Source organism: Prionailurus bengalensis, unplaced genomic scaffold (genome assembly GCF_016509475.1).
Source record: "Prionailurus bengalensis isolate Pbe53 unplaced genomic scaffold, Fcat_Pben_1.1_paternal_pri Un_scaffold_49, whole genome shotgun sequence".
In the NCBI taxonomy this organism is placed as follows: Eukaryota; Metazoa; Chordata; class Mammalia; order Carnivora; family Felidae; genus Prionailurus; species Prionailurus bengalensis.
The window spans coordinates 8,872-153,050 of record NW_025091154.1 but is presented as its reverse complement, the minus strand read 5'-3'; the positions used below and the strand labels follow the sequence as shown (position 1 = coordinate 153,050).

The window sequence follows — 144,179 nt, the reverse complement described above, 5'->3', positions numbered from 1 at the left end:
AGACATAACCGATATATAAAATTGTAAGATATTTAAAGTGTAAATTGTGATGATTTGATAAACACATACATTGTGAAATGATTCACTATGATTTCCCCAGTAGTATTATTCCTCAGTAGTGTAGACATTTTATAGTATAGACATTTTAACAATATTTTTTCTTCCATCCATGAGTATGGAATGTTCTTCCATATCTTTGTGTCTTCTTCAATTTATTTCATAAGCTTTCTCTTTTTTTTTTGAGTTTAGTTATTTGAGACAGAGACAGTGCGAGTGGGGCACTGCGAGAGAGGGAGAGGAAAAGACAGAGAGGAAAAGACAGAGGGAGAGGGAGACAGTGCGAGAGAGGGAGAGGAAAAGACAGAGAATCCCAAGCAAGCTCCGCATTGCCAGCACAGACATGGAGCTCGAACTCACAAAACCATGAGATCATGACCTGAGCTGGAATGAAGAGTTGAATACTTAACCATCTAAGCCACCCAGACTCCCCTCTTCCATAAACTTTCTATAGTTTTCAGCATACAGATCTTTTACTGCTTTGGTTAGGTGTATTCCTAGGTATTTTATGGTTTTGGGTGCAATTGTAAATGGGATAGATTCCTTGATTTCTCTTTCTGCTGCTTCATTATTGGTGTATAGAAATGCAACTGATTTCTTTTTTTTTTTAATTTTTTTAAATGTTTATTTTTGAGACAGAGAGCAACAGAGCATGAATGGGGGAGGGTCAGAGAGAGAGGGAGAAACAGAATCCAAAGCAGGTTCCAGGCTCTGAGCTGTCAGCACAGAGCCAGACACGGGGCTCAAACCCATGAACTGTGAGATCATGACCTGAGATGAAGTCAGATGCTTAACTGACTGAGCTACCCAGGCACCCCGAAATGCAACTGATTTCTGTACAATGATGTTATACCCAGCAACTTAGCTAAATTCATGTACCAGTTCTAGCAGTTTTTTGGTGGAGTCTTTTAAGTTTTGCACATTGAGTATCACGTCATCTGTGAAAAGTGAATGTTTGACTTCTTCCTTGCCAAATTGATGTTTTTATTTCATTTGTTGTTTGATTGCTGATGCTATGACTTCCAACACCATGTTGAACAACAGTGGTGGGAGTTGAAATCCCTGTCATGTTCCCGACCTTAAGGGGAAAGTCTAAGTTTTTTCCCATTGAGGATGATATTAGCTGTGGGTCTTTCATATATGGCCTTTATGATCTTGAGATATGTTCCTTCTATCCCTATTTTCTGGAGGGTTTTTATTTTCAAGAAAGGATGCTGTATTTTGTCAAATTATTTTTCTGCATCTATTGAGAGGATCATGTGGTAATTATCCTTTCTTTTATTAATGTGATATATCATGTTGATTGTTTTGCAAATATTGAACCAACCCTGCAGCCCAAGAATAACTCCCACTTGATTGTGGAAAATGATTCTTTTAATATTGTTGGATTGGCTTGCTAGTATCTTGTTAAATATTTGTGCATGCATGTTCAAGTGGGAAATTAGTCTGTAATTCTCCTTTTTAGTGGGTCTTTGATTTTGGAATCATGCTGGCCTCATAGAATGAGCATGGAAATTTCCTGTCCATTTTTGTTTTGTGGAACAGCTTCAAAAGAATGGGTGTTAACTATTCTTTAAATGTTTGGTAGAATTCCCCCAGAAATCATCCAGCCCTGGACTCTTGTTTTTTGGAAGGCTTTTGATTACTGATTCAATTTATTTACTGGTTATGTGCCTGTTCAAATTTTCTATTTATTTCTGTATCAGTTTGGTAGTTTATATGTTTCTAGGGATTTGTCCACTATTCCAGATTGCCCAGTTTGTTGGCATATAATTGCTCATAATATTCTTTTATTATTGTTTATATTTCTGTGGTGTTGGTTGTGATAGCTCCTCTTTCATTCATTATTTTATTTATTTGAGTCCTTTTCTTTTGGATAAATCTGGCTAGGGGTTTATAAATTTTGTTAATTCTGTCAAAGAACCAGCTCCTGGTTTCATTGACCTATTCTAGAATATATATATATATATATATATATATATATATGTGTGTGTGTGTGTGTGTATACATATAATTTTTAATTTTCTCTTTAATTTCTTGGTTAGCCCATTCATTCTTTAGTAGGATGTTCTTTAGTCTCCTAGTATTTGTGGTCTTTACAAATTTTTCTTGTGGTTGATTTCAAGTTTCATAGCGTTGTGGTCTGATAATATGCATGGTATGATCTTGATCCTTCATACTTGCTTATGGCTGATTTGTGACCCAGTATGTGATCTATTCTGGAGAATGCTCCATGTACACTCAAGAAAAATGTGTATTCTGCTGCTTTCGGATGAAACGTTCTCAATATATCTGTTAAGTCCATCCAAGTATGTTGTATTTCTTACCACAGAGCTAATTCTCACTACAGTCCCATGAACTATTTCCTACAGCCCCTAAAATTATTTCTCACCTTTTACAGGTGAGTAAATCCAGGCGACATGGGGAGGAACAGGACTAGGATTCCAACTCAGCCCAAGACCTTCTGCTTTACCACTACACACCCCACAATCAGGGGAGTCCTGGCAGAGACTGGGAGCCAGAAGGCAATGCCTGCAGCTTCACAGCGGGAAGGGAGAGGAAGAAACAGGCCAAATAGGAACTCTGGAGGGGCCAGAATAGCCCCCATTGAAGGGGCAGGGAAAGCCCAGATCCACACCTGAAACCAAGTGGAAAAGAGCCAGTCCAAGAAGGAATCTGGGCAGTAACACAAGGAGGGTTGTGATGGAGACTGGAAGACAGTGGCAGCCTCAGGCAGAACACAGGAGGGCAGAAGGAGGACATGCAGGGGGAGGACAATGTGGGTATAGACAGAGCAGAAGGGCAAGAGGAGATGAGCCCAGAGTGCTCCTGGGATGCTGTGATAGCAGAAGTATTGGGGAGAAAGGTAATGTCCAGGGAAAAGCTGGAAATCAGGAGGGAGGGAGAGATCTGATGGAAGAGATATGGAACTATGGCAAATAAAGGAACCCAGAGTTAGATGCAGAGCACATAGAGGTGGAGCCTGAGTCAGCAACAAAGAGGGTGAGAAGGGAGGAGGGGCGGAGAAGGCAGGATTAGAGAAGGAGTGAAGGAGGAGGCATGCACACAGACACACACAATCTTTCCATGGCAAAAGGAGCAATTGTCCAGTGATTGGCTCTGAGGTCCAAGTGAGTGTACCCAGTCCCGTAGCCCCAAACCCTGGCAGGGCCTTGGAGGTGATGGAAGGCAGGGCCACAGAGCTCAGAGGAGGGGTGGAAGAGGGAGGTCATGAGGCAATATCTGTGTGTCCTGTGGCTGGTAGGCCTTGGGTGCCTGAGAGTGTACATGCAGGTCAGCATATCTGTCTGAGGAGCAGTTTGGGCCTGCAGAACTCTGTGTCTGTCTTTTCGCCCTCTGGCTCTTCATGAGGATTTCTCCCCTGCAGGGAGAGTCTGCACATGATTTACAATGTTTTTTTTCCTCTCTCTGGGCATAGTAGTTTGCCATTTTACTGTTTGTCTCCTTATCAGGTCCTCAGTGAGGGAAGATGGAGCCAGTGGAGGCAGAGAGACAGGAGGTGCTTGGGCACCAGGGCTCCTTGTCAGCCCCACTTTTTTCTATTGACATGAGCACTCACACACACATACACAACACACACCCTTCCACATAGGCTTCCCTCTACCACATGCAGCCAAATAAAATACACAAAATCAACCGGGATGCCATTCACACATGACCACATGGAGACACAAATGAAAAAAAGCTATCAGACATACCAACATGACAATCACCCACACGGATGGAAAGAGAGGAGCCTGGGGCATGAAGCTACTTGGCACGAAGCCACCTGGATGTAACATTCTGCCCTCACAGCACACTAATACACATAGGTACACAATTCTCCAGATAGTTGTGCATATAGGTATCACTGCCTAACACATATCAGGGCAAACTCCAGTGGGTCTCAACCTCTGCTACCAAATTCAGAATACCCAGCCTGGCTATCAAGATCCTACACCTATTACCTTTCATGCTTGTTCCCCATCCAAGTATTTATTCCAGGCCAGCAAAGCTGTCTCCTGCCTACCTTATAGTTTGCTCATTCTGCTTCAGAAGTAACAGAGAGAGATGTCCTCTTCCTCTTCATCCATCCCTTGTTGGGTTTCTCTACTTATACTCCACTCATGAGTCCCCTCCTCCAGCCAGCCTTCCTTGATGAACTAACTGACTCTGGTTCTGAATTTGCCCTTGTTCTTTGCATGTGTTGGTCTGTGCTGGGTGAGTGTCACCAGGTTACTTTGCATATCAGTTGGCAGATAAGGGATTGTAAGCTCCCCAAGGGCAGGACCAGTTGACCAAAGATTTCAGGCAAATGCCAGGACTTACACCTTCCATTACCAGGCTGGGAATGCTCCTGGGAGCACTACTACCAGGTTATGATAAACAGGAAAGTTAAATTGGGTTCCAGCAGCCACCAGGAATGTCTCTTCTGTCACCTGCTGCAAGCAGCTCCTTCACAATGACCTTTCAGAGCAATTTTGGATGAGGGCACATCCTCCAGTATGTCTTCCCACATTCACCTTGTATTTAACTGGAAATCCTGCTTCCTATTTGGGTCCTCACTTCATTCTCCAGCCTCTGAGAAAACTTGGCAATTCTCAAAAATTAGATCCACCCCAAGGACACACATGTTCCTCTGGTGAGGAATGTCAGAGCTGTGCTGCAGGCTGTGAAGCCGATCCCCACAGAGGATGCCAGGTGACCAGACACCTGCAGCAGCAGTTGTAAGTGCTCTTGTGAAGAAGATGGTTGTGTGCAATAGGTTCATTGTACTTTAAAACAGGAAAGAGATAAGGTCACCCTAAAAAGCACTCACTGACCACCTCCTCACTTCCTCACAGGGTTGTTTCATCCCAGCCTAGCCTTTCTGGGGAGACAGTGCCCTGCTTGTTTTCTCCCCTCTCCCCTCATCTGCTTCTCAACAGCCTGTCTCTCTCCCTGACCCTCCCTCTCTCCTGCAATGAGAGGTGCCCTTCCTCTCCCTGTCTGTCTGCACACCCGCCTCCATCATATTCCTTCTCCTCCTCTGTCTCCCTCTATCTTCTGTCCATTTCTTTACTCACATCTTGTTTCTGTTCTACCCCTCCACCTCCACTGCTTAGAGCAGTCCTGCAAAGGGAAGGGTGTGGGATCTCCTTCAGCACCAGAGGACTCTGCTATTTTGTATGGAGCTCTGGATTGCTGTGTTACACACACACACACACACACGCGCGCGCGCGCACACACACAAGTCTTTCCTCCCACTAGAGTCCAGGTCCTGAGAGACCAGCAGAGCCCTTGACTCAGAGTCTGCATCCCACCCCCTGTAACCATGTCATCTCTACTATCTGTGGCCTCTGGGTGTCTCACTGTGTCTGTCTTGGGTCTTATGCTCTGCTCTCTGGATGCTGCTCTCTTTCCTCTCTCCTGTCTCTGGGTCGGTCTCCCTATTTCTCTGTTCCACTGGGGATTCACTCTCTCTGTTGACTGTGTGTCTTTGTCTCTTGGACTATCCAGGGTGTTCAGACTAGCACTGCCTTCTTGGTTCCACTCTTTAGGCTAGGCTTGAATTTACTGAGCCTTCTTATTCCTGTCTATGTGTCTGGCTGCCCTCTTCCCTGCCTCCCTGTGTTTCTCTGCAGTTTGTGAGAGGAGCTGATGAGGAGGTCATGGAGAGGACATGACTGATGGTCCTATGTATGGAAAATGGATGGATTGGCTATTAAGATGTAGAGCAGGCTCAGACTTCAACACTCTGCTTATCACTGAACATTTTCTAGGACTCCAGATTCAGATTGCCTCCCTGCCTGCTGTGCTGTCAGTGAGACCCTGAGGCTTGACACTCCCACTCCCCAGTTAGTCCACTAGGAACCACTGGAAATTATGGGAGGGAATTCTAGGTCTCCCTAAGCCAGGTATCTATGTTTCTGGAGCATTATGTGAGAAGAGGAGTGAGGAGAGGCAGGAGGCCACTGGAGGTGCTTTGCAGGAGGGAGGCAGGAGTGTAAAACAGAATTGGAGTTTTGCTTCTACCTCCTGGGCAAGAAGGCCCAGATACTCTTTATACTTCTCAGACAGTGCACATGGGGCAATGAGTTCAGGGAGGAGATGCAGCATGTCTTTAAATAAGGGAAGGGAAACAGAAAGTATATGGAAGGAGCAAGAGCACAGGAGTCAAGGACCTGAGTTTGAATCCTGATTTGCCTATTAATAACCTAATTTATCTTGGGCCTTTTACATAGCCTCTCTGAGTCTCAGTTTCATCACCTATAAGATGGGATAAATAAAATTTATCTAATAACTGTGTGAAGATACAGACAGGTAAAGCTTCCATCAGCCATGTGTCCATGTGGAAATCTGTCCCATTCAAAACCCCCAGTGCCTGGTGAGCATCTCTCCAAAAACCTTCCACCCTGCTGTCCCTGAAACAGAAACAGAAACAGAAACATCACCCTGATGGGTAATCCATGCAGGTGCCCTGGGTTAAGGGGAAGCAGGAATGACACTCCTACACTACTGCTCAGGTGGCCTCCTCAGCTCCCATTCAGAGTCAGGCCTCGGCCTGAGTGGGAAGTGACTCTGGAGGTCTTACCCTCACCTTCCTGGGACCCTCCAGTGACCCACAAACATCCTTGCTTTCCCTCCCACAGACTTTACTCCCCAAATTCCTCCCAGGTTCTGACTGCTTCTGAAGTGCTATCTGTCTGTCTTCCCCTTCTCTCAGTGGGACCCTCCTCCATCCCTCCTTCCAGACAACCCACCAATCTGACCATCTCTGACTTTCCATCTGGCATTGCCCCATCCTGGTTCCTCCACCTCCTGCCAGCCCACTCCCATCCCTCTGGCCCCCTGCACTGCCCACCTCCCACTCTGTCCCCTCCCACCTTCACCACTTTCCACCCCACCAGCCTTCCTCCCTCCCCTCCTGGCTCACTTCCCCAGACAACCCCACCTCCCAGTGGGCTCCACTTTCCCATTACCTCCATCTGTCCACCCAGCTATCCTACCATTTTGCCCCATTTTAAGTCACTTCTACATCTGTTTTCACACCTCTCACATCCTCTAGAATCTAGGGAGTAGAGCAGGACTTAGAGCCCAATGAAAGGAAGGATGTTTTCCCCCTTCTTTCTCTTCCTGCCCTGTGTCTGCCATCCTTCCTCTCTTCCTGCGGGCAGATTTAGACAGGTGTTGAAGAGCTATCTCTCCATTAGCAAGCTGATGGGCAGGGGTACACAGAGAAACAGGGTGACCAGGGGAAACCTGCAGAGTACTTGAGTCCCTCCTGGGGGAAATCTGCCTACCATGGTGAGCCTGTCCCCTCCTGAGTGGCCTGAGGGTGGGGACAGCCCACAGCTCAGTCCCGCCCCAGGTTAGATGGGAACTTTGGCAGCCCTGGGATCTCAGGATGGCCTGATTACCTGGTCACCCCAAATCCACTCCTTCTCAGGAGACGACAGAGGCAAATGGTGACTGTTCATATCTGCTGGTCCCACCACCTGCGCCTCCACTCATGCTGGAGCTAGACTCTCTTAGCTCCTAGCAGAGGTTTGTGGGAAAGAAAGGAAACCGCTCATCCTCTGCCTCTTTTCTGCTCCAGGATTACTGATGTCTGAGAGCCCAGCAGACACCCATAATTTCCCCGTTAGCCATGTGTGTGCCTCCACATGGAAGCCAAGGATTCCCCCAGAGTCTCACCTGTTTCCTGTCTGTTTGCTCCATGTGGTCTCTCCTCCCCCTACCACACCTTGCTGAACCCCAACACTCCTGGGGACAGGATCTTTCTCTATGGGCCCTTATTCATCCTGCTTCCTCCCTATGTCAGGCCTAGGATTTCTGCTCTAGAAAACCAGTCGCACTGTCTGCTCCTGGGAGATTCTTCTTCTCCTCTCACTTGAATCTTTCTTGTTAATATAAATCATCATCCTATCCCCAGGAAGTTGTGGGGCTCTCTCCCAACCTTCCCTTCCCCCACTTCTTCAGGGTCTCCATGGCATGTCCCAAATATCTAGGTTCCAGATCCCAGGTTTCTGAAGAGGCTTCTAGGCTCTGAGATCAACCCAGGGTCTGAGTAGTCTGAGGATCTGTGTGGGCTGCAAGGGGGAGGCAGTGGTTCCTGGGGTAAGAATGGCCAAAGAATACTTTGGGGCTCTATGCACACAGTGGGTGTGTAATAAGTGTGAAATGGCCCACTGAGAAGCTGGGCTTTGGAGGTGAGGGAGGATAGAGGAGAAGGAATGAGGCTGGACTGGTCTGAAGTGTCTGTTCCCCATTCTCTTCCCTTCCCCTCTGGGCCACCTGGAGAGAATATGTTCTAAGACAGGCCCTGAGCCTGGAGTCCTCCCTTAGCTGAGGGCAGAGGGGTGTCCTCCCCTGCACCCACCTCCATCCAGCCCAGCTCAGGACACCAGGACACCCATCCTCAAGAGCCCAGCCTCTGCACTCCAACCCCACCAGCAACACACATCCTCTCTTCAGCCAGGGCTCCCAGATCTCTGACCCCTCATCTTGTATACCAGGCTGAATGCCCTCATTCTGGCAGAATCTTAGGTGACCTCTAGCAGCAGCCTGGGCCCTTCTGGTCAACCTAGGAGTCTTTAAGCATTAGCTAGCACCTTGAGCCCACATGATGATTAACTAATCTTTCTTGTGTACCTATAGATCATGCATTCTTTTCTAGAAAGGAACGGAGCCCTCTACACATCATGAAACAGAAACCAGAGACTCTTGCATAACCTCCCACCCTCCCCCCTGCACCAAGGAACCAGACCACCTTGCACAATCACCAGGAACTAGAGAAACATATCCCCTCTACAATGTCCAGGCTTGGAGATAATCTCTATAGCTGGCACCATCAAGTCTGGACATATTTTTTAAAAATGTTAGGGACCAATGTATTGCCTTTACTGATGGACTGCCCTGAGCTCCTTTAAAAACCCCTGGGCCAGGTAGAAACCTGGGAGTTAGCCTTTGAACAAGAGTCTGCCCTCTCCCCAGGTGGCAGTCCTCCTGAATAAAGTTCATATTCCTTTCCAGCCAAAATTGATCTCTCGAGTATGGCTTTTCAAGCGATGGGCAGCCAAACTTGAATTGTGGTAACACTGTGGGCTCTAAAGAGCTGAGATCTTGGGCTTCGAGACGCCCCACCACCACCTATCCCATATCTTCCTCATTCCTGGATACCAGAGGAGCACTATTTAATTAGCTTGTGCAACCAGACATAGGCACAGTCTCATTACAGTATACCACTGCTGACACACTGGACCCCTGGGAATGTGGGCACGCACCAATTACACAGCCAGCAGCTTGGCCAATCATGGATTCTGGTAACATTGTGGCTCACAGAGGAATCTCCAGCTTCTCTCTTCCCACTCCCCAGCCCACCCCACACTCCTGCCTCATAGAACAGGATGCTGGAAGGGAGGAGCAGGAAACTTGCTTCCCAGCAAGCATTCTGTTCTAGGAGGCAGGAAGTAAAAACTGGTTGAGGAAAAATTGAAACTTGCTGGGAAACAGGAGGCCAGCAATAGAGTCACTGAAGGAAGAGTGGGAATGACAAGTTAAAAAGAAAAGAGAATCTTCCTACAAATCACTTTGGGCCTAAACAACCACTCTGAAATTAGTAACTGCAGTAAGAGGGAGTTCAGGTTAAACCACAAGAAGGATTTCCTGAGGAGTTGCTAGTATAGGATTGGGCTGGGAGAAAGCAGCCTTTCTCCTTGTAAGCAGGAGGCAAGAGAGATGGCCGCCGAGGTGGAAGAGATAGGAAGGGGCAGTTTTAGGAACCCAGGTATCTGCTTCCATCCTGTCCTCCAGCTGCAGTTCATGGTACAGAGAGGAGGCAGCTTCACTGCAGACAGACAGCTTCTCCCTATGCATGACCCATTGACTTTGCCATTCCACTACCACTCCACAGAGTATCCAAGATTTCACATACTGACTCTGAGATGCAAAAAAAAAAAAAAAAAAATTGGCTTTTCTTCATTGTTGACTGTTTCCCAACAAAAATCAGTTCATAAAGTCTCCATCTTTTTCAGACTTCCTTCCCCCTCCCTCACCACCCAACATTTGTCCAGGATATTTGCATATTTGAACATGCAATGTATGTGTAAAGGCAAGGCATGCCCAGCATACCCCATGAACATACCACTCAGCAAAACCACGCCTCACTGCCCATGCACTGATGCAGTCTATACCAGGACCAGGCCACTGCTCTCAGGAAGGAGGGAACACATCTTCCATAGCTGAGGTCCATGTATGTAGTACTCATGTGTCCCATGTAGCAGACACAGTGGGTCCATACGATGGGACTGAAAGGTCCCATGCCCCAGCCATGCTTGTGCTTATCCTGTGCCCTGAGTCTGACAGCTGTCACTCACACACAGTAGAGATTCAGATGTGCCAACCTGCAGTATTTTCTCCAGGTTCATCTGGGCACTGCCTGAGCACAGCTAAGGGCCTCTCCCTATGATATTGGAGCCCTGCCCACACTCCCACCTGAGGATTCAGCCACAGTAGGAAACGTGCACAAGTCCACAAGCTTTGCACATACATGGAGGGAGAGGAAAAAACATCCCCTGGGATCTGGTAGGGAGTCTTCCTTCACACCACAGCAACCACTGCCGCTTCCTCCCAATACTGTGGGGCCCAAGTGAACACTGAGGTGCTTCTCCTCCATGGACTACAGCCTTATGCCCCAGCATCCTCCTCAAGGCATGGACAGCCCCCTCCACTATCAAAGGGTTATGTTGGCATTGGTTTCCAACCCAGAATGGCTCTTTACACATGAGTCTCCACCACTTTAGCCTTGGAACAGAACTGGGGGAGGGAGGGACCTAGTAAAAGTTCCTTTTAATATCTGTGCCAGCCTGGCAGCTGAGGCTATGATGGATGGCCAAGAGGCCAGGCTGATGGCTGTTACCATGTGGCTTGTGACCAGGGCCACATTGGGGTGGGAAGTAGTGGGCTAGGTGCCCAGACACTCCATCCTCAAAAGTGCCACATAATCTGTGAGTGAAAAGAGACAGAAAGAGGGGCCCAGATAGATAAAAACAAGGACATTCCCTGAGACCAGACTAAGCCAATCTCTTTCCCCTTCCTGGCCCCTCAACAGCCACTCCCTCCCCCACAACTCTGACCCAGACACAAAGGGAAGTCACCCTATACTGACAGGAGGGATGCCAACCATTGTTTCTTTTCCAGTATGACCAGCCCAACTTTAAACAACAGGAACCAGGGTTTTGGGGTGCAACTAGAAAAAGAGAGAAGGATGATTCTTTATTTAGGAGAGGGGCTGAGACTTGGAGGATCTCCATGCATTTCTATGTGTGTTAATTAGTATGCAAGTGTTATGCACAATGCAGATGAATATCTATGGGCTTTACAGTTGCAACCTACTCCTAATGGTATTTACACACTCACACTTTACCTATTTTACATATGTCTGGCTCCTCTGCTTCTCCCAGTACCTAGATTTCTGAACCACCCTTCCTCTTCTGTAAGAGCAAGTTTGGAGTTACAGAAAGTTGGCCAGGAAAGCTGAGCTACATAGCCCAAGGAATGGCTTTCTGAAGACCAGGAAGTACTTCAAACCCTCTATGTCCAGAAGTAGAGGAACAGCCTTCCCCATCTCAGCCTCACCCAGATCCACCCCAAACATGCTCCTCCTGTCAAGGTCCCTATCTCAAGGAGAAACCACCATCCACCTAGCCAGGGACCTGGGATCAATCATGACTCTTCCTTCTCCCTGGGTTAGGGATAGGACAAGGGACTATGTTGCACACATTAAAGTGATAATTTTTTAAGGCACTAAAAGATGAAATTTTTTAGGGTCACATATACACAGGCATCAAAATGACTTCACAAATCAAAATTTTCTGCTCCATCTCCCTTACATCCCCTACATGCTGCCCAGACAACTTCCTAAATAACTCTTGAGTCTAACCACTTTGCTCCATTCTCTAGCTGATGAGAGTAACTTTCAGCAAAATAACTGAGCTTCCTCCTTCCTATTTTCCCAGGCTCCAGAGTTAACCTTGTCCCTTCCTCCTGTACTGGAGAGGCCCAGGAAGCAAATAGGATATGCCCACTACAGTTTCCCAGAGAAGTATTTGGAAACTGTTAGAAAGGTGATAGAACAGTTAAGCACATGAAATCAAGTACTTAAATTGTGACTACAACAAAGTGCTTTTTATTTTGTGATAGTGCTTTTTGATAGAACATAAAAATAAAGAAAACTGTAGGAATAACAAACACCTCTTGAGGGGAAAAGACACTTCTATCACCAATCAGCGTGTAGCCTAATGCCCCACCAACATTTTGGTTGACTGGGCTCTAATCTGTTCTTCAGCCAGGAGATCTTTAACTATGACTGGTTCACAAAGTTGGTGCTCTGTGAATTCTGGTGGAATGAATGAGAGACAAAGAGGCATGAACACGTAGACAGATTAGAATCATTGTCTCCAAAGGCATCTTTCTCCCAGGACAACTCTTTCTACTCTAGGATGTTATCCCAATTCAGTGTTGATACAAACTTGCTAAATTTTTTTACCTCTAGCCCCTATGTAGCCAGGTGAAGTTGTATAACTGGTTATCACCATTGGAATATAATTGTCCAGGCTGAGGAAGTTAAGAGCATTTGTGCCTTTTCTACATGCCCTCCCCATCTGCTGGAAAGGTGATTGTTGGGCCACCTGAAGCCACATATATAAGATGGCAGACCCACTACGTTAGCAGGTCTGGATTCTGGAGTTACCTGATCGCAGATCTCCACACTGGACTATATGATACATAAATCTTTATCATGTGAAGCACTGAGATCTGAGGTTTGTCCTTTGCAGCTGTTATATATACCTAATATATAACTGTTATATATACCTGTATATATAACTAATACATGAATCAGGGGTGCCTGGGTGGCTCAGTCAATTAGGCATTCAACTTTGGCTCAGGTCATATCTCAGGGTTCATGAGTTCAAGTCCCATGTCAGGCTCTGCACTAATAGCTCAGACCCTGGAGCCTGCTTCAGGTTCTGTGTCTCCCTCTCTCTCTGACCCTCTCCTGCTCTCACTCTGTATCTCTGTCTCTCTAAAAAATAAATAAACATTTAAAAAATAATAATACATGAATAAATGTAATGAGGCCACATCTGCAAGCAAGGAGGCTGGAGTCACTGTAGAATGTGGACTTTGACAGCTGTGGATGGCAGAGGAGAGCAATTGGAAGTCAGAAATTTTTATTTGAATCTCATCCTAGCTTTGTGACTTTAGGCAAGTTATTTAATATTTCTGGGGCTTGGTTTCTTCAATGATACAAATTCATAGTATTAACATGACCCACTTCATAGTATTGGTTGTAAGGATCAGAGGAGTCCAAGAATGTAAAAGTCCTTTGAAACCAGAGTTACAAATGTCACTGGCTATTTTCTAATAGGTGACACTGCTTATTAAAAATCTGTTGAATAAGTAAATATGAATGATGGAATGTGAATAAGTGGGTAGATGAAGGCTCAGACCAGCATCTTGCTCCCCACTAATAAGGAAAGGCCAAGGCAATCCGAACACCATGAGATCAGAGTGGGTCTGTGGGTCTGTGGAGCAAAGCAGGAGCTGCAGGACCAGAGTATTAGTGAGAACCCTAAACCACCCTTCAACCCAGTGCAAGGAAAATGGAGCCAAAGAACTAAGAGGACAAAAGAAAATGAGTCAGGAGCCCTAAAGAAAAGTCCAAAAGAATCATGCTTTGACCTAAAACTATGTTAATGTTTTCCCTACTGTTATGGACTGGATATTTGTGTCCACCAAAAATTTATATGTTGAAGCCCTAAAGCACAAAATGATGGGATTTGGAGATGGGTCTTTTGGGAGGCAATCAGGGTGAGATGAGGTCATGAGAGTGGGACCCTCATGATGGAATTGGTGCCCTTGCAAGTAGAGACCAGAGATGTGAGGACATGTAAGGACACGCTGAGAAATCAGCTTTCAACAAGGCAGGAAGAGAGTCCTTATTAGGAACGAAATCAACCAGTACCTTGATCTTGGACTTCCTTCCTAACATCTAGAAATGTGAGAAATAAATTTTTTGTGCCACACAGCCTATGATATTTTGTTATCGCAGCCTGAGAAGACTATTATACCTGATTCCCACAGAATCCACAGTTTGGAAACACTAGTAATGGCCTGCAACATCTGATACTCCAGCTGCTTCTGTATGTTTGTAAGGCACCCAGCAGAGTGCCTGGCACATGGCAGACACTCAGTAAACACTAGCCATTAAGATTTTCTGAGCTAGTTTCTTGTTATATTGGAAAAGATGTGGGTCTCATAATAAAATTGTTCCAAGAGACCTTGAGCAAGTTACTCTTAGAATTTACATTACTTCTTCTGTAAAATTTGCTAGCACTTTGTGTGGTTGTTGTAATGATTCTGTATATGAAAGTGCCCTCTTCACACCATAAGCACTCAGCTAATGGTAGCTCCTTAAAGACTTCCAAGAGTCCAGGACCAGCATCCATTCAATATTTATTAGGTATCAGGCACTGGGCTAGATTAAGCAATACTGAAGTCAGGACTTTGAAAAATTTCTATTTACTTATTTTTTTTAGAGAGAGAGAAAGCAGAGGAGAGGGGCAGAGGGAGAGAGAGAGATGGAAAGAAATAGAGAGAAGAGAGGAGAGAGTGAATCTTAAGCAGGCTCCACACTCCACACAGAGCCCGATGCAGGGCTCATCCCATGACCCTGGCTGAGATCGTGACCTGAGTCAAAATCAAGAGTCGGATGCTCAACTGACTGAGCCACCCAGATGCCCCCGGAGTCAGGACTTTTACAAAAGAGAAAAGAGACTTTAAACTTCAGGAAGATAGGATTCATTTTTGCAGCAGCTCCTTCCTCTAGAGAGGAAGCCTCTCGAGAGACTTTCAAAGTCACGTCAACCTTCTCTCTGACATAGTCAGGAGTTAGCTTGTATTCTGACAACATCAACTGTCTCAAGATCTCACAATCTCACTCAGTAAGTATTCTTCAGTCCTTGTATCTGTTACTTCCACTGGTCTTCATGGTATTATTCCCCTTGTTAAAAAAATTGTCAGTGACTAACTTCCTATTCCTGATGGCAATCAAGTCCAACCTTCTAACCTGACATATAGGTTAGGAAAATATTAACTACTATAAAACATACAGCCCAAAATTTTAGAGTGGTAACAAACAGAAATGGATGTATTGGTCAAGTGAAGTCCAAAACACATGACCCTGATTAGCAAGCAGTCCTCTGCCAGGTAGCGATTCAGAGAACTATGTTCCTTCTGACCTGTGGCCCTACCATCTTTAACATTTGGCCTTCCAGGTCTGTGTGCTTAAGGTCACATGAATCAAACCGCAAAGGAAAGAACATGAAGGATCTCACTTGGGAGGCTTCACGGGCCAAGCCTGGAAGTGGAACATGTTACTCAAAGGGAAACTGAAAAGTGTGGTCCAGTTGTGTGTTCAAGAACAAGAAAGGAAGAGATTCTGCTAATTCATAGCAGGCTCTGCCTGCTTTAAGTGGTTGGAGATCTTCAGATGAAAGGCACCCAAAAGCAAGCAACAGACACCCTATTTAGTCATAAAAGCAAAATACTATCAAATAACTTAGAAAAGGCAGATGCTCCATAACTTAGTGCAGCAGACAAGTAGGCATCCAGGAAGAGCAAATCAATCCTTTGACTCTAATCCTTTAATATGGAGATAAGGAGAAAGATCATTTTGAATGCCTCAGACTATCTGGAGAGTCCAGGAAGGGGGTTTGGAGTGAGGAGAAGGATGCCCAAGTCTTTAACTTGATTTGGGTTGTGGGTAGAGTGTGAATCCTTCACCTCTCCTAAACAAAGACAGGAGCAGGGACATGTGTTATCCTAATTCATTTAAGCCAGTTCAAAGGTTTGGGCAAACCAGCTCCTCCAAGTGGCTTGTTTGTGAGTTGTGACTGGTCCTGAATTATTACAGGCTCTCTTTTCAGTTTTATTCTTTGTTTACCTCCCCATCACCACCACCACCTCAGGCAACCAGTTCCCTTACTAGACCTAGAGGCCTTCCTAGGAAAGCCCCATCCAAGGACCCCTGACACAGAAACCAAGTTGGGAAAAAAAATAGCAGTGCATAATACATGATTTTTACAGGGACTGTCCTGGATGTTGAAGCAAAGAAGAAACTGCTACCACAGCTAAGAGTTCCCCATCCTCTAAATAGTAGGTAGTGATGATGGAGTCAGGCAGCCCTGGTGGAGATCTACCATCTCATACCTTTGATATTTTAGAACAGTTCCATAACCATTCTGGGCTTTAGTTTCTTCATCTGTAAAGTGTGAGCAACAATACTACCTATCCCACAGCCTGTGGTGTAAAGCAAACAGGAGAGTGCACTGCAAACACATCCTGCCCCTTTTAAGGCATTATGCAGAAGGTATTAGCACCCTAACTCCTCCCCCGATCAAGACTTTTGTTTCATATTTGATGAATGTTTCCAACTATTATGGATTTTATTTATGGGCAGTATTTGAGGTTCCCCGGACTTAGATCTTTAGGGACAATTCATCCCCACTTAGAAAGTCAGAAGATTTGTATTTGGAGAAAACATGGACAAATTTTAACTAGGGGTTTCTCAGAGATGAAATCCCAAAGAAACCCCTTGTTCTCAATCTAGTACTTATTTTGGAGGAACAAGTTGCTTCTTTTAAGTCTGGAGGTGGCCCACCTTTCCTTCTCTGCTGAGTTTCTGTTGTCTTTTGAAGTTTCTACCTGACCCCCTGACTTCAGCCTGGCTTGGGGGTGTGATATTTGGGGGTGTGCACACGACTAGTGGCCATGGCTGATTGGACACTGTCCACTGTGGTTGACAGAGGATGAAGATTAGTAGGCTGGAAAGGAGCGATGAGAAGGGCAATGTCACAGCTCTGGGCTGAGGAGTTCTCCTGATTGTTGTTGTTCCTCACCCAACCCCATATTTCTCAATTAACTCTCCCCACCTAACTTGGAACACCTTTTTCTCTCAATCCCATCTTATAGTATGCCTCCAACTGCCTATCCAGGCACTTAGAATTGAGGCTAAATGGGGCAGAGAGAAAACGGGGAGAGAAATACTAGAGCTGGGTTCACATATAGTCACACCAGCAGGTTTTTAGTCCTGTTCTTGGCAAGACCTGAAAAAAAGAATGTTCTTTTTAAACTATCTCTCCTTTCTCTCCACAATATATATACATTTCCCCTTCTCAGGACCCCTTACTTCCCACTTTCCAGTCTATCCCCTACCAGGGGATGGGATTTTCCTGGCTCCACGTTCCCAAATTCCATCTCCCGACACCACCATGTCCTACTGAATGTTTCACTCCACTCTTGAAGCAGCCACCTCCAGAATTCTCGACATCCTGGAGTAACAAAGTTGAGAGATAGAACCTTTCCTTATATCTTCCTTTCCCTTTGCGTCTTGAATAAGAGCAGAAGACTTTTTTTTTTCCTTCAATTCATGGGGTACACAATTCAGAGAGGGGAGAGAACTGAGACTTCAGAGGCCTGAGGATAGGACTGTTGGTTCCCCCAGCCATTTTCCAGCTCTGAAGACTCAGCCATTACTTTCAGAGATTAGTTGTTGATTTCAGATGTTGTAAGTAACTCCTTGATACATGTGGAGTGCTCCTCAGAATGAGCAGGCCCCACACTTCAGTAGGATTTTTCGTTCAAGAACCAAATTCTTGATGTGGAGGGGGGGTGCTGGGATGGGGAGCTGGAGACTGAAGAATTTGGAATGCTCAAAGATGTTAGGAGGTAGAAAAGGAAGGACTGAGGGGGCAGAGGCTGAAATATGGAGACTTAGTCAATAACACTGTGAAAAGGGAGCAGAAATGAGAGAGAGAGCTTAGCTCTAGGAAGAGCCTATGACTCAGAGAGGGTACAGTGTGAGACAGGACAGGGACTGACTTAGAAGGTCAGGCCTATGTCCAAAGACTAAGAATCACACCTCTACATGGTCCTGTAATCCTTAGGGGCTGGAAACCAGATATGATTTCATCTCCAGGTGCAGTGGCAGGGTCTATGGGTGGGTGGAGATGGAGTTGGGAGGGAGAAGAGATGGACTGGAGAGATTTTAGGGTATTAACCCTTTGTTTCACAGGGGGCAGATATCTGAGGGCAGGATGGAAGCCTGTCACCTTCCTGGGGTGGAGTCAACTTTCTGAATGTAAGACAGACATACATCTCCTACCCCAAGGTGAACTGTCACTATACTCTTCCCCCAGGCACCGTGCCCAGTGCCAGTGACTAGATAGGCATAGAGGGATATGCCTGGAACCCCTTTTGGCTCAGATTTATGGATCATGGGTTGATTGGAATAGGGGGAATGACTCAGTTCTTGGGTTCTCAACCTCATGTTGATAAAGAAGAAGGGAGAAAAATATCACAAAAGACAGAGGCCATCTTCCTAAGCAAAACTCATCTTCTGAAATCAGCCTTGCTCTCTCATATCACAAAGTGTCCCTCCACATTTCTTGTCTGTCATCATCCTTGATACTATCACAGCATCCTGTGTCCCTATTCAATCCTTTAGCCCTTTCTGCCATCCCCAGATGGTAGTTCCATCACCATACCCCTCTCCCACTGTGGGCTTTCACAGGTGGAGGCTGCATGTGTTCAAGATTACCACATGTTTGTGTGGACTTTGTTGCCTGAAAGTACAACCAATTGCTCCCTGGTCCATGCCAGAGTCCAGTTCTGAGGTACAGGGAAGATGGAAAACCAGGAGGGAAGAGCCAAGGGGATAGAGACTTGGAGGAAGGTATGGGATCAAAAACAAAAGTTAGGTACAGAGGACAAGGAAAAATAAGTACAAATAAATAAAATATGAACTCTATCCAATGGGGCTCAGCAGACATAGCATCAGAAGGGCTAAGCAGAATCAAGGGCTTAGACATGAAAGGAACTATAGAGGGTCACTAGTCCCGCCTCCTACCAAAACAAAGGAGGAAGTTCTTTTAAGGAACTAGGAGTAGGGAAGAGGGAAAGGAGGTGTCCTAGATTGAGAAGAAGGCAGTCATTATATTCTGAAGGACCTAGGTTCAAATTTCAGTTCTAATAGTTACAAGTTGTTTGACATTGGATAAATTACTTGATCTCTCTGTGACTGTTATCTTAACAGAACAGGGGATACCTGACTTACAGGGACAATATGAGGTTTAAAGGGATGCAGGTAAAGGGTTAGTATATGCCTGATACATGGGCACTCAGTAAGTGCTAACTAGCATTATATTTATTATTATTATGTAAGAGGGCTGGTTTGGGAAAGAGAGGAAGGATGAGGGTAGGCAGAAAGGATGGAGAAGAGTATCCCAGGGATCAGAAATAGCCTGTGGGAGGTGGAGAGGAAAGTAAATAGTATACGGAACAGGGAACAAAGGGCTGGAGCCAAGGTCAGTGGGTGATAAGATACATCAAGGGGAAGGGGGATGTGCCAAGCACTTGAGGGTCTAGGATTATATTGGGATCCTGGGTCCATTCCTCTTTCCACAGCTGGCTACCTGCCCAGACCCACAGCCCAGCTCTATCAGTTCCAACATGTGAAACCCCAGGGTCAGGTGTGTGGGCAGAGTCCCCCTTCCCAATTCCAAGATCCAAAGCCCATGGCTGAACTGATGACCCTGGGGGAGACTGATGGTGACACTGACATCCTGCCAGTTATCCCCAAGGCCTCTGTGCTGCTGATGACGACAGAGCAACAGAGCTGCTCCTGGGCAAGGAAGTGGGAGGGCACATGGCAAGGGTCCCTTCTCACTTTACCCTCTGCTCAGCTATGTTCTCAACTGAGGACCTCACTGGGAGTTACACATTAAGAAAATCTCCATCTAACACAGACAGAAACATGGAAACAGGAAAGTAAGCCACCCAGAGGCCAATGTCGCTCAATATTTCATAAGTGCTTTTCAAGCATTCCTTCTCCTAGGTGTGATGTTCTGTCCTACGTTCTACAGGAAAACCCAAAGGGTGGAGGGAGACCACTCCAGGGAAGTAATGTTCAGAGGAAGGGGAGGGTGATGCCCACTTCCAGGACAGGTGTGATGTGAGAGAAGATGGTAGGGCCCCAGAATTGCACCATCCAATACCGGAGGTGCTGCCCACAGGTGGCTCTTGAGTGCTTGAAATGTGACTGGTGTAAACTGAGATGTGCTGTGTGGGTAAACTACACAAAGGATTTTGAAAACTTCATATTTTAAAAAATACAAAAGATCTTAATGACTTTTGCATAGATTACATTTTGAAATTATAATATTTTGGATAGACTAGGTTAGGTAAAATATCAAAACGAATTTCACCTGTTTCTTATTAGTTTTTATAAGTGTGTACTAGAAAATTTTAAATTTATATGTGCCCTGTATTCTTATTTTATAGGGAAGAATTAGAGAGTGGGCACAGATGTTTGCAAGGACTTCCTGAAGGAAAAAAAGTGACAACGTCCATTCCCCAGACAAGAAGACAGACTTGAGGAAGGCTCAGGAAGTGAACAGTAAGTAGTTTTCCTGTGATGTAGGTAATTTCCTGCCTTCTAGAACCCTCTAAACACATGGGATCAATACAAGAATAGGAAAAAGATGTTTACATCTTAACTAAGTCTGAGATGTGCAAGCTCCTACCCCATGTTGTTTTTACATCTGTTACTCTCACAATTACCTTTCAACAATTCAAGCTAAGAGATCACTTTACAAATGAAAACAGAGACTCAGAGAAGTTAATTAACTCATTCAAAGTGATATAGCTAGTAAAAATTGTGTTGGAGATTGAAACTCTCATCTGTCTGATTCCAGAATACAGAAAGTAAAACTAAGGGAACCATCCCTTTTGTCTGCGTGGTTTGAAAAAGATTTCTTCCAAGAGTGTTAGACTACTGCATGGGATTGGTGGTGGGCAGGATTTAGTAGTGCACCAAGACTCCCCTTACTCACCTCTATATAGTCTGTACTGATGTAACTTCCCAGTCCCAGAATGCATCAGCAGAGTGATGGGGATGGGACCTGATGGGTGATTCACAAGCACAAGCACAAACTCCTCCTCATCCTGCCCCTGTTGCACCAGCTGGATGAGAACCAGCATGAGAGGAAGGACCCTTACAGGTGAAGCTACAGGTGGAGTGTCCAGTAACCAAGCTGAGGATCCAATGCTGGGGCTCCAGAAGACTCTGGCAGCCACCAGGCAGGAGCACGCAGAGCTGAGAAAAGCCCTGCAAAATGGGAGCTGGGCCAGTGGGTGATGGGGCCTGGCTGCTCACCCAGGATCCAAAATCTGAACCCCATGAAGAGGGAAAAAGGGAGATGTTCATGCACTTATTAAGATGGTTCTGATCCATCCCTCCAGCGGGTCTGACTCCCTCCTGGTGCCACAGGGCCCCTCCTGAATCAGATCTCCGAAGGAAAAGCTAGCTGAGCCTGTCCCTCCCACCCCTGTGCACCTTGCCGATCCACCACAGCTAATATGCCAGATCTCCAGCACCACAAGCCTGGCAGTGTGCAAGTAGCCCAGAAGGGCCACGCCACCCCACAGTGAATCCCGCGCCTAGGAGAAGGGAAGAAAAGGCACACACTAGTCTGACTGTGGCCCCAGCGGTGGGCTGGGGATAGACATCAGGTCTGACTGTGGCCCCGCCCACCACACAAGTTATTCAAGACAGCACAGGGGAAGTGCCCCGCAGTTCCACACCACTCCAGGGACTATCCAAAATGACAAAACAGAAGAATTCCCCTCAGAAAAACGTCCAGAAAATAACAACAGCTAATGAATGATCAAAAAGGATTTAAACAATATAACAGAAAGTGAATTTAGAATAATAGTCATAAAATTAATCACTGGGCTTGAAAACAGTATAAAGGACAGCAGAGAATCTCTTGCCACAGAGATCAAGGGACTAAGGAACAGCCAGGAGGAGCTAAAAAAATGCTATCAACGAGCTGCAAAATAAAATGGAGACAACTACAGCTCGGATTGAAGAGGCAGAGGAGAGAATAGGTGAACTAGAAGATAAAATTATGGCAAAAGAGGAAGCTGAGAAAAAGAGAGATAAAAAAATCCAAGAGTATGAGGGGAAAATTACAGAATTAAGTGATGCACTAAGGAGAAATAATATATGCATAATTGGTATTCCAGAGGAGGAAGAGAGAGGGAAAGGTGCTGAAGGGGTACTTGAAGAAATAATAGCTGAGAACTTCCCGGATCTGGGGAAGGAAAAAGGCATTGAAATCCAAGAGGCACAGAGAACTCCCTTCAGTTGGAACTTGAATCATCTTCTGCACAACATATAGTGAAACTGGCAAAATACAAGGATAAAGAGAAAATTCTGAAAGCAGCTAGAGATAAATGTGCTCTAAATATAAAGGGAGACCTATAAGAATCGTGACAGTTCTCTCTACTGAAACTTGGCAGGCCAGAAAGGAATGGCAGGAGATCTTCAATGTGATGAACAGAAAAAAATATACAGCCGAGAATCCTTTATCCAGCAAGTCTGTCATTTAGAATAGAAGGAGAGATAAAGGTCTTCCCAAACAAACAAAAACTGAAGGAATTTGTCACCACTAAACCAGCCCTACAAGAGATCCTAAGGGGGATCCCGTGAGACAAAGTACCAGAGACATCGCTACAAGCATGAAACCTACGGTTATCACAATGACTCTAAACCCGTATCTTTCTATAATAACACTGAATGTAAACGGACTAAATGCGCCAACCAAAAGACATAGGGTATCAGAATGGATACAAAAACAAGAGCCATCTATTTGCTGTCTACAAGAGACTCATTTTAGACCTGAGGACACCTTCAGATTGAGAGTGAGGGGATGGAGAACTATTTATCATGTCACTGGAAGTCAAAAGAAAGGTGGAGTAGTCATAATTATACCAGACAAACTAGACTTTAAATTAAAGGCTGTAACAAGAGATGAAGAAGGGCATTATATAATAATCACAGGGTCTATCCATCAGGAAGAGCTAACAATTATAAATGTCTATGCACCGAATGCCAGAGTCCCCAAATATATAAAACAATTACTCACAAACATAAGCAACCTTATTGATAAGAACGTGGTAATTGCAGGGGACGTTAACACTCCACTTACAGAAATGGATAGATCATCTAGGCACGTGGTCAATAAAGAAACAAGGGCCCTGAATGAGACATTGGATCAGATGGACTTGACAGATATATTTAGAACTCTGCATCCCAAAGCAACAGAATATACTTTCTTCTCAAGTGCACATGGAACATATGCTGGGTCACAAAACAGCCCTTCATAAGTATACAAGAATTGAAATCATACCATGCATACTTTCAGACCACAATGCTATGAAGCTTGAAATCAACCACAGGAAAAAGTCTGGAACACCTCCAAAGCATGGAGGTTAAAGGACACCCTACTAAAGAATGAATGGGCCAACCAGGCAATTAGAGAAGAAATTAAAAAATATATGGAAACAAACAAAAATGAAAATACAACAATCCAAACGCTTTGGGATGCAGCGAAGACAGTCCTGAGAGGAAAATACACTGCAATCCAGGCCTATCTCAAGAAACAAGAAAAATCCCAAATACAAAATCTAACAGCACACCTAAAGGAAATAGAAGCAGAACAGCAAAGACAGCCTAAATCCAGCCGAAGAAGAGAAATAATAAAGAGCAGTGCAGAAATAAACAATATAGAATCTAAAAAAACTGTAGAGCAGATCAATGAAACCAAGAGTTGTGTTTTTTTGAAAAAAAAAAAAAACAAAATTGATAAACCTCTAGCCAGGCTTCTCAAAAAGAAAAGGGAGATGACCCAAATAGATAAAATCATGAATGTAAATGGAATTATTACAACCAATCCCTCAGAGATATAAGCAATTATCAGGGAATACTATGAAAAATTATATGCCAACAAACTGGACAACCTGGAAGAAATGGACAAATTCCTGAACACCCACACTCTTCCAAAACTCAATCAGGAGGAAATAGAAAGCTTGAACAGACCCATAACCAGCAAAGAAATTGAATCAGTCATCACAAATCTCCCAAAAAATAAGAGTCCAGGACCAGATGGCTTCCCAGGGAGTTCTACCAGACGTTTAAAGCAGAGATAATACCTATCCTCCTCAAGCTATTCCAAAAAATAGAAAGGGAAGGAAAACTTCCAGACTCATTCTATGAAGCCAGTATAACTTTGATTCCTAAACCAGACAGAGACCCAGGAAAAAAAGAGAACTACAGGCCAATATCCCTGATGAATATGGATGCAAAAATTCTCAATAAGATACTAGCAAATCGAATTCAACAGCATATAGAAAGAATTATTCACCATGATCAAGTGGGATTCATTCCTGGGATGTAGGGCTGGTTCAACATTCACAAATCAATCAACGTGATACATCACATTAACAAAAAAAAGATAAGAACCATATGATCCTGTCAATCGATGCAGAAAAGGCCTTTGACAAAATTCAGCAATGTTTCTTAATAAAAACCCTCGACAAAGTCGGGATAGAAGGAACATACTAAAGATCATAAAAGCCATTTATGAAAAGCCCACAGCTAACATCATCCTCAATGGGGAAAAACTGAGAGCTTTTTCCCTCAGATCAGGAACACGACAGGGATGTCCACTCTCACTGCTGTTGTTTAACATAGTGTTGGAAGTTCTAGAATCAGCAATCAGACAGCAAAAGGAAATCAAAGGCATCAAAATTGGCAAGATGAAGTTAAGCTTTCACTTTTTGCAGATGACATGATATTATACATGGAAAATCCGATAGACTCCACCAGAAGTCTGCTAGAACTGATACATGAATTTAGCAAAGTTGCAGGATACAAAATCAATGTACACAAATCAGTTGCATTCTTATACACTAACAATGAAGCAACAGAAAGACAAATAAAGAAACTGATCCCATTCACAATTGCACCAAGAAGCATAAAATACCTAGGAATAAATCTAACCAAAGATGTAAAAGATCTGTATGCTGAAAACTATAGAAAGCTTATGAAGGTAATTGAAGAAGATATAAAGAAATGGAAAAACATTCCATGCTCATGGATTGGAGGAATAAATATTGTCAAAATGTCAATACTACCCAAAGCTGTCTACACATTCAATGCAATCCCAATCAAAATTGCACCAGAATTCTCCTCAAAACTAGAACAAGCAATCCTAAAATTTATACGGAACTACAAAAGGCCCCGAATAGCCAAAGTAATTTTGAAGAAGACCAAAGCAGGAGGCATCACAATCCCAGACTTTAGCCTCTACTACAAAGCTGTCATCATCAAGACAGCATGGTATTGGCACAAAAACAGACACATAGACCAATGGAATAGAATAGAAACCCCAGGACTAGATCCACAAACATATGGCCAACTAATCTTTGACAAAGCAGGAAAGAATATCCAATGGAAAAAAGACAGTCTCTTTAACAAATGGTGCTGGGAGAACTGGACAGCAACATGCAGAAGATTGAAACTACACCACTTTATCACACCATTCACAAAAATAAACTCAAAATGGATAAAGGACCTGAATGTGAGACAGGAAACCAATAAAACCCTAGAGTAGAAAGCAGGAAAAGACCTCTCTGTCCGCAGCCATAGCAATTTCTTACTTGACACATCCCCAAAGGCAAGGGAATTAAAAGCAAAAATGAACTACTGGGACCTTATGAAGATAAAAAGCTTCTGCACAGCAAAGGAAACAACCAACAAAACTAAAAGGCAACCAACGGAATGGGAAAAGATATTCGCAAGTGACATATCGGACAAAAGGCTAGTATCCAAAATCTATAAAGAGCTCACCAAACTCCACACCCGAAAAACAAACAACCCAGTGAAGAAATGGGCAGAAAACATGAATAGACACTTCTCTAAAGAAAACATCCGGATGGCCAACAGGAACATGAAAAGATGCTCAACATCGCTCCTCATCAGGGAAATACAAATCAAAACCACACTCAGATATTACCTCACGCCAGTCAGAGTGGCCAAAATGAACAAATCAGGAGACTATAGATGCTGGAGAGGATGTGGAGAAACAGGAACCCTCTTGCACTGTTGGTGGGAATGCAAATTGTTGCAGCCACTCTGGAAAACAGTGTGGAGGTTCCTCAAAAAATTAAAAATAGACCTACACTATGGCCCAGCAGTAGCACTGCTAGGAATTTATCCAAGGGATACAGGAGTACTGATGCATAGAGGCACTTGTACCCCAATGTTTATAGCCGCACTCTCAACAATAGCCAAATTATGCAAAGAGCCTAAATGTCCAACAACTGATGAATGGATAAAAAAAATTGTGGTTTATATACACAATGGAGTACTACGTGGCAATGAGAAAGAATGAAATATGGCCCTTTGTAGCAACATGGATGGAACTGGAGAGTGTTATGCTAAGTGAAATAAGCCATACAGAGAAAGACAGATAGCATATGGTTTCACTCTTATGGTGATCCTGAAAAACTTAACAGAAACCCATGGGGGAGGGGAAGGAAAAAAAAAAAGAGGTTAGAGTGGAAGAAAGCCAAAGCATAAGAGACTTAAAAACTGAGAACAAACTGAGGATTGATGCAGGGTGGGAGGGAGAGGAGGGTGGGTGATGGGTATTGAGGAGGGCACCTTTTGGGATGAGCACTGGGTGTTGTATGAAAACCAATTTGACAATAAACTTCATATATTGAAAAAAAATTTTTTTTAAATGGAAGCTATGTAACTAATAAATAAATGATGAATTCTAGGTTACTGTAGTTCAGAGGGAATGTACAACTTCCCAATTTTATGAAGCCATCATAACTTTAATATTAAAACCTATAAAGAGGGTAAAATCTCATTTATTGTTACAAGACAAATTTTCTAAAAAAAAAAATACTCAAACACATTGCCAAATATCATTGTTCCCAAGGATTATACTAGCATAACTCATTACCTCAAAAAACTAGAGAAAAATGTATACATTTATATCATTAAAATACTGAAAACATACTTCAAAAATAAATTCAGAAGACTTGCCTAATTAGAACCCCAATAAACAGGAATTTAAGAAAATTACCTAAATATGATAAATATTATCATAATCCAAAGCAAATATAAATACAAATATATTGTGAAATGTTAATAAATACTTTAATTACATTAGAATTGTAATTAGAAAGGGATACCTGCTAGCACTGTGATTACTCACTATTATACTGAAGGATGTAAAATATATACTAAGAGAAAAAGTCAAATAATATTTATAAATTTTGGAAGACCAAAAATTATTTGGTTTTTGTTGGTGAGTTGATTGCATAGCTGGCAAACCTAAAATATTCTAGAAAAAATATTATTCAACAGAAAAATAAAATTAGGAAAGTTATTGTATAACAAAGTAAACAGATAAATAGTAACCATCTTGCTATAAATAACCTGAGGAGTTAGGAAAAATCCCATTCATAATATAAATAGAAATCTATAAAGTATTTAATAAAGAATATGGGGAAGGAAATGAAGAAAATTACAAAAACAATAGCAAACAAATTATGTGAAAAATAGGATATTCTTGAATGAAAAAATTTAACATCACAAAAAAAAATGACAGAAAAAAAGATGGTTCTGGCATTGGAGCACCTGGGTGGCTCCATGGATTAAGCAACCGACTTAGGCTCAGGTAGTGATCTCATGGTTCATGGGTTTGAGTCCCATGTTGAGCTCTGTACTGACAGCTTGGAGCTCGGAGCCTGGAGCTTACTTCAGATTCTGTGTCTCCCTTGCTCTCTGCCCCTTCCCTGGTCATGTTCTCTCTCTCTCTCTCTCTCTCTCTCTCTCTCTCTCTCTCTCTCTCAAAATAAATATATAAAAAACAAACAAAGTTGGTTTTGGCATCAAAAATGGCTTTTAAGGGGCACCTGAGTGGCTCAGTCAGTTGGGCATCTGATTTGGGCTCATGTTGTGATCTCACGGTTTGTGGGTTTGAGCCCCGTGTCGAGTTCTGTGCTGACAGCTTGGAGCTCAGAGCCTTGAGCCTGCTTTGGATTCCTTCTCTCTCTCTCTTTCTGCCCCTCCCCAACTCGTGCTCTGTCTCTCTGTCTCTCTCTCTCTCAAAAATAAATAAACATTAAAAAAATTTTTTAAATAGCTTTTAAAGGGTAACAAGTGGAATTAAACTTGATGTGACCAGAGACACCTCCCAAATGTGATGAGACTCAGTTCTTTGAGCACAGGAGTCTGAGGTAGGGTGGAGATGGCTGTATTCACTAGTAAGTGAATGTGACCTTCCAGTGTCTTTTTCAAACAAGGTGACAGAGAAGGAGGTGAGAACAGTCAAACTCTGGTATACTCCACTTAAGCCCGTGTTCCATTTTTTGAGAGACAGTCTCAACTTCTTTCTTTTGGGGAAGCTTCATTCTAGGGGCTTTCTCAGTCTCACGGGGAGCTCACAGAAGAGAGGGACACCCTGAGCTGGCAACAAGGAGGCCATGAGGCATGCATCCTGGAGCTGGAAATGACATCCTGGCCATCAGTAAGAAAGTGCTGACAGAGAAGGTATAGCTGGAAAGGTGAAGGTACCTCCTCTACCCCTGTCACTTCCCTTCATTTCCTGTTACCCCCAAACTCCAGCCTCCTGTTTCAGGCAGGTGATCCGGCTCTCTGTCTTATTTGGTTCTTTCCCTTTTTTACCTTCACTCAGGGTATTCCACTTACTGGGGATATCTTCCCGTGCCTAGCTCTCTTCCTTTTTTCTTAAGCCTATTCTATGTTACTCACCTTGAGAAGTAATCATTGTTACCACTTATGGTGCAGCAAAGGCTAAGCAGGAGCTAGGAGGAGAGGATTTGGAAGAAGAGAATAAATAAAACAGCACAAGAGAGGATGGATTTCAAATATGACCACAGCAAAGAAGACCAGACTCCTTTCTCACTGTTAGGAAATGTGAGAACTGGTGACCCAGGAATGTTATGGAATCTCTCCTCTGAAAAAAAGTATAAATCATAGAATCTGAGCAGCAGGAAAGGTGTAAGGTATTTAAGAGGGTGAGAGAAGATCACTACCTCAGAAGGCAGCCTCTTTCAAAAGCAGATAGCTATCATTTTTGTATCTCTTATATTGAACAAAACACCTCCATCCTATGACTTTCTTCCGTTGGTCCTGGTTTAGACCTCTGGAGCCACACAAATGAATTTCTTTCCTTTACTGGAAATATATATATATATATTATATATATATATATATAATATATATAATAATATATATATACATATATATAATATATATATTATAACATATATAATTATATATATATGTGTGTGTATATATATATATATATATATATATATATATATATATTTAAAGGAAAGAGACATTCTACCCAAGGCCCAGAGTAAAAAGTGAGTTGCTCTCTGAGGCTTCTTCAGTGCAGGATATGGTAGTTTTGCCCCAAGGAAATACTATTGTGAGGTAAGAATGGTTTTAACAATTATTAATGGTTAAACAACAAAAGAAGAAAAATACTTTGTGATGTGAAAATTATGTGAAATTCAGATCCCAGGGTTCATAAATAAAGTTTTATTGGAACAGCCATGCTTATTCTTGTACATGTTGTCTGTCGCTGCTTTCACACTACAGTGGCAGAATTGAGCAGTTGCCACAGAATCCACATGGCCTGTCTAAAATATTGACTGTCAGCCCCTTTACAGAAATAAACAACTTCTGACCTAGATCCAAAGTTTATGATCAATAACAGCTGCCTCTTGTCTAGAAAAGATTAGATTCTGATCTCTTAATTGAGTGAAAACAACTAGGAAGCCATCTTAATTGAGTGAAAACAACTTGGAAGCAATCAGCAGAAACTTTCTTAAAGTGATACCTAGAGAGAAAAGAAAAACTGTTTCTAGATTGTGCTCTAGAACGAGGAATCTTGGGTACTCAGGGTTTACAACAGGATCACCTTTATCTGGGGATTTGAGCATCGCATCCCAGAGACAAGTGGAGGTCTGGGCGCAGAGGAGCACCAGTAGAAGAGCTCAAGACAGAAGTCCGAGTCCTTCATTTCTTCTGTGGTGACCAAATGGTTACCTGATATTCATGTCCCCACACACCAGGTGAGAGACACGGTGAAGGCCCTGACTCAAGAACAGGAGAAGCTCCTTGTCGACAGAAAGACGTGCAAACAGACAAGGAGCAAAGCAAGGTAAGGGTTCAGAGTCAGTTTGTTTTCTCAATTGTTCTTCCAGTGTCTGTTGAGTCCCTTCTACGTGCTGGGCACCAAATGGCATGTAAATATAAAGAGAGCATTGTGTATGCTCTCCTAGGAAACACAAAATGTTTACCTAAAGAGGGATTAGTCAAAGTGGAATCTATTAAGCCTTACTAGAGAAGAAGAAAATGTTACCATTCTCCACAGAGGTGGACAAGAGCACATCTCCTTAGGAACATCAGAAAGGGCTTTAAAAAAGAAGGGCATTGGGGCGCCTGGGTGGTGCAGTCGGTTAAGCGTCCGACTTCAGCCAGGTCACGATCTCACGGTCCGTGAGTTCGAGCCCCGCGTCAGGCTCTGGGCTGATGGCTCAGAGTCTGGAGCCTGTTTCCGATTCTGTGTCTCCCTCTCTCTCTGCCCCTCCCCCGTTCATGCTCTGTCTCTCTCTGTCCCAAAAATAAATAAAAACGTTGAAAAAAAAAATTAAAAAAAAAAAAAGAAGGGCATAAACTCACAGTACATTTTCAAACCTTTTTAGCAGCAAAACTCTCCTCCCCACCCCCTAGTAAACTTATGTGGAACCTCACTGATTAAATACAAACAATATTTTATTGATATAAATTATTTTGATAAATCCAAATGTATAATGTTGACCTATAAATTGGCAAAAGTAATCAGGTAATTCTGATGAATGCCAAACTTGGAACAAATGTTTATTCGGCCCACTTTGGTATTTCATGAATACTTTAGTGGTCAGAATTTCGAGAACATCTGGGAGAGGTTTATAGCTTCTACCTTGTATTTTTGTTGTGTATGCACATGTGTTATTTCCTCATCTAGCCTATAAACTACCTGGGGACAAGGGTGTATGAGTCATCTCTGTAACTGCCACAATATTTAAGCCATTTATTGAACACAACAGACATTCAATATATATTGTTAAATAAATGTATTCAGATGTGCCAGCCATGGTGGGAAGCCAGCTAGCGACCATGGGGAGAGTTTTCTTACAGACTTAGGACCTGATTGGGGCTAGGGTGTTGAGGAGAAGCCCCCTGGTTTGACATATATAATGCCTTTCCCCCACTGAGAGAGTTGGTCTTCTGAAGGCCCCGCTTACAATGCAACAAAGCCAAAGCTGCCATCCAGGACACGTTGTACCCCGAAGATCATATTAGAGTGAAATTTTGTTCAGCCATGAATCTGGTCAGAAAATTTTTGATCTGTTAAATCCAAACTTCAGGTCTACCTGTCAACAGTTTGTGGAGAAGTACATTAAACTACAGAAACTCAGAGAAACAGATGAAGAGAAGATATTTGTGGTAACAGAGAAGGCTTCATCGACAGAAGGTATCATTTTAAGACAAGTAGGAGAAGCAAGGACTCAAAAGGAAGAGAGTCATGTTTCCTGGGAACCTGAACCTGCAGGTGTCAAACCTCAAACAGTGTTGGAAAAAAACGAAAAAACAAAACCAAAACCAAAAACCAGCCTCTGGAAGAAGCTCTACAGGACCATCATTTGGAAGAAGAATCTGAATAGTCTAAGGGTCTCTCACCTCCCCAAAGAACATATATAACGTGTATACTGACATCCAAACTGTATTCACTAGATGAATATTGAACTGCTTTTCACAGCTGAATTGTGTCAATGTTTCCTGATCTCTAAGGCATTATGTTTTCCTTCTTTTAGTTCCTATTTCTAGGTTGTCATAAAGCTCAGTTTCATGGTTTGAATGAACTTTTATGTTACGACAGTATTAAGTAAAGAATTCCTTGGTTGCTTTTAAGTAAATTTACTTTAAAATTGTAAATAGCATGAGGAAAATTTTATAAGTATTGTTTCAATGAGACTTGTTCTGTGTAGGTTTGCTTGGATTTTTGCGTTAACATGTGGGTTGGTTCTATTTGATCCTCTGGTATCTTTCTCATTTCTGGCTCCATTAGGCTTTTACTTGTGCATTATGGTATGTCCCCTGGGCCAGCTGTTTCTGTCTGCAGATCATCTTTACATTTTGCTATAGAATTATCGATCTTCAACTTGAGCAGCCAAGCTGACTTGTGCTTCGAGGTAAGAGTGAGAGCCTATCATTGATGATAGACAAAGGTCAAAACTATAACTTTACTCTCATAGATTGAGTATGCTGGAGATGATTAGCATAGGCCGAGCATAGTAGTTTGCTCAGTAAAGATTTCAATGAATAAGTGATTACATCCAGTTAAAGACTGAATGCAGATGACGTCTCTATTGATAACTGGATTGCCAACACGGAGCCAGTTAATTTAGATGCCGTTCTCCACCAGCATCCACCTGCCTCCCTGGTGTTGAGATGTGCTTACAAGACCTTACTAACTGTTCTGCTTTATTCATTTTCATATCTTCTACTGAATAATTGAAATATTCCTCTGAAAAAAAGCATAAATGTATTCTATGAATAATGAACAAAAATGAATGAATGAACTTTAATATAAAGCTACGATTTAACACAGTATGATAAAGTTGATAGGGTGTGGTATCTTACACCCTTTGTAGAACAGGGATAATAATTGTAGGGATTTATTAAAGAGTAGAAATAAAATATGGAAGGTACTTGGCCATCTTGGGTGTTTAGTCATTGATAGCTTTCATAGCCATGGTAACTGTACATAAACAAAGGAATGATATGGTATGATAGTGGGTAATTTTGTTATTGATAGCAAACAAAAAGGATATAAAAAGAGAGGGGGTGGGAGGAAGGTAAAGGTAGGTAACAAAAGTGAACTCAGTACCATGTGGAGAAAAGTTCAAACAAAAAGGGAAATAGAATAATGACAATAATCTACCGAAATGCTAAATAGGATTTGTATCACAAGATACCTTTCTTGCTCCAATAACCAATGATGCAAAGGAAATCAAGGATAGCATTTATTAAAAGGAAAATTAATTTTATCAAAAAGTTATAGTAAAATTCTCTTTTTCCATCCTCATTTTGATTATCCTATAAACATGTGAATATGGGACCTATGAACTGAATTGCTGAAATAATTAGTGTGAGCTTACCCGAGGGCTGGGGGCCTGTGGCCCCACACACATATAACTGTGATAAAACTAGTTGTGATAATGAATTTTCTTTTATTGAATACATGCCTCCACTTCCAGAAATATGAATGATCTGAATAAGCAACAGGTCTTGCTTGAGCCAAACTTCTATCCTAACTAACCCCCATACTTTCTATGATTTGAAATCCATAATTTTGCATTTTAAAGGACTTTTAGTTCAAAAGTCCCTCAACAAAAGACAAATCCCCCTTGATAGGGAAATCCTTACCATCAACTAATACCTAGTTGAAGTATGATACCAGTTAGCTACTAACACCCTCAGAGAATGGAGTAGGCACCTCACCTAAAGACAAGAAAAAAAGGTGGGCTGCAGGGAGGGGAGGAGGGGGGAGGGCTTGAGCTGTAAAGAAAAGAGAAAAAGCAATAAGAAAAGACATAAAAGGGTCCTGGTTACCTTACAGTTTCTCTGGTCAGGCTTTGGGACCTACATTCATTTGTAACCTTTTTTTTTTTTTTTTTTTTTTTTTGCACAGAGTTAGGCATGATCAGTATTGAAAGCACAGATTCTACTCTGGTTATAAAGGCCTTAAATGTTAGCCTGGGTCAGTGGGGTAGAGAAGGCTGACAGGACAAAACAGGGAAAAGAGCAAGACAACAGAAACCATTTGTTTCTCTGAAGCTTCCTCAGGCTTCCTCAGACAGTATTGGATCCTGGGGAACCTTTTTTTCAAAGTCCACCACCTACAAAAATGGAACTGGAAAGCGACCGTGATACAGAACCAAATTCTTCGAGTACCAGGGCATTTGAAGTCAGGTTCTGGAGTTTTCTTTGAATTTGAATTTATAATTAGTAGATGTCTAAACCCAGGAGATATTGTCTAAGTGTGTTCAACCTCCTTAATATCAAAGTAAAATCAAGCATTTAAAGGATGTCCTATCATTATGTTGAAAAGCAAAAACTCACCAGGACTCTGGAAGCTACTACAGTGAGGCTGCTGGTGTGGTGGGAAGGAATGGGTTTTGGAATCACGCTGACCTTTGTTAGGATCCTGGTGCTTTTCAGAACTTTGAATACACCTCTTAATTTCTTTAACCTCAATTCCTTCATTTATATATGAAAAAGATAATATCTGTTCTGCAGAGATGAAAGGATAAAGATAATACACAGAAAGCACTTAGAGTATAATTATACCTGGCTATACTACCTTTAGCAACTTTGAGCTGTGATTATTATTAGCTCAATTCTAGGATACGGCCTTGACCAGAGCATGAGATATTAAATACTGATACAGTTTCACTCTGTTCGCGTTTGGCTGCACCTTGATTCTAAGACTTCCAAGTAAAAAATAAGACAACAATAAACTCAGATCAGGATGCTTAGGAGACCCTAACAGCTACAACTGAGAAAAGCTGCGAGTGTAGGACTGGTCTTCTAGAGCCTATTCGAATATAGAGAAGACCTATTTGTTCTTCATCATCATGAACACCCTCATACAACAATCTAACGAACGCTTGACTGTGGCTGTTTTAACACATCATGTGCTGAGGTACTTAACCATCCTTTACATCTACACATCTCTAGTACATGCTGCCCTTTTGGTATATTTGCGTTTAAGAGCAGAATCACCTAAAATGGATAATGCACTGCTCTACCAAATGAGCTTAGTCACTGTGACCAGTAAACTGAGCTAAATTGTTTTTCATCTATAATACAGGAAAGCATAAGGACAGAATATTTACATACCTAAAAATTTTTATATCAATACAGTTATACTTTATTGCAAGTTTTATCTGGAACTTTGCCTCAGAAAAGCTTAGGTATCATGACCTACACACCTCTTTTTCTAGCCTTTTCTAGAATTGTATATTTAAAACTTAATTTATCTGATAGAAATACACATAAATGTGACCACAATTTCCAGATGCAGATGAGACTTATTAACAGATTAAGATCCACTGTTAACTTAAGAGGTTAGCAAGTGATCCATGTCCCAACTGGAAAATAGAAACTTGGAATACACTCTATCCTCTGCCCTTTCCTTATGTATGTAAACAATTTATTCTGTTCAGGTAAATATAGCAAAAGACAGTATAGAAAGATCAAAGATATGTTCTCTATTTCTGACATTGTAGCTTATTAAGTAGTCCTACCGCTTAGCCCCATTTACATGGGTTTTAACACCAAAACTCACAGCATAAACAATAAGAATGCATAAACTACAAATGATGTGTCACTAGCAAATGAAGGAAACATCACACTCATGTAGAAATAAAAGAAAGAAAATGTATCAAAAAAGAATCAGGACTTCTTCAAAATGAGGTGTTTCTGGTGGGCTTTTCAAATTCCTATTTCATTGGCTGTTTTTCTATTTGAGAATGCAAGTAAATTTGTACAGTTTCACTGGATCACCATATAATATTCTCATAAAAGTTGATGAAATCACAGATTGTTACTGCCAAAAGATTTCTAATTTGTAAGACAAAAATGTTGGTGAGCCAAACCAATGCAGGACCCGGTCTACATTCTCCTCTCCTGTTCTTTTCCTGCACTAGCAATACAATGCAACTTACATCACATATTTAGATGACATTTTGTAGCACCCAAGCTCCCACTGCCACATCTGAATTAATTCTAATTTTTAAACCCAAGTAACCTAAATACCTCAGATTTTCCAGAACTGCCAAGGGACCATCTAAGCAGATCTTCTCAGGCTTTCTAGAATTGACTCAAATAGGAGATATCTAAATCTTCTTGCTGGATCCTGAAAATATCAGACATCCACATGGCATGTAATGAAAAATGAGATGAATGGTGTAAAGTACCTGTCAGAAAGCCTGACACATTATAAGTTTCAATAATTGGTATCTCTTGCTGCCTCTGTTGCTAGACAAAATGACTAAAAAGCTGCCAAACTTGAGCTTCATCTTATCCTGTTCTGCCTCTGAATAGCTGTATTTAGTAACTTTTTTTAAGTAATGTCTACACCAACATGGGGCTTGAACTCATGACCCCGAGATCAAGAGTGGCATGTTTTACCAACTGAGCCAGCCAGGCGCCCCTGTAGTAAGTAACTCTTAAGACATTTTCTACTTGCTGTCCTCATTTCAGATATAGGACATGGAATCCTATTTATATCCTATTTTTAAGAAATAAATGGCCATTTGGAGATTTAAATTACTATATAAATTTGGGGCTTCTTGGTGGCTCAGTCAGTTAAGCTTCCGACTTTGGTTCAGGTCATGATCTCGCTTTCTGTGGGTTTGAGCCCTGCATCAGGCTCTGTGCTGACAGCTCAGAGCCTGGAACATGCTTTGGATTTTGTGTCTCCCTCTCTCTCTGCCCTCCCCTGTTCATGCTCGCTTGCTCGCTCTCTCTCTCTCTCTCTCTCTTTCAAAAAATAAACATTAAAAATATATTAAAATACTATATAAATTTCTGGAATTATCGCCATTATTATAAATGATAAATTCTACTTTAAAATATCTCCCTTTTTAACATGGCCCACATTTGATTCATATGCCTTGACTGTCCTCACCAATCCCCTATCCTGTGACATTGATGACATACTTTCAAAGCTAAATCTATTCCCATGATTCATAAAGATGTCTTTAGGTTAAATGGTAAATGTTATGTATGTGTGGAAAATACTTCAGTAGAGCAACTAGTAACAGTATACTGAAGTAAAGGGAGGGTTGAAGGCAGACAAATATATAATCCTGGTGTCTTTCTAAGAAGGCCAATGTTTACTGAAAGGGATATGTTGTTGAGAAAAGACTTTAAAGTTTAATCCACCCTTGTGCTCCTGAGTAGTATTTACATTAGAAAATGATCACAAGTACAAATCCCTTGAACAAATGGTCTTTATAACATCAGAGAAAAGGCCTTATTCTTCTCCCTCCACTGCCTATAAAATTTATTTTATGGGGCCAGTTCTTCTAATACGAAATGGAATTTCAGGTCACACTACTTTCTGTTAACTTTCAAAAGAAAAGAAAAAAAAAAGCCCTCTGGTCACGTTAGTCCCACAAAAAGGACTTTAGACTTAATTTAAACTGAAGCTTCTTTCATCCCACTACAACATATCCAAATCCTCCAGTTGGGAAGAAGGGTCCTGGTTGTGTCTCTATGTGCAGCACCAACTTCTCCTGGCCTCTCCCCCCACAGTTGAGGAAGGCTTCTGTGTCCTTCAGAGTTGAAACTTGCAGGGGTTAGTTAAGGAGGCAGGAAATGTCATTTTTTCTTTCTCTGGCCTAGAGAGTAATTTAAGACAGACTCTCCTGGCCATTTCTGTGGGTCTTTGGAGATGGTACCATTCATTTGTGATCTCTAACGTGCATTATCTTCGGTGGGGTAAATTCACTTCCTCTGACTAGTCACACACAAGTTCTCCTTCAAATTTTTATGTGTTGGACATGATTTAGCCTCTCTACTCAGGTCTCATCATTTCTCCATATAATCCAATCAGCCAGATGTAAGACAGACCCAAACCAGTTGACCCACCCTTGACTGGGATGTTGCTTCTTCTCAAATGTAGCCCTTGCTTTCTTCTGTCTCCTGACAGAAGGATCCACCCCTGCTCTTTGCCTTCTAGACGTTTTAGCACGAATCAGACCAGTCCCTGCGTCCTCCAAACTGCAGAGGACAAATATAATGCAAACCTCTAAAAGTCATGCTCACTGAGGTTTGGCAAAATAATGTCCTACCCTACCCAGAAACTGAAAAGGATGGTAGGCACCTGCCATAGGAGATGCTAAAACCTTCTGTAGCACTAATGTGATTCAAACAGTAAGTTATGAGCAAAAGTGTAGGCAAACAAGTCCCGGGTACAGACTGAGTCCATAATTAGATCCAGTAAAATTGAAAATGTGATATATGATAAATACTTCAATAATAGTTCATGAGGAAAAAATGTATGTTATGTAACAAATGATATTGATATCATAATTAGATCTCATCTGGAAATAAAATAGTGTTAGACCTACTTAATGTCATGTTAAAAAATGAAAAGAGCAATGGATTAAATATTTAATGTAAAATATGAAAATATTGGGGCGCCTGGGTGGCGCAGTCGGTTAAGCGTCCGACTTCAGCCAGGTCACGATCTCGCGGTCTGTGAGTTCGAGCCCCGCGTCAGGCTCTGGGCTGATGGCTCAGAGCCTGGAGCCTGTTTCCGATTCTGTGTCTCCCTCTCTCTCTGCCCCTCCCCCGTTCATGCTCTGTCTCTCTCTGTCCCAAAAATAAATAAACGTTGAAAAAAAAAAAAAATTTAAAAAAAAAAAAAAATGAAAATATTTTCAAAAATAAGAAAGTATGAGTCAGGAAAAAACTCTTCAAAGGAAAAAAAAAGAAACTATACTGGAAAATATTTAGAGTTGACTTCATAATAATACAAATTACACAAAGGCAAAAAAATACAACGAGTAAGGTAAATAAAATGGGAAAGAGATAGAGAAAAGGTTTAAAAAATATATGAGACAGAAATATATAAATATATAAAGAAATATATATTATAGATAAAGAATATATATTATATATAATATATAATGAAATATGTAAAAGAGGAAATGCAAATGGATGAAAAAATTTAGGAAAGGTTTTTTGTAAAAGGTGCTAAATCTCACTAGCAGCTAAGGAAATACAACTCAACACAACACAATACCCTAATTTTTTCATATATTAAGCAAACAAAATATTTGAAAATTCATAACATTTAGTGAAATGGAGTATAGAAATGGTGAAGTTGTGAACTGCAGTACACATTGTTTTTGTAATGTCACTTTTGGAAATCTGGTCTATAGAAATGGACATATTTCTTTCTAAGAGATTCATGATGAACACAAGATTCAGGTGGATGGTTACCTTGAACTGGATGAGACAGAAGGTGGGTTGGTGGGGAAAATCAGACAGATGCAGTTTATTGATAAGGTGTTAGGTTTTGCAGATAAAAGCATCCATGCATGGGCAATCATGAGACCAAGTTGTAAACCAAGGGGTATGATTAATGTAATTCTACGTTCCTGAGGCCCCATAAGTTTTTTTGTCCAAATGAAGGATTTCTAAAAGGGTTACTTTATGTATGTATGTATGTATGTATGTATGTATTATTTTTAGAGAGAAAGAGCACAAGTAAGGGAGGGGGCAGAGGGAGAGAGAGAGAGAATCTTAAGCAGGCTCCACTCTCAGTGCAGAGCCTGACATGGGGCTCTATCCCATGACCCTGAGAACATAACCTGAGCCAAAATCAGGAGTAGGAGGCTCAACCTACTGAGCCACCCAGGTGCCCTGAGGGCCACATTCCACATTTTAAAAACACAACACAGAAAAAAAAAAAAAACATTATGAGGGATACATATATCCCCTGGAATTAGTATATATTTTTTGCATTCTTTGGGTAAATACCCAGTAGTACCATTGCTGGATCCTAAGGTAGTTCTATTTTTAACTCTTTGAGGAACCTCCATACTGTTTTTCTAGAGTGGCTGCACCAGTTTGCACTCCCACCAAGAGTGTAGGAGGCTTCCCTTTTCTCCTCATCCTCACTAACACCTGTTGTTTCTTGTGTTGCTGATGTTAGCCATTCTGACAGGAGTCATTGTAGTTTTGTCATTTGTATTGTTTACAATGTTTATCTCATTGTAGTTTTCATTTGTATTTCCCTGGTGATGAGAGATGTTGAAAATCTTTTCATGTGTCCATTTTTAATAAGATTATTTTAGGGGGTTGAGTTTTATAAGTTATTTCTGTATTTTGGATACTAACCCTTTATCAGATATGTCATTTTCAAATATCTTCTCTCATTCTTCAGGTTGCCTTTCAGTTTTGTCAATTGTTTCCTTCGCTGTGCAGAAGCTTTTTATTTTGATGAAGTACCAGTAGTTTATTTTTCACCTTGGTTCCCTTGCCTCAGGAGACATATCTAATAAGAAGTTATTACAACCATGAATGGATAAAAAAGATGGATAGTATTCAAGCTGTACAGTTACCAGAAGTACAGTTATTGAAAATGCACACATTTCACTTGGCATCTCCAGAACCTTCAGCTTTCTATGCCTGGTATGTTTGAGAATCTCCATTTTATGCAGGGTTATTTCCATCCTTGACAGCATCAGGTTTCCCCTTTTTCCCTTCAGGTACCTTTTCTCCCTTCTTTACAGGGCCTTTTTAGGTTTGGGCTCTGGCTTTGGAGGAGCAGGTTTAGCAGATAACCTTGCAATCTTTTCTGTGGCTCATCCTTCACCTTGGCTTTATCTCCTTTAGCATCCCCTTCAGGCTTTCTCTTGGGCATAGTAGTGATGGTGGTGGGACATAGGCACTGGACACATGGATGCAGTGGTGTGTGGGCTTTGTCCAGTCTGGGGGTCATTCTCACCCCCTTTTCTTCACACTGCTCTTTTATGTATATATGTATATAATGGAGTATATATAATATAATATAATATAATATAATATAATATAATATAATATAACATAATATAATATAAATAATAGAATATTACTCAGCCATAAAAAAGAATGAAATCTTGCTATTTGTAATGATGTGGATGGAGCTAGAGAGTATTGTGCTAAGTGAAATAAGTCAGCCAGAGAAAGACAAATACCACATGATTTTACTCATATGTGGAACTTTAGAAACAAAAGAAATGATCATAGGGGAAAAAAGAGAGACAAACCAAGAAACAGACTCTTGCCTTTAGAGAACAAAATGATGGTTACAAGAGGGGAGATTAGTGGGGGGGGGGAACTTATTAAATACGTGATGGGGACTAAGAAGGGCATTTATTGTAATGAGCACCAGATGTTGTAGATAAGTGTTGAATCACTAAATTGTACACCTGAAAATAACATTACACTGTGTTAAGTAACTAGAATTTAATAAAAATTTTAAAAAATACTATTTAAATAGATTTTTAAAAATCATGAGGAACTACCTGAGTAAACAGTGCTCACTGAGAAGAAAGAACATGTGCAATGGAGTGAAGAGAACATACATAATGAGTTTGAAGTTCAGAGAGAGATAATCAGGAGGTGCAAACTCTGAAGGAAGTTTCTGAACTGATCACAATATAACCGTGATCTCAAAGCTTATTCAAAGGCAAGGATAATAGTTGGTTACTAGCCACACATAGATTCATTCCAATGCTTCGTGTTGGTATCTGTATAGCTCTAAGTCCCAATTTTTATCAGAACTTTTGCTGACATGACACCAAACTGGCATTGTTGTTACCAGAAGCATTATTCTATACTAGGGGTCAGCAAATCTGTTTCTGTAAAGAGCTAAATAGTAAACATTTCAGGCATTGCAGGCTCTAGGATCACTGTCACAACTATTCAAAGCTGTCATTGATAGCAGCCATGGATAAAATTTAAATGGTTGAGTGGAGCTGTGTTCCACTAACACTCAATTCTATACATCCATGGTTAGTATGAATATCTTATAGTGGGGAAACAGGTATCAATATAGCATGCTTGACAGCTTGGTGAGATGGTGGTTAGGCCAGAACTTAGAGTTTGATGAATTATCCTTCAACGGTTGCCACATCTTCCAATATGAGAAGAAACATAATCTCCTGATCCAGACTATAGGAATTTTTATAGTGGAATTATTACCAAGGAACACTATCTCCATAGCTGTAAGTTAGAGATGAGGACTTGAGGGAAGCAAACAGTAAAAAAAGTTTAAAGGAGACTTCTTAGTTATTTTTGGATGCCTCCTCTTTGAATAAATATTTACCCACGGTCATCATCCCTTCCTCAGCAACAATGAAATACCGAAGTCCTTGACACTGTCACTGCTGCCCCTGCCTTTGCTCCCAACACTGAATGTGATTTCTTAACGTGCAGTAGTATTTTACCATATGCTTTGTTGCACCCAAAGACCTGTGCGTGTGTTCCTCCACACTTTTCTGGTGAGTCCACTGGAGAAACCATTCACTAAAGAAGATTTATAGTCCCTTCCCTGCAGATGAAAATCCAGTGTGGTCAGTATCATGTTGAAGATGCTGGTCCTGTAAGTTGCCAAATAAAGTTCTAGGCAGGCAGGCACATGAATCAGGAAAGTAGGCTACCCTTTTAGTGTGTGTGTGTGTGTGTGTGTGTGTGTGTGTGTGTGTGTGTGTGCGTGTGTCCACATGCATGGGGTTGGTGTTGCTTACAAACAAGACAGAGCACAGTCACTGCAAAAACTGAGTTTGTTATTCACTTTAAAAATGAGGATGAAAAAATGTGTTCAAAGATCCCCAAAGCTATCTTAAAATAATTCTGAATGGCTGGCAGAATAAAACCTACTTTTGTTTCCAAACAGCTTCAAACTTATAAGTACATAGGCAATGAAGGTGTAGACAGAGTTTGTAGATTGGCCTCAGAAAGACATCCTGGGTTCTGAAAGCATTGATAAGTCCCATCTTGATCCTGCCTCTCTCCCAGCCCCTTACAGCTTTTAGAATATATTTATTAAATAGGTCTAGAGAAGGGAAAATATTCTCTCTGAATCTTATTATGTTGACTTGTTTATGTCTTCCTTCCTTCAGTCAGAACAAACAGTGCCTATGACTTCTTACCACCTAAGATAGTATTTGGCATAGAATAGGCACTTAGCAACTATTTGTTGAATGAAAGAACAATAATCTCATCAATTGTTTGAGGTAGATGCTATAATTATCCTTCAGCATAGGTTAAAAAACCGAAGCCAATGATCTTGTCCAAGAACACAACTCACCAGTGCTGAGGCTGGTTTAGCTGGTGCTTGTAAACATTCCATAGCATTTGTTTTATGTTAATCCAAACCATCCTTTCTACTTCATCCCAAATTTTACCTGGATCTGACCACCTCAGCAGGTGACATAGCCCCTAATCTTCACTCATTCAATCTGGCTGGCAAATTACCAGTGGAATACCTGGTAAACACTGGTTATCTCCCATCAGTCTACTGTTCAGAAATGTTGGTGACCATTGGGAGAAAACCAGTGTTTCATAGAAATGAATGTTCCTGTCCATAGCATTGCTCTAAGTTTACTGCTTCCAAGTTTATTTCTATTTTGGTATCATCTTTTCTTAGGTTATCCGGTTACCCAGAATTGTCAACATATTAAGAGTTTGTTCAATACATAGTAAATCAATAAATAATTCTTTCTTACAAAAGACTTGTTAATAAGTCTATTCTAATGTCAGTATTTCATAGCAACTAAATTAGCCACATCCACGTGATACCATAATTTAGTATGTTTCTCATTTGGAAGGAAATATGCTTTACCTTCTTTATACCTTCATTTATTTTATGGGAACTACAATTTCAGTAAACAAAAAGTGTAACTACAAAGCGGTGTTCCTTTTTCTTCCCTTAGTATAATAAATAGCTGGGGGAAATATTTTACTTATTTTAATTTATCTCATTTTCAATACAGCTAATGTTAAAATGCTACCTTATACACTAAAATGGAAAATAGTTAAGTATCAAGATAAGCAAACAATTCCATTCCAATGGCCATTCTCCATTTCCTCCAGGTGCTTCAGTTCTAGGCTGTTCTTCTCTTTGCCCATCCTAAAGGGGAACTAGCTTTCATAATATACAGGAATATCTTGACCCTGGAAAATGAATCTAAAAGTCTTTAGAGGACTCCCAGGTAGTCTCATGCTCCATCTAATTACTAATTCATTCAGGACATTTACATTGAGCACTCACTACTAATTGAAGATTGGGACTATGAAGGGAGATTAGTAATAATCCCTAGGATTTAGGAGTTTACTGTGGGGGGGTGTGAGGATTAGGTTGAGTAATAGGTAGTTTTAAAATAAGGTGACATAAGTCTAAACTCAGGGAATGACACGGTGCTATTGGGACATATAGAGAAGACATGTAAATCAGTTTTAACAACATTCAATAAAGCTTCTTAGGGGAGGTAGGTAATGGCTAGTTGAAACAAAAGGTCAGTGAGGATTTAGCTAGGGAAAATTAGTTGGAGGAAGAATACCATAGAAAAAGTTAGGTGAAAATGCTCAGAAAAGAAAGAACATACCATATCCTGGGTGCTGTCAGTGTGGTTCAATCTAGTTAGGACCACAGTGTGAGTGAGATCATGTGAATATAAGAAGCTACAGAAGTAAATAATGGACTTAAAGTACTAATTCCTCCTCCTAGAAATGTTTTGTTTGGTTGTCTAAACTAGTAATGGGAACTAAACTCACTATTGAACTATCTACTAATTTATAAAATTAAATATTTAAAAATTATTAAATAATTATTAGATATATCAGTAAATACATATAATTACATGGTAGGTTTTTCTATTTATCCAGAATGTTTATTTATAGAGTTTAAAGAATTAAAGGGGAGTTGTAATCACCAGTTTTAGAGTCAGCCATTTAAAGAAATTGTACCTTCTTAATATTATAGTACAACACTAAGGAAACATGTTACATGAGACAGTAAAGGTAATAGTAAATAGTAAAATAATGAAAATAGTGAATACTGTAATAATATGAATATAAAAAAACATTTTTTAAAAGTTAGTCATTTCTCAAAACGAATACCACAAAAAAGGTATTAGCAGTAAAATTAAGATTGGGAATACTCAATTCAGCCTTCACACATGCTATTTACTGGACACTTGGAAGGAATATTCATTTATTTTGACAAAATGGTGAGCAACTATCTATACTACTGGAAATTTTAGCTGAGGTCAAAATTGTAAATGGAAATAACTTCTCAGAACAATTCAGTAGTATTGTTTTGCTTTAATGTATCATGAAGAATGTGCTTTCAAAATGTCAAATCTTGGTTTGCTGGCGGAAGGTAGGGAAGGATTATATTACTTATGACATAAGAGTTTAAAATTGACTCAATGTCAAATTCCTCGAAGAACCAATAGTGAAAACTTCAGGGCAGTTCGTTTATTCTGAGAGTGCCCTGTCCTGTTACTCTGGTCTGTGTTTAGGCAATCTGCCAAGCTTCTCTTGGCGGCTTTTCCTTTTACTTTATTTTTGTTTGTTGATTTTTTTTTGGGGGGGGGTCTTCTCTTTATCATATCTATGTGTCAAAATTCTATTCAGGTGTAATGACAGTAAAACGAAACCCTGAAATCAAAGAGAAGTGTTTGCACTGCAGAAACGCGGCCCTAAACGGATACGCGAAAACACGAAGTGTGAACTGCTGGCCACCCGTAGTTCAGAGTCTCAGGATCAGGCCCCGGCACCGGAAGTGGCCGCCCATCTTGACTTCCGCTCCCAGAGTAAGAACTCCTGCGGCTCGCCCACTGGTTGCCCGAAAACCGCTAGGAGTCTGAGATCCTGAAGGCAGCGCGCCCTCCCTCGATGGCGGGAAAGTTTGTGGTGGTTGGCGGTGGCATCGCGGGTGTCACCTGTGCTGAGCAGGTAGGCTGACGCGTCGACAGTTCCGCCTCTTCCCTGACCCCGCGGCGGTGGCACTCAAGGCACCCTCTCGCCCCCACCTTGTCCTTCCAGATCCCGCTTTAGCCGCTTCTTTCCCCCCGCCCCAGCACTCTTTGTTTTCAAATGTTAGAGACTGCGTCGCGGCCCCTCTACGAAGTTCTTGGTACCTCGCAAGCTTCGCCTTAGGCCTAGGGAAGAGGAGTGGGGAGCAAGTTGTTGGCAGGTGGGACCCCAAAGCTGACTGAACCAGGCTGTGGTGCTAGTTATGCCAGAGCAGACAAGAGGGCTTAAACTGGTAAATAGTTGGTCAGAAAATTCAGCCTCCATTGCTCGTTAGCTGATTGAATTCAGGTTTCAGGTAGATGCCAGGTCCTTAGTTCCTCGTAAATAATTGAAAAACCCTTACGTAGTTTCCTATACTTTGAACTCCCAAGATAGAAGAGATTTCATCTGTAGTAATGTTCTGTAAAACAATCAACAAGGGATTAAAAGCAGCTGGAGAATGCTTTTCTAATTATAGTGAATAATCAGACTACACACACACTCCAAAAAGAATTGTTTTGTTGATATAAAGTAAATGTAAGCAATCATTGAAGTCACAGAAGTAGTGCAGGAAATCCAAGAATTGTTTTCAAACTTCTAATCTTTAGGTGTGTATTTTCCATGTTTTCACCAAGTGAAACACCTGTTATCCAGGTACGGTACTAAGGGCTGAGTAATCACAAACAGAGCATGGTACCTCCTTTCTAGGGACTCGCAATCTAGTGGAAGAGACATGTGAATGAACCATTTCATCAGTGTGTTTGCCAACCTAAGGGTGTCTGGCGAGTTGACAGGGCATGAATTAGGGGGAGGTGTCCTTTTGTCTCAGTATAGAAAATGAGTAAAGGTTGACCAGGTGGACAAGAAAAACTAGATGGTCCAAAGGGAGGCAAGGATATATAATCTCAGGTAGGAAAGCACTACTGAGAGCAGCAAAGCTTAAAGAACATGGTGCTTGGGGAGGTGACCAGAGATGAAGCTGGGAAGGCTGGGAGAGACCACATCATGAAGTATCTTATTAAGTCTTGCTAATAACTAACAAGTGGGGCACCTGGGTGGCTCATTTAGTTGAATGTCCAACTCTTGATTTCAGCTGAGCTCATGATTTTACAGTTGTGGGATCGAGCCCCGTGGCAGGCTACATACTGAGCGAGGGGACTGCTTGGCATTCTCTCTCTCCCTCTGCCCCTCTCTCCTGCTTGTGCTCTCTTTCTAAAATAAAACAAACAAACAAAAAAATTAGCCAGAACTTGCAAGAAGTGAGATGATTTTGAGCAGTGGAGTAATGTGATCAAATGAAATATTTTGAGAGTTGATTAGCTCCAGTATGTTTGGGGCAGGGGCAGCTGGTTAAAATGAGACTGGAAGGTCAACTGGAAGGTGAATTTAGTAGTATAAAGAAATTTTGAAGCCAGGTATAGCAATGAAAACAAAGTGGGGAAATAACAATATATAAAGAGAAGAAAGATGGAAAGAATGGTAATATCATCAGATATTATAGAAAGTTCAAATAAGGTGATATTTTAAAAAATTTAGTGAATTTTAAGGGTCTGGAGGTGAATTCAAGATGCTCCTTTTTTCTTTACTGAAGTATTGACATACAGTATTCATCAGGTGTACATCATAGTGATTGGCTATTTCTTTACATTATGAAATGATCATCTCAATAGGCATAGTTACCCCTTGTCACTACACAAAGTTATTACAGTGTTGACTATATTCCTTATGCTGTACATTACATCCCTATGACTTATTTATTTTATAACTGGAAATTTGTTCTTCTTAATCTCTTTAACCTATTTTTCCCTCTTCCCCCCAGCCCCAATCCCTTTCCACTCCATTAATAGTTTGTTTCTTGTGTCTATGAGTCTGTTTTGTTTGCATTGTTTTTTCGTTTTCCACAAATAAGTGAAATCATATAATATTTGTCTTTCTTTGACTTACTTCACTTAACACGATACCCGCTGGGTCCATTCATGTTGTCAAAAATGGCAAAATTTCATTTATAGCTGCATAGTATTTCATTGAATATATTTATACCACCTCTTCTTTATCCATTCATCAGTAGACACTTAGGTTGCTTCCATATTTTAGCTATTTTAAATAATGCTGTAGTGAACATAGGAATGCATGTATCTCTTTGAGCTGTGTTTTGGTTCTCTTCCCATACATACCTAGAAGTAGAATTGCTGGATCATATGGTAGTTCTATTGTTAATTTTTTGAGGAACCTCCATACTGTTTTCCATGGTGGCTGCACCAATTTACATTCTGAAAAACAGTGTACAATGGTTCCCTTTTCCCCACATCCTCACCAACACTTGTTATTTCTTGTCTTTTTCATAATAGCCAATCTGATAGGGGTGAGGTGATATTTCATTGTAGTTTTGATTTGCATGAGCAATACTGAACATGTTTTGTTGTATCTAATGGCCATCTATCTTCTTTGGAAAAATGTCTATCCAAGTTTTGCCCATTTACAAATTTTTTTAATAGTAAGTTGTGTAAGTTTTTAATATATTTTGGATCTTAACCCCTATTGGATGTATGATTTGCAAGTATCTTCTCCCATTCAGTAGGTTGTCTTTCTGTCTTGTTGATGATTTCCTTCTCTTTCCAAAAGCTTTTTAGTTTGACATAATTTCTTTTGTTTGTTTTAGCTTTGTTTAACCTTGCCTGAGGAAAATGGCTCAAAAAATATTGCCAAGATTGGTGTTCAAGAGCTTACTGCTTATGTTTTCTTCTAGGAGTTTTATGGTTTCGAGTCTTATATTCAAGTCTTTAATCCATTTTGACTTTATTTTTGTATGAAACAGTGGTCATGTTTCATTCTTTGGCATGTAAGCTGTCCCATTTTCCCAACATCATTTATGAAGAAACTTCCCCCACTCCCGCTGTATATTCTTGCCCCCTTTGTCATAGATTAATTGACCATCTATGTGTGGATTTATATCTGGGCTCTGTGTTCCATACCATTAATCTTTGTGTCTGTTTTTGTGCCAGTACCATACGGTTTTGATTACTACAGCCTTGTAGTGTGGTTTGAAATCAGGAAGCATAATACTTCCAGCCTTGTTCTTCTTTCTCCTTTGGCTGTTTGGGGTCTTTTGCAGTTTCATCCAAATTCTAGGATTCTTTGTTCCAGTTCTGTGAAAAATGCCATTGCTATTTTGGTGGGCATTGCATTGAATCTGTAGATTGCTTTGGGTAGTATGGACATTTTAACAATATAAAGTCTTCCAATCCATGAGCGTGATCTTTCCATTTATTTATGTCTTACTCAATTTCTTTCATCGGTGGCTTATAGTTTTCAGAGTACAGGTCTTTCACTTCTTTGGTTTAATTTATTCCTAGGTATTTTATTCTTTTTGATGTGGTTATAAATGAGATTGTTTTCTTAATTTCTCTCTTAGATAGATTGTTACTAGTGTACAGAAACTTGACATACGTTTTCTGTATGTCAATTTTGTATCCTGTAGTTTTACTGGATTCATTTTCTCATTCTAATATTATTTTTGGTTATTTATTTATTTTTGTTTGTTTTTTTGATTGAACATGCTCAGTTTTAACAGTATAGTAGGGAAAAAAATAGAAATTGGTGGAGAAATAGAATTGGTTGAGGAACCAGAGTATGATTTAAGAAAATTCTTTCAGGAAGTTTAAAGTGAAAGAGAGGTTGTAGCCAGAGGAGAATGATGGAAAAAAAATAGCAAGTTAAGCCTCTAAATACTGTTGAAGCTACTACTAAAATGGTTTTGTTTTTCCAGAGTATACACTGGTTGGGCATTTGGAAGAGGCAGAATAGGAGTACCAAAACACTTGGGAAAAGTCAGGCTAAGATTCTGAATATTTATGAGTAAGGATTTACTGTAATTTCATGCCACTGAAGGGAAATGAAAATACTATTTTAAAAGAAATAAAAGTTGGTTTAACTGTTAATTAGGAAGATATTTTTTTTTCTCATTCTTTGAAGGACAACTTTACATTGGTATGCAAGATAGTAAGGGATAATATCATTTTTCTTATTCAGGAGGTTTTTGTTAGTGTTTATTATAAGCGTATTATACATTTTATCAGTATTAGAGTTGAACGTTAGTCACTACTACCCCATAAATAGGAACAAGACACAGAATAATGGAGACCTTTGGATGAGGAAAAGTGACTTTTTAGTTTTCTAGGTTAATAATAACATTATTAAAATTGCATTATCCCTATCTCACCCCCATGTCACATATGTTAATAACTAAAGTTACTTATGAAATTTTTTCTCCCAATTTTTTTTTCTTTAAATAAGTTGGCTATTCACTTTCCATCAGAAGATATTCTCCTGGTAACAGCTTCTCCTGTTATTAAAGCAGTTACAAATTTCAAGCAGGTAAGAATCCTTTATATAACTTTCTTAGTCATATATATTTTTGTAATTTCAGTAACTTGCCCAGCAGTTAGTGTAATTATAGTTTTAAAATGTTTAAAATGATAAATGTTCTTTTGATGGTCATTTTAAAACCAAAGCCCAAAGTTTAGAATTATATTAAATACCAGGGCACCTGGGTGGCTCAGTTGGTTAAGGGTCTGACTCTGAATTTTGGCTCAGGTCATGATCTCACAGTTGGTGAGTTCGAGCCCCAAATTGGGTTTGCACTGGCAGGGTGGGGCCTGCTTATGTTTCTCTCTATCCCTCTCTCTCTGCCCCTCTCCTGCTCTTGCTCTCCAAATAAATAAATAAATAAATAAATAAATAAATAAATGTATTATATTAAATACCAAAAGCACCCAACTGATGTTGAATTCCTAGTCTTGTCTTTCCTATCTTTTCCTCCCACTCAGAGTTACTTTTCAGAAATTTTTAAATAAAGTTCTTTTGAGGAAAAATGCTTTGCAAATGTAAATATGAATACCAATACATATATGTAATTATTATAAGTAGTTGTGTGTGTATAAATTGTGTGTTTGCATATCAGAAGAGTACTTCTCAGCTAAGTTTACACTTGTAGGTAATTAATGTTTCAGATGTGTAATAAGCATCTCAGAACACTTTGTAGTTCCATGAATTTATATTACATTAGGAGTCTAAGATCATTTGGGTCTTAGTGTTATAGAAAAGTGATCTATAAACATTTTTGATCTGATACCTCACCTGTTAAAAAGTTTTGGCTGATCTTGTAATATACATATATTTATATATTTATAAATTATGTATATACTATAGTGCTCTAATTATGAATGTTATAATGGCTATGCAAAAAAATTAAGTAAATCATACTTCACTGAAGTATTTCTTCTCATACTTCAGTGAAGAATACTACTATAGTCTTTAATACAAGTTTTCCTTTAGATCCTGATAATAAAATAAAACTTTCTCATGTTGTAAACCCCTAAGACCAAGGGTAATTTAGTGTGATATGTTTTTCCTTTATAACCTTCTTAGAGATACGTAAGATATCTTACTACTGAGGTATGGCCAAAGGACTTAAGGGATTGGGAGAACTAGAGAACAAATTGTGGCTATTAATCTCTAATGGGAAAAAAAAAATCAATTATAGGCTAGGAGCACATACATAAGAGAAAGATGTTTGGCTGTGTCTTATAAGTGTTTTTCTGGAAGACTTAATTCGGTGTGACTATTCCAGAGTTATAAGACTTGACTTAAATTTTTGCTGATTTTGTAAATTTTATATAATAGAAGAAAAACAGTTTTGGATTCTAGGCCTACCTGTTATTTACTGGCTGTGTAGCCTTGGCAAATCTCTGTATCTAAGTTGTTTCACTTCTAATATTAGGATAGTATCTTCCTTGTTTACTTGAAGGAGGTTGGGAGTTTAAGATATACTAATATATGTGAAAATGAATTGGAATAACATTATGCAAATGTCAGTTATTCTTAATATTCAGAAGTAGGAAATTGCATCCTTTTTATCATTTATTGAACATCTATATTATGTATGAGCCAGTGTGCTAAGCACCCAGAAGACAGATTGAAAGTATAGAACATACACCAAAAAGTCACTAATGGTCATCTCTGGAGTTGGGGGATGGCAGTCGTGGTGGGGTAGTGTGAGATTTAGGGAAGAGTAAGAAGGACACTTTATTTTATATTAGGTATTGTTTGTTTAATGTTAAAGAAAATGTTTTCATGGCATGTGAAATTTCTAAAGGAGAAAAAAGATTAATAATAACATGTTATTTATGGAGTATTTGCTATGTACCAAACACTTTTCTAAATGTTTTAAATACATTAACTTATTTAATCCTTAAAGTAATCCTATGAAATGGGTTCTTATATTATCCCCACTTACAGATGAGGTAAATGAGTCAGTGAGGCTGGGTAAATCTCCAAGGTGTGTATAGATAGGTTTTCAATTCAGGTTGGCTCTGTAACCCTCATGGTTAATGAGTAGCACTTTCTCAGAATGGTAACAAATCTGCAAGACAAAGTTATCATTATAATGTGGTAATTATCCTTATAGTGGCAAAAAAAAAAATTGCGGTTGTATTGCAATATATACGTATTTATTTTTATAAATATATTGTGAATGAGTGCTAGAGCCTGCCTTTGAGATCAAGAAAGGCTTTACATAGGAGAGTGGATTGAAACTGAGACTGAAAGAATAAGTAGGTCTTGCCATGTTTACAAGAGGTTGAATGGAGGCAGGCCTGTGCCAAGGTGATGAAAGTATATGACTATATAATATGTTGTAATAGGTATCAGTTCAGTTCTGCTGGAATGTAAATTCAGTGCTGAACCAATAGTCAGAGGGCAGACCATGGTGGGCTTGTATGCTATGATGTGGAATTGTATTTTATCCAAAATTTAGATGATGCCAAACTTTTGGAGCATTTTCAGCAGGTGAGAACACTGAATTGGAGATATAACAGGTTGGTATTCATCATTGTCTCAGTACCAGCTCAGCCATAGGCATTGGCTGCAATTTCCCAGGGAGAAGAGCCCAATAATAGTGTTCTATGGAACACCGACACTTAAAGGAAGATCAGAGAGAAAGGAAGCCCTGAAAATGGGCACCCTATTTATTAATCTTAAGTCAGAGAGGAAAACTATGAGAGAAGAAGAGTTTGTTTCCCTGAAGCCAAAGATGGCAAAAGTTTAATTAAGTGCAGTGGTCAGTGGTGTCAGATCCAAGGATAGCAGGTAAGATAATGACTCAAAAGTGCCTATATCTAGTAAATTATTGGTGACTTTGAGACAGTTTACACCATTTTCAGAAATTAGTGGGGGGTAGCTCTAAAATGACAGTAACGATAAACTTTTCTCTTTTGAAATTTAGCTGCAAAAGGAGAAAAGATAGGGTGGCAGCAAATAGAGAACGTGAAGACTAGCATTAAGTTGAGTTTTATTCTTTTTTTTTTTTTTTAACTGTTGATTTATTATTCTTAGAACAAGCGAGCACATGAGCAGGGGAGGGGCAGAGAGAGGGAGACACAGAATCTGAAGCAGGCTCCAGGCTCTGACCTGTCAGCACAGAGCTCGACGTGGGGCTCGAACTCATGAACCACAAGATCATGACCTGTGCCAAAGTCACATGCTTAACCAACTGAGCCACCCAGGTGCCCCAAGTTTTATTCTTTTAAGGTGGAAGACACTTTAGCGTGTTTACCTATTGAGATTTAGAAACCAGTAGGAAAGGCTGAAGATGAAGGAAAGCAAGGAGTACATAATAAGGAAGGAGTCCTGAGGAGGTGAGAGATGATGGCATATAGAGCACAGATTACTGGATTCACCTTGAAAAGGTAGAAATGGGTCATGGAAGGTGGACTGTAGTACGGAAATGTATAGATGGTGGGAAAGAAGTCATAAGAGTTCTTAGTAGTCTCTTTGAGCCAAGAAGTAAAGTGATTTGCTGGGAGTGCTGAGGATGGAATGTGTTTGGGAAGCATTAGAATGGTGAACGTTTAGAAAAATCACCAAGGGTTGGAAGATGTTACTTCGATGTTACTCTTGTCACTACATTGACACATAAACACTGATGGTTTAAAAAAGCCTTGGTGGCTAAACTGAACTAGTGGTCTTGTATTCTTCACTTCCAGGCACTCAGTGAAATAAATTAAAGCCAGTAAACAATGGTAATTTTATTAAATCCTGACTCTTCAGTGCACGTCTTTTTAATGTTCTGTGTGATGAGATGGGATGTATGCATAAAGCATTTGTTCCACATATGGGGCTAGGAGGGAAAAGCAGTTGTGCAGTTGCTGAGTTGCAAGAGGAATTAATTACCCTTTTTGTGGAATACCAATTTTACTTGAAAGAACAACTGACAAACTAATTTCATATTTGGAAAATGAGTGAAAACAAGTGACAGTATTTGTTGCCAGGATAACAAAATTATTGTTGGTGACAATAATGAATGTGGTTTTTGATATTGTATTGAGTTGAAATTAACATGTGGAAGATCTCTATAACTTTGTGAACCACTGTTGTCCAGATGACAAATGTGATGTTACACGATCCAAAGTGCAGGATAGACCAATAGATTTCACAGTAGTAGGGTATGAAAATTCTTTGATAATGGTTTCAAATTCTGCACTGCAACTAATCTTTAAGAAACCACACTTGTTGGGGCGCCTAGGTGGCGCAGTCGGTTAAGCGTCCGACTTCAGCCAGGTCACGATCTCGCGGTCCGTGAGTTCGAGCCCCACGTCAGGCTCTGGGCTGATGGCTCAGAGCCTGGAGCCTGTTTCCGATTCTGTGTCTCCCTCTCTCTCTGCCCCTCCCCCGTTCATGCTCTGTCTCTCTCTGTCCCAAAAATAAATAAAAACGTTGGAAAAAAAAAATTAAAAAAAAAAAGAAACCACACTTGTTGAGTTTTACTATAACATCAAAGAAGAATATACAATTCTCTGAAAAGGCTGCACATCTCTGTCAGCCTGAACTGTCTTCATAAATTTTAACCAAATTAACATACTGCAATAGTTTGAATGCAGATGCAGAGTATGGAAGCAGTTTGAATGCAAAAGCAGATCTATTAAGACCGGATATTAAAGACATTTGTAAAAATGCAAAACTGCCATTCTTCTCACTTAATTTGTTTTGGAAAAAAAAGTTACTCTTATTAAAAGGATATTATATCTGTTTAACATGTACTAGATCTATTCTTAAGTGAATTAAGAAATGTTTTAAATTTTTCAGTTTTCATTTCTAGTAGTTGCAAATATCACTGAGTTTAACTTACACAGACTAAAGTTCTTTGGAGTCCTCAGTCCATTGTAAGAATATAAAGGGAGAGTCTTGAGACTGAAACGTTTGAGAACTGGTAGGGCCATGTAGTAGGTCTTACAAGTAGTATTGAAGGGGTAGCTGAGGTCAAATACTAGTCTGCAAGGTGTGGTCCTTCCACTGCATACTGGGTATAGGACTGGAGAAAGCAGGTTGTTCAATCTGTGGTTGTGAGTTTTCAGGGTAATTAATGGTTAAACACAAGAGAGCAAGGAAGTATAAGTGGGCAAAACACGAAATGATCTACAATGGAGTCTTGGCTGCATAGGAAGAAAAGTGAATCCAAGAGGATGCTGATGGTTTTGGACAACAGGAAAGAGTCCAAAGACTAGATCACAATAAAGTTAGTAAGTAGAGAAAACTATAAGGATACAGAAACAGACAAGCTGTGCAATTAAAATATGCAGAAGTAAGTAGAGTTAGCCCTCATTTTCCAGGCTAGGAAACTAAGGTGCAGTTACTTGGCTGACTTGCCCCAGTGGTAGGATTGTCATTTGAGTTCAAGTCTTAAAATGCGAGTTAGCCCTTTTTTCACTGTATACAGTACAGTTGGCCGACGTTCTTGTTTTATGAACATTAAGTAGTATATAAAAAGAAATGAAAATATTTTCATTATTTAAAATTCTTAAAAGGAAATATTTTTTTGAAAATTTACATTTTCACCTTTTTGATTTAATACAGGTTTCTAAAGTATTGGAGGAATTTGATGTTGAAGAGCAACCGAATACCATGTTAGAAAATCGCTTTCCCAACATTAAGGTTATAGAATCCGGAGTAAAGCAACTGAAGAGTAAAGAACATGTAAGAAGTTTTTTTTTTTTTTAATTTTGTTAAATGTTTGTTTATTTTTGAGAGAGAGAGGCAGAGCACAAGCAGGGGAGGGGCGGAGAGAGAGGGGGACATAGAATCCAAAGCAGGCTCCAGGCTCTGAGCTGTCAGTGCAGAGCCCGACATGGGGCTCAAATCCACGAACTACAAGATCATGACCCGAGCTGAAGTTGGACACCCAACTGACTGAGTCACCCAGGCACCCCTAGAAGATGTTTTTCTTAATGATGGTCCATTGTTAAATATTGATGAACTTTCCCTGCTTTCTTTTGAACCCATCTGTACCCCCACCACTACTAAGGTTCCTAGCATATAAAGTTTAGTAACATTGATTTCTTTTTATTAGGAAAATTTATACTTTTTCTGAATTTATTGGGATTATATAATTAGTTTGATTTAACATTTTAGGTTTTACATTTCAAATTAGCATTAACGTTTACATAGTGTCTTGTGTTCTGGGCACTGCAATAAGTGCTGGGATACAACAGGAACATTACAGTGAACTTGGCCTGGGAGGTCTCATTGTCATAGGGAATATAGACATGCACATGTATTAATTATATATACATGTGAAAAGCACAGTCACTGAAGTATTATCAAAGCTCTGATATTAGGGATTTTGGAGGACCTGACAGAAGGAGAAAATGTTTGAACTGGGTTTAAAAGGTGGGTGAATTAAGAGTTCTTAGTTAAGGACGTTGTAGGAAAACGAGGTTGCTTGTTCAGAAACCCAAAGAAAAGCAGCACGTGGAAGAATAACATCGTCAGAGGTACTGTGGTGGAGATAAAGAGAGGAGATTGGCAGACTAGGGCAAACAAATAGGACTGTGAAGAGCTGTTTACATCATGCCAAGATGATTTATTTTACAGTCAGTGGGGAAATAAAGTGGAGGCAGGGATGGTAATATATTCTTTTAGGAAGACAGATCTGATACCAATGTTGAGGATGAAATGGGGTGGAGTGAGTGATAGTGTCCAGCAACCAAACCAGAAGGTGGTTGCAATAGTCCAAACTGATAGAAGGCCTGAACGAAGACAAGAACTGTGTATTTGGAAAGAATGGCGCAGATATGAGTGAGATTTCTCCTGTAAACTTAGCAGGACTCAGTAACCCATTGGATGTGGGAATGAATAAGGCAGTCGAAGGAAACGTGTTGTCAGATGATTAACAATATCCTCAGGTGAGCTTTAGGCAAGATGAGAAGTAGGGTTTCTAGTCGTTTCTCTACAGCAGCTCTAATTTTTCACCCTTATGGAGAAAACACATACATAATACATTTGAAACACAAATAATTTGACAGTAAAAAAAATAAGAAAAAGGACTAAATTTTATGAGAAAAACATAAAAAATCTGAATCCCAAAACTGGAATAAATTTCTAACATTTACAGTAGTACATATCCTATATAACATCCATGTCCGTTAATTTGTAAATTGAGGTGGGCTCAAATGTAGACTAATAAATTGTGAGGGAATTTATATTAGGGCATTTGAGTAAATCCAAATGCCACCCATTACCATTTGAAGTGTCCTGTATGAGCTCATGTCTGTATTCTCTTATTTGTCCTTTATATTCTTTGATGAATTAGAGATTGTGTGTTTTATCTTCATGTCTACTTCCAAAAATTTAGCAGTAGCCAATGAAAGGAGTTTTTGTGTTTGTTTTTACAACATAAAATGTAAATTATTTTTAAAATTTGGTCAGTGTCTGTTAATTACTGTTTGTCAGATAAAATTCCCACCACATTACATTATCTTCAGAAAGAACTGCATAGAATTTCTGTATGTGTTATACTGTGTTGAATTATCAGTTTTATGTATTTGTTATGCAGCTGAAGAGTTACAGCGGGTAACAAATGGCTCAGTGGGTATCAAGTGCTATCTTATGATTTGCTATGTTTTATAAGTCAAACACATGTCACAGTGTTAATCTCTAAACCATTCCAACAAAGTCTTCTGTCATAGTCACATGTGTGTGTATATATACATACACATACATATATGCTTATTAAAAGCTCCTACTTATGTGCAGATTTCCATTTGATTTTAAAGAATAAAAACAATGGATCACAAATACATATTTTTAGACTCAATAATATTATTAAAAATTAATATAAATGACTTTAAAAGCTAGTACATGTTAGGATTTAAGGTTAATATGTTTTTCACTTAATATGAAAATATCCCCAAAGAACATTTGTGGTTAGGTGATTGTTATTTGTACTTAAGAAGAATGCATGCACGTGCAAACTGGGGAGGTAGAGTGGGGGAGAGAGAGATTGAGACATTGAGATTCTTAGAATCTATGCTCAGCACAGAACCTGACACGGGGCTTGATCCCATGACACAGGAATCATGACCCTGAGCCAAAATCAAGAGTCAGGTACTTAACAGACTGAGCCACCCAAGCTTCCCAAACACTTTTAATATTTTTAGATTAAGAAGACATAATGTAACCTTTTTTACCACACTGTACTCCTCTGTACCCATAACAAATATGAAGGTATGATGCCATTAGAATTATTAGATCTTCCTACAGTAACTTCCATTGAGATCAGAAATATTAAGGCCTACCTCAGGTATAATATGATCAGAATGCTTGATTTAAAAATTTCTGAATGTTTAGTTTTTAACCTGAGGTCAACATGCCTCCCTGAATATAATAAGATTCCCTAAGTTTTAGGCAAAATCTGGTGTGAATGTATGTTTTTTTCCAGGGAAGAAAGACTGTTTTGCCCTAGATTGTCAAAATGGTTCATGGCCCTAAAATGATGGTGAATCACTGGGTTGGAGAATGCATTCTCATGTTTACTCTGATTTGCAATTGCTGTGACAACGTATTGAGTGCCACCAAGAGGCAACCTTAATGTATTTTTTTGCTTTTGTCTTACTGAATTGTGTATTTAAAATGAAACTGTACCCATGTATAAATATGTTTCTCCTCTCCCCTTCCTTGCCCTGTTTTTACAGTGCATTTTAACAGGAGATGGCAGTCAGCATGTATATAAGAAACTCTGTCTGTGTGCTGGAGCTAAGCCAAAGTTGATATGTGAAGGAAATCCTTATGTATTAGGAATCCGTGATACAGACAGTGCTCAGGTAACATTCTGAGATGGGGCCACGGGAAAGGAACATGAATATTTCATAGACTTCCTTTATTTGAATCAAAGTATTCCACTTACAGTGTTAATTCTTAAATTACAGAAGAGGTTTGTTTTGTGATCCATAAACCAGAAAATAGTTATAATGTTTTATTATTGCCAATTTCAGTTTGGTTGTAGCTGATAATTTTTCCTGTTTTTAGTCCCATGCTGATGTTCTGTGTTCTTTCCATTGTGCACTATCCCAGATATAATGACTAAGCTGAAGGTTATAACTTAACTTATACACACATTCATTACTGTATTTTGATTGGGAATAGTGATTTGTAGCCTAAATAATGTAGCAATCTTTTTCCACAAAGGTAAGGCGTATCCCAAACTTACTGTACTCCTTAGCAAAGAAATTAATATTCAGATCTTTGTGGTCCAGAATCATGACAGAATCCCAGAACTAAAAAATTCATTTGGTTTATTGTTCTCCTCAAGAACCATAGTAAACTATCCCAATAAGGTGAAAACTGTGTGGAACCTTCTACAACTTCTTCTGATAATTTATTGCAGGGCTTCAAGGTTTCTTGACCCTTCTTGCCAAGAAGCTCTTCCTGGTTTCCAGTCATAATACTTTGTCTTACCTGTAGCTTATTGTTGTAGTTCTGTCCCTAAGGTGATAATTTTATGTATACTAATAATATTTTATATTCTTGAAATTGATGTTTTCTTTCAATCTTTCTTAAAACTTTTTTAAAGCTTATTATTTTGAGAGAGAGAGAGAGAGAGTGTGAGCAGATGAGTGGCAGGGAGAGAAGGAAAGAAAATCCCAAGTAGGCTCTGTGCTGTCTGTGCAGAGCCCAACATGGGGCTCGATCCTCCAAACCATGAGCATAGCTGTGTTCCAGCGAGGCTGCCTACATACATGAATTCACTGACTGCTTATGATAATACTGTGTGACAGTATTACTCCCAATTTACAAATAGCAAACTCTAATAGATTATTTACCTATACTTAAATAGCTGTTATCAGAAGTACAATATAAACTTACGCCATTCATCTCCACATCCAGTGCTTTTAACAGATCTTTCTTATTTGCTGTCCTCAGAGAAAGGCTGACTGAAATTAACTTAATGTTTTTTTTTTTCTGGTAGAATTTTAAGCCAGTTTCAGTGATTATTTATTGAATATTACAATAAGTTTTTGGGTGAATTTAATAGAAATGGTAACTTGACATGGTAGGAAGAGGAAATTTAGCTATTGAGATGTCATCCTGATCCAGTGGGACTATTCTGTACTTACAAAAGTGCCATAAAAATGACCATGGCTTCCCTAAGCTCATTGTGATAATTTTTTTTAGGGGGCAGAAGAGGGGGGTAGAGCCATCAGTTAATTGTCTTATGATAAGAAAGTAGCATTTTTTTTTTTTCAATTTAGACATTATCGTGCCTGCTCTTAACAGCTTTATTTACATTATCCTAATGCTTACAGAGACGTAATGAAATACAGTCACTTCTTGTTTCCATTTATATTGAAGAAGCTGAGGCACAGAAGGGTTAAGCAACTTGGCCAAGTTACTAACTGGGGGAAGTTAGTAACTCCAGGGACTCTTAACCACCAAGCTGTTGTGCTTCTCATTCCTGTAAGTTTCGGTGTTGAGTGAGTCCAGGGAAGTGCCAACTGACAGACTAGAAGAAAAGGAATAACCCTGTATGTATACAGATCAGTGTCATCTTAGTAAGTTGGTTTGATCAAGTAGTTAGGAATGTGATGAACTAGAGCTAGTGCCTCTTGCTGCAATTCTGAAGTACTCTAGATGTAATGACGTAAAAAGTCAAATCATAAGAGGCATTGCTATAAAGGCAGTTTGTGTGACAGAGGAAAACATTTGTAATATTGGGAGGGTGTGTCCTGGCAGAGTGTGAAAGTGAGATTTTTGTTCCTTTGTAAATCAGGTAAAATTCGTACAATTTTAAGAACATTATCAGTGAAGCCTTTCTTCAAGTATTGCCCACTATTACAAAACACTATCTCATTTTCTTTTTAATATAGGAATTTCAGAAACAGCTTACTAAAGCCAAAAGAATAATGATCATAGGGAATGGTGGCATTGCACTTGAACTAGTGTAAGTATATATTTTTAAATATCATTTAAACACTACTCTATGACTCATAATTGTTGGCAGACTAGAAAACATCCTGTTCTGAAATTCAAAGATAAATAGAACTGTTTTTCATAGATTTTCAAGGAGAAAAAAATCCATTTTATATTTTTAGCTTCATGGAATTCATAGTTGTAGAAATGTCATTGTAAAACATGAGTTTAAGGAAGGTTTTAGGTCTCAAGGGGTCACAGGTGACTGGACAGATGTGATCCATACATGTGTTTGGTAGGCATGTACTATATTGAACAACAGTTTAAATGTGCACACCTTTAGAGATTTCTAGTCACAGTATCTACCCGTTTTATTGTTTACACCCATCCTGCTTCATTCATTTATAATGCTACCTGTTGGGCCCATGAAACCCACAGTGTGTTTGACTCCCTATTTCAAGATGTGGTACTCCCAGCTCTTGTTTTTTTGGAAGTTGAAAAATGTGAACCCATCAATTAATGTGAAATACTATCTTAAAATGATATTTCAAGTTTAAAGAACACTGAAGAATAAATATCCTGCTATGGTCTACAGAGCATTCATTTTCTTTATGATTTTATCTGCCATTGGATGGCTGAGATGGAATAGTCTGGACATTTTTAGGGCAGAAAGTTGAGTCCAACTACAAAGAGGACAAATTTGAATCAAAGTAATGAATTTGCCAAAGCCTTGTCCATTCCTATTCGCAGACTAGGTTTTTGCTCTTCTTTTTGACAGGATGGTGATTCCCAGTGGAAGCTTCTAAGAGTTCCTAGATTGCCTGAGTACTAGAGATGGCAATCATTCTTGTAATTATGAAATTTATGGCACTGTATGGAGAACAGAGAAAAAACTGGAGATTCAAAATCAAACAGGTCTAAGAAGGAGGCACATGACAAATTTTCTCCATCAGCTATCACCAAAAGTGTAACTGAATACTATTATTATTTACACTGGAAAATTTTCTTGCAGTCAGAAATGCTCAGTCTTAAAACATGTAATCCCATTCCTCATTTTCTTGAGGTTGGAGATATAAGACTATATAATCGGACAAAGCTTATAATTTTATATTGAATAAACTCTGATAGTTTAAGAAAGGCTGCATATAATGCGATTGTCTCAGCTTAGGTCCACTGAATGATCAGGTGTTTATCATCTCATGGTGAAAAATGCCATATACAAACCCTTTTTGCTCTTTAATAGCCCTTGTGTTCCCTTGAGGCTAATGCTGATTTTCTTCAGTGTACTTTTATTTCAATTACTGCCTCTGTTTTCTTCTTTACTAGTGTAGGTTAATCTTTTCTTTTCAGACATTTTTTTAATGATTTCAAAAAACCGTAATACTTCACTGTTTATTTTTTAAAAGTGGTTTTAAAAATGAAAGTATTTCTACGATATATGTGATACTACCTCCATGGTAATGTATCTCGCTGAGGGCATGGTTCATAGTCTAAGGGCATCTTGTGAGGTAGGACGTGTATAGATGTTACTCGTGGTTACTTATAATTGTGGGTGGCCATTGTGGGTGGCCTACTAGCCAAGCATTAGTATTTTAAACTATATTGATACTGTGTTATACTATTATATTACTTTAAAATTTAAAAAAAATGGTAGAGGAGTTTCTTAATAAAAACTAAGGAAAGTGTTTCATAATAACTATGTGCCTATATGTAAATTAAAATATGAAATTTATTACTGAATGTGTATTCTACTTTCTGCTCATCAGCAATCCTATGTGATTTGAGCAACATAAAATATTCACCAAATAATCTGAAATTTAGTAACTAAATATTTTTTTCTGCGGTAAGGGAGCAATTGTCACAAAGCATGTCAGGTGACCTGAAATCAGATGTACTAAACCTTTTTTTCTATCATTTATTTATTGATCAGTTTGAATCATTTATTGAGAAGTTAATGTGTTACATTATAGCAGTCTGTGAAATAAACATGGCAGTACTTTGTACCACAAGTAAATGTTAAAAGTTCTTAACACATAATACTCTTATTACCTCTATAGGTTCTGATAAAGTCCTAGTATAATTAGGATGACCATATATCCTGTTTATCGTGGATGGTCTCAGTTCATCAATTGTACCAAAACAAGTTATAATAGCAGAAAAATATAATGGACTTCAGGGACTTAGTGAAATGAATACTAAGCAAACCACATTCTCTGTGACTAAACGTAGAGATAAAACAGCAGATCCCCAGGAGCTCTGGCTGTCTCATTAGTGGTGATGGCCTGTACACACCATGGCCATTCTGCTCTTTCTTGATTTTTCTGTGAACCGGATCTTTCTTCGGCTGAATGGCTCAGAAATTATTGAGGTGAGGGGCGCCTGGGTGGCTCAGTCGGTTAAGCGGCCGACTTCGCTCAGGTCACGATCTCACGGTCCGTGAGTTCGAGCCCCGCGTCGGGCTCTGTGCTGAAAGCTTGGAGCCTGCTTCAGATTCTGTGTCTCCCTCTCTCTGACCCTCCCCTGATCATGCTTTGTCTCTCTCTGTCTCAAAAATAAATAAACGTTAAAAAAAAAAATTTTTTTTAAAGAAATTATTGAGGTGAAGGGAAGGGATTGCAGGGTAATGGTTCCTTTATAACAACGTTAAATTGTAGTTAATAACTCTGATTCTCTCCTTTGAGTACACAAAATATTTGTTACCAAAGAGTATGCTATTGTCAATACTGTAACCATATACCAGGGATCCATTCATCCATTATTGGTTACACTATAACCACATCAACAAAGCACTGCTCACTCCTGGGAACCGTGGGGAACATTCGTATAGTAACTGTTGGAGAAATTGAACCCTTAGAAGTAATGCTCATTGTAATGAAATTTTATTTGATACTCAGTTACACATGCTTGTCATTTTTATGTTCTTTCAAATAAACTGGATAAATTTATTGTTTATTCTACTTTAGCTCTTATTATCCTGAAAGAGTTTTACATTCTTCCTTATTTCTGTTTGCCTTAAAACACTTTCTTTTACCTTTGGAGAAAATTGTTATTTACAAAAAAAAAAGAAAAAAGATTCCTACTCAGACTTCTTAAATTGCTCTGAGTAACTTTATTCCTTTTAGGTATGAAATTGAAGGCTGCGAAGTCATTTGGGCCATTAAAGACAAAGCCATTGGGAATACTTTCTTCGATGCAGGTGCAGCTGAATTCTTGACTTCAAAGCTCATTGCTGAAAAACCAGAGGCTAAAATTGCACATAAAAGAACCAGATATACAACTGAAGGTAAGTATAGCATCTATTCATTAATTCACAGATGAAACTGTTTCTTAGCTGTATAGAAAAAGGCTATAAGAACATGGAATAAAAATACTACAGTTGAGAGACAGATACATAGATAATATTTATTTCCTGTCTCCATACACAAGATTTAGACTTTCAAGGATTTTTTTTTTTCAAAGTTTATTTTGAGAGGGAGAGAGCACGGATGGGGCAGGGGCAGAGAGAAATAGGGAAGGAGAGAGAGAGAAAGGGAATCCCAAACAGGCTCTGGCTGTGAGTACAGAGCCCAGTGCAGGACTCAAGCCCACAAACCCTGAGATTATGACCTGAGACAGAACCAAAAGTTGGATGCCTAACCAACTGAGCCATCTAGGAGCTCCTATCCAGGACTTTTTTTTTTTTTTTTTTTAATGAAAACTGTGTATAATTAAGACTGGAAATTTAAAGTGAATTAAATAAACCAGCCCATCTGCATCTTTGCAAACAGGTGGTACAACTGGATAGCACCTTAGGTAATTTTACAAAAAAAACAAAAAATGCAATAAGTTAAAAAGGAAATACAAACCTAGATTTTTATTTAAGAGGCTTTTTAAAATTTTTACCTTTTGGCTTATAAAATTCAAAAAATTCTGTAAGTGTTGAGGGTGCTAAAAGTTGACAAAATGTTTAAAAACTGTTGGCTAATTGTTTAATTGAATTATAACTCATATATTAGTTTCAGATGTACAATAGTGATTCAGTATTTTTATACATTATGACGTGATCACCTCTGTAGGTTTAGTTACCGTTTGTCACTGTACCAAGTTATTACAGTATTGACTATATTTCCTATGGTGTACTTTATATCCCCATGACTTATAACTGGAAGTTCATGACTTATAACTATGGTGTACTTATATCCCCATGACTTATAACTGGACTTATAACTGTTCACCTGTTTATCCTGTGCACCAGTTCCCTCCCCTGTGGCAACCACCAGTTTATTCTCTATATCTGAGTCTGCTTCTGCTGTGTTTTGAGTTTTTTTTTTTAAATTATTTTTCTAGTTTAACTTGCCTGCATTTATTGTAAAATTTTTATTGAAGTATAATTAACATACAGTGTTCTATTATTTTCAGGTATACAGTAAAATGATTCAACAATTCTATACATTACTCTGCTCATCATGATAAGTACACTCTTAATCCCCCTTGTTCCACACACACATCCCTTCACCCACCTCCCCTCTGGCAACCCCCCGTTCTCAGTTTTTGAGTGGGTTTTTTTGAGTCTCCTTTTTCTTTGTTTCCTAAATTCTACGTATGAGTGAAATCATACGGTACTTGTCCTTCTCTGAGTTATTTCACTTAGCAGAATATTCTCTAGGTCCATCCATGTTGCAGATGGTAAGATCTCATTCTTTTTCCTGGTGGAGTAATATTCCATTGTGTATATGTGTGTGTACACATACACATGCACACCACATCTTCTTTATCCAGAAGTCTGTCAGTGGACACTTGAGTTGATTCCTTATCTTGCTTGTAAATTATGCAAGTTCACATAGGGGAACATACATCTTTTTGAATTAGTGTTTTCATTTCCTTTGTGTAAATTCCCAGTAGTGGAGTTACCAGATCATGTGGTAATTCTGATAATTTTTTGAGGAACCTCCATACTGTTTTTCATAGTGGCTGTACCAATTTGGATTCCCACCAACCGTGCACGAGGTATCTTGTTTCTCTACATCCTTGCCAACACTTGTAATTTCTTGCTTTTTGATTCTAGCCATTCTGGCAGGTGTAAGGTGATCTGTCTCATTGTAGTTTTGATTTGTACTTCTCTGACTAGTGGCTTTGAACACTTTTTTATGTCCTTGTTAGCCATCTGTATGTCTTTGGAAAAATGTCTGTTCAGGTCCTCAGCCTCTTTTTTATTTTGGTTGTATTTGTGTTACCAAGTTGTAGGAGTTCTTTATACATTTTGGATATCAACCTTTTATCAGATCTCACCCTTCATATTGACCATGTATTTAGTATGGTTTATATTCAACACTTGATTGAAAAATTACCTGTTCTATAGCTCTATATCACAAAATATTAAAACAATCAATACAGATAAGTTAGTTTATGCTATATATGAGAATCCTGACATTGCCTAAAAGCTTGAGAACACAAGTATACTTCTCTGCCTGGAAGTTTTTATATCATTTGAATTTTGAATTGAGTTTTATCTTTTCAGGAAGAAAAAAGGAAGCACAAACCAAAGGTAGTGCTGGCAATATGGGCAGTGCCTTGGGACCTGATTGGCATGAAGGCTTGAATCTTAAAGGAACAAAAGAGGTATGTGTTCATACACTAATTAAACATGTGTAGATGGAATTTTAAATTCTTGAACCATTCGTTGAAGACTGGTTACAAATATAGTCCAACAACTGCTAGGTCACTTAAAATCCATAGTGCTAGGATAGAACCAATAGCAGCTGGCCCAGTTCCTTACCTTAAGAGATAAGTGGATATTTAATTCATCAAAAACTGACTGTTCAGAGTGGCCAAAATGAACAAATCAGGAGACTATAGAATGCTGGAGAGGATGTGGAGAAACGGGAACCCTCTTGCACTGTTGGTGGGAATGCAAACTGGTGTAGCCGCTCTGGAAAATAGTGTGGAGGTTCCTCAAAAAATTAAAAATAGACCCACCCTATGACCCAGCAGTAGCACTGCTAGGAATTTACCCAAGGGATACAGGTGTACTGATGCATAGGGGCACTTGTACCCCCCCAATGTTTATAGCAGCAGTCTCAACAGTAGCCGAATTATGGAAAGAGCCTAAATGTCCATCAACTGATGAATGGATAAAGAAATTGTGGTTTGTATACACAATGGAGTACTACGTGGCAATGAGAAAGAATGAAATATGGCCCTTTGTAGCAACGTGGATGGAACTGGAGAGTGTGATGCTAAGTGAAGTAAGCCATACAGAGAAAGACAGATACCATGTTTTCACTCTTATGTGGATCCTGAGAAACTTAACAGAAACCCATGGGGGAGGGGAAGGGAAAAAAAAAAAAAAAAGGTTAGAGTGGGAGAGAGCCAAAGCATAAGAGACTCTTAAAAACTGAAAACAAACTGAGGGTTGATGGGGGGTGGGAGGGTGAGTGATGGGTACTGAAGAGGGCCTCTTTTGGGATGAGCACTGGGTATTGTATGGAAACCAATGTGACAATAAATTTCACATATTAAAAACAAACAAACAAACAGTTGCCCTTCTTTTTAATTCTCCAGGCACAGAGATTTCTACAGTGAATATACCTGTCCTATTTTAAATTAATCTTTTCTTAAAGGTCACCTCCTATGCATTATAATATTTTACAGGTTATTTGATAAATTCTAAATACACATTTAATACCTTAATTGGATGATTTGCTTTTACTCATTTTAGTTATTAGGTGTTTGTTTTTAAATAATTGCTAAAAGGCTATGATATGTAAATACTGTAAGAAGCATACACGGGGTTCTTATTACTTTGTATGATTTCAGCCTCAGGTACTTTGGAGAGGAGCTGGCTTCATGTTATACCTCATTTTTGTGATAGAAATTATGCAAAATCAGTTCTTCTGCACCTTCAGATTCTAAGTTTAGTAGTATTTTTAAACTGAGCAGCAGTTTGGTTCAGTGAACATTATCTCCTACATACTTGGTACTTTACTAAGCTTCTGGGATATAATAGTAATCAACATAGATCTGCCCTCAAGAGGGTTTTATAGTTCTCTAACAGTTGAAATTTTTAGAAAATATATTTGTAATTATCAGTGAGGCTTATCTTAAAAAGCATCCCTTGGTGTTACCTGTCAGTGCAACTACTTGTTCTCTTAAGTTCTGAATGGATTTCTTCTTACTGCCTTCACAAACAGAAATCGAGATTATATGGGGGCATCCAGTGTGTTTTCATTTATATTTTCCATATGTTTCTACAAGTGTATTGTAATTTTTTTTTATCAGTAACCCAAATCAGTCTTTTGGGAAGTATTATTTATGGTAACCATGGTTTCTTTTAGTTTTCTCGTAAGATTCACATTGAAACTATGTGTGAAGTAAAGAAAATCTACCTTCAGGAAGAATTTAGAATTTCGAGGAAAAAGTCCTTGCCTTTTCCGAGAGACCATCATAATCAGCCAGTCACAACTGATAAAGGTAAGTAATTAAGAAAAAATGTAATAACCAGTAATTTAAAAGGAGGAAACTTAAACATAAAAAATAAACATGAGGAGCATCTGGATGGCTCAATCCGTTAAGTGTGTGACTTCAGCTCAGGTCATGATCTCACAGTTTGTGAGTTCGAGCCCCACTTCAGGCTCTGTGCTGACATCTCAGACCCTGGAGCCCACTTTGGATTCAGTGTCTCCCTCTCTCTCTGCCCCTCCCCCACTCATGCTGTGTCTCTCCTTCAAAAATAAACTTAAAAAAAAAGTAAACATGAAATCATTACTTAATGTAAGTCATTTCCTTTTCACTACTTAATCTTCAAGTTTCCTAATAATTGATATAGTGAGCATCACATTTTACATGGCATTCATGGTGTTTTGCCCACCACAACTCTGTGAGTCAAATGGAATACCTTGCAGATCAAAAAGAAACTAAAAAAACCTTTATGCTTTCAGAGATGAAGTGACTTCCCCCAAATCAGATTGAAAATCTGTAATTTGGGACTAATTCCTGTTCCACATCTCCTGTGAGACCTACCACTATTTGAAGAAATACACTCAAACTAGTGTGTAATATTCCATTGTTTTGAATTCTTTGAATTTTTCCACGGGAAGAGTTAATGTTACAGTTTGACTAAGAACAGTAAGGGAAAACATTGAAAAATGAGTAATGTAGTTGGGCTAAACTCTCTGGAGTATATAATGTATTAATATTTTTAGATAAATAATTTATAAAGTGATTATCAAATTTACTTTGTTAGAAAAGGTCTAGGTCTAAATTTGAAGGGAAAATGTTTAGAATGCTGTAATGTTATAAGTATACCCAAAACAAGGAGATAATGTTGATTGTATTATAATTGTTTTAGTAAATGTGTCTTATAAAAGTTATTAAGCAGTGTTGTTTTAAAGTACTCTCCTGCCGTTTTCTTTCACCCTTTATGCTAGGTATTATAGTCACATAATGCTATGGATAACTTGTGGTGATTATATTGGAGAATAAAGGTTTTGTTTATTTTGTTTTGTTTTAGAGGTATGGCCTGTATATGTGGAATTGACCAGTGAAAAGATATACGGCTGTGATTTCATTGTCAGTGCTACAGGAGTTACACCAAATATAGAACCTTTTCTCTGTGGCAACAATGTAAGGTGAAGTTTTTTTTGGTTTTTTTTTTTTTTTGTCCTGCTGTGAATATTTTTATATTTTTTTTAATGTTTATTTATTTTTGAGAGAGACAGAGAAAGAGTATGAGCAGAGGGAGGGGCAGAGAGAAAGGGAGACAGAATCCAGGGGAGGCTCCAGGCTCTGAACAAGCTGTCAGCACACAGCCTGACACGGGGCTCAAACTCACAAACTGTGAGATCATGACCTGAGCTAAAGTCGGATGCTTAACCGACTGAGCCACCCAGGTGCCTCATGCTGTGAATATTTTTAAAGTACTGTATGAAATTTAACTTTCAAGCATAAATAACTGTTCCTTGCTTTAGTGTAAAACTGTAACTTACGGAAGGTGAAAACAATTTAGATCATATTCATGTTTGGATTTGCAGTATTTCTTATTGCGTAAAGTCCTTAAGCAGCTAACATCCCAGCATAAATGTCATCATTGATGGGACATAATGCACAGTTCATTTGTCTAAAGGTTGGTAAGAGACTGACACCTATGGATTCTTACAAGTGATTCTTTTGGAGAAATGCTAAAATGCTAAATGCCTTTTAGCATTTAAAGCTCACAAAACTGGAATATTGTAATTATGAGTGGGGTAGTCACGGTTACTGAGTGTTCCTGATGTTGAAAGTCTAAAAATTTTTGAGTTGGTCTGTCTTAATAGCATTTTGATCCCCTGGAAATTGAGCTGAGTTATCTAAACTTACAGCTATTATTTACTTTCTCATTAAAGATCAGCATACCAAGGTGTACAAATATGACTTGTTCTTTTACTTTAGAATGACAAAGCCATCTTTCACTTTTCTTCCCATGTGTTCTCATAAGGAACATTGTTTAGTTTGATCTAGGCGAAGATGGTGGCCTGAAAGTGGATGATCACATGCACACGTCTCTCTCTGATATCTATGCTGCAGGTGACATCTGCACTGCGTCATGGCAGCCCAGCCCAGTGTGGCAGCAGGTAAGCCAGCATCCAGGATCACATCTTCAGATCAGAGATTCCATGTGATGGTAAAGGAGTTGCTACCAGCAAATCTAAATATCTGGTTTTCCAACTTTTTTTACTTTAAGAAGCTGTCATAGAGTTTTTTGTGACAATTAAAGAATTTTCCCTTTTGGTAAGTTATTACATAGTGATGGAACAGTAGTTTATCAGCCCTGTCCAGTGGAACTTTATGCGATGACAGAAATGTTCTGTACCTTTGCAGTGTCCAGTCAGGTAGTCACTAACTACGTATCTCTATTGAGCACTTGAGTTTAAATAGCTACATGTATCTAGTGTCTGCCAGACTGGACAGCACAGCTTTAGATTAATAATTACTGAGGTATAAACCATGTAGATAAATGATGACCCTATTCTGTCCCTGTGAGAACTGTGACTGAAAAAATTTCCTATAGGAAACAGCCTTCCTCAGCTGAACACCTCCATTGAACTGGGCATAGACTTCCTCCTAATGGTGGAGGAGAAATCCTTGAGGAAGATACTCAGACCGTGGTCATAGGTGAGGTGGTCTCAGGGGGAGGAGAGACACAGTAGATGTTACAGATAAAAGACCCAGGCAACACTCCGTGTGAGACCAGCTCCACAGGTAGGGATATTACTCCTTCAGATCAACCATGGAGTGTGAAGTAGCAGAAGAGCTAGATGTATTTTAAGAGGCAGCTTCATTACTTTGTGTGTTTTTACCTACAGCAGAGCTGACAATCATATAAAAGTGCTTTTAGCCTAGGGGCGCCTGGGTGGTATAGTCAGTTAAATGTCAGACTCAGCTCAGGTCATGATCTCATGGTTTGTGAGTTTTTAGCCCTGCATCAGGCTCTGTGCTGACAGCTGGGAGCCTGGAGCCTGCTTTGGATTCTGTGTCTCCCTCTCTGTCTGCACACCCTCCACTCATGCTTTGTCTCTGTCCTCAAAAAATAAATGTTAAAAAAATTTTTAATTTTTTTTTTTTAAAAGAGTGCTAGCTTGTTTTCAGTTTTCTCTGTAATCATTCTCTTTCACTTCTGTGACAGATCTGTCTGGGATTTTTTTAACGCTTTTAAACCGTTTAGGATAAATTACATCCTTAATGGGTGTCATAAACTCTGGTATAGTCCGTGTCCAAAAATGACAAGTGTCTCTTGAGTGAATCTAATAGACCCTGTCTCTTAATTTGCAGAAGCAGTAAATACTAAATAAGTACACTAATTAATCTGTTTTACACAGTCCGAGACACAGACTGAAGGGACCTTGAAGCTGGTATACATTGTTTATGTTTATAGAGGAGACTGAATTAAAAAAAAATATCAGAAATGATTGTGGTATTAGTTTTGCACACAAAAGGACATTACTAATTGCTTAGTGTAGGCTAGCTTATTTAAATCTCTTAATAGCCATTGAATAGGTGGTATACATTTTTGTTTCAGGTGAAGAAACTGAGGCTCAGTTAAATAAGTAGAAATAAAAACTTAAAAATCTCTTGACTTCCAAGGCCAGTGTTCTATGCAGGATCACTGATAACCTAAGGGAAGAATTTAAAATGAATTCCCAGCATTGGTTGCTGAAATCTGGTAACATTTCTTGAGGCTGTTAGGACACCAACTAATATATCGATCTGCCTGACCACTGAGGTTTTATTGCATGAGAAGCCTTAACTATATAGCACCAAAATCTAAGGATTAGGAAAAGGAATGAATTTTTCAGTGATCATTTCTCATCTCTATTTATGCTGATGATAAACTTACTCTGTGAGAGGAGACCAGTTAATTAGTATTATTCTTCCCTGGTGTACCCTGAAATGTTTTAGTTATAGTTTATTGAAACATACAGAGTTGGTATCATCCTTTAATTTTAGAATTCTCAAATAGCAGTATCAGTTTTGGTTAGTGTGGAATGGTGATTGCTTCTATGGCAAAGACAATCCAACTGGTCATCTGGCTAGCTAGATCTAACCAGTCTCAAGGACTCTCGATCGATATTGAAGCCCTTTAAGCAATTTTGTAAGGTTAAGGTGCTAGCATTTTTTAAGTATGGACAATGAACATTATATCTCATAACATTTTTTATTTCAGATGAGGCTGTGGACCCAGGCTAGACAGATGGGGTGGTACGCAGCCAAGTGCATGGCCGCAGCTACTTTAGGACAATCTACTGACATGGACTTCAGCTTTGAACTTTTTGCTCACGTAACAAAATTCTTTAACTATAAGGTAAGATAAACAAAGTAGTGCCTTTTTCTGCTTGTTAGCCTTTAATTATGTAATTTTATCATTTAAGTAAATATATGGTTTTAGTCATTTTACAAAAAAATGACATCTCATTTCTTGCAAATCGGTACCTGGTATTACTGCTGGTCTTAATTCCTAATCACCACCTACCTTCCTACGATACTATTTTATAGTTAAAGGTGGGGGGGCATCTCTTCTAGACTTACTCCCTGTTGGTGCATTTCTGCATTTCATTTGAGATCCATCCTTGCCTTGTAAGGGGAACTAATAGCTGTCATACTCAAGAATGAACCAGGTACTCTGCCATACTTATTTTACTCTGAGGCAAGTTTTTTCTTGATAATTTACTGATTTTTAATGTTCATATGTAGATTGTGTGTTAGTGTCATCTGTATAATAAATGCAGTGCTATTCTAGCATAACACAGTGTAACTACATACCATGTTTCCTTTTTTACTTTATCCCTGTGTTTAGGTTGTATTGCTGGGAAAATACAATGCACAGGGCTTAGGTTCAGATCATGAATTAATGCTGAGATGTACCAAAGGACAAGAATACGTCAAAGTCGTCATGCAGAATGGGCGCATGATGGGAGCTGTCTTAATTGGTGAAACTGATTTAGAAGAAACATTTGAAAACTTAATTTTAAATCAGATGGATCTTTCATCATATGGAGAAGATCTGCTAGATCCCAATATTGATTTAGAAGATTATTTTGATTAATAAAAGCATTTCAAGAGCTACATAATGTTCCAAATAACACAAAGTCACAATAAGGTAAAATTTAATACAAGTGATAATGATTTCAGTGGCAAAGTTAAAATACATTTTTTCTAACTTAAAACCTAGCACTTAATGTAAATTTAAGTTATTTATTTCTAATTTAGCTTTGGGGCAGATTCAGCTAGGTTGTGATCTACTTAGCCAACAACTTGGCCTGGTACACCAGAATCATTCTGATTGAAATGTTAGAGAGGGCTGTGGTTTCAAGAGGCTTATAGTTTGGTTTTACTTCTAGAAATGTAGCAATAGCTTACTTACTAATATCATTTGTATTGATACTTTATTCCTTTTGCATTTGGATTCCACAGCTGTTAAGAGCTGAAATCATTCCCTTTGTAATAAGCCTATATAAAATATTCCACATGATAACACTATCAACAGTTATGTAAAAATAATACGAGTTTATGTGAACTTTACATTTTTCTCATTTTATACTGACAATTTTTATAAATCATGATCTCAAGTGTTCAAGCCTTCAATATTAATGAAATTGTCTTAAACTACAAAATAATGGTGTATATGTACATAAAATGTTTTCTTGGAAAATTCGGAAACACTCTTTTCTTAGATTGCTGAAGCATGTTTGCAAACTTTTGGAAGTTACCTGAATTGTTTTCTTTCCTCCTTATCAGCTCCTTTAGAATGATACATTTGGGGGCGCCTGGGTGGCACAGTCAGTTAAGCGTCCGACTTCAGCCAGGTCACGATCTCGCGGTCCGTGGGTTCGAGCCCCGCGTCAGGCTCTGGGCTGATGGCTCAGAGCCTGGAGCCTGGAGCCTGTTTCCGATTCTGTGTCTCCCTCTCTCTCTGCCCCTCCCCCGTTCACGCTCTGTCTCTCTCTGTCCCAAAAAAAAAACAAACCAGAATGATACATTTGAAGTGATTCAGTCTACAAACAAAAACAAACACTTTGGTAAAAACTCAGCTGTTGCATTTTCTCTTCAGATTAATAGTCCCCCTGGGTCCTTCTATATCGGTTAGCTCTTAAGTGTCGGTGGCCTATCTACTCAAATATGAGCCCTATCTTGAAGGGATATGTTGTCTGAAAAACCCTAAATCTATGGACACAGTGGTACACAGCATGGTTTCACAGGCTTGAGAGTATCGGTTCAACCTTTGCTGCGCAGGCAGACTTCTCAACCAGTGTTGATCACAACCAGTATTGTGAACAAGTCCTGTGCCTACTTCAGGATCTTGATTAGATCTCTGCAGTATGCTGTTAGATGTTTCATCTTTCACATGCTGTAATGAAATAGGCAACTGGGATTTGGGAATTACAAGGACAGGCTATTCTAGCTATTAAACTGGCTTAAAATGAGTCCTCAACATGAGCCACCCTAAACACTGATTTGTTAATTTGTTCTGAACTAAAATTAGGATATTCCTCAAGTCTGTCACTAAACTGTTACAGTCTCTGTAAGACATTGTTGAATTTACAGAGATCTAAAGAAAATAACCTGGTTACCAGAAGGCCTTTGGATATGCTCTAGGAACCAGAGTGTCTGCCAGACATGATTGAGAGATACTTAGAATCAGCCTATTGTTCATATTTACCTGATTTGTGCTCATTACACAATATTCTGGAAACTGTGGCTTCCTAGGTACACTGTTTAGAGACAAGAATGTCCTCATCATCAGATATTCCTAATTATTGATTCTAGTACCCTGATTTATATATCAGACTCTTGTTAACTGGTGAGTATAGCACAGCATAAGAAACTCAGAAGTTTCTCTGGGTGCAAATTTAAGACCATAGTTACCTTCACCCACCAGGTGTCAGAACTCTGTGAGGGGGAACTGGTTAGTCCAGCTCTTCAGATACAACAAACATGCAGGATGAAAAAAAGTTCAACTACAGCACCCAGACACTGCTATCTATATTAGTGTCTTATGAGTGATTAGCCATTACCTGGTTCAAAAATAATTCACTCTTTTGCATGGAATTTCTCTTTCCAATCAGCCACTATAAACTCTTAGAGATTAGCCTTTTCTTAAATAGCATTTCTATTCAGAGCGAAACTTTTCCCTTCATTTCTTAAAAATTTAACATGCCCTTAGTACAGCAATATAGATCCATACACATACCACTTACCCTTTTATCCTTTTATTATTTCACTGTTTTAAAACCGTGTTACTTTTGAATCTAGAAAATGCTGTTCACAGCTTGCTTAATCTTTTAAATCCATTTTGGGATCTAGTATTGCCCCCATGTAGTCCTAGCTATATATATTAGCCTATAAAGATTTAAAAACAATGAACTAGGGAGTGTTCCAATCCAAGATGGCAACGTAGGAAGATCCTGAACTGGGCGCACCAAATATACACCTGTTTATAGGCAACTCCTCTTGAAGAACTGAGGACTGACTGAACAGCTTCTGTACAATAAAAGATACACCACACGGAGAACAGCAAGAGAGACAGACCTGGTAATCCACGTACCCACCCCTGATGCTGCAAACTGTAGTGGGAGGATAGTAATGAGGTACCAGGAGCAGATTCATCTACCCTGGGCCACAGAAAATAAAAGCCCTGGCTTAAAAGAGCAACTAGAATATAAAGTAGCCCTTGAACCCTGCTAAACGGGAGGGGAGCTGCTGCAACTCTTTCTGGGTTGGAAGGTCTAATATGTGCCACAGTTTATGCACCCTCCCACAACCTTGACAGCATAGATGGGAGCAGGGTCCAGATGTCCTAACCAGCCTGCCACCTCAGTAAGTCCTGACACCAGCCCCAGCTGTCCCACCAAGGCAGCCCCATGGTGGTGCACACCAGGAAGCCCTGGTCAGCGCTCACTATAGCTCCAACTATCTCACCACACTGAGGCAGGCACAAAGCACACTGGAACACCTCAGGCCTGCACCACTGTGGTTTCAGACAGCTTTTCAGCACACCCCCAGCTGATGCCTGTTTTCAGCTCAAGCTCCCCTGCCAGGACACCCACACTTGACCTTCCTTGCAGGGCACCCTCCATACAGAGAACCCTAGACTGACCCCAGCCTATGCCTATTTCAGCTATAATTGTCCAAGTTGTCCCCTTTACAAAGCACCCAGTGACGTGCCCAACCAGCAACCCATCTCAGCTCCAACTGCCCCCACCAAAGTACCTTCTGCACATCCCAGAACACCCCAGCTTACACCCACTTGGATTTCAGCCATCCTGTCAGGGTGCCCTCTGCATGGAGAACCCCAGGACTACCCATGGCTTGCACCCACTTCAGCATTTGCTTTCCTGCCAGGGCACCCAATGCCAAGAGCCTCAGGACCCACCCCCAGCCCACACCCACTTATCTACCACTCTTCTACCAGGGCAGCCCCAGCAGGGGGTACACTGCAACCCCCATCCCATGCCAGACAGCAAAAGTCACCAGATACATACAGTCTACACAGAGGACAACCACACATAAAGACCATTCCTTCAAGTTTAGGAGGAGTAGCTCTTCTGCCTAATTCATAGAAACAAACACAAAGTTAAGCAAAATGAGACAGAGGAATGTGCTCTAAATGAAAGAACAAGACAAAACCTCAGAAAAAGAAATTAATGAAATCAAGATAAGCAATATGCTTGAAGAATTTAAAGTAATTGATCATAAAGATGTTCACTGGACTACAGATAAGAGTGGGAGAACTCCATGAGAACTTTAACAAAGAACTGGAAAATAAAAACCAGAGTTGAAGAATACAACTGAAATGAAAACTACATTAGAGGGAATCAAAAGTAGATTAACGATGCAGAAGAATAATCTGGAAGATGGGGTAATGGAAAGCAGCCAAACTGAACAGCAAAGATAAGGATTTATTTTTTTTTCTTAAGTAAAATCTATGCCCAGCGTGAGGCTTGAACTCACAACTCTTTGATCGAGTCGCATGTTCTACCTACTGAACTAGTCAGCTGTCCCCCTCCTGCCACCCGCCCCAAATAAAGAATTTTTAAAAATGAGGATAGGTTAAGGGATCTGTTGACAACATCTAGTGAACAAACATTCATATTATAAGGACCCCAGAAGGAGAGAAAGGGGCAGAAATTTATTTGAAGAAATAATAGCTGGAAACTTCCCAACCTAGGGAAAGAACTAGACATCCAGATTCAGGAAGCATTTTAGAGCCCCCCCTAAGATGAACTCAAGGTCCACACCACAACACATAATTAAAATGTCACAGGCTAAAGAGAGAATTGTAATAGTAAGAAGGAAACCCCTTAAAAGCTCTCAGCTGATTTTTCAGCAGAAACTTTGCAGGCCAGAAGAGTGGCATTATACATTCAAAGTGCTGAACGGAAAAAAACAAAAACAAATAAAAAACCCTACAATCAAGAATACCTGACAAGATTATCATTCGGAATTCAAGGAGAGAGAGTTCCCATACAAAAGGTAAAGGAATTCATCACCACTAAACTGGCCTTCCAAGAATGCAAAAGGGACTTCTTTAAATGGAAAAGAAAAAAACATACTAGACATAAGGAAACTATATATAAAAAGATGTAAAACTGGCAACATAAACATAAACCATGGAGAGGGGAGTGAAAAGGAAGTTCTTTTTGAATGTGTTATAAATGCCCATGAATTCAATATAGACTGCTTTATATTTAGGATGTTCTTTATCAACCTCATGCTAACCACAAACCCAAAACCAAATTAGGTTAAAAGAAAAAAAGAAAAAAAAAAAAGGAAAAAGTACAGTATATGGGATATAGTCAGTGGTATTTTAACAGTGTTGCATGGGGACAGATGGTAGCTACATTTGTGATGGGCACAGCATAACAGAGTTGCTGAATCATTATGTTGTACTTGTAATATTGTGTGTCAGCTACACTCAAAGTGAAAAAAAGGGGGTGCCTGAGTGGCTCAGTAGGTTAAATTAAGTGTCTTGATTTTGGCTCAGGTCCTCATCTCACAGTTCATGAGTTTGAGCCCTGCTTTGGGCTCCTCTCTCCCCCTCCCTCACTCTCTGTCCCTCCCCTACTCATTCTCTCCCTCTCTTTCTCTCTCTGTCAAAATAAATATTAAAGGAAAAAAAAAAAGGAAATGAAATGAGGGGTTCTTGGGCAGCTCAGTTGGTTAAGGGTCCAACTTCAGCTCAGATCATGATTTCATGGTTCGTGAGTCCGAGTCCTGTGTCCGGCTCTGTGCTGACAGCTCAGAGCCTGGACCCTGTTTCAGATTCTCTGTCTACCTCTCTCTCTGTACCTCCCCCCTCACACTCTCTCTGTCTCAAAAATAAACATTAAAAACAATTTTTTTAATGAAAAAGAAAAGAGAAAGCCAAACATAACACTACAGAAAGTCAGCAATCACAAAGAAAGCTAGGAACAGAGAAAAGCTACAGAAACACCCAGAAAACAATCAACAGAATGACAGTAAGTATACAGCTATTAATAATTGCTTTAAATGTAAATGGTCTAGGGGCGCCTGGGTGGCTCAGTCGGTTAAGCGGCCTAAGCAGCCGACTTCAGCTCAGGTCATGATCTCTCAGTCCATGAGTTCGAGCCCCACGTCGGGCTCTGTGCTGACAGCTGAGAGCCTGGAGTCTGTTTCAGATTCTATGTCTCCCTCTCTCTGACCCTCCCCTGTTCATGCTCTGTCTCTCCCTGTCTCAAAAATAAATAAAACGTTAAAAAAAATTTTTTTTTTTAATGTAAATGGTCTAAATGTTCCACTCAAAAGACATAGGATGGTGGAATGGATTAAAAAATCAAGACTCATCTATCTGTTGCCCAAGAGACTTGCTTTGGGCCTAAAGACACATACAGACTGAAAGTGAAGGGATGGAAAAACTTATTAGGCAAATGAAAGCAAAAAGAAAAGCCAGAGTAGCAGTTAAAATAAACTTTAAAACAGACTGTAACAAACAGAGTCAAAGAAGGGCAACACATAATAATAAAGGTACCTATCCTATCTATGCACCCAACATACGAATCTAGATACATAAGGCAAACATAAGCAGACAAAGGGAAAAAATGGTAATGTAGTAATGGTAGGGAACTTTAACTCTCCACTTATATCAATGGATAGATCATAAAGGCAGAAAGTCAACAAGGACATTGTCTTTGAACAACACGTTAGACTAGATGCACACAATAGACACATACAGAACATTCCATCCAAAAGAGCAGAATACACATGCTTTCAAGTGCACATGGAGCATTCTCTAGAACAGATAGCATTAGGGGACAAAATAAGTCTAAATAAATTTAAGAAGACTGCATCTTTTCTGAACACAACAGTATGAAACTAGAAGTCAATCTAAAGAAAAAAAAATATACACGTGGAGGGTAAACAACATGCTACTACACAAAAAATACATGGAGACAAAGGGAAACGGAAACACAATGCTTAAAAATCTTTGGGACACAGCAAAAGCTGTGCTAAGAAATTTATAGCAATAGAAGCCTACCTCAAACAACAAGAAATTTAACCTTATGCCCAAGGGAACTAGAAAAAGAACAAAACCCAAGATAAGTAGAAGGAAGGATATAATGAAGATAAAAGCAGAAGTAAATGAAACAGAGTTTAAGAGAAACAAAGATCAAGGAAACCAAGAACTGGTGTTTTGAAAAGATAAATGAAATTGATAAACCTTTACCCAGACTCATTGAGAAAAAATAAGAGAGGACCCAAGTAAAATCAGAAATGAAAGAGAAGTAACAACTGACACCATAGAAATACAAAAGCTTGTAAGAGTATTATGAAAAATTATATGCCAACAATTGAAGAACCTAGAATAAATAGGTAAATTCCTAGAAACCTATAATTTTCCAAAACTGAATCAGGGAAAATGGAAGTCTGAACAGACCAATTACTAGGAACAATACAGAAGTGATAATCCAAAAACTACCAATAAAGGTCCAAGATCACATGCATTCATAGGTAAATTCTACCCAACACTTAAAAAGGAGTTAATGCTAATCATAATATTACCATAAACTTAGTGGCTTAAAAAAACACAAATTTATTATCTTGCATTTCCATAGGTTAGAAGTCTGACGGGTCTCCCTAGATTAAAATCAAGGTGTCAGCAGGGATGGATTTCTTTTGGAGGCTCTAGGGAAGAATCTGTTTCCTTGTCCTTTCCAGTTTCTAAAGTTAATTCTCCTCAAACTATACCAAAAAAATAGAAGAGAAAGGAAAGCTTTTAAATACATTCCATGAGGCCAGACTTACCTTGATACTAAAACCAAAGACAACAGACAAAAAGAATACTATAGGCCAATATCCCCAATGAACAAAGATGCAAAAATCCTCACCAAAATATTAGCAAACCATATTTAACAATACATTAAAAAGATCATTCAACAGTCAAGTGGAATTGATTCTGGGGATACATGGATAATTCAATACTGGCAAATCTATTACATATTTATAAGAGGAAGAGTAAAAACCATATCATCTCAATAGATGCAGAAAAAGCATCTGACAAAATTCAACATCTGCTCATGACAAAAAGTCAACAAAGTGAGTTTAGAGGGAACACACCTCAACACAATAAAGGTCATACGTGAAGAATTTGCAGCTTACACTTAATGATGAAAAACTGGGAGCTTCTCCACTATAATCAGGAGCAAGACAAGGATGTCCACTCTCATCACTTTTGTTCAACATAGTACTGGAAGTACTAGCCACAGCAACCAGAAATAAAAGAAACCCATATTGGTAAGGGAGGAATTAAAATGCCACTATATGTAGGTAAAAAGAACTATGCAAAGAAAACCCTAAAGACTTCACCAAAAAGTATTAGAATGAATTCAGTAAAGTTGCAGGATACAAAATTAATACACAGAAATCAATTATGTTTCTATACACTAATAATGAAGTAGCAGAAAGATAAATTAAAAACATAATTCCATTTACAATTGCACTACACATAATAAAATACCCAGGAATAAACTTAACCAGGAAGGTGAAAGAACATGTACTTTAATGAAAAAAACAATGATGAAAGAAATTAAAGATAACATAAGCAGATGGAAAGATATTCCATGCTTATGGATTGGAAGAATACTGATAAAATTCCTAATACACAAAGCAATCTACAGATTCAATGCAATCTCTATCAAAATACCAATAGCATTTTTCATAGAACTACAATAATCCTAAAATTTGTATGGAACCACAGAAGACCTCAAATAGCCAAATAAATCTTGAGAAGGAAGAACAAAGCTGGATTTCACATCCCAGATTTCAAGATGTAGTAGAAAACTGTAATAACCAAAACAGTATTATACTAGCACAAAAATAGATGCAGATCAATGGAACGGAATAGGGAGCCCAGAAATAAATACACACTTACACGGTCAATTAATCTATGACACGGAATGCAAGAATACACAATAAAGAAAAAGTCTCTTCAATAAATAGTGTTGGGAAAACTGGACAGCTACATGCAAAGACTGAAACTGAACCACTTTCTTACACCATACATAGAACCAAACTCAAAATGGAATAAAGACCTAAACGTGAGAGCTGAAACCATAAAATGCCAGAAGAGAACATTAGGCAATAATTTCTTTGACATCAGCCATAGTATAATTTTTCTGAATATGTCTCCTAACACAAGAGAAAACAAAAACAAAAATAAGTTATTGGGTCCACACCAAAAAAGCTTTTCCACAATGAAGAAAAACAAAACTGAAAGATAACCTACTGAATGGGAGAAGATATTTGCAAATGACATATCCAATAAAGGGTTAGTATCCAAAATATGTAAAGAGCTTATAAACTCAAACCAAAAAAGCCAAATAATCCAATTAAAAAAATGGGCATTTTTTTCCAAAGAAGACTTTTTTCCAAAGAAGACTTACAAATAGCCAACAGACACATGAAAAGATGCTCACCATCACTAGTCATCAGGGAAATGCAAATCAAAACCACAATGTGGGATCACTTCACACATTGCCAGAATAGTTAAAATCAGAAACACAAGAAACAAGTGTTGGTGAGGATGGGGAGATAAGGGAATTCTTGTGCACTGTTGATGGCAATGCAAATTGGTACAGTCACTGTGGAAAACAGTACAGAAGTTACTCAAAAAATTAAAAATAGAATTACCATACGATCCAGTAATTCCACTACCAAGTATTTACCCAAAGAAAATGAAAACACTAATTTAAAAATACCTATGCACTCCTATTTTTACAGCCAAGATATGGAAGCAACTCAAGTGTCCATTGTTGACACATGAATGGATAAGAAGATGTGGTATACATACACAATGGAATATTACTCAACCATAAAAAGAAACATCTTGCTATTTGCAACAACATGAATGGACCTAGAGAGGGTATTATGCGAAATAAGTCCAAGATAAATACCATAGGATTTCACTTATATGTAGAAACTAAGAAACAAAGGAATAAACAAAACCCAGAAACAGACCCATAAATACAGAACACAAATTGATGTTTGCTAGAGGGGAGAGAGGGTAAAATGGGTGAAGGAGAGTGGGAGATACAGCTTAACAGTAATGGAATGAATAAGTAATGGGGATGAAAGGTACAGCACAGGGAATGTAGTCAATGGTATTGTAATTGCACTATATGGGGACGGATGGTAGCCACACTTATAGTGGGCACAGCACAATGTATAGACTTACCAAGCCACTGTGTAGTACACCTGAAAATAACCTTATATGTCAACTATACTTCAGTGAGGAAAAAAGTGAACTCAACAAATGCCTTTACATCAGTTATCACACATTTTCTTGCATGCTTCATCAAAATGTTGAGCTATCAATACACAGTGACATTGCAAACACATTTAGAGATAAAAATTATTAAATGACCTAACAAGTTTTAAAAATTCCTATTCCAAAACACAGTTATATGTTCTATTACTTTCCTATTGCTTATCATAACATTACCATAAACTTAGTGGCTTAAAAAAACACAAATTTATTATCTTACATTTCTATAGGTTAGAAGTCTGGCATGGGTCTCCCTAGATTAAAATCAAGGTGTCAGCAGGGATGGATTTCTTTTGGAGGCTCTAGGGAAGAATCTGTTTCCTTGTCTTTTCCAGTTTCTAAAGACTGCCTTAAATTCCTTGGTTAATGCCCCGGTTTCCTCCATCTTCAAGGCCAATAAGTATCATTCTGACCTTTCCTGCTTCCTTCTACATTTAAGGACCCTTCGGATTATACCGGACTCCTCAAACAACCCAGAGTTATATCCCTACTTTAAGGTTGATTGTCAACCTTAATTCCATTTGCAATCGTAATCCCCTTTTGCCATGCAAGGTAGCTTACAGTTTACAGGAATTTGGATTTAGACATCTTTGGGGCACTGGTCTTCTCCCCACCATGTAAAATTTTTTTTCCATATATACCCTAAACATTGCTTTATGAAGTTGTCAGGGATTCACTTTGAAATTCAGTATTTTGCAACTATTAAATAACCTTCCTGATTAGCAAAGCAGTTTCTTCTACAGTATCAGTTTCACTCTAAATGGCAAAATGTGGGGGCGTCTGGGTGGCTCAGTCGGTTAAGCGTCCAACTTTGGCTCAGGTCATGATCTCACAGTTCGTGGGTTCGAGCCCCGCATCAGGCTCTGTGCTGACAGCTCAGAGCCTGGAACCTACTTTGGATTCCATGTTTCCCTCTCTCTCTGCTCCTCTCCTGCTCACACTCTCGTCTTTCTCTCTCTCAAAAGCAAAGTAAACATTAAAAAAAAAAAAAATTTAAATCGCAAAATGTACTTCTTGGGAGTCTACTGGATGTCTAATGAAATTTTCATTTTCCTATTTAACTAGATTATTGTGCCCTCTATAGGAAAGAAATGGCATGTTTGTCCAGCTACTGCTTATCACTTCAAAATTTTTGAGTAGTATAAAGATAACTAATACTAAGAAGCCATTGGGGAATTATACAGTCTCAATAAAACCACCCTAAATGGCCTTAAAATTTATTTCTTATGGAAAAGCTTAACTATGTTCTTATTTCATCAACCCTTCAGCTGGTGAGATGATAAGCTCAATTCTCAAAACCTATTATATACACCTTTTCAAAATTATAAAGCATGTAGCTGTATGCCAGTGCCAGAGAGAAAAAGCTTAAGTTCATTGTCAATTTATATCAAAACTTTCAATGAAAGAGGGGACGAATGAAATAGGATTAAGAGGTATCATCTTCTAGTATATAAAGATAACTATAAAGATAACAGCAGGATATAATGTACAGTAGAGGGAATATAGTCCATAATATTGTACCAACTCTGTAGGGAGACAGAGGGCAACTAGACTTCTTGTGGTAACCATTTTGTAATGTATGAGAATACTGAATCACTATGTTATAAACCTGAAATTAATACAACATTCTACTTCAATTATTCTTCAACTAAAAAAATTAGCATCTTAGTATACTTGTTTTACTTAAAAACTACAAAAAAAATAGTTTTGGAGGATTATCAGGTAGAGAGAGAGAATATATTTTCTTGAATTAAGGCAGATCCTAAGAGTTCATATACTGGCTCCCATCCTTCAGACACTTGCTTTTCAGGTTTCTACTTGATACTCTACTGGTGTATTTACTTAGTGAACAAGTACTCAAAGTAATTTCTTAGACTTTCAAATTGTGCTTATGTTTAAGTGCAAATAAATAAAAAAGTTAAATAAAAAAGGTATGTGGCTTACTTGGTTATGTTTTGACAACATGACTCCATCTCATAAAGCTTCTGTTGTCCCACATTTTCCATCACCACCATTGAACTTATTCTGAATATATCTCCAAAGCTGTAATACAAAATACAGTCGCTTTCATGTCATCTCAGCTGGTAGTGTGAGAAATCTTGAGATTGCATAGCTACTTAAAAATTTCAAAATATGCAAAAATAGGATGTATAAAATCAGGTAGCAATGCTTTATAGTCTAAATATATCACATCTACAAAGTTCAGAAATGTGAAAGTTAATTTGTAACAGCTTCCCTCTACAAAGTTCAGAAATGTGAAAGTTAATTTGTAACAGCTTCCCTCAAGTTATAAAAAGAAAAAAATGACTATAGAAACTTAATCTACTTTATGAGTTAAAAAATATATACATAAATAATACAGTTATTGAAGTTATAGATTAGAGACCACTAATTAAAAATTCAGAAGGCAAAGATGGGACACCAAATTATCTTAGCAAACATAGGAAACAATTCATTACACTGCAATACAAGTAAAATAGGCACTTAAGTAAAAGTAAAAAAAAACTGCAAAAATGGCTTCATTGTTCTAAAAATACTAGCTAATAATGAAGATTCAAAATACAGAATTATTAAACATCATCTATAGTGTGCTCTCTAGAAAAACTTTTTTAAAAGTTACTTCTGAAGACGAGTTATACATACCTGCACATCCTTAGTAATAATTCAATAGATTTACTCACTGATGAATAACAAACCTCCCATGTTATATTAATTCCCGTATCAAATGCAACCGTGGCCACTACTATCTAATCTGTTTTTACACTTTATGCTAAGTAAATTAAGTTAAAATATTTTTAATGTTTTTTTTTTTTTAATTTATTTTTGAGACAGAGAGAGAGCATAAGCAGGGGAGGGGCAGAGAGAGAGGGAGACACAGAATCTGAAGCAGGCTCCAGGCTCCAAGCTGTCAGCACAGAGCCCGACACGGGGCTCATACCCACAAACCGTCATGACCTGAGCTGAAGTTGGATGCTTAATCGATTGAGCCACCCAGGCGCCCCATCATTCTATAATTTTAGAACCAACTGAATTGTAACCAAGGCTCTACTTCAGTAAAGGGTTTAAATTTAAAAAAAAAAAAAAAAAAAAAAAAGAAAAAAAAAAAAAGAACTACAGAAGCATACCTTAGAAACATTTAACATGGTAGCTGAAATTCCTAATGTTTTAAAACCATTAACTGGTCTTCCGTAAGAGAGATCAATGGGCAAATCACAATGGTAAAACCTAAAAGAAAAAGTAACTACCTTAAAATTTACACTTTCTCCAGAATAAGTTTCTACCACTCACCTGAGGGCATCACACATTAATATACTTCCTATTTTTTAGCCTCATTAATAGAGGTGATAAATGATCATTAACCAAATAAGCAAATAGAAGATTACAGGGAAATCTCTTCCTTTATTCAATACTATAAAAATAGGGGCGCCTGGGTGGCTCAGTCAGTTAAGCATCCGACTTCGGCTCAGGTCATGATCTCACAGTTCGTGGGTTCAAGCCCTGCGTTGGGCTCTGTGCTGACAGCTCAGAGCCTGGAGCCTGTTTCAGATTCTATGTATCCCTCTCTCTCTCTGCCCCTCCCCTGTTCACGCTCAGTCTCTGTCTCAAGAATAAACAAACATTAAAAAATAATAATAATAAAAATAGGTATCATTTTGAATTTTTACTTTACTATCATTTTTTAACAATCAGTATTGGTAATCTCAGCAAAATAACATAAATCTAGTCAAATACTGCCCAGTTATATCAGGAAAAAAATACTACAAAGCTTTCCAAAGAAAAGATAGCAACCTGTATAGTTAAGAATGGTAGTTACATAAGCGTTCTTCCACACTCACTGTACCAGATTAATTTATGCTGAGTAGAAACTGATGAATAGTTTATTGACTGAAGTTCTTTTTTTTTTTAATATTTATTTTATTTGAGAGAGAGAGAGATGGCATGAGCAGAGTAGGGGCAGAGAGACAGAGAATTCCAAGCAGGCTCTACACTGGGAGCACTCAATGAGATCATGACCTGAGCAGAAATCAAGAGTTGGATGCTCAACTGATTAAGCCACCCAGGCACCCCTTGACTGAAGTTCTGAAAGTATATCACTTTCTCTTATTACTGAAACTGTCTGCAGCTATATAGCTATTCTACATTATTAAAATTGCTGACCTCTGTAGTTTGTTCCTTAAAATAACCTGAGACAGAGAGCAGATAAATTAAAAACTATACTCAGATTCAGACTTTATCAGGGATTTTACCATCTCAAATAGTCTCTCTGCTGTATTTTCACATTCTCCCTCATCAATGGTAACTTCTCATTACATTTAAACATGGGCAAGCCTCTCTCATCTTTGAAAAACCCTGGATAACTAATTTAGGGCACCCTCTCTTTTTCCCTTCACAGCAGTTCTTTCCAAAGAATATCCCATTCACTAGCTCCCCATCCTCAATTTCTCTCCCCTCTCTCCATTCCCACGTAAATTCTTTCTCCAAATGTACCCTACTTCAGTGAACAACTTCACCATTTGTCCCAGCCTAGAATTTGGGCGTCATTCTAGACTATCCCTTCTCCTACCCCCATCCAATGAATACCAAGTCCTTCTGAATCTACCTCCTAATTATTTCTATAATTCCTCCGTCTTCTAAACCACAATTCTGACAAGTCTCTTACCAGTATAAAACCCTTCCATGGTTTCCCACTAATCTAGGGAAGATTTTATAGTATCTTTCAAGACTCTTTCCACGTGCCTTGCCCCTCACTGCCTGCCACACTGAAATTCTTCCAGATTACTGATATTCCCTATACACATGTTCTTACTTTTGGGCTCTCAGAAATACTGCTCTGCTGAATGAACATTCTTCCTTACTCTGCTATCCTTTCTTTGCCTACTTATCCTTCAGCTTTTAGCTCAAATGCCACTTCCTCAGACAGCCTTCTCTGGACAGCCCCTAGACCAGACCTTTGCACTGACTTAATTCCCTATTAACACCTTTATCACAAAACCTTTACTGCAATTGCTTGCAATTACCTATACTCACTAGACTGGGGTCAATAAAGTAAGAACTGCTTGTTTGGGTAAATAAAGTTTTAATTTTCATCTAAAAATTTCTACATGGTTTTATGTAGGTTGAGTAGATTAATGATTAAGATTTAAAGAATCCCTACACTTTTCTCTGTTAATTTTCAATGTCTACAAGAACAACTGTTTTTCATTAACTTTTTTAAAAGTTTACTTATTTATATTGTAAAACAGACACCAATAGGACTTTAATAGCTAGAGAGGAAAAATCAATGCCTGGCCTCAAAGCTTCAAAGAATAGGCTGATTTTCTGTTAGGAGCTAACAGAGCCAATGCTCATTTACCATTCCAAAACTCATAGGGGTAAGAATTATGCTAAATATACTCTGTCTATGTTCAGTAAGCCTGAATGACAGCACATTTGTTTATAACATGTTTACTAAGTACTTTAAGCCCACTGTTGAGACCTAGTGCTCAGGGGGAATAGAACAAAGAAAGATTTTTTCATTGATAGTGCATCTGGTCACCCAAGAGCTCTGATGGAGCTCCATCTCTGATGGAGATGTCCAAGAGATTCATCTTGTTTTCACGCCTGATAACACAACATCCATCTGCAACCCATGGGTCAATAAGTCATTTTTGACTTTCAAGTCTTATTATTTACAAAATACATTTCATAAGGCTATCGCTGCCACAGATAGGGATTGCTCTGATGGATCTGGGCAAAGTCAATTGAAAACCTTCTGGAAAGGATCTGACATGCTAGATGTCATTCGGAAAATTCATTATTCATGGGAAGAAGTCAAAATATAAATACTAACAGGAATTCAGAAGAAGTTGATTCCAACCCTCATGGATGACTTTGAGGGTTCAAGATTTCATTGGACAAAGTCACTGCAGATACAGTAGAAACAGCCAAAGAACTAGAATTAGAAGTAGAGCCTGAAGACAGGAGTGAACTGCTGCACTCTCATGATAAAAATAACAGGAGTCATCTTAGGGGTGAGCGAATAAAGTGGTTCTTGAAGATGCTGTAAAAATTGTTGAAAGAACAACAAAGGATTTAGAGTATTACATAAACTTACTAGTTAATAAAGGAGCAGCAGCAGGTTTTGAGAGGACTGGCTCCAATTTTGAAAGAAGTTCTAGATAATAATGCCCCCTGCCTTCCACCAAAGATGTCCACATCCTAATGCCTAGAACCTGTATGCTACTTTGCATGGCAGCAGGGAAATTAAGATTACAGGTGAAGAAAAATGGTTCCTTCTTCCCTCTCCCAGCCAGAAGTGTCAGGGGATTTTTGTTCAGTATTCACCTTGAGAATCTGGTCAAACTCCTGAAAGTTAACTCCTGACTTACCCACACTGAACTTCAAGCAATTCGTGAATTGCGGCTCCAGTTTTCCTACCTTGCTACTGATTGCTGAGGTGGTTTCTTCGTGAGTCTCTGCTCAGAATCAGAGAATTTCTGTTTGAGAACTGATCCTGCCATTTGCTGTATAAACTTTGCAAGATGGCGGCTTAGGAGGACGCTGGGCTCACCGCACGTCCTGCTGATCACTTAGATTCCATCTACACCTGCCTAAATAACCCAGAAAACCGCCAGAGGATTAGCAGAACGGAGTCGCCGGAGCCAAACGCAGACGAGAGGCCCGCGGAAGAGGGTAGGAAGGGCGGCGAGGCGGTGCGCGCTCCACGGACTGGCGGGAGGGAGCCGGGGCGGAGGGGCGGCTCGCCAGCCAAGCAGAGCCCCCGAGTCTGGCTTGCAAAAGCTGAGGGGCCTGACGGACTGTGTTCCCACAACAAGCGCGACTTAGCGTCTGGGAGGTCATAAGTTAACAGCTCTGCTCGGAAAGCGGGAAGGCTGGAGGACAAAGGGAGGGAGAGCTGCTGAGCCCCCTGACAACAGAGCTCAGTTTGGTGGGGAGCAAAGGCGCTCGCCAGCGCCATCTCCCCCGCCCATCCCCCAGCCGAAATCCCAAAGGGAACTGGTTCCTGCCAGGGAACTTGCTCGCTCCGCGCAAACACCCAACTCTGCGCTTCTGCGGAGCCAAACCTCCGGCAGCGGATCTGACTCCCTCCCGCTGCCACAGGGCCCCTCCTGAAGTGGATCACCTAAGGAGAAGCGATCTAAGCCTGCCCCTCCTGCCCCCGTGCACCTTGCCTACCCACCCCAGCTAATACGACAGATCCCCAGCATCACAAGCCTGGCAGGGTGCAAGTAGCCCAGACGAGCCACACCACCCCACAGTGAATCCCGCCCCTAGGAGAGGGGAAGAGAAGGCACACACCAGTCTGACTGTGGCCCCAGCGGTGGGCTGGGGGCAGACATCAGGTCTGACTGCGGCCCCGCCCACCAACTCCAGTTATACACCACAGCACAGGGGAAGTGCCCTGCAGGTCCTCACCACGCCAGGGACTATCCAAAATGACCAAGCGGAAGAATTCCCCTCAGAAGAATCTCCAGGAAATAACAACAGCTAATGAGCTGATCAAAAAGGATTTAAATATAACAGAAAGTGAATTTAGAATAATAGTCATAAAATTAATCGCTGGGCTTGAAAACAGTATACAGGACAGCAGAGAATCTCTTGCTACAGAGATCAAGGGACTAAGGAACAGTCACGAGGAGCTGAAAAACGCTTTAAACGAAATGCATAACAAAATGGAAACCACCACAGCTCGGCTTGAAGAGGCAGAGGAGAGAATAGGTGAACTAGAAGATAAAGTTATGGAAAAAGAGGAAGCTGAGAAAAAGAGAGATAAAAAAATCCAGGAGTATGAGGGGAAAATTAGAGAACTAAGTGATGCACTAAAGAGAAATAATATACGCATAATTGGTATCCCAGAGGAGGAAGAGAGAGGGAAAGGGGCTGAAGGGGTACTTGAAGAAATCATAGCTGAGAACTTCCCTGAACTGGGGAAGGAAAAAGGCATTGAAATCCAAGAGGCACAGAGAACTCCCTTCAGACGTCACTTGAATCGATCTTCTGCACGACATATCATAGTGAAACTGGCAAAATACAAGGATAAAGAGAAAATTCTGAAAGCAGCAAGGGGTAAACGTGCCCTCACATATAAAGGGAGACCTATAAGACTCGTGACTGATCTCTCTTTTGAAACTTGGCAGGCCAGAAAGAATTGGCACGAGATTTTCAGGGTGCTAGACAGAAAAAATATGCAGCCGAGAATCCTTTATCCAGCAAGTCTGTCATTTAGAATAGAAGGAGAGATAAAGGTCTTCCCAAACAAACAAAAACTGAAGGAATTTGTCACCACTAAACCAGCCCTACAAGAGATCCTAAGGGGGACCCTGTGAGACAAAGTCCCAGAGACATCACTACAAGCATCAAACATACAGACATCACAATGACTCTAAACCCGTATCTTTCTATAATAACACTGAATGTAAATGGATTAAATGCGCCAACCAAAAGACATAGGGTATCAGAATGGATAAAAAAACAAGACCCATCTATTTGCTGTCTACAAGAGACTCATTTTAGACCTGAGGACACCTTTAGATTGAGAGTGAGGGGATGGAGAATATTTATCATGCTACTGGAAGCCAAAAGAAAGCTGGAGTAGCCATACTTATATCAGACAAACTAGACTTTAAATTAAAGGCTGTAACAAGAGATGAAGAAGGACATTATATAATAGTTACAGGGTCTATCCATCAGGAAGAGCTAACAATTATCAATGTCTATGCTCCGAATACCGGAGCCCCCAAATATATAAAACAATTACTCATAAACATAAGCAACCTTATTGATAAGAATGTGGTAATTGCAGGGGACTTTAATGCACCACTTACAGAAATGGATAGATCATCTAGACACACGGTCAATAAAGAAACAAGGGCCCTGAATGAGACATTGGATCAGATGGACTTGACAGATATATTTAGAACTCTGTATCCCAAAGCAACAGAATATACTTTCTTCTCGAGTGCACATGGAACATTCTCCAAGATAGATCATATACTGGGTCACAAAACAGCCCTTCATAAGTTTACAAGAATTGAAATTATACCATGCTTACTTTCAGACCACAATGCTATGAAGCTTGAAATCAACCACAGAAAAAAGTCTGGAAAACCTCCAAAAGCATGGAGGTTAAAGAACACCCTACTAACGAATGAGTGGGTCAACCAGGCAATTAGAGAAGAAATTAAAAAATATATGGAAACAAACGAAAATGAAAATACAACAATCCAAACACTTTGGGACGCAGCGAAGGCAGTCCTGAGAGGAAAATACATTGCCATCCAGTCCTATCTCAAGAAACAAGAAAAATCCCAAATACAAACTCTAACAGCACACCTAAAGGAACTAGAAGCAGAACAGCAAAGGCAGCCTAAGCCCAGCAGAAGAAGAGAAATAATAAAGATCAGAGCAGAAATAAACAATATAGAAACTAAAAAAACTGTAGAGCAGATCAACGAAACCAAGAGTTGGTTTTTTGAAAAAATAAACAAAATTGACAAACCTCTAGCCAGGCTTCTCAAAAAGAAAAGGGAGATGACCCAAATAGATAAAATCATGAATGAAAATGGAATGATTACAACCAATCCCTCAGAGATACAAGCAATTATCAGGGAATACTATGAAAAATTATATGCCAACAAACTGGACAACCTGGAAGAAATGGACAAATTCCTGAACACCCACACGCTTCCAAAACTCAATCAGGAGGAAATAGAAAGCTTGAACAGACCCATAACCAGCGAAGAAATTGAATCGGTTATCAAAAATCTCCCAACAAATAAGAGTCCAGGACCAGATGGCTTCCCAGGGGAGTTCTACCAGACGTTTAAAGCAGAGATAATACCTATCCTTCTCAAGCTATTCCAAGAAATAGAAAGGGAAGGAAAACTTCCAGACTCATTCTATGAAGCCAGTATTACTTTGATTCCTAAACCAGACAGAGACCCAGTAAAAAAAGAGAACTACAGGCCAATATCCCTGATGAATATGGATGCAAAAATTCTCAATAAGATACTAGCAAATCGAATTCAACGGCATATAAAAAGAATTATTCACCATGATCAAGTGGGATTCATTCCTGGGATGCAGGGCTGGTTCAACATTCGCAAATCAATCAACGTGATACATCACATTAACAAAAAAAGAGAGAAGAACCATATGATCCTGTCAATCGATGCAGAAAAGGCCTTCGACAAAATCCAGCACCCTTTCTTAATAAAAACCCTTGAGAAAGTCGGGATAGAAGGAACATACTTAAAGATCATAAAAGCCATTTATGAAAAGCCCACAGCTAACATCATCCTCAACGGGGAAAAAATGAGAGCTTTTTCCCTGAGATCAGGAACACGACAAGGATGCCCACTCTCACCGCTGCTGTTTAACATAGTGCTGGAAGTTCTAGCATCAGCAATCAGACAACAAAAGGAAATCAAAGGCATCAAAATTGGCAAAGATGAAGTCAAGCTTTCGCTTTTTGCAGATGACATGATATTATACATGGAAAATCCGATAGACTCCACCAAAAGTCTGCTAGAACTGATACATGAATTCAGCAAAGTTGCAGGATACAAAATCAATGTACAGAAATCAATTGCATTCTTATACACTAACAATGAAGCAACAGAAAGACAAATAAAGAAACTGATCCCATTCACAATTGCACCAAGAAGCATAAAATACCTAGGAATAAATCTAACCAAAGATGTAAAGGATCTGTATGCTGAAAATTATAGAAAGCTTATGAAGGAAATTGAAGAAGATTTAAAGAAATGGAAAGACATTCCCTGCTCATGGATTGGAAAAATAAATATTGTCAAAATGTCAATACTACCCAAAGCTATCTACACATTCAATGCAATCCCAATCAAAATTGCACCAGCATTCTTCTCAAAACTAGAACAAGCAATCCTAAAATTCATATGGAACCACAAAAGGCCCCGAATAGCCAAAGGAATTTTGAAGAAGAAGACCAAAGCAGGAGGCATCACAATCCCAGACTTTAGCCTCTACTACAAAGCTGTCATCATCAAGACAGCATGGTATTGGCACCAAAACAGACACATAGACCAATGGAATAGAATAGAAACCCCAGAACTAGACCCACAAACGTATGGCCAACTCATCTTTGACAAAGCAGGAAAGAACATCCAATGGAAAAAAGACAGCCTCTTTAACAAATGGTGCTGGGAGAACTGGACAGCAACATGCAGAAGGTTGAAACTAGACCACTTTCTCACACCATTCACAAAAATAAACTCAAAATGGATAAAGGACCTAAATGTGAGACAGGAAACCATCAAAACCTTAGAGGAGAAAGCAGGAAAAGACCTCTCTGACCTCAGCCGTAGCAATCTCTTACTCGACACATCCCCAAAGGCAAGGGAATTAAAAGCAAAAGTGAATTACTGGGACCTTATGAAGATAAAAAGCTTCTGCACAGCAAAGGAAACAACCAACAAAACTAAAAGGCAACCAACGGAATGGGAAAAGATATTCGCAAATGACATATCGGACAAAGGGCTAGTATCCAAAATCTATAAAGAGCTCACCAAACTCCACACCCGAAAAACAAATAACCCAGTGAAGAAATGGGCAGAAAACATGAATAGACACTTCTCTAAAGAAGACATCCGGATGGCCAACAGGCACATGAAAAGATGTTCAGCGTCGCTCCTTATCAGGGAAATACAAATCAAAACCACACTCAGGTATCACCTCACGCCAGTCAGAGTGGCCAAAATGAACAAATCAGGAGACTATAGATGCTGGAGAGGATGTGGAGAAACGGGAACCCTCTTGCACTGTTGGTGGGAATGCAAATTGGTGCAGCCGCTCTGGAAAGCAGTGTGGAGGTTCCTCAGAAAATTAAAAATAGACCTACCCTATGACCCAGCAATAGCACTGCTAGGAATTTATCCAAGGGATACAGGAGTACTGATGCATAGGGCCACTTGTACCCCAATGTTCATAGCAGCACTCTCAACAATAGCCAAATTATGGAAAGAGCCTAAATATCCATCAACTGATGAATGGATAAAGAAATTGTGGTTTATATACACAATGGAATATTACGTGGCAATGAGAAAAAATGAAATATGGCCTTTTGTAGCAACGTGGATGGAACTGGAGAGTGTGATGCTAAGTGAAATAAGCCATACAGAGAAAGACAGATACCATATGGTCTCACTCTTATGTGGATCCTGAGAAACTTAACAGGAACCCATGGGGGAGGGGAAGGAAAAAAAAAAAAAAAGAGGTTAGAATGGGAGAGAGCCAAAGCATAAGAGACTGTTAAAAACTGAGAACAAACTGAGGGTTGATGGGGGGTGGGAGGGAGGAGAGGGTGGGTGATGGGTATTGAGGAGGGCACCTTTTGGGATGAGCACTGGGTGTTGTATGGAAACCAATTTGTCAATAAATTTCAGAAAAAAAAAATTATTTGCTGTACTGAAAAAAAAAATAAAATAAAAAATAAAAAATAAAAAAAAAAAATAAAAACCGAGAACTGAGGGTTGATGGAGGGTGGGAGGGAGGGGAGGGTGGGTGATGGGTATTGAGGAGGGCACCTTTTGGGATGAGCACTGGGTGTTGTATGGAAACCAATTTGTCAATAAATTTCATAAAAAAAAAAAAAAAAAAAAAAGAAAGAAGTTCTACTATAGGTAAAATGCTACCACACGTACAGAGAAATCATACATGAAAAAAAGGAAAAGCCCACCAATGTGGCACACTTGATTGCTGTCTTGTTTTAAGAAATTGCCACAGCCACCCCAACTTTCAGCAACCACCACCCTGATCAGTCAGCAGCCATCAACATCGAGGGAAGACGCCTGACCAGCAAAAATACTACACTCACTGAAAGCTCATTTTTCAGCAATAAAGTATTCTTTTTTTTTTTAAAGTTTATTTACTTATTTTGAGAGATAAAGAGGGGGAGAGAGTGTGAGTTGAGGAGGAGCAGGGAGAGAGAAATCCCAAACAGGCCCCTACACTGACAGTAGAGCCTGAAGCAGGCCTCAAACCCATGAACCGTGAGATCATGACCTGAGCTAAAACCAAAAATTGGATGCTCAACTGACAGAACCACCCAGGCATTCCAGCAATAAAGTATTCTTAATTAAGATATGAACATTGTTGTTCGAGACATTCTATTGCAAACTTAATAGATCACAGTATAAATATAATTTTTATATGCACTGGGAAACCAAACAATTCATTTGCCTTGCTTTATGATATTGGCTTTATTGTAGTGGTTAGAAACAAACCTATAAGATCTCTGAGGTATGCCTGTATCACCAGAAAAGTAGGGAATATATGTGGGAATAGATTCTATGGATACTAAATCAGAGTGAACAGAACAAAATAGGTAAAAAGCTAAATTTACTGATACAAAAATTCTGGCTTAGTGCATTAAATACAGTGGCCAGGAGTGGCTCTAATAATTTACTTAGCTGTTTGCCAGAAACCTGGCTCCAATGATGAATGTCAGAAAGTTGGGCTGGAATGACACAGGTGTAGATTCCAATCACACTGAAGTGCTAGAACTTCCTAGGTATAGTCTAAAAAGGGAGTCCAGAGGCTTAGGGAGATGGGAATGCTAGAGTGGATTATCAGGTAGATTACTATCTACTCTCTTGTGGTGTCCACCAGGAAAATCCAGAGGACACTCCCTTCACTAAAGTGAAAAATACATTAATAAGGGGAGCCCCAGCATCCCTGAAGAACTCATAGTGGCTGTTCTCTTTAAGCTAGGAATGACAGTAAGGAAAGTATTGCCTTTGAACTAGGTCAACAGAATCAACAAGAATGATGGATTCCAAGGTATGGGAGCTAAATGGTAGCAATTCAATTCATAACCAAAGAAAAGGTACATGTGTTGCTATAAGAGGCAAGAGAACAGAAGCAGTAATCACAATAGTCCACAGAGAACTCTGGCATTGGCTAGTTGGTCATGATGTCCTTGAAACAGATTACTCAATCTGAATGTGCAGAATATAAAGCCCTGATTCTGGTAAATGGAAGTTTGACCTGAATCACTAGAGTCAGAGTCCTTCAACCAGTTCCCAGAAATGACCCAATTTATAGACAAAGAGTCCCTTGAATAAAGTGGAGGTTGGGACCCTTTGAGGAAGAATTCTATTACATAACTAAAATTTTATGTAGTAAGTCTTCACACTAGTATTCTCCAGAGGAACTTATCAGAGTAATTACGTACTGGGGAAAGGAAAATAACTTCTCAGAAATTACTGGACATTAACTCTGAAATGACAGTTTCTGGAAGACTAAAATGCCATGGTGATCCACCAGTCAAAACAGGGACTGGACTTTATAAAAGTCACATGATCGATGCAGTTTTGCTCAGGTTCATTACAGAGTGGGCCCAGGAGGTCCTTTAACCTACTCTATGGTTATTTCCCCGGTTCCAGATCATATTATCAGAACAGACATATTCAGCAACTAACCAAATCCATGTATTGGTCCCCTGGACTATGACTAACAACTATTATGGTAGGAAAGATCAAGTAGATGCCAGTATAACTGCTCTTACCTACCAAAACAGTGAATACAATACCGTTTGTCCCATAGATAGGATTCTTGGGTCTAGGGATCAGGGTGGAAATGGGAGTGGCTCCTCTTACAATTGCCTCCTAGTGATCCACCAGTGAAATGCTTGCTTCCCATCCCTGAAATTTTGAACTTTGCTGGTTTAGAGGTCTGGGGCACCTGGGAGGCTCAGTCAGTTAAGCGTCCGACTTTGGCTCAGGTCATGAACTCATGGTTGGTGGGTTCGAGCCCCACATCAGACTCTGTGCTGACAGCTCAGAGCCTAGAGCCTGTTTCAGATTCTGTGTCTCCCTCTCTCTCTGCCCCTGCCCTGCTCACACTCTGTCTCTCAAAAAAATAAATAAACATTAAAAAAAGAAATTAGAGGTCTAAAGCAAGGAAGAAATGCTTCTACCAGGGGGAAAAAGCAATGGTTCCATTTAAATGGCAGTGGACTGCCTCTTGACCACCTTGAGCTCCTGGTTGCCAGTAAATCAGCAGGCAAAGAAGAGTTTACTGTACTGGCTTGGGTGAGTGATTCTGACTATTCAAGGGAAATTAGATTGCTACAACACTACTGAAAATTAAGGAGGAGTATGACTGAAATGTAGGGGAACCTCTAGAATACCTTTTGATATTCCCATGTCCTGCGATTAGAAAGTTAATGCAGGGGAACCTGGATGGTTCAGTCAATTAAGCATCTGACTTCAGCTCAGGTCTTGATCTCACAGTTCATGAGTTCAAGCCCCGCATTGGGCTCTGTGCTAACAGCTCAGAGCCTAGAGCCTGGAGCCTGCTTGGAATCTGTCTCCCTCTCTCTCTGCCCCTCTCTGCTCACATTGTCTGTCTGTTTCTCTCTCTTTCTCTCTCTCTCAAACATAAATAAACATTAAAACATAAATAAAAAATAAAGTTAATGCAAAACTGCAAGACCTGGGGTGCCTTCGTGGCTCAGTTGGTTAAGCATCCAAGTTTTGCTCTGGTCATGATTTCATGGTTCATGAGTTCGAGCCCCACATTGGGCTTTGCACTGATAATGCAGAACCTGCTTTGGATCCTCTGTCTCCCTCTCTGCCCCTCACCTAAGCTCACATGCATTCTCTCTCAAAAATAAAAACAAAACAAAACAAAACTACAAAACCCAAATGCAAGCAAATTGCTAAGGCAAGTCCACACACCAGACAAGGATGTGTGACTAATTAAGATACTTGCTGAGAGCAAAAGAATAAGGAATGGGAAACTGAAGAAGACAGTTATAAAATAACATCTAATGACCACATGTCAAGTGAGAAACAGGACTGTAATAACTATAAGCGTTTCTTATTTTCTTGTCGTTGGTGGTATGTATGTATGTATGTATTTAGGTCCCTTTTCCTATTTTCCTAACATGTAAATAAAATGTGTTAATAGTAGCTGACTTCACATCTCAGGAGTTAAGTTAGAGGATTACCAAAGAAGGATGTGATTCAGCAGGAAGAGGAATGAGCATCATCCAAAGATGAATAACAAGAACCTGTGCCCTTTTCGGGGGGAGAGGAAGAGTTTGTCTTTGGTTGTACAAGGGACAGTTGTTTCCTTGGGCAGCCAGATATATGGAGGGTAGAAGTGAAAGAGTACCCTTGTTTTCCATATGTGGAAAGGTTAGTTAAGACCAGGACTGATGACCTCACTGGCACAGGGCAGCACCGAGCCCACAACTCTGGCTGCTGCTAGATATCCTCGGGGAAAGAGCAGAGTCTGTAGCTCCCCCAGATGCTGTTGGTTCTCCTTCAGCTTCTCTGAACCCTCAGCCAAGCAGTATGCCAGTCCATGTGCATGTACACCCACTCCTGAATCATCCACACTGGAGACTGTGAGGCACTGAGACTAATACAGGTTCTGCTAAGAAACACGATTCATGATTCACAGGTTGCAGTTTGCCTCTGCACCCCCACTGTACATCACCTTCTCTTCCTGACCGCTGGTGTGGACTTCAGTGCCAGACACACAGGTGACAAACACCAGGGAAGAGCTTGACCACTTCACACAATCACATAAGGTTAAATCCCTCCAGTAAATCCCTTGTATCATGCATAGTGCCTCTGCTTCTCTGATTAAACCCTGACAGAGAACTTCTGATCCAAGATGGCAACATAGAAGACCCTGAACTCATCTCCTCCACAGACACAACAAATCTACACCTATTAACAGAGCAATTCCTTCTGAAGAACTGCGAGCAGACTGAACAGCTTCTGCACAACAAAAGACAGAGCACATGAAAAACAGCAAGAGACACACACTGTAACAAAGAAAACTCCCAGCCCCTATGCTGCAAACTACAGTGGGAAGGGATACTATTGAAGGGCCAGGAGCAGGTTCATCTGCCCTGGGACACAGAAAAAAGCCACAGTTTGGAAGGGAAATTAAGAATATAAAGGAACCAGCCTTAGGCCACTACCAAATGGTGGGGCAGCTCCTAGAACTCTCTCCAGATCTGAGGCACTGGCAAGTGCCATGGTTAACATTCCCAGTCCACCTTGACAGCACAGACAGGAGCAGGTTCCAGAAGCCATAGCTGGCCTGCTGCCCCAGCGAGCCCTGATCCCCTAGCCCACATCATGCCTGGATCTCTTGGAGCAAAGAAAAGAAGCTGCAGTTTAAAAGAGCAACTGTAATATAAAGGATCCAGCCCTAGACTCCACCAAATGGCAAGGGAGCTGCTGGAAATCTCTGGATTGGAGGGCCTGGTGAGTGCCAGATCCTGTGTTCTCTTCCACCTTGCTAGCATGGATGGGAGCACAATCCAGGCACCCTAGCTAGCCTACTGCCTCAGTGAGCACTGGTCCCTAGTCTACACCATCCCAAGCCATCCTACCAAGGCAGCCCCAACGCAATGCACACTGCAGCACCCTGGTCAGCACTCACTACAACTACAGCCAACCTGCCAAAGTGACACAGGCACAAAGCACCTGGGAACCACGCAGACCTGTACCATGTTGACTCCAGATGATATGTGCTAGGACACCACAGTGCACAGCACTCCAGGACCTCCTGGCTCTTGCTCTCTTCTGCTCTAGCCACTCTGTGGCTCTAGCCACAGAGCACCACAGGAATCTCTGCCTTGCACCTGCCTTGGTTACAGCCACCTTGCCCAGGAACCACCGATTTGGGAGTGCCCAGGGAGACTCCCCGCCCCCGTCCCGCCTCACGGCCCCACAGGACACAACATGTGCGGAGCATCCCAGCACACCCTGGGTCATGCCCACTTTAGCTCCAGCCACCCCATGTAGGTGTCCCCTGTGCTGAACACCCTAGGACACCCTGGCTTGCACCCACATCAGTTTCAGCTCTTCTGCCAGGGTACCATCTATACAGAGAGGACTGCCCAGGCCAATGGCCACCTCAGCTCTGACCATCACACCAAGGCAGCACCAGCACAGAGGACCCCAGCATCCCTGGCCCATGCCAGGCAAAGTTCCAAGTCAATGAAAGCCACCAGGCACGCACAGTCTGCCCAGGGGACAACCACACATATACATAGGACTATTCTTTCAAGTTTAGGAGATGTAGCTGCTCAGCCTAATTCACAGAAACAAACACAAAAAAGTAAAAAAAAAAAAAAATGAGACAGACCATATGCTCCATTTAGGAGAAAACAAAACCTCAGATAAAGGACTAAATGAAATGGATATGGCAAATCTACTTGATGAAGAATTCAAAGTAACGGTCATTAAAATGCTCACCGGACTAGAAAGTAGAATGGATAAGCTCAGTGAGAACTTCAACAAACAGATGGAAAATATAAAAGAGAACCAATGAGAGCCAAAGAATATGGTAACTGAAAGAAAATACAATAGATACAGGAAGCAGAAAAACAGTCCAGCAATCTGGAAGAAAGGGTAATGGAGAACACCCAACCCGAATGTTTTATTTATTTTTTTAATGTATTTTTGAGAGAGAGAGAGAGAAGGCAGGGAAAGGGCAGAGAGAGAGGGAGACACAGAATCCAAAGCAGGCTCCAGGCTCTGAGCTGTCAGCAAAGAGCCTGATGCAGGGCTTGAAACCATGAACTGTGAGATCGTGACCTGAGCCAAAGTCGGAAGGATGCTTCACTGACTGAGCCACCCAGAAGAGAATAGGGGTGCCTGGGTAGCTCAGTTGATTAAGCGTCTGTCTCCCAATTTTGGCTTAGGTCATGATCTCACGGTTCATGGTTTGAACCCCATGTCAGGCTCTGCACTAACAGCATGGGGCCTGTTTGGGATTCTCTGTTTCTTTTCCTCCTTCCCTCCCTTTCTCTCTCTCTCTCAAAAATAAGTAAACATTTAAAAAAGAAGATAGATTCAGGGTCCTCTGTAACAACATTAAGCATAGTAACATTTGCATTATAGGGGTGCAAGAAACAGAAGAAAGAGAGGAAGGGGCAGAAAACTCATATGAAGAAATAATAGCTAAAATAGTTCTCTAATATGGGGAACAAAACAGACATCCAAGGTTCAGTAAGTACAGGCAGCCCTTAAAAAAATGAACCCAAGGAGGTCCACACAAAAACACATAATGGAAATGGCAAAGATTAAAGAGAGAGTTTTAAAAAGGAGCAAGAGAGAAAAAAAAAGTTATATTCAAGGAAAACCCCATGAGGCTATCTGCTGATTTTTCAGCAGAAACTTTGCAAACCAGAAGAGAATGGCATGATATATTCAAAGTGGTGAAACGAAAAAAACCTGGAACCAAGAATACTCTACACAGCAAGGTTATCATTCAGAATTGAAGAAGGAATAAAGAGTTCGCTGACAAATAAAAAGTAAAGGAGTTCATCACCACTACACTGGCCTTACCAAAAAAAAAAAAAAAAAAAAAAAGTTAAGTGGAATTCTTTAAGTGGAAAAGAAAAGGCCATAATTAAAAATTTAAACAATTATGAAAGGAAAAATATTCCATTAGTAAAATCAAACATAACAGTAAGGTAGTAGAGAAATCACTTATATAGCTAGTATGGTTAAAAAATAAAGAGAAGTAAAATCCACTGTACCTAAAATAAATTATGGGAACTCACAAAATAAAGAGATGTAAAAACTTCTAATATATACATAAACGTTGAGGAGGATAGTAAAATTGAAATTCTCTTAGAATGTGTTCAAACTCGGGGTGCCTGGGTGGCTCTGGCAGTTAAGTGTCCGACTTTGGCTCAGGTCATGATCTTACAGTTTGTGAGCTGGAGCCCCACGTGGGACTCTGTGCTGACAGCTTGGAGCCTGGAGCCTGCTTCAGATTCTGTCTCCCTCTCTCTCTGCCCTTCCCCACTTGCACTCTGTCTGCCTCTCTCTCAAAAATAAACAAACATTAAAAAAAAAGTTCAAACTTGAGTAGCCATCAGCTTAATTTACATTGGTATACACATGTTATATATGAACCTCATGGCAACCACAAGCCAATAACCTCTATGAGACATATAAATAATAAAGAGAAAGAAACCCAAGCATATCACTAAAGAAAGTCATCAAAAAGAAAAAAAGAAAAAAGAAAGTCATCAGTTACAAAAAAAGAGAGCAAGAGAATAAGGAACAAAGAACGACAACAACCAGAAAACAAGTAACAACATAGCAATAAGTATATATCTACTCATAATTACCTTAAATGTGAACAGTCTAAATATGCCGCAATCAAAACCTAGGAGCTGAAAGGAAAACAAAACAAAACAAAACAAAACACAAAACAAGACCCATCTATATGCTGCCTACAAGAGACTCACTTCAGACCTAAAAAAAAAAACAAAACATACAGACTAAAAATTTAGAAATGAAACAAAATATTCCATGCAAATGGAGACAAGTGGAGATAGCAACATATCAGACAAAATAGACTTTAAAACAAAGACTATTATAACAAAGAAAGGAATTACATTACAATGAAGAGATCAATCCAACAAGAGTATATAGCAACTATAATTCACTATGCAACCAACATTGGAACATCTAAATACATAAAGCAAATATTAAGAGACATAAAGAGAGAAATTGATGGTAATGCAATAATAGGAGACTTTAACACCCCACTTACATCAACACACAGATCAAAACAGAAAATCAATGAGGGAACAATATCTTTGAGTAACACATTAGACTAGATGGAGCTAACATACATACAGAATATTACATCAAAAAACAGCACAATACATATTCTCTTCAAGTGCACATAGGATATTCTTCAGGATAAATCACATGTTAGGCTACAAAAAAAGCCTCAAAAAATTTAAAAAGATTGAAATATTATAAATAATCTCTTCTGACCACAATGGTATGAAACCAGAGATCAATTATAAGAGAAAAGGGGGTGGGGGGAGACACAAACACATGGAGCTTAAATAACATGATACTAAGCCACCAACAGGTCAACAAAAAAAGCAAAGAGGAAATAAAAACAAAAACAAAAACAAAAACAAAACACATGGAGACAACTGAAAATAAAAACACAATGGTCCAAAACCTTTGGAACACAGTGAAAGCAGTTCAGTGAGGGAAATTTATAGCACTACAAGCCTACCTTAAGAAAAATGAAAAATCTCACTCTAACCTTATACCTAAAGCAACTAGAAAAAGAACAAACAAAGCCCAAAGTTAGTACAAGGAAGGAAATAATAAGCACCAGAAGAAAAATAAATGAAATAGAGACAGAAAGAAGAGAAGGGAAAGGGAAAGGGAGAAAGGAAAAGAAAGGAAAAAGAAAAGAAATTCAGTAAAATGTGGTTTCCATGAGCTGGTTCTTTGAAAACATAAAAAAACACTTGATAAACCTTTAGTCAAACTCATCAAGATAAAAGAGAGAGAACCAAATAAATTCAGAAATGAAAGGTAAATAACTGATACCACAGATATACAAAAGATTATGAGACTACTATGAAAACATATGCCAACAAATAGGACAATCTAGATGAAAAAATTCCTAGAAACACAACCTTCCAAAACTGAATCAGGAAGAAATAGAAACAGACCAATTATAGGTAAGGCAATTCAACTAGGATATCAAAAAACTATGAACAAAGAAAAATCCAAGGCCAGATGGATTCACAGACAAATTCTGTCAGGCATTTGAAAAAGAGTTAATACCTATTCTCCTCAACTATTCCAAAAAATAGAAGGGGAAGGAAAGCTTCCCAATACATCCTATAAGGCTGGCATTACCCTCATACCAAATCCAGACAGATACCACAGAAACACACACACACACACACACACACACACACACACACACACACACAACTACAGGCCAATATTCCTGATAAATGCAGATGAAAAATTCTCAATATTAGCAAAGCACATTCAACAATATATCAAAACAATCATTCACTATTATGAAAAATTATATGCCAACAAATTTGATAGCCTAGAAGAAATGGATAAATTATTAGAAACATACAACTTCCAAAACTGTATCAGGAAGAAATAGAAACAGACCAATAACATCCCAAAACTGAATCAGGAAGAAACAGAAAATTTGAACAGAATGATAACCAGCAATGAAATTGAATCAGTTAATCAAAAAACTCCCAGCAAACAAAAGTTTAGCACCAGATGACTTCACAGATGAATTCTTACAAAAATTTAAAGAAGAGTTAATACCTATTCTTCTCAAACTATTTCAAAAAGAAGAAAAGGATGGAAAACTTCCAAATTCATTCCATGAAGCCAGCATTACCCTGATACCAAAACCAGATAAAGACACTACAAAGAGAACCACAGGTCAATATCTCTGATAAACATAGATGCAAAAACCCACAATAAAATATTAGCACACCAAATTTCACAATACACTAAAAAACAAAAAATCATTCACCAAGATCTAGTGGGATTTACTCCAGAGAGGCAAGGGTGGTTCAATTATTTGCAAATCAATCAATACGATACATCACATCACCAAGAGGAAAAATAAAATCATATTCTCAATTTAATAGATGGAGAAAAAGCATTTGATAAAATACAATTTCCATTCAGGATAAAAATTCTCAACAAATTAGGTTTAGAGGGAACATACCTGAACATAATAAAAGCCATACATGAAAAACCCACAGCTAACATCATACACATGATGAAAAACTGAAAGCTTTTATTCTAAGATTAGGAAAAGACAAGAATGTTCACTCTCACCACTTATTCAACACAGTTGGGAGTCCTAGGTGCAACAACCAGACAAAAAAAACCCATCCATATTGGTAAAGAAGTAGAACTGTCACTATTTGTAGATTTCTATACTATATATAGAAAACTCTAAAGACTCTACTGAAAAACTATTAGAACAATAAAGTTGCAGGATACAAAATTAATATATAGACATGTTGCAATTATATACACTAATAATGAAGTAGAAGAAAAATTATAAAAACAATTCCATTTACAACTGTACCAAAAAGAATAAAATACCTAGGAATAAACCTAACCAAAAAAAAGTGAAAGACTTGTAAACTACAGGACACTGCTAAAAGAAATTGAAGAAAACACAAATAAATGGGAATATTCTCCGCCCACAGACTAAAAGAAGTGACATTGTTAAAATGTTTATAATGTCCACAGCAATCTACAGATTTAGTGAAATCCCTATCAAAATTCTAATGGCATTTTTCATAAAACTAGGGCAAATAATCCTAAAATTTGTATGGAACCACAGAAGACTTCAAATAGCAATCTTGACAAAGAAGAAACAAAACTGGAGTTATTACAATCTCAGATTTCAAGATATATTCTAAAACTTCAGTAACCAAAACAGTATGGTACTGGCCCCAAAACAGACACACTGATCAATGGAACACAATAGAGAGCCCAGAAATAAATCCACATCTATACGGTTAATTTACGAGAAATGAAGCAAGTATATACAATGGAGAAAAGATAGTCTTTTCAATAAATGGTTAGGAAAACTGGGCAGATACATGAGGAAGAATGAAACTGGACCACTTTCTTACACCAAATACTAAAACAAACTCAAAATGGATTAAGAATGAAGTGTGAGCCCTGATACCACAAAAATCCTCAAAGAAAACATAGGCAGTGATCTCTTGGACATTGCCCTTAACAACCTAATTAAGGATATATCTTCTTAGGTAAGAAAAAAAATGGAAATGTAAATTAAAAATGCTAATTACATCAAAATAAAATGCTTTTGCACAGCAGTGGAAACCATCAATAAAACAAAACGACAACCTAGTGGATAGAAGATATGTGCAAATGATAAATTTGATAAGGGATTAATATCCAAAATACATAAAAAGCTTATATAACTCAACACCAAAAAACAAACACTCCAATTACAACATGGGCAGAACACCTGAATAGACATTTTCCCAAAGAAGACAGAATGGCAAACAGACATATGAAAAGACGTGTAACATCACAAATCATCCAAAGATATGCAAATCAAAACAACAATGGAGTATCACCTCACATTAGTCCAAATAGCTAGTATCAAAAACACAAGAAATAACAAGTGTTGGCAAAGATATGGAGAAAAAGACCCTTGGTGCACTCTTGGCGAGAATGTAAAATGGTACAGCCACTATGAAAAACAGTATGGAGATTCCTCAGAAAATTAAAAAAAGAAATACCTTATAATCCAGCAATTCTACTTCTGGGTATGAAGAAAATGAAATTGTTGATTCAAAAAGATATATGCCCCCTATGTTCACTGCAGCATTATTTACAATAGCCAAGATAGGAAAGCAACCCGTGTCCAATGACAGATGAATGGATAAGATGTGATATACATGTGCAATGGAATATTAATCATAAAAAAGAATGAGCTCTTGCCATTTGCAATAACACTGATATATATAAAGGGTATTATGCTAAGTGAAATAAGTCAGAGAAAGACAAATACCATATGATTTCACTTATAGGTGAAATGTTAAAAAAAAAAATGAAAAGAAATACAGAGAACAAACCGGTGGTTGGCAGAGGGGAGGAAGGTGGAGAGGTGGAGGAAATGGTGAAATAGGTGGAGGGGGATTAAGAGGTACAAATCTCCAGCTGTAAAATAAGTCCTGGAGATGAAAAGTACAGCATACGGAATATAAATAATATTTTAACAACATATGGTGATACGTAGTGACTATAGTTATCATGTTGCAATCCTGGAAATAATATCATTATATGTTAATTATATGTCAATAACAAATAAAAAAACATAATAAAAACTCTTTGCAAACTAAAATGTTTGTGGAAAAATAATACATCTTTATATTATGATATTAATCTGAGTAGTGAGACTAGGAGTGACTTATGTTTTCTACTTTATGATTTCTTAGGTTCCTAGAATTCTATCAAAAAACATATCATTCCTTGGAACTCTTATACATTGCTTGGGGGAATAAAAAATGAAACAGTGAGTATGGAAAATAATATGACAGTTCTTGAAAATTTAAACACAGAAATACCATGTGATTCAGCAATTCTACTTCTAGGTATATATCCAAAAGAACTGAAAGCAGAGGCTCAAAAACATTTGTACTCCAATGTTTATAGGAGCGTCATACACAACTGCCACAAGATAAAACAACCCAAATGTACCTGACAGACAAATTGATAAATAATAGGCGGTATATACATACAATGCAATGTTATTCAGCCTTAAAAACATACCTATCACAAAATGGATGAAGCTCAGAGACATTATGCTAAGGGAAATAAGCCAGAAACAAACGGACAAATATTGCATGAGTCCACTTATGTGAGGTACCTAGAGTAGTCAACTTCATATGGACAGAATATGAGTAGTGTTACCAGCAACTGGAGGAAAGGGAATAAGGGAGCATTACTGTATAATAGGTACAGAAATTCAGTTTGGAATGATGAAAAAGTTCTGGAGATGGATACTAGTGATGGTTACACAATAATGTGAATTGCTGCCATTGTACTATATACTTAAAATTAGTTAAAATGGTACATTTTGGTATATATGTTTTACCACAATAAAAAAACAAAACAAAACAAAACTCAGAATTTTTAAAAACAAGTATATATTTCACATTTTTTAAGTGTATTTATTTATTTTGAGAGAGAGAGTGCAGGAGAGGCAGAGAAAGAGAAAGAAGGAGAAGGAGAGAATCCCAAGCAGGCCCCACACTACTAGCACAGAGTCTGATGCAGGGCTGGAACTCACAAACCATGAGATCATAACCTAAGCTGAAATCAATAATCGGACACTTAACTCTGAGCCACCCAGGCACACCAAAACAAATATTTTTATAATTTATCTTTCTTTATTTTTATTAAGACTTTCCTCTTAGAGCAGTTTAAGGTTCACAGCAAAGTTGAGAGTACAGAGAAAAAAAAAATTTTTTTCAAAGAGCAATTAGAAATAAAACAGAATATACTATACAACGTAATCATTTCCACTAACTTGAAATGGATGCCATTCTAAAATTGAATTGGAGATTCAAACTTCTTTATAAAAATGAAAGAAAAATCATAGCAAGATTTTTAAACCGTAGTTTAAAATATTTTTTAAACCTAACCAATGATAATTTGTCACTATTAAGCACAAAAAAATGTTAGAAAGTAAACCATATATTATAATGACTTTTAAAATGACTACATGGTCTTGCACTGTTGGTGGGAATGCAAATTGGTGCAGCCGCTCTGGAAAGCAGTGTGGAGGTTCCTCAGAAAATTAAAAATAGACCTACCCTCTGACCCAGAAATAGCACTGCTAGGAATTTACCCAAGGGATACAGGAGTGCTGATGCGTAGGGGCACCTGTACCCCAATGTTCATAGCAGCACTCTCAACAATAGCCAAATTATGGAAAGAGCCTAAATGTCCATCAACTGATGAATGGATAAAGAAATTGTGGATTATATACACAATGGAATACTACGTGGCAATGAGAAAAAATGAAATATGGCCTTTTGTAGCAAGGTGGATGGAACTGGAGAGTGTGATGCTAAGTGAAATAAGCCATACAGAGAAAGACAGATACCATATGGTTTCACTCTTATGTGGATCCTGAGAAGCTTGACAGGAACCCATGGGGGAGGGGAAGGAAAAAAAAAAGAGGTTAGAGTGGGAGAGAGCCAAAGCATAAAAGACTGTTAAAAACTGAGAACAAACTGAGGGTTGATGGGGGGTGGGAGGGAGGAGAGGGTGGGTGATGGGTATTGAAGAGGGCACCTTTTGGGATGAGCACTGGGTGTTGTATGGAAACCAATTTGACAATAAATTTCATATATAAAATAAATAAATAAATAAATAAATAAATAAATAAATAAATAAATAAATAAAATGACTACATGGTTATTCCCACACTAATTTTTACTGAGAATTCTACAGATTTCAGAGAAGTGTCCAAAATCACATAAACAAGTATAACACCAATGACACTTAAAACACCACATACAAAATGATTAGCAAAAAAGACCAAAGCTTTCAGGCTTTTTTTTATTAACTCAACTGTATTGAATTTTAGCAAGAAATTATTGAATGATCTTAGCAAACTTAACCTGTTCCTCTTCACCTCTTTCCTTGTCTGTAAAATTGAGATGGCAAAACCTATCTTATAAATAACAGATTCAAATGTCCAGATTAGGCAAAATCCATCCACATAAATACTCAAATTAATCATTCAACGTTTCATTCAATACTTGCTTTAAAGAGTTACAATTCAATCTTAAAAGAGGAACTCCTATTCTATGGAGGGATTAGATTTCAGACAAAAACATGAAAAGGTCAGAAGTGGGGGAAACATATGGTGCAAAATTAAGGAACTTCAAATACCTGTGAACGACTAAAATTTAGTAGTACATACATATGAACAAGTAGAAGACGCTTGAGGGCAGGAATTTCTCACTATATAAACCACTTTCTAACAATATACCTGAGCTTCCTTCCATGTTTTGGTTTGAAAGCTCCTGGTTTGCAAACTGTCTTTTTGGTGTGTGCACAATAAACTTTCACTAATTACTACTTCAATGATTCATTAGTTTTACCTCTGTTATTTCTAAACTTTTGACAGTTTGTGGTGTCAAAATGGGATCCAAAGAAAATACCCCTTTACCTCCCCTTCCTCCTCAACTGAGGCCCCTATGGTGATGGAACCCAGAGTCTACTGAGTTCAGTGCTTTCTCATTTACTCTAGAGTTTGAAGGTAAGTCTCTCTCATATCTGAGCTCTGTTCTCTCCATTTTGAGCTGACTTTAATTTGCATACCTGCATTTTGTTTGTTGAAGCTTATTTACCTAAATCATCTTACTCTATTCCAAAGGGAAGAGGGCGGGGAAACACATGGTTCCCTGTGTTTGAGAACAGCTTTTAGAAAACAGAGCCCCTCAAATGAACTCTTAGGGAATCTAAAGGCAAAGATGTGTTCTACCTCGTTGGTCTATGGACCAGGATTTTGTGCCTTTTTGGAAAATGGGTGAACTTATAGAATTGTAGTGGTCACTGTAGGGCAACTTTAACTTGAAGTGTATCTTAAGCTGTGCCTTTGACAAGAGAGGATTTCAAACCTCTCAGAGACAATGGAATGCATTCTTTGATAAGCAGAAGCTTCTCAAAGATCCTTACAGCTTGCAAACAAACAAACTTTGCTTTGCTATCTGAGCAGGTAGCCTCAAATTAGCCCATCTGCCAGAAATACAATTTGGATCCAACTATTCTTTTATAAACTAATGAGTTTTGCATTATTATGGCTATCAGCTCATGCCTAATTTTTTTTAAACAAAAGTTATAAGATCTGTTTGCCTCTGTCTATATGTTTGTCTATCTATACGTGTTATAGATGTGTGATAGTTTTCTAACTCCAGATGGTATTGCCATAACTAACGCATAAGGAGCTATTTAATTGGCTTATAGAAAAAATAAGTCCTTATAAATGAAGTACTCTTGAAACCCTCAGAAATATAAAAACTAACCCAAATGTTTTCAAGTTCACCTGACCTGATATAACTTTTGATAAGTAAAACCTAGTTTAAGTTTGTTGGCTTAATAAAAGCAAGCATGTCTTCAAAATTTGCCAACAAGAAAAATAACTTAGGATGATGGTTAGGTGTTGTTGTTGTTTTTTTTCTTTTTTAATGTTTAGTCATTTTTGAAAGACAGAAAGAGACAGAACACAAGCAGGGGTGGGGCAGAGAGAGAGGAGACACAGACTCTGAAGCAGGCTCCATGCTCCGCGCTGTCAGCACAGAGCCCGACACGGGGCTCGAACTCATGAACCATGAGATCATGACCTGAGCCGAAGTCGGATGCTCAACCGACTAAGCCACCCAGGCGCCCTGATGGTTAGGTGTTTAATGTTTAATCCAAGCTTAACTGTTAAAAACAAATAATTTAAATAAATGTAAATAACAGAAATGTCGCCTATCAGGAATCCTAAATTCTCTCTGGTCTGGTAAGAGAGCAAATGCAGAAATGAAAACGAGAGAGGCTAATATCTAGAAGGATACACCAGCCCCAAACAGAGATTTCTGTCTCCTTTCATCACCATATGTATTGACCTCTCAAGACTACAGACGTGGTGAATGTGCAGAAAGAAACAATCAGATAGTAGTCATTAATTTGTGGAAGAAAAGAGTGGGGGGGGGGGGCGGCAAGTGGCTTTTGAAATTGTGATCAAAGCACAATAATATATTGGCGTCACCAGATGGAAAGTAGTATCCTGTAGGCAATACAACTAATTAGCAGTTATCTTTAAAAGTTTAAGATTGATGGAGCATGCAGCTTTAAGGATAACCGGTTACTATTCTAGCTAGCTAACCTTGGGTGCTTTAGCCCTGTGGGCAGCTTTCTGCCCTAAGCCTTTATAATCCATTAATGTAAGTGTAGGAATTCTTGAACCTATTTCCCATACAGAAAAGTACAGACCAAGTTAAATTAAATAATGAATATTTGTTGACTATCTAAATTATTTCCCAATGAGTTAATAAATATACTGAATCATTAAACGTTAAACATAAGTTTATCTACTTTGGGCTTTCTTTTTTTTTTCTGTATTGTAGTATTGCTAATATTTTATTTAAGGAAACTAACTTTATTTAAACTCCTACTGAAATAAAACTATACATCACTACCAGAAATGAGGAAAAAACAAAACAAAACAGTCACTTGCTATAAAAGTAACCACAACTATAATTGTAATAAATGATAAATGTAACCAATGATATTTTTTGCCTACTGGGAGTTTGGAGCTTGGGCATTGCTCTTTTTGTTAAAATGAGGAATCAGCAGATATAAGAGAATTACTAAAGACATACAACCTCAACTAATAATTTTTCCCTGAAGCTAATAAGAACTAAAAAAAGTTAAAAACATATCTCTAAAAAGTTTTATAATTGTGTATTTAATTGTGTATTTAATTTAATTGTGTATTTAAGCTATGTGATTCAATGTACTTTTTATCACATCTGAGTTACAACTAAAACTGACCTGAGCAAATCAGTGTTTTGGAAATGCCATTTCAATACATTTAAGTCAGCTCTCTGAATTGGTTCCCATCACGGCAGTCCCTCAGTACTACTACACTGCCTCAAATCTACCTCAGAGTGAATGGTTTTTATTAAGCACCTCCCTTGCACTACCATGCAAGGTTCTTAGTTATGTTTTATTTGTCTCCATTTGTATCATCTGCTACAAGGTAACCTAAATCTAGTTCTTCATCGTCTAGGAAAACTCTTCCAATAAATTCAAGCTATGGCAACTATCCTTTCACTTATGAGAAATCACTATATTCTTTCTATTAGCACCTGCCAACATTGTTTTACCCTAGCCTCCAACCCCAACTTTTGGCCTTTTTAATTTTTACAGATAGACAATACTTGGGTCTGTTAATAACTATGTCCTTTGCCACACTAATAAACATACTATAAAAAAATGTATCTAAAAAAACAAAAAACGTATCTCTAAAAAGTTTTTATAATTGTGTATTTATAAATTTGCCAGTCCACAATTGCTTACTTCTTAGTTTTTACTAGGAATTCAAGATTATAAGCATTAAAAATCCTAATTAATAGATGTAATTTAAAGCTAATAGAAATAATACAGGAGAAAGATAACGACTTTATATGAAAAGTAGGAAAGGAAAATAGAATGTGTTTTTTGGACAAGGAAAGAAATGAAGGACATGGGTTTTTGTTAGTAGTGGCGGTGGTGGTGTTTGGTAAGGGAAACAAATAAAGCGATTTCATCCTAAAGTAAAATAATTGTTCCTGGGGCGCCTGGGTGGCGCAGTCGGTTAAGCGTCCGACTTCAGCCAGGTCACGATCTCGCGGTCCGTGAGTTCGAGCCCCGCGTCGGGCTCTGGGCTGATGGCTCAGAGCCTGGAGCCTGTTTCGGATTCTGTGTCTCCCTCTCTCTCTCTGCCCCTCCCCCGTTCATGCTCTGTCTCTCTCTGTCGCAAAAATAAATAAACGTTGAAAAAAAAAAATTGTTCCAGAATGAGGCAAAGAAAAAAAAAAAAAAAAAAAAAAGATGGGGTAAAACCGGAAATCTTGAGAAAAGAATTTTATGTATGGTCTAGCTACAAGTGAAATGGATTTAAGTTTAAAAAAAAAAAAAGTGCTAACATCAAAAGTATACTGGTACAAAATTAGAATTTGGTTTTCTGTTAAAAGGACAAAGTTTTGTTTTGTTTTGAGTATTGATCAGTTCTTCCTAAGAAATTATAAATAAAACGTTTTCTGTACCTTTAAGGTAATCTATTTATGAAACAAAGATCTGGGTCTTATGAAAATAATTTTGTGTAATTCTTCATCACATCTTGGATTACTTAGAAAAACTGAGTCTTCTCTATTACAAGAGCTCAATTTTTTATAACTATGTAGACTTTTATATTTGCCTTTGGAATCTTTTAATTGTTATTCTGGTTGAATGTGTACCTAAGTATTATTTCAGAGTGACCTATGATCCTATTTGACCAAATGTTTTAAATCTTTTGACATTTTAAACAAACTTCCCCAAATCGACTTCTAAATAAAGTAAAAAGAGGAAGGTTAATTTATGTAGACTTACTTGATATATTAAATTGCATGGGAAATACTGTCAAATAATGTTTTACCTTAGATCATAATTTTTATATAGGATATATTAAATAATTAATTCAAAAATTATTTGAAATTCCTAAATACCTGACATTTCCTGTCATAGTCATAATTCTAGTCATAATTTCAGCTTTTATCTTAAAATATCATATCATAAAAATAACCAATTTTATTTCTCAATTGCATGTGTGCACGTGTGCATGTGTATGTATGTGTATGAACTCTCACCAGATCTTTAACCATGGCTATTTTTTAATCTTTTTTCACTCTCTGGCAGTGATTGTTTTACTCTGATCTGTCACAAAAGTGTTCCTATAAAAGTGCTTCATTTACAAGGAAATTCATGGAAAAGACTGACAAGTACAGGTTTGTCATAACTTTAAGATCATAACACTGAATGGGTAAGAATTTCAAACTGATACGTAAAGCTGCTGACCTAAGCTGAAGCAAAACAAGAATTATAAGAGACTGAACTGATGAGACGATGATTATAATTTTTTTATGACTTCATTTAAAACACTGCTGGTTCTTACATGTTTTGTTGTCCAGATTTAAAGGGTCCTGTTTTCTCCTCTCTTCTAAGCTACCTATAGCTTACAGCAGCACTTCAGTAAAATATAATTTTGTAAACAAAGGTTGAAACATGTATATTTTTCTCCCTCCCTGATCCCTCCAGAATTCAGAAATTCATATTGAATATCTTTATTTTTCATGACAATACATGTATTTACATAAGCTCAACTGACTCTTCTCTTTGTATTAGGACACAATTAGAAACGTCCTAATGTTAGCTTCTTAACCTAAAAAGACTTGAAAAGTTCAATCTAAGATTCCTTATGAAAAGTTCCATTCCAGCAGAGCAGATTTAAAAGAGCCTATATGGTCAGTCACTATTCTTGCTGCACTTACGTAAATAATCAGGCCAAATTTTTGAAACTAGACTTAATTTGCAAACAAGCTAGTCTTACCATGGTTATTTTTGATAAAAATAAGAACAATTTTAAAGAGAACAATGTTTCAGTAGTACACCTTTGTGGATATCAGATTCAAGTGCTGTTAACTGTCCTTGAGGTTTTGTTTTCTCACAAAATGAACTGGATCCTGAATTCTTCTAGTTTCCTCCAATACTTGACTAGAACTCTCCAAACTAACATTTCCAGTTTCCTCCCACTCTTCTCACCTGGAATCACTATGGAAATAAAGTTGCCCTTTTCTCAAAGCCATGCAAGGTAAAGCTGGACAACTGAATATAAACTTCAGAGAAACCACCAAAACAGCTCATGTGAGGCCAGTCGTTGTGTCTGTTGCTCTGTGGTGACGCAGCAAGATACCAGAGACATTCAAACTGCAAACCAGGAAAATCTGTCAATTGCCACTCTTGCCCTCACTCCATCTGAAGATGCTTTGAACCCAATATTTATAAATTTTCTCAACTGGCTGCCCTCCAAACTCAGTGAATTTGTAATTTCCTTGAACTATTAACCTTTGTTTCTCGTTCGTTTCCACAGAAATACTTTTTATTAAATTACCTGACTGCTCACATCATAAAGAGGCCTAATTGGGGTGGAAGTTCATCTGCAACACTGCCTCCTAAAATAAAACATCCTCATGTTCATCCAGTCCTAAGTCATCATGAGGATGTGACTGTTAATACATCATGTTATGCTTTTGTAAATAACTTTTTAACAATTGCAATCCATTTGATTTATTTAGTTGGTTAAATCTTGACACCTGGGAATCTGCTCTGGGGAATTTTTCAGTCTTTGGCTATGGTTCTCCTTAGGTCATCATATATACTTCTTTAATATGTTGTCTACTCCTAAGGGTTCTTAAATGCCTGCCAGCAGCCACTCATATGCCAAATGGTATCCATCAGGATCAGATTACCAGAGGAAATAAACAATAAACACATAAATGATGAAGACGTGACTACATGGCCCTCAGGCTGATTATTCAACGAATGGCAACAAGAAATATGTGGTTCTTCAGACTGGGTACATGAGAAAATAATCAAAAGGGGTGAATTGTTAAAATAAAAAACCAACAGAGACCAGCCTTGAAACTTCCTTGGCAGACAAACCAGTTTTGTCATACAAAGCTTAATTTAGCTTATTTTGTAAGACTAACTTCACCTGGATAATTACTTGTTTACGCCCGTGGAAATCATAAGCACAACTTAAACTGTTTCCCAAAGTTGATATGAGGTAACAACTAACCAATTCCCTATCACTTAAGAAAATGTAAATATTCTTATCACTGTAAAAAAAAAAAAAAAAAAAAATCCTTAGACTTCTTACTTCCCAAGCTGCTTTGTAACAACATAGCCCTGCGCCTAATTCTGTTTTGGCTTGAGTGCTCCTGGTTCCCCAGCTGTTCTTTGGTGGATGCTTAACAAACTTTACTAATTGCTACATCAATGATTCATTGGTTTTCTGCTATGTTTGAACTTCGACAGCAGCCACAGTAAATGTTGTATGGGGTCACAGCCAGTCATTTATGTTGGAGTAAATACCCTTGAGGTACTACAGGCTAAATCAGAAACACACCCTTCCTCTCCCCACCAACTGCTTCTTAAAGACGACAGCAATCCTCCACTATGCCTGAGTGGCCCCTGTACCGTTCACAATAAATGGTGGTTGCCAATAAACAGACTTTGGAAACCAAACTTCCTGCATGGGAAAGGTTGGAGATAAAAAGGAGTAGAAAGTCCAAGGTGCCCCTAAAGGCCCGAGTTCCACTAGAGATGGGCGAGGATTAACGAATGCCTTTTTCTCTCCTGCACAGTATATTGGTGAAAGGAAGTGATCCGCGATAGACCGCCCTCGCCCTCAGTAAGAAGAAAGAAAAGATTAGCCCTTTCAAACCCGAATTACCCCAGATCCTCTCCCACCCATCCACCCTCCACCCCTTCCACCCTCCAGCCCCTCCACCCACACCCCCACCCCCTGCTTCTTAGGTCTCCGACCTCAAAGAGCACAGCTCAGGAACTGTAGGCTTTCAGCCGCTCTCCAAAGAAAACCTCCCCCTACCAAGCGTTCCTTTTTCTCCAGCTGGGAGCATTCGCCCTCCGGTTTGGTCTCCTCAACCAATTGCAAGTAACACTCTTCTCTAATTGGTGAAGGGGTGTGGCCACCATTTGTATCACCGAACAAGACTATGGATGATTGGTTGCTATTGAGAGGGTTTCGCCAATGGGAAGCAGTCTTGAAGCTCTTGTGGGGTGCTCGAGTGTTCTGTAGATGCTCGGGCTGTACCCTTGGCTGCCTACCGGTTTTTAATTAATTAATTAAATTTGATTTAATTAATTAATTATTTTTCCGCGTTGTTACGTCCCCTGGGCTCTTGGAGGGTGCTGTCGCCGCTGCCCTCACCGCTGCAGCCATGATCTCCTTAACGGACACCCAGAGTAAGCACTCGCCCCGGTATCCCCGCCTGGAGCCTCACACAACCGTTGCTCGAGCTCGTCTCGCTCGCCCGCCCCTCTGCCCGGGTCAATGAATGAAGCTCCGTGTTGGGGGCGGCGGCCTGCGGGACTGAGCGAGGGATGCGGGACTGGGAGGGCTGCCTTAAGGGGTCGGGGGCTGGTCTTGCAGTGGCAGACCTGGTCTGGGAGGCGGGTGGGCGGGGTCTGGGGAGAAGTCCGATCTGGAGTGGGGGGAAGCCTTTGCTGAGCGTCTATCTTGCACCAGGGTCTCGCCGCTCTCACCCCCAGTGAGATGGACGCTTTGTTCCTGCAGATGGCCACAAGAGAAAGTTTGATGTGCGATGTCCGCGGTTCATCCTTGGGGACGTTTCTGCAAACTTGGACTCCTCTACAAGTTACAGGCCCGTTGTTTGGGAGGCGGTATTTTAAATGTCACCAGTTATCGGGTTTTGGCTTTCTTTCTTTCTTTTTTTTTTTTTTCCTCTTAATATGCTTATACTTTAATATTTTTACTATTTCGCCGTTTGCCACCTCTGGAAAGAAACTTTGAAAAATTTCTTTAAACGATTTCACTTTTCTGCCACCTAATGTTTCCGCAGTAGTAAAAAGCCACATTGTGTTCAGTTATACAGTGTCTTTCCTCAATGTTGTATATTGTGCTTTGTGGCTTATTTTATTATTTTAGCGTCTCTTTCTGCCTGACAACAGTTCTCCACGCCTTTCTTATCTCTAAGGTTAGAATTGCTGTTTTCCTCTTTCATAACACTCCTACTTCTCTACCACTTTGTCAATCTTAAGTATTTACATATCTGCCCAACCTTGTCGGTCCTATGTTTTTTAATGGTCATAATAGTCTTTTTGTCCCACTTCGCTTTATCTGCCATCCTCTGGGTTTCTTACTTTGCTTAATTTCCTTTGATTTTCAAAATTTTAAGTATTAAAAAGTCCTTTGAAAACAGAACTTCATTTAAAATGCCCTATTTTAAAGTGGAGTCTTAAGATTTGGGTTCAAGTCATGGCTGGCTTGAACTTAACAGAGCTTCTAATGTCTCCTATATACACTACGACCCCAATCAGTCTTTCTTCCTTCCTGAGGTTAGATGGGTCTGCACCTTGGGGCCACCTGCACTGGCACAGGAAGGGTGCCCATTTTGGTCTGTTGCTCTGTTGGCCTCACCTGTTCTAATGTGAGAACACATAAAGTCTCTTTTCTTTTCTATCTTTCTTTCTTTCTTTTTTTTCTTTACTCTTATAATAAAAACTAGCAATTGTATAAAGTCATCTTCTTTCATTTTACTAAGTGCCTTCATGTAAATCATTACACTGAATTTTTATGAGTCCTGTAAGGCAGAGAGGAGTATACCTCTTTTATATATTAAAAAAGGCTCAGAGGTGCCTGGGTGGCCCAGTCTGTTGAGCATCTGACTCTTGATTTCGGGTCAGGTAATGATCTCATGATCCTGAGATTGAGCCCCGTATTGCCTCACACTGAGCATGGAGCCTGCTTGGAATTCTCTCTCTCCCTTTCTCTTGCCCCTTCTCCCCCGCCCCCTCTCACAAAATAAACAAACATTTAAAAAAATAAAAGAGGCTCAAAAGAAATTCAGTGTATGGTTATAAAGAAAGTGATAGAAACAAGGCTTGATCCCAGGTCTGCTGCTCTAGAAACTTTTACTTTCACTGTACCTTACTAGCATCTAAGAAGCCTTGATATAAACTTTGAGATCTAAGAATGATGCAGTTCTTCTGATAAGGATGCATAAGGCAAGCTGACACCCCCCCCCCCGCCCCCCCCCCCCCCCCCCCCCCCACCATGGGATATGTGTGACATTCCTCAGGCACTCCTAGCTGCCCTAAAGCTAAGAGAAGCAGAAAACAATTGGTTCACTGACAGAGATGCAGGACAGGAAATCTCTATCATTTTACAAATGTCTTTGTAAATGACAAGACAAAGGCAATCTTATCAATAGCCTGATCTCCAGAAACCTATGGACTCAGCTTCCTGGAGCCCCAACATCACCCTCCACTCCACAGTGATGTGGGGAACAAAGGCAAGAAGGAAATGGTAACATTAACTTTCTTTATAACCTGTAGCCCATTGACAAAAACTTGAGGCAAATACAGAGTATAACAGTTCTCCAGGAATCCCCTACTATCATAATGTTAATGATTTGCTAGAGAAAAAAGCAATCTTAGCTTGACAATAGCTAGGCCTCCAGTATCTTATGAGTCCTCTTTAGCATATGAAGGCCTTTTGAAAGCCTCCTTTTGCCTTTACCTCCCACAACTCCATAGTATATGATCAGTCACTCTTCACAACCCCAGTACAGTTCTTGCTGCCCACGGGTCCTGTCCCCGTGCTCTAATAAAATCACCTTTTTGCACCAAAGACGTCTCAAGAATTCTTTCTTGGCCCTTGGCTCTGGACCCCCACCACTCCAAAACCCCATCAAAGCCAATGCCAGTTTTGGCAAATAATGTTACAGGCAACTGCCTCCTGGACTACACTGAGTGAAATAGGAGGAATGTTTCAGTTCCCATGTTATGGTTTTAAGCTATGGAGTCCAAAACTGGGTTTGAATTCTGGCCTGAATCCACACAACCACCACTCTTCCTGCCCATCTGCCCCCAGCCCCAATGCACACACATACATTTGCTGATTGTATGAGCAAGGATAATTCTTTTTTTATATAATTTTTTAAGGTTATTTATTTTGAGAGCAAGAAAGCATGAGCTGGGAAGGGGCAGAGAGAGGAGAGAGAGAGAATCCCAAGCAGATCCTTCCCTGTCAGTACAGAGCCCCATGCAAGGCTCGAACTCATGAACCATGAGACCATGACCTGAACTGGAACCAAGAGTGAACACCTATCCAGCTGAACCACCCAGGCACCCTGAAGCAAGGGTAATTCCTAATCACTGTATCTATGAAATATGGGGCTGGTGCTACTCTTCACCTCAAAATTCTGTTAAAGGCATTACAACATATTTGTGTAAAAATTTCAGTACATGTGAAACCATAGCCACACGTCCTTTTTCATTGTAATCAATTTTTAATACTTCTAATACCTAATTAGTTGTATTAGATAATAAACTAATCATATCGAACTTGAATCACCTAGATGCTTCCCCCAGAAGTTCAGAATACTCGAATACCCTTGAGGTTCATTTAATAAAACATATTTAGCCTGAAAAAAAAAATCCCATAGGAAACAGTGTGACATAATGGTTAAACACAGGGACTGAGTTAAAATGCTTAACCAGAAGCATGACTCCAGGCAAATTATTTCTCTAAACCTCAACTTCCTGCATCTCTAAAAGGAGGTAATGAAATACCTATCTTACAATAGTACTGGGGGGATTTAATTCTATAAGGCATGTAAATCACCTCAGAGATAATTCATGACAAATTCTCAGTACATAGTATATTTCCATATAATTTCCTTTCTAATGAACAAACATCTCAAAATGTTTATGTAATCATTAATATAATTTGTGAATAGATAGAAATTAGTCATATTCAAATAACTCAGCTGCCAGTGATTAAACCCTAACTACTAAATAGTTATATAATGGAATTTATTCTTTTGTTCATATTTTTCTCTAGGATATTATGTCTGACAGGTAAAGTTATTTTGGTCAATTCTCTTAAGGAATTTAAACATGGAAATATTAGCCAAACATTTTCATAGGATTTTGTTTCTTTGGAATATACCTCTCAGTATATTTACAAACAGATAACTGAATTCTTTTAGGAGAATTTACAAGAAAAAGATAGTTGAAATGGAAGGCAGTAGTTAACTGTAAATTGAGGAGGTGGTGGATGTAGAAAAGTATATGATAGAAGTATTCATCTCATCAGAATATTTTACAAGGCTTCAACATTTTTAAATAGCTGTGCCCTTGATTTTGGCTTTGTGGAGCCAAGGCCAAAAAGTTAAATAACAGATCAGAAATCATTAATAGTGTACTTCAAACTGGGCTTCCAAAAATATGTGGAGAAACCATAGAATAATGGAGTCCTAAGAGCCAGCTAAGACCAACAAGGCAGAGAAGAGACTTTAGGACCAGTTATACAAAGAGGAAAGGGACACAGTTGAACAGAGAGGATGGGAAGACAGTACCTAAGGTTGGGGGAGGAGGGAACTGGCCAGTATAAATGTTTGGAGGCAAGTCCCAGTAAGCATATGTGGTGAGTGTCATGTGTGGGAGACACACAGAACAAATGAAGTCAGCTGTTGACAGTCTATAACAAGAGCTAACAAGGACTCAGACTATAGGTAGGCCATCTCCAGCCCAACAGCATGGGTCAACACTGAATGCTACTGTTGGCCTCTCCAGAAAGAGAAGTAGGAATTTTAGTTTCCATTTTCTCCTTGTACTTTAAGGGAATGTTGGTTGCATTCCTGGTTGTTTTGGACACAGACTCGTCCTCCTATAATGAATCTGAGTGTTCAAAGGTATGATGCTCCTCTCTATTGTACTAAGGGATAAAGTGAAGCCTGGAGCAGAGAAGACTATTGGATCCAAATTCGAATTGTATTTAAGAGCTGAGTTCTGCTTGGGCTCAATTTATATCCTTAGGATTTATTATTGTTTTATTTTAATATTCATTTTTGAGAGAGAGAGCGTGCAGGTTGGGGAGGGGCAGAGAGGGAAGGAGAGACAGAATCTGAGGCAGGCTCCAGGCTCCAATCCATCAGCACAGAGCCTGTTGCAGGGCTCAAAATCATGAACTGCAAGATTAAGACCTCAGCTAAAGTCAGACACTCAACCGACTAAGCCACCCAGGTGCCCCTATGTTCTTAGGATTTCACTGCTTATCTTCCATTTTCCTCTCTTCCCCCTGAACATCCCTTAAGGAGATGCTGAATTCCACTTAAGCCAGTTGAGGGAGTGGTTAGATGTGGAAGTAGAAGTTATTACAGAATGACTTCAGAAAGACTACTATGCTTTGGGTTAGCTGCCTGCCACAGCCCTGACTCCCTAGATTAAGTCACGATATTCTCATTTCTAATCCCATTTGGATTCACAAATGTAAGTGACCACAATGGAAATTCTGAATACCAAAATAGAAACTGAAAAAGTCTGAATACTGAAGTAGAAACTTCTCAGTGACCATTCTGAGCAATCAGTAAAGCCATATTGGCCCTAAACCTTGAAGGAAAAACTGAATTCAGTTTTGCTGAGTAGAGTACAACTTTAATACAGCCCAACTGCAATTAGAAGCTAGGGACTAAGTCGTTCCTGAAACCCACCTGGAGAATTCCTCCCCAAGTCCTCTCTATTCTCCACATTCTGCCACAGAAGATAGTAAAAAGGGGTTGTGCCACACCCTTCTGTAGAAAAAAGGTAGATTTGGGAAATAGTTTGGAGGCATCAAAATTATAAGCAATTTTAGGGTACAATCAAGACCTGGCTGCTTAACCCTACAATAAATTGGACTTCAAAGGCACTCAGCATTGGTAGGGAAAAAAAAAATGCATGTGCTTGCAAGATGATATGTGTTTGATGCTAATGGAAAAGATGAAAAAATAGGTCATCATCATGTAATGAGCTTGTGTCAGAATGTGTGCTGTGGAGGAGATAGGGGAAGGGAGACGGAGAGCAATCAGCAAAGCAAAAAGGGGCTGGAAATCAGACTCCTATCCCCAGGATCTTCCCTTTGGTTGCAGACAGTGGATGGGCCTCTGGGGGCACAGGTGGACCCCTCCCCCATTTTTTCTTTCTGGGACATCCCTTCAATGCTTTCCCCAACTGGATTTCTGACATTAATCACCTCTCCCATTTTGAAATCAGCCAGTCAGGCCATTGAAGCATTGTTAATGACACCATTGGCCAAAGTATCAATCACGCAAGAGAATTTGAACTTGGCTCAAAAGGGCTCTTGGCCTTCCTTCCCTGAGGTAGAGATCTCCAGGCAGCAAATGAAGTCATCCATGGGGCAGCCAGGTGATCCATTCCACGTGGGAAGTTCCTTTTACCAAGCTCTTTTGTTGTTCTTCATAACATGCAGTGGACACACCAATCTGTCACCTATTAGTTGCAGGATTTCTTATTCTTTAACACAGGCCACACAATTGGTAACAGCATCAGGCTAAGGCTCTGGTATATACAAGTTGGTGCAAAAGGGTATAGAGTCCCAGGACTGGAAATAATCTTAAGAAGTCATTTCAAATACCTCCCACCTCTAAGAGGATCACCATACCCACCCACCTCGAAGGCAGTCTTCTTTCCTCTTCCCAAATACAGAAGTAATTTGCGTTTCTCAGACTGTCCATTCCCAGCTATAGTCACACAATGATGTAAAATGCCCCCTGCGTGTTCCAGGTTTTACCTTTAGGAAGCACCTAATCTAAGTTTTTTTATGGAATGTAAATATATTAACTTTTGTCAAAATGCTTACTAAGCAACAAAGCAGTGAATAAAAACCAACAAAAAGGCTGAAAAGAGGAAGAACCAAGAACCATTCAAAGACAGAAGAAGTTAGTTAGAGAAGGCTTCCAGGAAGAGGGAGTATGAAGCAGGTTTAGAAAAGAAAGGGGCAGAAAGGAGAGAAAGATGAAGATATGCCAGCCTGATGGAGGAGGGGAAGTGTGTGAGGGATGTTTCAGAGGCCAGAAAACATGTAGCATGGACAGGAGGCCAGGAAGCAGCTTGAATCAGCTGATGTGGACCATAGGGAGGGACAGAAAAGAACTGAGTAGAAGGAAGTTGACAGTAGAGTCTTGCAAGTAAAACTAGAGTCTGAATGTGACCAGCAGTAGCATGGTGTAGTATTAGGAGTCTTGAAGTGTGAATCAAAAGACATGGGTTCCAGTCCTGGATCTGCTACCATCTCAGGCACTATAGGTCTTAGTCTTCTCATGTATAAAATAAGACCATTGGACAATAAACACATGAAAAGATGCTCAACATCACTCATCATCAGAGAAATGCAAATCAAAACCACAATGAACTATCACACCTGTCATATTGGCTAAAATAGAAAACACAGTAATCAAGAGGTAGTGGTGAGGATGCGGATACTAAGGAACCCCTTAGGCACTATTGGTAGGAATGCAAACTGATGCAACCACTGTGGAAAACAGTATGGGGGGGGGTCCTCAAAAAATTAAAATAGAACTACCCTGTGATCCAGTAATTCCACTAGTGGGTATTTACCCAAAGAATACAAAAACACTAATTTGAAAAGATGTACACAGCCCTATGTTTATTGCAGCTTTACTCACAATAGCCAAATTATGGAAACAGCCCATGTCCATTGATAGATGAATGGATAGAGAAGATGTAGTGTGGACGTGTGTGTATGTGTATGTGTGTATGTGTGTGTGTGTGTGTGTGTGTGTGTGTGTATTTGATGGAATATTATATATAGAATAGAATATTATTCAGCCATAACAAATAATGAGATCTTGCCATTTGCAACAGCATGGATGGATCTAGAGAATATATTGCTAAGTGATTTGTCAGAAAAAGACAAATACCATATACTTTCACACATGTGGAATTTAAGAAACAAACGAATAAAGACAAAAAGACAAACGAAAAAGGAAACCACTTTATTAACTATAGAAAACAAACTGATGGTTACTAGATGGGAGGTGGATGGAGGGGATGGGTGAAGTAGGTGAAAGGGATTAAGAGTACACTTATCTTGATTATCACTAAGTAATGTATAGAATTGTTAAATTACTGTATTTTACATCTGAAGCTAATACTGTATGTTAACTATATTCGAATTAAAAAAAAAAAAAAAGACCATTGGATTAGAAGACCTAGAGAATCCCTTGTAGTTCCAAAACTCAGTGCTAAGGTACCAGAGACATACGGACTGCCATAGTTGTTCTTCCACAAATCCATTTAATATTTTCCCCTTATACAAGTCTAAGTTCCCTTCATCCCTGCGACTGAATTACAACTTGAGTTTATTTACAATGTCAAAGATTAAGCCTCTAAACATGGCAAACTCACTGGTTGAGCAGCAAGGAAATATCTCTACAGAAAGAACAGATTCTGTAAATTCTTGGTCAGTTACGTAGGACCATTACTAAATTATTTTAAAAGGATTGTGCATCTACACTCTCACTTCTCTCTCTGTCAGATGATTTGCTTCCTGAACTAGGAAGGCTGTCCAGGCAGGGACCTTAAAAAGTTTGATATATTCCAGATCCTTTAACTGCTGGGATTTTAGATGATAAATAAACTGCACAGTGGAATTGGATCAACCTACTCACAGACTACAATGGGGCAAGACAGTAAGTTATTGATATTGCCCCTTCAAAGTATTCTACATAGCGTAACACTTCAACTGGCTTTAATTAAGGAAGTGTCAGCTTTCCCATGCTTCTGCCTCAGGATTTATGGTGGATTTTAAATGTTTATTTTTCTGTCTACCAGCCTAGGGGCTGCAAGCTCCCTGGTGACTTGTACATCTTCAAATAAGACCTAGTATAGTGACTAGTACCTGGTTGGTACTTGTATATCTGTTCAGTGCATGAATGCATAAAGAAATGGCAACCTAATTGAGAAAGACGTTGTAGTGTCTAGGCTTAGTCATATGCTACACAATCACTCACTCCCTTCTGCCTCCTGGGCCAATAACTTAGCTTAGTCATATGCTACACAGTCACTCACTCCCTTCTGCCTTCCTGGGCCAATGACACCTCTTGCATCAGAATTAGAGATCTACCCTTCATCCCCGTACCTCACGCACACCTCCATCATAAAGCTCTGATCATGCTGTATTAGAAATGCTGGGTTACTTATCTATCTTCCCACCAACCTGAAGGCACCTGAAAGGTAGAGACCTTGTCTTATTCATTTTTGCCCTCCTTGTCCGCAGTAGTAGCTAATATAAATAAGTCTATTTGTTGACTGAATCCAAGAAGCAAGAAGCTTATGTTTCCAGTGTTATGACCAAAGAAAGAACCCTTTAGTATATCAAAGGTCAATCTTTTTGACAAAAGATATACCCATAACATTGTGCCTACTTGACCAAAGGAGAGGCTTGCAGAAACAATCACATGGATATTCTAAGCCTCTAAACATGTTTCAGAAAGACAAGCATCGTCTACACAGATCAAATTATCTAGGTAACTATTCACCTCTAGCACCTGGGGTTATTATGAATTCAAGCTCTCAGTTGCACTATGAGGGCTGTGGAATAAAGCAAAAAATGCAAATGCAGGCTCTGTCATCAGAGATGCCCTGACTGAAGCACATTAGTGAGAATGAACAGAAGGAAGCTGAAAAGCATTAATGCTGTACACTTAGCCAAAGAAAGGCATCAGACAAGGTAAGGCTCTGGGGTACTTGGCTTGGGAAATGAGCAGGGTGGCTGGTCATTCATATTTTGACAAACTGTCCTCTTGTTGGCCCAGAAGAGCTTCTGAGGTATAGTGAGGAAAGCACAGGCTCCTAGAAGGCTGAGAAAAAGACTGTTTGGTAGTTTGGGGGAAATCAAACTACTGAAGTGCAGTATGAAAGAATGTTCATATTTTCACATATGTCTTACAGGGGAAGATGAAATAGACCAAAAAGTCATTAAACGAGGTGGACCAAGGAGAGGGTGGTGAGACAGGAAGATCTTGGGCCTGACTCATGGTGTGTTATGAAATTCTTACAAAACCATAGGGGATCACTGAGAGAGATTGAATACAAGCTAACTAATCGATTGGAAGACTAAGATGACAAGACTGGGTGACCTGTAGTGGGATCTATTCTCCCAAGTTGCTCTACATCTCCATCTTACCCACGTCTAGACAAGGGCTATTTCCTCTAAGAATGACCTCCCCCTCTGCACATATGCTTCTTCCAGGAAGCCTTTCAGAACCAACAACCCCCCTAAATGCCCTGCCCTGCACATAGATATTTGGAGGTTGGCCAAGTTATGTACTACTCATTCATTTGCTGACCTGCTGCCACTCATCATCTACCTCGGGAGATTTGCAGTCTGTCTCTTCTCAGTAGAAGGGCTCCTGGAATAGAAATCATCTTATTCTCTTTTGTGAGTTTTGCTCCCAGAAGTTGTTCATGGTAGAAAAGCACAATCTGAAGAAGACAGTCATCAGATGGCTCCGTTCCCCACATCACAGAGTCTACAGTGCATTCCTCCCTACACTAAAGTTATGGAGTGGGAGTTATGGCTCTCCCTGTAAAATGTCATTGTAATTACAAAAAAAATGTTTATGGCTCTTTACACCATTCAGGCAAAGCCTCTGTCTGCCCTGATGGGCAGGGATTTTAGATCCTGTTCTCCATAAGGATGGCTAGATAACCCCAGAGGTAGATGTGTTAATGCCTAATTGGTCACTGTTATCGAATCTGTTTCAAACAGTGGGACTGGACAGTCCTGACTGATAAGGGAGGGCAGCAAACAGCTCCGGAGGAGGGTGTCAGGGGATCACTGTAGTGAGCTCTCTTTCTACACTGCCCCCTCTGCCAGTCACTGTTCCTTTAAACAGGGCTCTTAACAGCAGTAGATTTCATAGTCTCTTAGAGTGAACCCCATCAACTTCCCAGCAAAGCAGTGCTTCTCCTAGTCTACCCCTAATCTCTCAGTCCAAAAGTCCCAGTTGCTTCTGCTCTGGCCTCAGGGAAGGCCAGGGTTCTCCTTTTCTGGAGCTTCAACACCTTAAATCCCCTGGTCAGTATTCTCTCTCCCCTCTACTTCTGTCTTCCTCTCCATTTCTGACCTTTCTCTTCTCCATACCAATCACAACTTTCTTATTTATATCCTCTTTTCAAAGCCATGTGACTTAAACACACACACACACACACACACACACACACACACACATACACTTTTCTAGAACCCTTAACCATTGTAATGAATATCACTTAATTCAGAGTGGGTAAAGCATATCGTTTGAACATTCATCACTTTTGCCAGAAAACAGTGCACATAGACCCCAAGGACCTATGACCGGGAGGGCCATACTGGGAAGGATGCAAGTGAAGAAGATGGCACTATTTGTAATTTGTGGCTTTAAAATCAAGGTAAAAGAGGAGCGCCTGAGTGGCTCAGTCGGTTAGGCATCCTACTTCAGCTCAGGGTTTGATGTCATGGTTCTTGAGTTCAAGCCTCGTGTTGGGCTCTGTGCTGACAGATCAGAGCCTGGAGCCTGCTTCAGATTCTGTGTCTTCCTCACTCTCTGCTCCTCCCCCACTTGTGCTCTGTCTCTCAAAAATAAATAATCATTAAAAAAAAAAGCAAGGTAAAAGAAGACTATTTGTAGTTAAGTGAGATTTTTAAGATCATAGAATACCTGAAATCTTCATTTCAGACTTTCTTTTAAACGTTTATATTTTGAGAGAGATATGGTGTGAGGAGGGGAGGGGCAGAGAGAGGGAGACAAGATCTTAAGTAGGCTCTGCACTTGCCCATTGAGTAATTTTGGAGGTCAGAAACAGAAATGAGGGAAACATCTTTTAAAGGAGATGGAAAGTAGCTGACGAAATATTTCCTGGATCAAGAGAGAGTCTGAGGAGGATAGTTCTGGGAAACTGAAGTCTTAAGAGTAGCACTGGATGGCAAACCAAGGAAGGGCTGGTCTTCATTTTCCTGGATATCAAAAGAGACAACATCAGTTTTCCTGCAGAAGTAGCCTACGTCTACAAAGCCTGAATTCAGACCCATAGTGTGTACCTCAGAATGTGATTTCTATTTATCACCGAACCTACTCTCTGCCCCACATTAGAGCCTCCATAACACCACGCCAAGAGCTATGTGGATCAAGTAAATAAAAACATCCCAACCTACCTCTCCATTTCCACAGACATCACTACACTGGAATGAAGCCAAAATCATTTTGAATGACTCTTTCTGATACAGACCATAGTTGGCTGGGTCATTAGACAATCTCAGAAAATCCTATACTCTACTCCTTTTTGCTTCTACACTTACCACAACAAAGGTTTAAAGGGCCTTTGCCTGGTGACATATGTAGCTTGTATAGAGTCAAACCCACACTAGAAAATATACTTTAAAATAAGGGCATTTTTGTTGACAGCTTGAAAATGCATAAATGGACAAGATTGTATACCTGTCTGGCTTGCTTTTGATGACCCAAAGTCAAATCACCACTGATTGACCTGGTGGCTACTGCTGGAATTTCAGGTACAGGTGCCTTCAAGAAAAATTCCTGTAGTGTGCTAACTTTAATACTCCAAAACAGAATGAAGACAGTAGAGTCATTTAGTGGCTTAACCTATGGACTTGGAAGATGACTCCTTGAGTATCAAACTCACCAATTAGGAAAACACATGACTGGAGGAAAGAGATGGGACTCAGGTGATAGCTCCCCAGTTTGCCTGTGGAACCAAAGCCCAGGAGTTCCCTCCAAATCCAAAGAACCCCAGACTTGTCCCACTCCTAGAGATTTCCATCTCCAAAGTTCTGCAATCAGAAGAAAAATTAGATATATACTCATATTTTTATTTAGTATACTCCTCAAGGTCATTTCTATATTCCTCCGCCCCTAAAAAGAACCTGCCCCTATATTCCAACTTCAATTCTCCCAGACTGTAAAAAGAAGACATCCATTTCTCCGAAATCAGGGTCCCCAACCCCAATCTCCAAGAGGTGAGGGGTGCAGGGGAAAGACACTCATTAGCAAGTTGCAGGTGGTGTTTCCAGAGTATTTATTATCTGCTGGTTCCAAAAATTCCCTGAGCCTGCACACAGAGCCATTGCTCAGAGGCTGCAAAGTCTGAGACAGACGACACATAACCCAGGCATGAAATCCACCTCTTCCTCCTGAGGAGCTGGAGGCAATCTCAGGGATAGGAGCCACCCTTCTCTTGGGAGAGTCTTCTGGTTCCGAAAAGTGTTGGGGAAGGTACAAAATACAGGGGATATTAGATCAGTGAGGAGCAGGCTCTCCTAAGGGAGAGAAGGGTTCCAAAGGTGTGCAAGCACAGGAGGTCCCAGAACAATGTGTGAGATAGGAGAAAATGAGATCGGGGTTACAGGCTGGGGCAGGTTGGGGAAGAGGGAGGCCCAGAGATGTAATCAGCTGCTACATGGGGGAAACACTGATGCCAGAACATACGTTGTGGCAAGAATGAACCTCCAGAGATACCTAGTGATTAAAGTTTTTTAACAGAGGAGCAGAGGGGGGTGGTCATCAGTAACACCCTACATTGAGATATATTGCTACAGGATAAGTGGTCTATTACTAGCATAAAGCAGACTGCAAGGCAAAAGACTAGTGTATGGGCTAGTAGGACTCTTCAAGGCAACATTTGGCCATATATCCCTTTGCTGAGAGAAGCCCAACCATCTCAGAAAGTGGTGAAAATTTTAAGTCTTGTTCCATTACCTCTTTCTTTAGGAAAGTAACTTGAGAGTTCACTATCCCCTAGGAGGTCCATACCCTGAAATCTTAGCTCTCAGTCCATATTTTTGGTCTGACTTCATCCTATGTGCACACCTCACTAAAACAAGGGAGCTTGTTTGGAGGTGTGGCAGGGAAGACTGCTCCTGTCTAGCCCAAGAAAGAATTTCTAACAAAAGAAAATCACTTCTCTGTCTCTCTCTGTCTCTCTGTCTCTCTCTCTCTCTTACGTAGCTGCAAGAGGGATGGACTTGAAAGGGATAGGGAGGTAGGGACTCCCATCCAGTCAACTCTGGATGTTGATGCAGTGAGTGCCATAACACCTGATGGCAGGGCAGCAGAAAAGGAGGTCTGGAAGGAAGGTCAGAATGACCTCTAAACTAAATGAGTTGGTCATGTTGTGTTTACTGTTGGGAAGTCCTTTACTAAGTTTAACCTCAGCACCTCGAGCTTTAAATGATCTCTTTTCCTCTTATTGGAAAAGGAGAAAAGGAAGACCCTTCTCTTTCATTTAGTACCCCAGAAACTGGTTGTAAAAAGCCCCAAGCCACACTATGAAATCTCTGAGCCCCTTCTAAACTCAGCACTCCTGAGTATTCTTTGCCAAGTAGAAATTTTGAAGACAAGAAACCCATAAGAGTTTATAGACATCCCTCCTTTAAAACATGCACCCACTAAATATCCTTGGAGGTCTCACCCCTTGAGAAAAACTTAATATAAGCAAATGCTGCAGAATAGCTCACTCCTATTTGTGCCCATACAGAGAGGCCAAATACAAGCTTCTTGCCTTAGATTCACTAAACCTATATGCAACAGGTTGGGAACTTTCTAATGGTCTGGTCTAAAATGGCCCTAGGAGACTTAAGCCAGGACATCTCTCTGTAGGGACAACTATAGGATCACTGCAGAGAGCAGAGAGCAGGTCTGACCTCCACTGTATCCCCAAACAGTAGTGAATGGAAAAAATCTTCTATCCCTGGCTTGCCCCAAACTGTCAACCCCCCTAATAGGATAAGAAATAGCCAAGACCATGATGCAGGATGAATCTCTGAAAGATTCCACTTCTACCCCAGATTGTGAATCCTGTACTCTGTGAAAACTGGGAATGGAGAAAAACAGCACAGACAACCAAAACTGTTGATAAATTATATAAAATCCATTTGACTCTGAAATATATTTTATGAAAATTTTATACAACGTATCTGTTATTCAGGCAGACATGAGATCACTTTTCCTTAACCTGTGCTTACTTGGAGCTGTGTGGGTGAAGGAAGTCTAACGTTACAAATTCCTTGCAAAGATATCCGAGAATTGAAACTAAAAAATTGACCAATGGTCAGTTTCCTACCATACTCACCATCACTAGACACAGAGAAACTCAGACCTACCATGCACCTATCAGGAGGCTAGGTGGTCAGCAGTCTTCCCCTGCAGAAACACAGGGGCTGAGGGAAATGAAGTATTATTACTAACTCCTGTAGGCTCTGAGAGCCCTGGAAAGTCTACTCTCATCTGTTAATAGTGGGATCAATTCTATCCCTCAATTGGTTTCAATTTGACTAATTTACTGGAAGTGGGGAGACTATCAGACCAGACACAGTGGATATTTTCCTAATAGGCATGCAGGACTGTTAACCTCTAGGATCTGTTAAACTGGTTGCTTTAAAAGCATAGACTCTGTCTTCTTTTTTAAGATAGGTTATAGGAGAATCTGTGGTGAGGCACCAGGCCTGGCAAGATGACTCTCTTGCTTGTTCAGTGGCTTGACTCTTCTTTTCTAGGAGAAGCCAGATCCAATATCCAGAAGATGAGGGCTGCAGTGTTATTTTACAAATAAGCCCTTCCTATATCAATGACACTTACTATACCAGAAGCTGGTATTAAGTGAAGCAGTATTGAAACGCATCAAGGGCTTATTGAATATTGATTCCCACTTACATGACAGCAAAACGGCCTAAGAAATCTCTGGGTGCTTCAGCCCCTTGATAAACAGGGTGTGTTTTGTTTTATGAATCTGGGATCCAGGCCAGTCACATCTTATAGCTCCACTTAACTTTTATTTAATAAAAAGGTATGGCATGAGTGAGGAGGGGGAGTGTGTGGTGTCATGTTGCTTTTCAAGAGGACTTGATCTGTTAGCAAAGCAAGAGGAACAGGAGTTAGACTTCAAAAAGGATTTTTGCATCACACCATGGGCCAAGCAAGGGAATAAATCCTAAAATGGGCTGCCCCAAAAGCAGATTTAGATCTTTCTTCTAAGATAAGAACCCTACCTGGGTGGAATGGAGAAACAATTTGGCTAGCCAGCAACTGCCATACCAGGAAACAATGGAGAGACTACTTTTGGAAGGTAGAGTAGAGTCATAGAGTCTCTCTTTATGAAAGCAGGAATCCAAAGGTTACCATATCCCTTCCTCGTATGCCAGATCTCCCCTAACTTAGCCCTTAATCAATATGGGAATTCCTCCTCTGAATTTTCCAGGAAAAGAGATTACACTGGCTTTCCCACCCCACCCCAGTCTCTACCAGAAAAAAAATTCCTTAATGTTAAGTCTTAGTTCAATTCACCAATTTCTTCAAAATGTTCCCCCTGGAAAATGAGCTACAAAAGGAACTAATGGCTCTGTCCCAGAACAGCATGGGGGGGAGTGGGGACCACAGAGAACAGAGATGAGGCTTAGAAGGTGAATCCTCTCCTAGATCTTCACCTGCACCCCACTCAGCCTCCACTCTTCAGTTTACACACATGACCAAACTTCTCAGTATGGAGGGCCACAGAAGCCATTTCCCTCTAGCCTAACAAGAGGGAGTGCAGAGGCATAGGGATCCAGGATCGGAGACGTGGCAATAAGGGAGGGTGAACAGAGGAGCTGGGAAATGACCAGAAATGTATCAGGCTGCCAAGCCACTGATCTCGTTTTAATATCCCAGAGACTGGAAGCGTGAGTAGAAATCATAGGCTCCAGAAAAATAACCTTTGAAAGAAAATTGCCTGCCATAGCCAGAGATATATGAAAGTGCTGTTATTATCACTGGGAGTGATTGTAAAACTAGATTATAGGAGGGGCGCCTGGGTGGCTCCGTCGGTTAAGCATCAGACTTTGGCTCAGGTCATGATCTCGCTGTCCGTGAGTTCGAGCCCTGCATCGGGCTCTGTGCTGCCAGCTCAGAGCCTGGAGCCTGTTTCAGATTCTGTGTCTCCCTCTCTCTGACCCTCCCCCATTCATGCTCTGTCTCTCTCTGTCTCAAAAATAAAATAAACATTAAAAAAAATTTTAAAAAAAATTAAATTAAAAAAAATAAAAATAAAAAACTAGATTATAGAAGAGCTATAATGGCTTGGTTATTGCACTGACTGGCCAACATCATGATGCTTTTGAACTCCCAACAGTTGTATTCAAAATGGAAAATCCCTATGGATTTGGGGAACTATGATGGCACAGGCCAAAGTATATAGGCAAGCACGGGGCAGGGCTGCTCAAGCTTCAGAGTAGAGCCAGATCTGTGATGACTGGATTCCAGGGAGGTGCCAGAGGGGCACCAGGGACTTAGAACTTCAGTCTTTCAAAAGCAAGGGGCAAGAAGAAAGCAAGAGTGTTCTTGACCTAGGGATCTTATACCAGCTTCCACAAATGAACCATCCACCTCTGTCCTCTGACAGTCTTGTCTGACTTTCACCTGTGTCTTTGCCTTTCCATCTGATTTTCTCTCTTTTCATTCTCTTACCATTCACTGTTCTCTCCATGTCCACATGCTTATGTTTCATGTTCTACTTCTACCTTGTTTTCACTATCTGGTCCCCAAATTATAATTGTGTTTATATCTCTGTCTCCATGGTGTCTGTCCCTCTTGTGATCCTTCTGGGTTTTTTGTTTGTTTGTTTGTTTTCTTTTTTTACAGTCAACCTCTTATGTCCATCTAGTTGGGCATCTCCCCCCACCTCTAATTCTCTACCAAAAAGTGGCCAGGCAGCCCAGACAGGGACATTCTCTTATTTGACCCTTAAAACTTGTCTGAGAAGTAGGTCTTATTATCCCCATTTTATAGACAGGAAAACAAGATCAAAGAATCTAATACAATACTAAGTGGTAGAGCCAGGATTCAAATTTAAGCCTGCTAGCTTCAAATATTGAACCCATAACAATTAGTAAGCAAGAAGAAAGCAGACAGAAAAACTAGTAAGAGGGCAAGTCGATGGAAAAGATCCTAGAGAACACTATGGAGGTAGGGGCTGGTAAGTGTTCCACACCAATCCATGGGAACAACTAGATGTCAGTCCTTAATCTGCATGCCTTAAATCCTGATGGACTAATTATGGATCTGTCAAGGAGATTACCAGCCTTGACCCGACTTGAAAGTTGGGTGGAAGAGAAAAGAAAACCACTAGCCCCAAGAGGAGCATTTTCCCTCCAGGCCTAGGCTTTTCTAAACCTCCTAAAATCCTTTCCAACTGAGCCCCAGATCCTTGGTGGGAAAGGCTGGCTCCTTGTGGCTTGAGATGACACTATCTCCACTAAGACACCTGTTCATTCATTATGCATAAATAACACCATCAAATCTATGTTGGATCACAAAATTCTCAGGCTAAGGGCAGGTCTTTATCTGTCCCCATTAAATGTCTTTTGTTTTAAAATTGCAGTTCTCTCCATGCCCTGCTTCCAGTGCTTCACACCCTTACTGTCACAAAGTTCTCCTTAGCACTCCTGTCTTTCTCCACTGCTAGAAATGAATCTTGGTCCCAAATTGCAGCCATCTAATTGTATAAGGGAAAGTGTCTTCCAGCTTCCATGAGTGTCTGGTGTGTGCCATGGAACAACATGAGATGGGATCTGTTATGTCAACATCACTACAAATGGAATAATTGGTCATAAAAATTATATAGCTTGTTCGAAAAGAAATCACAACAACAACAACAACAACAACAACAACAACAACACAGACAACACACTACAGATTCCTGAGGTAGATTCTCCTGGCTAAAATTTTACGATTCCTCCATATCCCAGTCATCAGCAATATCCCCCCACCTCCATGTTTTCAAAACATGGAGTCTGCTCCAAGGAGAAGCCCAAGACAGAGTACAGACTCAAAGCTACAGATTCATCAGAAGTTCAGCCTGGGTGGCTCAGTTAAGTGTCTGACTTCAGCTCAGGTCATGATCTCCCAGTCCGTGAGTTCGAGCCCCGCGTCCGGCTCTGTGCTGACAGCTCAGAGCCTTGAGCCTGCTTCAGATTCAGTGTCTCCCTCTCTCTCTGCCCCTCCCCTGCTCATGCTCTGTCTCTCTCTGTCTCAAAAATAAATAAAAACATTTTTAAAAATTAAAAAAAAAAGAAGTTCAACTTAACTGAACCAACACAACCTGACCTAGAAGTTGAGGAGTTAAAAAAAAAATTCCTAATAACCTCCTTCATAATGGAACTATGTGCCAATAAATCAACATCTTAGATACCTTTTGAAATAGAAAGGTAAGATTCCCTTCAAGGAATACTTCAGCCTGATAGAGAAAGTGGACAAGTTTAGAACACTGAAATACTGTACTGAATGCTAGAGCAGTGGTTTTAAGGCACCAGATCTGATACAAAGTACAAGAGTGAGGTAATCCTGGTGAGAGATGAAATGACCAACCACATGCTGCCTCCCAGAGAAGAAAGAGGTGAAGGGGCATTATTATTTGCTCTGAATGACTAAAATGCTGGAAACTATATTCTGGAAGGTCTGGACTGCACTCCCCTCCTGGTCTTGGCTATCAGGTCTCAGTGTCTCACCATGCCACTCTCTGTTATACAATGACACTCAAGGACTAAATCATAGCCTGTGGTAAAGTTCAAAAGGCACTGCTTCTAAAGGTAAATAATTTTGGAGAGATGGCAAGAGATACACATGAGTTCCTTGCTCAGGGTATAAAGAATCTAATCAGTTCTTTGCCTCTGCTCTAGAAATCACCCCTAGGAGAAGACCAAGAAATCCATGTCTCAACCAGTAGAGCAAAATTCAGATGTGGAAAAATGTGGGAAAGACTCAGTAATCTTTTCCATGACTCTGGGGGAAAACCTTTCATTATATCATTCTCCCACCCAACATACAACTTCTTCCCGGTTCACCCCCAGCTACTTTGCCCTCCAGTTCCATTATAATCCCTCCATGCCCTAAAAATCAAGGAGCAAGGCTAGTGAGTGTATCTTGGCATCCTTTTCTGGAGATAACCAAGGAGGGCAAGACACTAGCCTAAAGAATTTAAAACTCCTGCCTCTAGCCTATGCTTCTGTGCATTACAGTTCTCCTACATCTGGAAGTGAGAGAGCAAGGGGAGATTTTACCTGTTCCCTTTATTTCCCACAGGGAGAGGGAGCAAAAGAAGAGGGAATCTGGATATGAGACAATTAGACTCAGAGACTGGCTCCTAGTTTTCCCAGCTGTGTACTCAACTTATTAGAGTGAGGGCAAAGAGTGAGATGAAACATTTGCTATGTGAAGAACAGGTTTGACTCCCACAGCCTGTCTCCACTTTTTGAGTCTGTCCTCACTCTCTCTCCATGGGGTGAGGATGAAGGAAAGAATCACACCAGCTCCTCATTCATTCCTGGCTATAGTCTTTCCTCCTAAAAAATATGAATCAACCATAGAGACAGAAACAAGATTATTTTGAGACCTGAAGCTCTGCTTCAGGACTTCAGTGACAAATGTCTGCTGGTGAGACAAGTGCTTAGTTCTGGGGGAACACCACCAGTCAATGTCAAAGTATATTATAAAAAATTTGCCCCTGTTCTGCCTAATTGTGAGACAGACACCTATCAAGTTTCCTTCTCCTTGAGAACACAGACTCCTGTTCTGTCTTAGCTTCGGAGAGTTAGCTTTCTAGGCAATTCTGCTAGGGATCATAAACTCAAAGGACACAAAACAACATCCTTCCTCTTTCTTGAAAATATCCAGACAGTTTGAATCTAGTCTAGAGGTGTTATTTAAGGTAGATTTTACTCATATACACGTGTGCAGTATAAATTATTCATCACCTCTCCTACAGCCCTGCTTCTCTTACTCAGTATACATATCAGTAATCTGGAGATCCTGTTAAAATGCAGATTATGACTCAATATGTCTGGGGTGGAGCCTGAGATTCTGCATTTCTTTTAAAAAATTGTTTTAATATTTATTTATTTTGAAGGAGAGAGGCAGAGCATGAGCTGGAGAGGGGCAGAAAGAGAGAGAGAGACACAGAATCCAAAGTGGGCTCCAGGCTCTGAGCTGTCAGCACAGAGCCTGACGCGGGGCTTGAACTCACGAGCTGTGAGTTCATGACCTAAGCTGAAGTGGGATACTTAACCAACTAAGCCACCCAGGCACCTCATCTGCAATTCTAACAAGCTCGAGAGTGAGGCTAATATCACTAGAGCCCAGACCACACTGTGAATCTCAAGGACTTAGAACAGAGTACGTGAACCCAGAATGGATTTCACCTCCTGCCTTGAAGTAGCCTCCAGTCTGAGAGGAAACCAGGACACAGGGTAAGAGCAACCAGGCAAAATATTACACAGATTGGGAAGAGGGGTTTGTATAATAGAGCCTGGGACATCTTAGGACATCAGGGAAGTTATCTTAAAACAGCAGAATTATGAACAGAATATGAAGGTAAGGGCCAACTCAACTGAAGGGTCTCAGAGTCAACATGTACAAAGGATCAGGTATGAAAGAAGAAAATTCACACAAGGGCATGGGCCCAGTTTCATCTCAGAGCAGGATTCTGGACCAAGTAATTTTAGGAGCTCATTGGAGTGAGTCTCTAGGTGCCAGTGTTTCGAAATTCAGTCTGAGGAGGTGAGATTTAATACAAGAAATAGAAGCTCTGCGGTCAGCGTGGTGCTTTAAGAAACTGAGTAAAATTGTGGTGGAGGTATGCCAAGGAGAGGGGCAACGAGGTCGGAGCAGTAAATGGGGAGTTACTATTTAATAGGCACAGATTTCAATTTGTGAAGATGAAAAACTTCTGGAAACAGCTGGTGGTGACAGTTGCACAATAATGTAAATTTACTTAGTGCCACTGAACTTCACACCTAAAAATAGTTAAAATGCTCAATTTTGTTATGATGTCTTAAAACACTAAAAAAAATCATAGTGGAGGCAGAGGCCATAAAAAGTTGGTGCTAATATCTAAATATTACTAAGATCCAAGCCCACTCTAGGCTGAGGAAATGCTGAAAAATGGGCCTCCTGAAGTGAAAATAAAATTTGGAACCACCTCTCAACCCCAACCCACCACCTCCATTTCACTATTCTACCATAAATTGGGTCACTTATGTTCTTAAGGATTTGAAAGAAAAGCAACCATATTATAAATGAATATGGATTTGAAAGAAAAACAACCATATTCTGATGTGCCTTTGAGCTCAACCTGCTCAGCCTGAGTCACTATGAGGTGCTCTGTAGGTGCCATGCATGGATCTCCTTGCTCAGCAGCCAGCAGATGAAAGAACCAGGTGAAAAATGAGGAAAGGCAAGCTCTGAAAACGCCCATGCTCAGAGTCCTGGGGAACATGGGACTGTTTTCTGGTTCCACAAGCGAATTGGAGAGAAAAGGGATGAGCCAAACTGATAGAGGATGAAAACAAACTTTGAGAAGAACCTATCAACCATTAAAGTTGGAAACACTCCCAAGAAGATAGTGATGGCTGTCTTAAAAGGCCAGAGAAACAAAGAAACCAATAAAGGACTAAAGTCAAAGGCATGGAAGACACAGACCAAAAAATTGGAAAAAAACCCAAAAAGTATAACATTGGCTAGAGAAGGGGCTACACAACATAACACCAGCACAAAGTGCAAACGTTTCTACAAGGCACAAGCTGTGAAGTAGGCTTGCTTGACAACTGGGAGACATTTCTGACAGGATTGTGGTGTGTGTGTTTTCAGGGTGGGTCAGTGCTGAGAAGGGAGTTTGGAAAACCATTTCTTTGGGTCAGTCTGGAGGAAGATAGTGGAGAAAGGAAAGCTTGGAAATGTCACCCAGTTGTTTGAAACCCATTATGCTGATCCATCCAATGGGGAAGCACCAGATTGTATCCCCCACTACAAACCTATCCATAAAGGTAAGCCCAGACAGCAAGGGCTCCAATAAGCTGGCTTCCTACCCTGGGATCCAGGGAAGGCTTCTGGCCCAATCAGATTCTACCCCTACTCTCTGCCTCCACCTTCTGTAAGTAATGGTGAATCCAGCAGCTGCTCTTAAGTCAGCTTAGGCACAGAGTTTGATGATATTTTCTGACTTAGGGCAGCTAAGTCAGAAACCCTAATGGGTTTCTTTTTCAAAATCCATTATCTGTGATCAAGTCATAGCACCCATGTAATCCTCAGGCTCCGCCCTGACCATCATAGCAATCCCCTGGTCCTCCAATGATAATACAGGTGATCATATTGTGACTGGGGAGGATTTTTCCTATTATTTATGTCCTCATAGCTAGGTAGTTAAGGGCTTCTTTTCTGAAGTTTGCCCCCAATGCCTACTACTATTTAAGAAGCATTTATTTTCTTCAAGGACATTTTTTTGAAGGGACATGGATCTCATTGAAGTAAAAAAAAAAATGCCATCTACAAATGAGTAAATTGAAAAGAGACCAAAGATTGATACAACCATTAATTATTTAAAATTATCTTTTGAGAAGACTCATAGATAAAATCATGAATGAAAGAGGAGAGAGCACAGCCAACACCACAGAAATACGAATAATTTTAGGAGAATAATATGAAAAATTATATGCCAACAAACTGGACAATCTGAAAGAAATGGACAAATTCCGAGACACCCACACACTACCAAAACTCAAGCAGGAAGGAATAGAAAATTTGAACAGGCCCATAACCAGCAAAGAAATTGAATACATTTTTTAAAATCTCCCAAAAAATAAGAGTCCTGGGTCAGATGTCTTCCCAGGGAATTCTACCATTTAAAGAAGAGTCAATATCTATTCTTTTCTAACTGTTCCAAAAAATAGAAATAGAAGGGAAGAGTCCAAACTCATCCTATGAAGCCAGCATTACCTTGATCCCAAAACCAGACAAAGGCCCCAGTAGAAAGGAGAATTAGACCTATATCCCTAATGTACATGGATGCAAAAATTCTCAACAAGATACTAGCAAGTCAAATTCAACAGTACATTAAAAGAATTATTCACCAAGATCAAGTGGAATTTATTCCTGGGCCACAGGACTGGTTTAGTATTTGCAAATCAATCAATGTGATATACCGCATTAATAAAAGAAAGGATAAGAACCATATGATCCTGTCAATAGATGCAGAAAAAGCATTTGACATAATTCAGCATTCTTTCATAATAAAAACCCTCAAGAAAGTCGGGATGGAAGGAACATGCTTAAACATCATAAAAGCCATTTATGAAAAGCCCACAGCAAATATCACCCTCAATGGGGAAAAACAGAGCTTTCACCCTGAGATGAGGAACACGACAGGGATGTCTACTCTCACCGCTGTTGTTTAACATAGAGTTGGGAAGTTCTAGCATCAGCAATCAGACAACAAAAGGAAATCAAAGGCATCAAAATTGGCAAAGATGAAGTTAAGCTTTCAGTTTTTGCAGATGGCATGATACTATACATGGAAAACCCGATAAACTCCACCAAAAGTCTGCTAGAACTGATACATGAATTCAGCAAAGTCGCAGGATAGAAAATTAATGTACAGAAATCAGTTGCATTCTTATACACTAATAATGAAGCAACAGAAAGACAAATAAAGAAACTGATCCCATTCACAATTGCACCAAGAATCATAAAATACCTAGGAATAAACCTAACCAAAGATGTAAAAGATCTGTATGCTGAAAACTATAGAAAGCTTATGAAAGAAATCGAAGAAGGCACAAAGAAATAGAAAAACATTCCATGCTCATGAATTGGAAGAAAAAATATTGTTAAAATGTCAATACTACCCAAAGCAATCTATACATTCAACTTAATCCCAATCACAGCATTCTTGTCAGAGCTAGAACAATCCTAAAAATTTCATGAAACCAGAAAACACCCCAAATAGACAAAGTAATTTTGAAAAAGCAAAGCAAAGCTAGAGGCATCACAATTCTAGGGCTTTAAGCTGTATTACAAAGCTGTAATTATCAAGACAGTATGGTACTGGCACAAAAACAGACACATAGATCAATGGAACAGAATAGAGAACCCAGAAATGGATCCACAAATGTATGGCCAACTAATCTTTCCTATATGGCAGGAAAGACTATCCAATGGAAAAAGTGAATCTCTTCAGCAAATGCTGCTGGGAGAACTGGACAGCGACATGCAGAAGAATGAAACTTGACCATTTTCTTACACCACACACAAATATAAATTCAAAATAGAAAAAAACCTAAATGTGAAACAGAAACCATCAAAATCCTAGAGGAGAAAACAAGCAACAACCTCTTTGACCTTGGTCACAGCAACTTTTTTTAAATTTTTAAAAAATTTACATCTAAATTAGTTAGCATATAGTGCAACAATGATTTCAGGAGTAGATTCCTTAGTGCCCCTTACCCATTTATCCCATCCCCCCTCCCACAACCCCTTCCATAACCTTCAGTTTGTTCTCCATATTTATAAGTCTCTTCTGTTTTGTCCCCCTCCCTGTTTTTATATTATTTTTGTTTCCCTTCCCTTATGTTCATATGTTTTGTTTCTTCAAGTCCTCATATGAGTGAAGTCATGATTTTTGTCTTTCTCAGACTAATTTCACTTAGCATAACACCCTCCAGTTCCATCCACATAATTGCAAATGGCAAGATTTCATTCTTTTTGATTGCCGACTACTACTCCATTGTGTGTGTGTGTGTGTGTGTGTGTGTGTGTATACACACACACACACACACACACACACACACAATGGAGTAGTAGCCGGCAATCAAAAAGAATATATATATATATATATATATATATATATATATATACCACATCTTCTTTATCCATTCATCCATCGATGGTGGGAATGCAAGCTGGTGCAGCCACTCTGGAAAACAGTATGGAGGTTCCTCAAAAAACTAAAAACTAAAAAACTATGACCCAGCAATTGCACTACTAGGCATTTATTCAAGGGATACAGGTGTGCTGTTTCGAAGGGACACATGCACCCCGTGTTTATAGCAAGCACTATCAACAATAGCCAAAGTGTGGTCACAGCAACTTCTTAGTAAACATGTCTCAGGAGGCAAGGGAAACAAAAGCAAAAATGAAATATTGGGACCTCATCAAGATAAAAAGCTCTGCACAGCAAAGGAAACAATCAACAAAACTAAAAGGCAACCAATAGAATGGGAGAAGATATTTTCAAATGACATATGGGATAAATATCAGTTAGTATATTTGTCGGTTAGTATCCAAAAATCTATAAAGAACTTATCAACGTCAACACCCAGAAAACAAATAATCCACTGAAGAAATGGGCAAAAGACATGAATAGACACTTTTCCAAAGAAGACATTCAGATGGCTAACAGATACATGAAAATATACCCAACACTATTCACCATCAGGGAAATACAAATCAAAACCACACTGAAATACCACCTCACGCTTGTCAGAATAGCTAAAATTAAAAACCCAGGAAACAACAGATGTTGGTGAGGATGAGGAGAAAGGGGAACCCTTTTGAACTGTTGGTGAGAATGG

At 39.5% G+C, this 144,179-nt stretch overlaps 1 protein-coding gene, 3 long non-coding RNA genes and 2 pseudogenes across 5 annotated transcripts; 3 read left to right on the top strand and 3 right to left on the bottom strand.

Annotated features, from left to right (window-relative positions):
• Positions 1 to 31,192: 31,192 nt before the first annotated feature.
• LOC122478324 lies at positions 31,193 to 31,801 on the top strand (annotated as a pseudogene).
• An 8,475-nt stretch (positions 31,802 to 40,276) lies between these two features.
• Positions 40,277 to 40,547, bottom strand: LOC122478318 (annotated as a pseudogene).
• Positions 40,548 to 45,457: 4,910 nt separating this feature from the next.
• On the top strand, positions 45,458 to 74,090 carry LOC122478320 (pyridine nucleotide-disulfide oxidoreductase domain-containing protein 1). Of its 2 annotated transcripts, XM_043571951.1 has the most exons (12): positions 45,458 to 45,628; positions 49,982 to 50,062; positions 55,598 to 55,717; positions 58,714 to 58,842; positions 60,886 to 60,959; positions 64,051 to 64,211; positions 66,426 to 66,526; positions 68,242 to 68,377; positions 69,417 to 69,529; positions 70,393 to 70,515; positions 72,606 to 72,743; positions 73,236 to 74,090. In XM_043571951.1, exons 1-12 carry the CDS (start codon positions 45,569 to 45,571, stop codon positions 73,482 to 73,484), a joined length of 1,485 nt encoding a protein of 494 aa, XP_043427886.1. In that variant the 5' UTR covers positions 45,458 to 45,568; the 3' UTR covers positions 73,485 to 74,090. The 2 variants fall into 2 exon arrangements, with proteins under 2 accessions (XP_043427886.1, XP_043427887.1); XM_043571952.1 differs by lacking the exons at positions 45,458 to 45,628; positions 49,982 to 50,062; positions 55,598 to 55,717; positions 58,714 to 58,842; positions 60,886 to 60,959 and adding an exon at positions 61,735 to 63,296 and having other exon boundaries at positions 63,528 to 64,211.
• On the bottom strand, positions 56,583 to 74,198 carry LOC122478321. Its single transcript, XR_006295935.1, has 2 exons — positions 74,149 to 74,198; positions 56,583 to 56,993 (listed from the first exon to the last, which is right to left on the bottom strand). It is a non-coding gene; the product is annotated as an uncharacterized LOC122478321 (long non-coding RNA).
• Positions 74,199 to 74,412: 214 nt separating this feature from the next.
• Positions 74,413 to 117,848, bottom strand: LOC122478322. The gene is made up of 3 exons (XR_006295936.1): positions 117,725 to 117,848; positions 85,164 to 85,262; positions 74,413 to 74,433 (listed from the first exon to the last, which is right to left on the bottom strand). It is a non-coding gene; the product is annotated as an uncharacterized LOC122478322 (long non-coding RNA).
• A 41-nt stretch (positions 117,849 to 117,889) lies between these two features.
• On the top strand, positions 117,890 to 118,810 carry LOC122478323. The gene is made up of 2 exons (XR_006295937.1): positions 117,890 to 118,165; positions 118,449 to 118,810. It is a non-coding gene; the product is annotated as an uncharacterized LOC122478323 (long non-coding RNA).
• The last annotated feature ends 25,369 nt before the right edge of the window (positions 118,811 to 144,179 follow it).

Coding starts and splice junctions, on each gene's coding strand:
- LOC122478320 (XM_043571951.1), top strand. CDS start 45,569: ATGGCGGGAAAGTTTGTGGTGGTTGGCGGTGGCATCGCGGGTGTCACC. Junction 50,063..55,597: donor CAGTTACAAATTTCAAGCAG/GTAAGAATCCTT, acceptor GATTTAATACAG/GTTTCTAAAGTATTGGAGGA. Junction 55,718..58,713: donor AACTGAAGAGTAAAGAACAT/GTAAGAAGTTTT, acceptor CTGTTTTTACAG/TGCATTTTAACAGGAGATGG.